Genomic DNA, 120791 nt, shown 5'->3' with positions numbered 1-120791 from the left:
CGTTAGCCCACAACACAACTCCTTAGCAGATATTTTTTAGCAAGTAATCACTAGACCTTCAGTTATACAGAAAAAAAAAGTTAATATATACAAACTTTCCCTCCTGAAAATGCAGCCCTGCACTCACAAGAATAAACAATGGCCTTCTTTGTCTTCCGTGGTTCAAGCCATTCTATCCCGGCAGCCAGGGTTGATATTTAATTTAGTTGATTTCCTGTGAGCCGTAACCCCCACCCCCCCCACCCCCCTGTGAGCTCCACAGCCAAGAGACTTTGAAGCTGCTCAGATCACAGGGAACAAAGACTGACTGACCAGCCCCTTCACTCCAAACACACACTATGCTTTTAAAGGAGAAGAAATGAGTGGGTGAGAGATGGAGAGAAAAAAATTAAGACAATACGATTGACCTAAATATACCTCATATCACAAAAGCGTAAGAAAGCAGGGACACGCGTTTCATGTATGTAGTGGAAATATTTGTAGTATAGGTTCGACATATTGTATAATCATTTAACACTGCCTGTGTTTACAATTATAGAGCAAGTGACTCATCAAAATGCAAATGTATTATTTCTTTCTTTTTTTTTCTGTAAAAAAAAAAAAAAAAATCCAAGCCAAGCAGTGTTGCGTTCTAGATGCCTCATAGAACATTCATTTTTCTCATGTTATATCCCTTATTTTTGTTACATGCCATAATGTGTTTTGATATGATCTCTAGAAGGATATTGTTTACAAAAATGTACAAAAACACTAAAAATGTGTGTCCTCTAATTTGTTTTTGTTTTTTTTTCTTTTCATTTTGTTTTTGAGTTTCTCCAGTATGCATGATGAAGACTTTTTTTTTTTTTTTTGTATGGCTTTTTTCTCTGACTGTCACCTCAATACCAAATTTTGTAGCAGAAGCCTCCCCGCTCCTTTGTCTTATTTGTTCTAGAGTCCCTCGTGATATGATTTCCCAGGCTGTGTACCTGTTATTGAGATGACGAACGGATTAGAGAAGCCAATAAAAACTTTTTGTTACAAAAAAAAAAACCAAGGTATCGGGTGATTCTTGTCACAAGATAAACCATCAACTTGTTGGACTTTCTTCAGTGTTCTATATAAGCTTGTGCTAAACCAATTATTAACTGAAATCAACCTTTATCATGGTTTTATGTTGGGGGGGGGGGGTGGTGGTGGGCCGCAAACCTGTTCTGGTTAATTACCCAATAAAGATAAGCAGCTCCACATCAGAACACGCTGGCGTTGACAGCCCCGGTAAAACCTGACAGGAGACACCGTCTGACACAAGTTTTAGCTTCACATATTCCTCTCCAGGACACAAAAATAAATGTCAGAACTAAAAATGTTCAAATTTACAACTAAAAAAATGAGGATTTTTCCATGCATTGGAGGGCTTGTATTTCTGCAGAGAGATGGAGAGACAACTTCATCCAGGGATGCACCTTGATCAGAAATTGAGGAAATCCAGTTTACAACTCGCCTCTCCTTCCATCCGCTTTACGGACATGAGCCTGCTTTAATCCACAAGTATTTCTTTTTTACACGACTGATCTATCTATACTGTTGACTATTACTCCTCTTTTAATTTCAACGTTAGAATAGTTGCCAAACCACACACGTCTTATTTATTCGCTCAGAATATGTAAATTGTCATTTTCCCGTCTGTGTTTGCAGCATTTATAATGTCATGAACTCCAACCATAACCCTGGTAAGGAAATGTGCAGGAACGTAGAGTTTGCCCGTCATTTCTTCCCTGTTTCATAATACTTAAAACACCTGGGTTATTTTTTAAATAAAAAGGAAATTCAAATCACCTGCAACCGTAGAACGATACTTATTTTCACCAGTAGATGTCAGTAGTGGCTTTTTGCATACGGGGGAAAAAAATGCTCTCAGTTTGTGGAAAGGTCGCACGAGTTCTGCTGATGAAGTAATAATCATTTTATAGATGGTAAAAACTTGACTCAATCCTTCCAGCGGAATCATTCTCAGCTGTAAAGTTCTTTAAGCAAGAAGTTCATCCCGTCATAAAGCAGAGGACGTCAGAACAGCATCAGAAGAAGGAGATAGCAGGAGTTGTACTTACAGTATGCGCAGTACAGTAAAAGTATCTGGTACCTACAGGAACACTGTATTCAACACGTGTGTGTGTGTTCCATTAACACCGCCTATTTATTGATATATTTTTAGGAACATGTATGTTTACAAAAAACGGAATTATTTGTAGCAGTGGAGTCAGTAGACCTGCAGCAGGCGGGGCATGAGTGCCGGCCCCCAGCCCCAAACCTCCCACAGGGATAAAACGCTGATGTCAGAAAGCGCCTTAAAGACTCTTACGGTGATGCGGTCTGTCAGAAATGACACTTCAGTTGACCTGAGATTTATTGTTTCTTTTTCATTTTTCAAAACGCCGCGTTATCATTATTAGCACTGTTGTTGTTTTTTTTTAATCTTTTCTTAACTTAATGCACTTTGTTTGGATGCTAGGAAGAGTTGCTAATGGCTGGACAACTGCACTAAACTGAACTGAACTAAATTAAACTAAACCAATAACAATGATTATGTTGCGGGGATCAAGCGGAGACCTCTTGTACACCATGATGTGGGCAATGTTGAATATTTAAGTCTGAATTCTGACCTTAAAATTCGAAATTATGGGTGGGCAATAATCAGAAAACAAATTAGCCTTTTAACAACAATGCACTTTCGGGTGATTCAAAAATTGTGTCACGCCATGGTGCTACTTAAATTACATTTAGATTAAATCCAAATGTATAAACCAAAGTTTTGCTGGGTAGTAATTCCAACCACCCCCACCCTCCCCATTCCGTTTTGTGCTGCCTAATCTCTTCTGACAGCAACCTTGGCACCAGCTTACCTCACCTGCCATCTCTCTCCCTCCCTCCCTCGAATGTCGTGTTCCAGTTCTAAATGTGTCCCCCTCATGACACGCGTCTATTGCCAGGAGAACAAGGTGTTGGGTGGGGCGTAGGGTGGCCATAATCAGGCGACTTTGGACTCGCTGTTAGCCAAAGGACATGGAGGAATATTGCTCCGTCATCACACCTCTGTTGACATAGCAACAGATTCATAAAAACGATGGGCAACCGTGAAGACAGCAACAGAGCTCTCCACTGAGAAAAGAGATGGAGAATCCTGTTGTTGCCTTCATAGACTACATATATATTTCGCTCTCTCTCTCTGTCCATATATACATATACATATATATATAATAAATATATGTATATATGGTTGTGTGTGTGTACAGTGCATACATACATGCAGTAATAATATGGCACTTTTCAAGCAATCAAGTTTAAAACCTGATTTATTCACACCTGCAGCTTTTATGGCATCATAAATGTTATTACCGGTAGTTAGAATTATAACCTATTTCTAAAAAAAACAATTAAAAAAAAAAAAGCTTTCCTAAAAGATGAATGATGTAATCTTCTTTGTTCAGTGAATCAGAGGGATTTCTTCAAGATGTTGGGTTGCGTCAATAGTTCTGGGAAAAGCAAGGACTGTCACTGGGAACTTGGTCTTTTGGTTTTCCCAAGGCGTCATTTTCCCGACTGGGTAAATTCGGTAAATGAAGTTAACTAATGGATGGAACCCAAAGATGCTGATGTCTCGTTAGTCTTCTGGAACATAAATGAAATTGTCCTTTTCTGTTCAAAAACAAAAAAGATCAACCCTAAAGACCCAACAGCAACGCCAAACAATCCGAGATACACGACACTCGAGTCCCTTTTCTGAAAAAAGAAAATAAAGTTTGGGATTTTGTCTTGATGTATCAAAAAAAGCAAAATCTTAAACACGGTGAATTCTGTTGAATTGTTTCTTTTTTGGTTCAGTTTCAAACGAAAAGCTACATACATACACGATTGATACTTTTCAAAAATGTATTTAACACTGACATGGAATACGCCCTCATTTTCATCCATTTTGTTTTTTTTAACTCATCCATGTAATACATCACCTATTTTATTTTGAAATGACCTCACCCTCGGTTAGATGTACTTTTTTTTTTTTTTTTTTTATCTCTGAGCTATTTTGGTCATTTTTCCGCCAACACCCATGATGACGTTGGAGTGGCGTTGGAGTTTATTTGCGCAACGATCAAAGTCAACTTTTTATTGGTAGAGAATAAGTAACAGCTTATTCGATTTTATTTTAAACAACAAAAAAAAGAAACAAAAGAAAGCTGGAAAAGTAAAGCACATTGATACGTCAAATGTCAGCGTTTCTTCTTCATGTTTTTCCCAACCTGTTGTTTTTTTTGTTTTGTTATCATTTTTTATGATTCACGTGAAATCTGTGTCTTCTCATTTGACAAGTTTGAATCAAAGGTCAGGCTTTTCTTCATCCCGCCCCAATTTATTTGCCACCTGACAACAGTGCTGTGTGTGTGTGTGTGTGTGTGTGTGTGTGTGTGTGTGTGTGTGTGTGTGTGTGTGTGTGTCCTAATAACAATTCCATTAATAGCATTTGACTCCATAGACACAGGCGGATTCAAAGTTTTATCATAAGTTGTGCTAGGATTGTGTTTGTGGAAGAGGTTGTTTTAGGGTTAAATGACAACTGGTGTCATAAATTCATAAAATGGCTGGTCAGGAATGTAATCTTTGACCCTTCTGTTGATGACTGCTCCACTCAGTAATTCATTAAGTCTTGAGCTGAGATGTGCATAAAGAAAGTCCAGGTTTTAGTGTAGATGTGATTGAGATTGAGCACTTCATTACTTACTTTATACGATCCCATTTATGTACTGGTAGATTTCTACTTCTGTGTCAGCTGCCACAAAGGCAGGGTAGAGATAATGCTTTCTCCCCACTGGGCTTTTATTAACCAGCCTGCAAGAAACTGTCTCATAATAATGAAAATAACAATGACCAATCGCCGTCATTGACATTGACCTTCTGATAGTTTGTGACTTTTATTCCTTGTATGTTCTACTGCTTGCGCTGAAAACCATGAGTGTTACTGGAGGGCAAATTCAAGACAAACACAAAGGTGTTGGCATGCACAGAGACGTGATTCACCAATTGCTGAGGTGCAGAAAGGCATAAAGGAAAGACATCTGCAAAAATGTCTTAAAGTTTGAAGAAGGCACCTGCCATATTTTTAGGTAAAAATAAGAACGGGGCCGGCATGGCTCAGAGGTAGAGTGGCCGTCTAGCAATTGAAGGGTTGCTGGTTTCAAGTATCCTTGAGCAAGACACTCAGCTCCTAATTGCTCCTGATGTCCCTATGACTCTTATCATAAATGACTATTCTACAAATTATTATGAATTATGCAATATTCAACCTAATGATTCAAAAATGAGTATAATAACTTCCAGCACATTCTCCAGGGAGGGCAGCACAGTGGTGCAATGGTTCGCACTGTCGCCTCGCAGTAAGACGGTTCCGGGTTCAAGTCCGGCTCGGGCACGGTGTCTTTCTGTGTGGAGTCTGCATGTTCTCCCTGTTCCTGTGTGGGTTCTCTCTGGTACTCCAGCTTCCTCCCACCATCCAAAGACATCAAGAGGGGACGAGGCTGATTGATACTCTAAATTGACTGTAGGTGTGACTGTGACTGTGAATGGTTGTCTGTCTCTATGTGTTGGCCTGTGATGGACTGGTGACCTGTCCAGGGTGAACCCCGCCTCTCACCCGAAAGATGCAGGGATAGGCTCCACTAGAAAATGGATGGATGGATTCTCCATCCTGCTTGTCTCATTTTTTGAATATTACGTATCTTAAATATGCCTTAAATCTAAAGTTACAGTCACAGTATACGTTAGTGTATATGAGACCATTATAAAAGAACAAACAGACAGAAACAGATTAAAAACATGTAAGATGGAAGAAGATAAGTTCATAGGTGGAAGTGAAACATGCTAACTCCTCTTCTGGATGGAATATGTACTTTAGCACTCATATCTGCCCAGGGAGGAGTGGCTAATGATTAAAACTGCTAGCAGAGAACACCTGAGCTCTAATTGTCCAGGACTGTAGGGTAATAAAGTCTCCTCTACGAACTGCTCCCTGCCTTCTGTCTCGTGGTGAACCTTCTTTTTTTAACCAATGGCTCAAGAATTTAAACTTGTCATCTTTTGTATCGTTGCTGCCCTCCTGGGTAAGTATCATTAACCTCTTCACGATTAAATATTCACTCGTCATGGAAGGTTTAGCAGCAACCCAACTTCTTTGTTGTGGTACGGAAATATACCACGGGCAGAGTAACTATCAGACTTTCTTTTAAATCTTGTTAAATCAAATCTGTAAATCATGCTAGTGAATGAAAACAATCAAGAAATGACTCAGGTGACTTGGATAGAGTTTCTTTTTTTTAAGGTTGCCGTTCTTTCTTGGTCATTTAATTGATGGCTTTTAGTCACTGAGTGAGAGCATGGTGTCTGTATTGGATAGAAGCACCACATTGATGAAATCATTTCATTTCATTCTCTGTTTCCTGACAAAATATATACAATATACACTCGGATTCAACAAGATTATTTTAAAATGAAAGAACATTTCTCTGATAAGGCCAAGTTGGTCCTGATTGTGTGCTCATAAAATGTCGTTATAGTGTGTTGTTCTGAATAATCAGATCTGACGATGTGACCCTGCTCTTAAACTCTTCCAGTTGAGGAAGTATCTTTGCTTCACACAGGTCACCCTATCAAGTGAATGTTTCAAACCTGAACGAGGCTGTTTTACGGAGTTATTTTTGATTTTTTTTTTTTTTTTTTTTTAAGAACTCACGCGAACGGATCTGATTTGTGTGGTGCAATTGATATGACCCTTATTTCCTTTCTTTATCTAAATTTTTTATGGCATAAAGCTCAAAAAGTCATTTATGGGATCGTTTCGATGTGATCACCAAACAAAATTTTTGATCTGTGCGCCTTAATTTTCTTCTGAACTCTGCAGCGCGAAATTGTACAAGATTGACAAATTATCACAAATTAGGGCAAAAAAACTGTGCGTTCTAACAATTTATCAACTTGTGTTTATGATGTGCTTTTGATTTAGTAACCAGCTCTATTTGATATCAGGATTGCTCCCAAAGTGTAGGAGTAAAGGCTTGCATGCTTGGACTTTTACACTGTGGACATCAGGTGTCTTTTTCAGAATATGAGCGTAAGATATGGTTCAGCCACGTCTAGTTACCCCCCCAACACACACACACACACACACACACACACACACACACACACACACACACACACACACACACACACACACACACACACTCACATTCTCACGGCAATTCTAAACCTGATTTTATCCTCTGTTATGCCAATGAACCCACTTGTCATAATGTAGTTCAATCATGGCATCTCACTTGGTAATAATTTGAAGGGAGACTGATTATTTTGGCGGTACGGTGGTGCAGTGGTCAGCACTGTCACCTCACAGCAAGAAGGTTCTGGGTTTATCTATTTATTTATTCATTGTCCACTACAAAAAAAAAAAGAATTGAACCCACTCCAAGTGTTTTTTGCTTGATATAGAAAAATTATTAAATATGTTGTTGACGGTTGTGCTTGCTGAATTTCAGTGTCATCCGCCTCACTGAAACCTACAATAACACCAGAGAAACTACCCAGAGAGCTGCCATCAAGTACAGTGCGAGAGGACGGACCAAGCACGCAAGAACCTACACCTACACAAGATAATCTAACCACCGCACAGCCACCTACAACAAAACAGGAGAGTCCATCCACCTCAGTGAAACCTACAATAACACGAGAAATACTACCCACCACGCTGCCATCAAGTACAGTGCGAGAGGACGGACCAAGCACGCAAGAACCTACACCTACACCAGATAATCTAACCACCGCACAGCCACCTACAACAAAACAGGAGAGTCCATCCACCTCAGTGAAACCTACAATAACACGAGAAATACTACCCACCACGCTGCCATCAAGTACAGTGCGAGAGGACGGACCAAGCACGCAAGAACCTACACCTACACCAGATAATCTAACCACCGCACAGCCACCTACAACAAAACAGGAGAGTCCATCCACCTCAGTGAAACCTACAATAACACGAGAAATACTACCCACCACGCTGCCATCAAGTACAGTGCGAGAGGACGGACCAAGCACGCAAGAACCTACACCTACACCAGATAATCTAACCACCGCACAGCCACCTACAACAAAACAGGAGAGTCCATCCACCTCAGTGAAACCTACAATAACACCAGAGAAACTATCCACCACGCTTCCATCAAGTACAGCACGAGAGGACAGACCAACCACGCAAACACCTACACCAACATCAGAGGATCAGTGCAATACAGTGACAGCTGTGAGGACATCACCAGGGAACATATCAAGCTCGCTGCCCCCAAAGACAACACAAGATTTCGTATCCACTACGCAATCAACTACGACAGCACCAGAAGGTCTATCCACCACACTGACGCCTACAACAACACCGGAGAGTCCATCCACAACACTGATACCTACAACAACACCAGACAGCCAGTCCACCACCCTGACACCAACATCAACAACAGACAGCCAGTCCACCACACTGACACCTACATCAACACCAGACAGTCAGTCCAGCACACTGACACCTACATCAACACCAGACAGCCAGTCCACCACAGTAACACCTACATCAAGACCAGACAGTCAGTCCACCACACTGACACCTACATCAACACCAGACAGTCAGTCCACCACACTAAAACCTACATCAACACCAGAAAGTCAGTCCACCACCCTGACACCTACATCAACACCAGAAAGCCAGTCCACCACACTGACACCTACATTAACAACAGACAGTCAGTCCACCACACTGACACCTACATCAACACCAGACAGTCAGTCCACCACACTAAAACCTACATCAACACCTGACAGCAAGTCCACCACACTGACACCTACATCAACACCAGACCATCAGTCCACCACACTGACACCTACATCAACACCAGACAGTCAGTCCAGCACACTGACACCTACATCAACACCAGACAGCCAGTCCACCACAGTAACACCTACATCAAGACCAGACAGTCAGTCCACCACACTGACACCTACATCAACACCAGACAGTCAGTCCACCACACTAAAACCTACATCAACACCTGACAGCAAGTCCACCACCCTGACACCCACGTCAACACCAGACAGTCAGTCCACCACACTGACACCTACATCAACACCAGACAGTCAGTCCAGCACACTGACACCTACATCAACACCAGACAGCCAGTCCACCACAGTAACACCTACATCAAGACCAGACAGTCAGTCCACCACACTGACACCTACATCAAAACCGGACAGTAAGTCCACCACACTGACACCTACATCAACACCGGACAGTCAGTCCACCACACTGACACCAACATCAACAACGGACAGCCAGTCCACCACATTAAAACCTGCATCAACACCAGACAGTCAGTCCACCACACTGACACCTATATCAACACCAGAAAGTCAGTCCACCACCCTGACACCTACATCAACAACAGACAGTCAGTCCACCACACTGACACCAACATCAACAACGGACAGCCAGTCCACCACATTAAAACCTGCATCAACACCAGACAGTCAGTCCACCACACTGACACCTATATCAACACCAGAAAGTCAGTCCACCACCCTGACACCTACATCAACAACAGACAGTCAGTCCACCACACTGACACCTACATCAACAACAGACAGCCAGACCACCACACTGACACCTACATCAACACCAGACATTCCATCCACCTCACTGAAACCTACAATAACACCAGAGAAACTACCCACCACGCTTCCATCAAGTACAGCGCTAGAGGACGGACCAACCACGCAAGCACCTACACCAACATCAGAGGGTCAGTGCAACACAGTGACAGCTGTGAGGACATCACCAGGGAACATATCAAGCTCGCTGCCCCCAAAGACAACACAAGATTTCGTATCCACTACGCCATCAACTACGACAGCACCAGAAGGTCTATCCACCACACTGACGCCTACATCAACATTAGAAAGCCAGTTCACCACCCTGACACCTACATCAACACCAGAAAGTCAGTCCACCACCCTGACACCTACATCAACACCAGACAGCCAGTCCACCACATTAACACCTACATCAACACCAGACAGTCAGTCCACCACACTGACACCTACATCAACACCCGACAGTCAGTCCACCACAGTAACACCTACATCAACACCAGACAGTCAGTCCACCACACTGACACCTACATCAACACCAGACCATCAGTCCACAACACTGAACCCTACATCAACACCAGAAAGCATGTCCACCACCCTGACACCTACATTTACACCAGACAGTCAGTCCACCACCCTGACACCTACATCAACACCAGACAGCCAGTCCACCACTGTAACACCTACATCAACACCAGACAGTCAGTCCACCACACTCACACCTACATCAACACCAGACAGTCAGTCTACCACACTGACACCTACATCAACACCAGACAGCCAGTCCACCACACTGACACCTACATCAACGCCAGACCATCAGTCCACCACACTGACACCTTCATCAACACCCGACAGTCAATCCACCACACTGACACCTACATCAAAACCAGACAGCCAGTCCACCACACTGACACCTACATCAACATCAGACAGCCAGTCCACCACCCTTACACCTACATCAACACCAGACAGCCAGTCCACCACACTGACACCTACATCAACACCAGACAGCCAGTCCACCACCCTTACACCTACATCAACACCAGACAGCCAGTCCACCACACTAACACCTACATCAACACCAGACCATCAGTCCACCACACTAACACCTACATCAACACCAGACCATCAGTCCACCACACTGACACCTACATCAACACCAGACAGCCAGTCCACCACCCTTACACCTACATCAACACCAGACAGCCAGTCCACCACACTAACACCTACATCAACACCAGACCATCAGTCCACCTCACTGACACCTACATCAACACCAGACAGCCAGTCCACCACACTGACACCTACATCAACACCAGAAAGTCAGTCCACCACACTGACACCTACATCAACACCAGACACTCAGTCCACCACACTGACACCGACATCAACAACAGACAGCCAGTCCACCACCCTGACACCTACATCAACACCAGACAGCCAGTCCACCACACTGACACCTACATCAACACCAGACATACAGTCCACCTCACTGACACCTACATCAACACCAGACAGCCAGTCCACCACACTGACACCTACATCAACACCAGACAGCCAGTCCACCACACTGACACCTACATCAACACCAGACATACAGTCCACCTCACTGACACCTACATCAACACCAGACAGCCTGTCCACCACACTGACACCTATATCAACACCAGACAGTCAGTCCACCACACTGACACCTACATCAACACCTACATCACCTACATCAACGCCAGACAGTCAGTCAAGCACTCTGATACCTACATCAACACCCGACAGTCAGTCCACCACACTGACACCGACATCAACACCAGAAAGTCAGTCCACCACCCTGACACCTACATCAACACCAGACAGCCAGTCCACCACACTGACACCTACATCAACACCAGACATACAGTCCACCTCACTGACACCTACATCAACACCAGACAGCCAGTCCACCACACTGACACCTACATCAACACCAGACAGCCAGTCCACCACACTGACACCTACATCAACACCAGACATACAGTCCACCTCACTGACACCTACATCAACACCAGACAGCCTGTCCACCACACTGACACCTATATCAACACCAGACAGTCAGTCCACCACACTGACACCTACATCAACACCTACATCACCTACATCAACGCCAGACAGTCAGTCAAGCACTCTGATACCTACATCAACACCCGACAGTCAGTCCACCACACTGACACCGACATCAACACCAGAAAGTCAGTCCACCACCCTGACACCTACATCAACACCAGACAGCCAGTCCACCACACTGACACCTACATCAACACCAGACATACAGTCCACCTCACTGACACCTACATCAACACCAGACAGCCAGTCCACCACACTGACACCTACATCAACACCAGACAGCCAGTCCACCACACTGACACCTACATCAACACCAGACATACAGTCCACCTCACTGACACCTACATCAACACCAGACAGCCTGTCCACCACACTGACACCTATATCAACACCAGACAGTCAGTCCACCACACTGACACCTACATCAACACCTACATCACCTACATCAACGCCAGACAGTCAGTCAAGCACTCTGATACCTACATCAACACCCGACAGTCAGTCCACCACACTGACACCGACATCAACACCAGACAGTCAGTCCAGCACACTGACACCTACATCAACACCAGACAGCCAGTCCACCACAGTAACACCTACATCAACACCAGACAGTCAGTCCACCACACTGACACCTACATCAACACCAGACCATCAGTCCACCACACTGAACCCTACATCAACACCAGAAAGTCAGTCCACCACCCTGACACCTACATCAACACCAGAAAGCCAGTCCACCACACTGACACCTACATTAACACCAGACAGCCAGTCCACCACATTAACACCTACATCAACACCAGAAAGTCAGTCCACCACACTGACACCTACATCAACACCAGACAGTCAGTCCACCACACTGACACCTACATCAACACCAGACAGCCAGTCCACCACAGTAACACCTACATCAACACCAGACAGTCAGTCCACCACACTGACACCTACATCAACACCAGACCATCAGTCCACCACACTGAACCCTACATCAACACCAGAAAGTCAGTCCACAACACTGAACCCTACATCAACACCAGAAAGCATGTCCACCACCCTGACACCTACATTTACACCAGACAGTCAGTCCAGCACACTGACACCAACATCAACACCAGACAGCCAGTCCACCACTGTAACACCTACATCAACACCAGACAGTCAGTCCACCACACTCACACCTACATCAACACCAGACAGTCAGTCTACCACACTGACACCTACATCAACACCAGACAGCCAGTCCACCACACTGACACCTACATCAACGCCAGACCATCAGTCCACCACACTGACACCTTCATCAACACCCGACAGTCAATCCACCACACTGACACCTACATCAAAACCAGACAGCCAGTCCACCACACTGACACCTACATCAACATCAGACAGCCAGTCCACCACCCTTACACCTACATCAACACCAGACAGCCAGTCCACCACACTGACACCTACATCAACACCAGACAGCCAGTCCACCACCCTTACACCTACATCAACACCAGACAGCCAGTCCACCACACTAACACCTACATCAACACCAGACCATCAGTCCACCACACTAACACCTACATCAACACCAGACCATCAGTCCACCACACTGACACCTACATCAACACCAGACAGCCAGTCCACCACCCTTACACCTACATCAACACCAGACAGCCAGTCCACCACACTAACACCTACATCAACACCAGACCATCAGTCCACCTCACTGACACCTACATCAACACCAGACAGCCAGTCCACCACACTGACACCTACATCAACACCAGAAAGTCAGTCCACCACACTGACACCTACATCAACACCAGACACTCAGTCCACCACACTGACACCGACATCAACAACAGACAGCCAGTCCACCAACCTGACACCTACATCAACACCAGACAGCCAGTCCACCACACTGACACCTACATCAACACCAGACATACAGTCCACCTCACTGACACCTACATCAACACCAGACAGCCAGTCCACCACACTGACACCTACATCAACACCAGACAGCCAGTCCACCACACTGACACCTACATCAACACCAGACATACAGTCCACCTCACTGACGCCCACATCAACACCAGACAGTCAGTCCACCACACTGACACCTATATCAACACCAGACAGTCAGTCCACCACACTGACACCTACATCAACACCTACATCACCTACATCAACGCCAGACAGTCAGTCAAGCACTCTGATACCTACATCAACACCCGACAGTCAGTCCACCACACTGACACCGACATCAACACCAGAAAGTCAGTCCACCACCCTGACACCTACATCAACACCAGACAGCCAGTCCACCACACTGACACCTACATCAACACCAGACATACAGTCCACCTCACTGACACCTACATCAACACCAGACAGCCAGTCCACCACACTGACACCTACATCAACACCAGACAGCCAGTCCACCACACTGACACCTACATCAACAGCAGACATACAGTCCACCTCACTGACACCTACATCAACACCAGACAGCCTGTCCACCACACTGACACCTATATCAACACCAGACAGTCAGTCCACCACACTGACACCTACATCAACACCTACATCACCTACATCAACGCCAGACAGTCAGTCAAGCACTCTGATACCTACATCAACACCCGACAGTCAGTCCACCACACTGACACCGACATCAATACCAGAAAGTCAGTCCACCACCCTGACACCTACATCAACACCAGACAGTCATTCCACCACACTGACACCAACATCAACAACAGACAGCCAGTCCACCACATTAACACCTACATCAACACCAGAAAGTCAGTCCACCACACTGACACCTACATCAACACCAGACAGTCAGTCCAGCACACTGACACCTACATCAACACCAGACAGCCAGTCCACCACAGTAACACCTACATCAACACCAGACAGTCAGTCCACCACACTGACACCTACATCAACACCAGACCATCAGTCCACCACACTGAACCCTACATCAACACCAGAAAGTCAGTCCACCACCCTGACACCTACATCAACACCAGAAAGCCAGTCCACCACACTGACACCTACATTAACACCAGACAGCCAGTCCACCACATTAACACCTACATCAACACCAGAAAGTCAGTCCACCACACTGACACCTACATCAACACCAGACAGTCAGTCCACCACACTGACACCTACATCAACACCAGACAGCCAGTCCACCACAGTAACACCTACATCAACACCAGACAGTCAGTCCACCACACTGACACCTACATCAACACCAGACCATCAGTCCACCACACTGAACCCTACATCAACACCAGAAAGTCAGTCCACAACACTGAACCCTACATCAACACCAGAAAGCATGTCCACCACCCTGACACCTACATTTACACCAGACAGTCAGTCCAGCACACTGACACCAACATCAACACCAGACAGCCAGTCCACCACTGTAACACTTACATCAACACCAGACAGTCAGTCCACCACACTCACACCTACATCAACACCAGACAGTCAGTCTACCACACTGACACCTACATCAACACCAGACAGCCAGTCCACCACACTTACACCTACATCAACGCCAGACCATCAGTCCACCACACTGACACTTACATCAACACCAGACAGTCAGTCCACCACACTGACACCTACATCAACACCAGACAGCCAGTCCACCACACTGACACCTACATCAACACCAGACAGCCAGTCCACCTCACAGACACCTTCAAAAACACCTGTGAGTCAATCCACCACACTCACACCGACAACAACACCAGAAGGTCAATTCATTACGCTGCCCCGTACAACATCAGAAGCTGATTCATCCACCACAATGTCCCCTTCTTCCACAACAAGTTTGGGTGGTATGGGCACACCTACACCAATTCCTACAGATACAAACCCTCCAGGTACTTCCACCAATACCTGAGAACTAATTTTAGGTTTTTACTTAATTCTAAAAATACTCATTCGCTCTTGTGTTTTAATTTCATCTGTTTAAGCCTTGGTGTGCATGCATGCTTATTTATGTTTTCTTTTACTTCAAGATCCTTGTGCATCATCCCCATGTGGTCTGGGTAGCACTTGTGAGGCTCGGTACAATCAAACCCATGTATGCCTGTGTCTCGCCGGTGATCACTACAATTATGACAATAACATTTGTGAGAGAGGTAAGTATTTTTGCCCCAATACTATCAGCTTTATTCCCCACAATACAGTTTCTTCATCACACCAAATTCTAGCCTTTTGAATTCTGTGGTATGTTGGAATACCTGGTAATACTGACAGGAGGAGATGTACTGTCTTGTTTTTATTTCTTTTGATTTGCTTTTTAAAAAGTTGATTGATTGAATCCTGGTCAGTCAATCATTCAGAAATCTAATGATTATATCAATAATATTTGTTCAAAGTTTAAGGCTACAATTTGGCTTTTCTGGAAATGTCATATACATCTTTTCTGGTCAGTAAAGATGAGAATAAAAGCATACGGTAGTTTTTAACTTTTAGCTTAGTATATAAAAACAACAACAACAACAAATAAACTGGATGACAGGAACACATATAGCTTTCTTGATTATTCTATAATTATCTTTCTTAGCCAAAGTTTTCCCCGGAGAATTGGCCATGCCCCAACTGGAATATCATATAAACATGGCAAAAAACACATCGCAAGAATTTGAAAATGCTTCGCGAGACATTCTTGCTGAGGTAAAACACCAGATTTCTCTTTTTTTGTACTTTTGCATTGTTAACATTTTGTAAAACGTTGAGCATAAAGGCTTGTCAAGTTCATACCTAGCGCTTCAATGTTTTATTATATTATAGTAATAATCATGTGCTTGTGAAGGTGTGCACTACACTTATCTGTGGCTTGCAAACATTTAATGTTCCTGTACATAAAGAAACAAACAGCTATTATGGGTTTACTTCAATATTTGGTGCATTAACAAATTTGTTTCTCTCAGAGAATCAACAAACCCAAATCATGCACGGGATGAAAAGATTAGGGAACTAAAAATGATCTAAGGCAGATGTCCATTTCTTGTCATGTCATGGCCTAAACAACCATTTTCTTTCCACAACACAGCTGTCAAATGTTTTCAAACCGTCTGATGGTTATATTGGATCTACAGTGCTGAAACTGGAGTAAGTAGCAATGGTGTTAACCTCCTGTCAGTCTTCCCATTTTACTTTGCAGAACATATTACTCAGTAAGCATGATTTTTTTTTTCCCATTTAGGCCAATTGAAAAAAGCAATACCCGATCACAGCCATCTGAAGGGGTCAATGCAACCGTAGAGGTCATCTTCCAGCAAAATGCTGACGTGAACGCGACGGAAATTCAAACTCAGTTTGAGAATGCCAGTAAATGTGATGACTGTCTCCTGGCCAACGCACAATTAGTTGGTATGTTCATTGCACTTTTTTCTAGTTCAATGCTGACATTTAAACTGTATTTTGTGTGATCCAGACATTTTGCTCTGTTCAATTTAATTCCTCTACCAATAGTGATATCCCAGCCTATATGCACTATGCAGGACATTGAAGCAGAAGCAAATCAATGGCATATTTAAGAATTTACTCTGTGTTTTGTTTTTGTTTTTCCTGGTATACATTTTTTATCTAATATCCAAGCTTGTGTTTTGTAACTCAAGACTGATTAAATTTAGAAATGGTGGTTCATATCAGGATGCTTTAATTGAGTCTTGTACATATTTTGTTATCTGAAGTACCCGTGCTCATGATACACTCTACTATTTTTTTCTTTTAAAGGGACAGATCTTTGTGACAGGAATCCCTGTGATCAGAAAACTACAACATGCAAAGCAGAAAATGGATTTTATAATTGTACTTGTGCCATGAACTATATTCAGACAGACTACAGTCTGAGGCTCTGCACTGGTAATTGCACGGAATACAGAGAATATCTGATTTTTCTGGGTAACTCTTTTGGTTTAATTTTACAAAACGCTCTATTTTTTTCTCTGTTGCAGCTTGTCCTAGTGGTCAAAAAGCAGTGGGAAACATAACCTGTAAAAAGTAGGTGTTTAAGTGCTGTATCACATCCTGAAAATGTAACGGCGTAACAATTATTAATCATGAAAATGATTTCTCCAGTTACGCTGAGGAGAGAAAGACGGAAACCCTCATGAGCGTTTTTCTTCTCTTTCAGTTGTCCATTTGGTCGTTCTGGTTTTAACTGCAACGAATGTGAGTGTACAGCAAGTGTACGTGTGCGTACGTGCCTGTGTGTTTGCGTGCGCGCGTTCACCAAATATAAATGAGTGTGTGTATTCTTACTTCATATATGTGTGCTGGTTTTTCAACTAATTGTGCATATAAGTGACGTAGTTTGCGTTCTAATAAACCTGAACAGAGGGGAGAACGTTTGCGATTCCTAAAATGAAATAGGGCTTTTTCACAGTCCTAGCAGGGTAAACATAGGTGTAATTAATTATGGCCTGGTTCCATTCTGCTGTAATAGGGCCTTGGTGTTGTGAATGCTGCCTCGCCAGAATGTCTGCTACACTGAATAGAACGGGACAGCTATTAATTTGATTAATTTACACATGTCTACCTGCTATGACAAATCCAAATGGCTTCTGTGAACAGGGACTATTGCAGTAAATATGCTATGAATATGATCTTAAAAGAGTGCCAGTAAGTTATTAATCACTAGCCATATTATTAATATCCTTGTTAAATTCTCTTGTTTTGTTAGTTTGGCAATTGGCGCTTACAATCGTCGGCTCCGCCTTTGGGGGATTGCTGCTCATCGCGCTCATTCTTCTCCCTGTAGTGTCACGCAAGTGAGTATCAGCTATAATTGACCATTAAAACCATTGATCATTTATACATAAACACATAATGAATTGAAAAAAATGTCACTTCCAAGTGTAAGCAGAATATATTGCAGCATGAAAGCTTCATTGTCATAGAAAGTGATCCAGACTTTTCTGCGATCTTGTCAGAGCCTCAAAGAAAAGCTCCTCGAAGGACACAGAAGATGCAGACTTTAAGAAACCCAACTCCAGCCCCTCTTCTGACAAAGCACCGCTGGTTAACAGCAGTGTAGCCAACAGCCGCACACCCTCAATTAATGGCGGTCCAGCTAATGGCCTGGCTTCATTTGCCAAAGTTGGGGTGCCTAAAATCCCGAGGGCGTCAACCACCAATGTCTGGGATAGCAGGACCGACCTGGAGATGACTCCAAGTAAAAGCCAGCAAAACCTGATCCCCTTTGGGAGGAACTTGGTGAGTATGGGGGAGGGTAGTAGGAAAATCTGATCAAAAGAAAATTTGATCAGGTTTAAGCAAGGTTAAAGAATACAAAAGAAGGAATATATATGCTTGTTCGGCACAATTCAGTCTTAATGAGATATTCTTTGATTTCAGCTGAACTACAGCAACTCTGATGAAACGACTGGCAACTCGTATGCTCAGTTTCGACCCCAGACCAACCCATATGCTCAGTCTAGACCCCAGACCAACCCATATGCTCAGTCTAGACCCCAGGCCAACCCATATGCTCAGTCTCAACCCCAGACCAGCCCATATGTTTCGAATCGGCCCCAGATAAACCCATATGCTGTGAGTCAAGGCCAGACCAACCCTAACTACATGTACGACGAAGGAAAACGGCCCAGTTATTGAGGAGCTACAACCATGATCAACCTGATCAGAACTTACTCATATTATGGTAAATGTTGAATGAACAGAGGCACTGTGGGTGCACAGGTTTTGTATTTTGGCAAAAGAAAAAAGGAAATTATTCATATACTGCAAGGAAATCTTTTCCGTCCATCAATTTGACACGTGCAGCATGTGAACTCAATTCTAGCCAATTATGAGCTGCTATAAATGCTTCCTCTCTTTCCTTGAGTACTTGTCTTGGTCGTGAGTCAGTCAAAATATTACCTCATTTATGTATGTCTTAATGTTTAATGGCATCCAGTCCAGTATGGATGTTTTAAGATTTGGCTGAAATTCAGAAATTAAGCTCAGTTTGATATGTTGCTTTTCCATGAATTTACTTCATCTTTTTGTTTTTGTTTTTTGGTGAATGTACATTTCTATAATACATAAAGTTTAAGGTTTATTAAGTCACGGGTTTCTTGTTGTAATATTATTTCAAGGAGTATTCTTCAGAATCAGGGCATATTGAGTCTGTCGAGATAATTTAAATGGAACATTTTGTGAAACTTTCTCGTTGTGTTTTAACTTTGCCGGTTTTAACCGTTTACTTCTTTCATTGGCCCCATGCTTATACACAGCATAAACTGATGGTCTTTACAGAGTAACCATTAGTTCAAGGTCATGACCTTGACCAATGATCCATGAACCCCAAAATCCAACCCATACACTTACCCGACTGTAGCAGCCGCAGGCTAGCACCTGCGCTCATATGGTTTTGATGCTCATTTGTTCAGGTTTTTCCTTTGTTGTACACGACATGTATTAAAAGAAATGCAGTTATTAAAGATTTGACTTGTTTTTGTCTTTCTTTATCATTAAGAAGCCAAACTTAGCAACACACTTGTTTTTTAAAAATAAAACTTTATTGAACGTGTAAAAGTCCAACTGAAAGTCCAAGTTACCGCAACATGATCATGCGTCTGAAGCTGCTATTCTGTATTAACTTAATCAAGTAGTTCAATTTTATTGACCTGCATTTTTTTTTGCCCTGCTACTTACTGAAACAATATGATTTGAAGAAGTCTTTCCATGTCCGTGAGTGATCGCTGAGTGTTTCCTGTCACCACAGCCATCATGTCTTGTTTAAAAATGCCACTGGAGGGTGCCAAAGTTGCATTAGTGATGAAAACCAGTTTGCTTTCCATCCTTTTGATTGATTTCCTTTCATTTACTGTAATTGTAGATTTTACAGTAAAAATCTTTGCCCCCAATACATCCATTGTCTTCCACTTGTTAAGGGTCATGGGGGAGCTGGGGCCTATCCTAGCGGCTACGGGCAAGAGGTGGGGTTCACCCTGGACGGGTAACAAGTCTATCACAGGGCCAACACATAGAGACAGACAACCATTCACACTCACAGTCACACCTACGGTCAATTTAGAGTATCAATCAGCCTCGTCCCCTCTTGATGTCTTTGGACTGTGGGAGGAAGCTGGAGTACCGGAGAGAACCCACACAGGAACAGGGAGAACATGGAGACTCCACACAGAAAGATCCTGTGATGGAGCCGGGACTCGAACCCTGAACCTTCTTGCTGTGAGGCCACAGTGCTGACCACTGCACCACTGTCCCATTACATGTTACGAAATACTTCCCAGATTCTCAAACCAGAATCTATTGAATGTTGCTCAAGGGATTATTCAGCTACAACTGTGAGGCTTCACTCCAGTTTACAAGGAGGGTAAAATTATTCATTAAGATTTTTTTTTTTGTCTGGGCACAGTTGTGTGTGTGTGTTTGTTTTTTTTTCCTTTTGCCACAGAGCAACATAGCTTTATGCAACAATGCAGTTATGGTGATCGGCTGAGGCAAGGTGTCACATTGTAAAATAGGAGTTATGACTCTAAATGATGTCTCCATTATCAAGAAAAGAAGGTTTTTAGTGGTGTCCACCTGCCTGTCAGTCTGTCTGTCTCTCTGCAAAACCCCCCATGCTGACATTCAGCAAAAAATGTGGATGAGTGTACTAGTCTATATACTACAGGCCAAAGAACCCATCAAATTTTGGGGCTGATTAATCACGGTGCCACCTGATATACGGGTTTTTAACACTTCCATGTGCTTATCTGAGCGCATAACCAGGTTTATATCAAAACTTGCTTAATGGTGTTACCATGGCGAAGGGGACAATTTTGATATTTCACCATAGAGCAAGAAACTTAATGTGCGTCACTTGACTCCACATTGTCGGAGTTTTTCCGAACTTCGGGTTTCCTGAGAGCACTGGCCCCAAGACCCCTGCTCGCTGAATTCAGAGCCGTACATAGAGAGAGTTCGAGCCTTCAGAACAATTCTGTCATGCGATTGGTTCAGAGGCGGTCACATGTTTTATGGGCGCCATGTTCACTACCTTTAACCAATATTCATCCAATCATACACATAGTAAAGAGAATATCAGAGATCAGTTTTCTACTTGAATAAATTAGCAAGAATCAACTTCCACCAATAATCAAAAATGCCAATCGAAGAACGGGGCAGAAACAAATGCATCGTTTTCCCCGTGACAAAAAAAACAAAGCAAAACAAAAAAAACAAACACACGGAGGAGGTTATGGGAGCCGAAGGTTCGGAGAAAACAATGGACACCAACTGATTTCTCCATGTTGTGTGAGGTAAATGTCAAGTGCTCTCTTTGACTTTTGTGAAGAATTTACATTGGAAATGTAACGTCACATCATCATTTATTCATATTATTGCTCTCAAAAACTCCTTGCATCGCTTTAGAAATAAAGGATGAATGAAGTTTACCAAGACTTAACGATAGCCTCAAGCTAGCCTTATGCTAGTGAGCTAGTAATCGAGACTGAAGGCTGAGAACATGAGGCGCTACCGTAGGTAGGTAAACTACAGAATATTATATATATATATATGTGTGTGTGTGTATATATGTATCGTAATTTCAACCTTTTTTCGGCGATGTATGAACAGACTAAAAAGTTATACAACTTCGTGATTAAATGATTGATTGAGCTACAATGCATTTTACAGGCCATTCAAGATATTTAAGTTAAGTACACGCTGGGTTATTTAAGTGAGAGCCTGTTACATAATGACAGACGTTGACAATAACATTTATAGGCTTGTTAATAGTGAAGATAAGCGGTTTATATCAATGTAGCATATCTGCTATGTGAAGTTAGGTTGGGAGAATCATCTGGCGTTGGTAGCAAACATGGCGCCCATGATTTGAGTTGGTCGAACTCTCTCGATTAGGGCTCTGGTTGAATATAAGTCATAGCGCCTCCCAGTGGTTACAGAGAGTAATCCTATTGTAACAATCATCATTTGATTCACATTATAATCATTCTGTTTTTGGTTCACCTCATGTATGCCAACATAATATCTAGTAGGCATGTGGTCTCTAGCTGCATGGATGCAGGAGGTAATATTTGCACCACATGACATTCGTTAATCTGTGCCTTCAATCAAAAATCCATCCATCCATTTTCTACCACTTATCCTATTAAGGGTCATGGGTTTGGGGGTGTGTGCAGGAGCCTATCTCAGCAGCCTTCGGGCGGGAGGTGGGCTCACCCTGGATGGGTCACCAGTCCATCACAGGGCCAACACATAGAAACAGACAACCATTCACACTCACAGTCACACCTACGGTCAATTTAGAGTATCAATCAGCCTCGTCCCCTCTTGATGTCTTTGGACTGTGGGAGGAAGCTGGAGTACCAGAGAGAACCCACACAGGAACAGGGAGAACATGGAGACTCCACACAGAAAGACCCCACACTCCATTTCAATTTAAAACAACTTGAAAAGAAAGCCAACAAAGTGTGTTTTTCTTATTTGTGAAATATATAAAACGTGTTGATGCTTCTGTTCGGTGCAGATACTTTGTACGCGGGTGAAGAAATAATAAAAGTGACATTGGATTTCAGGAACTATAATTACCCCGGTTTTGTGCAACGTGCTGCATTTTTAGAGAAGAAAAGAGCAGTCAATTTTTCTTGCTGATACACACAACTACCAACAGGTAAAAGTTAATCTTAGATGAAGTTTATGTAGAGAGCGAGTCATAAAAAGCTGTATTACTCCATGACACATTATTGGTTTGCTGGTTGCTCTGGGTTAAACATCTCTGTCCTATAGGTACTGTCCTCTGGTTCATTTGGTAAAACACACTAGGTTGCAGATTTAGCATGAGTGTGAATGTTTTGTCGCACACCTGAACAGTGTAGAGCGAGACGTCCAAGCGCTCAGTTATGGACCTTAAAGGTCTTCAGTTTGTCTCTCTCCTTCTGCTGACCCAAGGAGTTCAGCTAGCTCAGGGTAAGTTTATACTTTTTATTTAGAACTCTACATTTTTTTTGGTAATGAATATGTTGATATATGAAGAATGAAAGTATTCCATAACGGTCAATAACAACAGGCAGGTGGCAAAGGAAAAGAGACACAACTTCTTTTTAAGGTGTTTAGATACACTGGTAGATTCCACAAGTTTGTGGAACTCTGTTAAGAGGATGAAGATCACCCCTGAGTTCTGGTGAGCTCAGTAGAACTGAAGTAGGAGCAGCGCTGTCCAACTCATAGCTCTGAAACTGGGTTGAGTTTCCCATCATTTCCAAACATTCAGTAACACTTGTATTCTGTGTGGAAACATCTGTATTTATTATTATTTTTCTTAAATTTGCCATCTGTCTGCAGCTGGAGCTGAGCTATGAATGCAGTCACAGTATCGGACTTAACTTTTATGAACGTATTACGTTTAAAATCTTTAAGAAACAAAAATTTGAAAGTGTCTCTTGTAAATTCAACCTGCCTGAATAGACAAAAAAAATGTTCAAGTTCAATGCAATCAAAAATGACTGACTTTTGTAAAGATGTACTAAAACATGTGACTACACTGGACTGTGTTTGATAACATACTCAAGGAATAATGGTGTACATTTGTATAAAATAGCTTTTTTTCCCACTTCTGAATGAATTTCAACTGTTGGTCCTCTTCCTCACTTAACTATGGAACTAAGAAGTAGTTACAAATGCAGAAGAGATCAAAAAAGTGCGTGGATTTAGACATAAATGATCGATGTGATTGGTTCATATGATCCAAGGTCATAAAATGGACCGTTCATCCATGGTGAAGGATTAACTATTCTGTTAAGGCGAAATCACATGATCTGAGGTTGAAATACTGCACACAAGAAATAACACAAGCCACTGCTGTCGTTAACTGCTGTCATAAACCTGCAGTCAGGATCAAACTGTGTGATGTTAATGAATCGTTTTATGTGTTGCAAACAGAATTGAATGTGGACATGGCCACAAGTCATTAAAAAAAAACTGCCGAACAAGCCCATGAAAGACATGCAACTGTCTGTGTCTGTGTGCTTCCCTGCAGGAAGCTGTGGTAGTGGCGAGTTTCAGTGTACAAGTGGACAATGCATAAACATCGTGTGGAGGTGTGACGGAACTAAAGACTGCACAGATGACTCAGACGAGCTAAACTGCCGTGAGTGCAAAGTCACTGGGGTGTCAGACGAATACGTTTTATGATAAATGAACCACACAGATACGCTACGATACAATAGGGTGCGCTATGATAGGCTACATTTCACTAGGCTATGCCACGATACATGATATTCATCCCTGTGATGACTGGGAAGAACAAATTAAATTGCTAAAAACTTAAATTTCACGTTACCTTTCCCCTTGTTATGTTCTTCACGGCAGCACCTCCATCTTGCACCTCGCAAGAATTTAAGTGTGTTACAAGTGGTGAATGCATCTCAACGGGATTTGTCTGCGATGGCGAAGAAGACTGCGCGGACGGCTCGGATGAACAAAGAACATGTGGTATACACTGACTGTCTATGGGCTGTTGTAAAGGAGGGAAAGAAGGAAATAGCCGGCTTTTGTTTTGTTTTGTTTTTTATTCCGAATCAGATAAATACTCGGGAGAAGAGCCTTCTGCTGTCATCAAATATAGAAATTAGAAGAAATATGTGCCTCATATTCCAGTGCAATTGCAATATGCATTAATGCTGTAAGGCACCATATGTACATAGAAAAGGAGATGAATAGATCAGCAAGGAATGCTCGGATTTTTTTTTTCTCACTTCTAGAAGAACATCAGGAGAGTCTATCCTTTTTCATAGTCAAAACCACCCAATGGTAGCAGCTCTTTTGTGAACCAGATCATTTTTTTTTTCATTAAAATAATAGATGTTGAATGATGTTGACATTGATGATGAATGAATGCGGTGAGTTTGAATGAAACCAAATATATAATTCATCCATGCAAACAAGTAGCTCACCGGTTTGTAAAGAAACACTACCACACGCTCTTGGCGCAGGTGAACGAACCTGCAGCCCTGACCAGTTCACCTGCCAGGAGGGCCAGTGTATCCCCAGCAAATACAGATGCGACCACGTGAAAGACTGCGTGGACAACTCTGATGAAAACAGCTGCAGTAAGAGTTTGGCACATCTGGACCCTACAATTCCCGATCAACAATTTAAGATATTTTTTATTCGCTCACTCTGTTGGCGTCATTTGAAAGAGTACCAGAAAGTGTGTGTCTTTTTGCAGACTACCCAAGTTGCAACGAGAAGACATGCGCTAATGGGGCCTGTTACAGCAACTCTCAGAAGTGCAATGGGGTGCAGGACTGCCGAGATGGCTCTGATGAGTTCAACTGCAGTGAGTAGAATCACAACCAACCTCGGTGTGTCAATAGGGAAAATGAGTGAATTTCCATTTGACCCTTCCTCAGCACACATACAGACCACATTAAATCAATCAACCATGTAACTTCAAAGAATCCTTAATGTTTACATACAAAGACGTTTATAGCTATTTTTGGGGGCCCTTCATTTATGAGTCAAGCTTTTCTCACCAGTAATTATCATACATTTGAAAATGCAAAACAAACACCTACTCAGTTTTGCGCTCAGAGGCTTAATGCATGAACCTGAAGAGAGAACAAAACTTGTTTTTCTGAATAAATACCATCCACTTTTCCAAAAAATAAAAATGGAAGGTTGCCAGTGTGCGATCTGCATGGAGGAGTAGCCTATCGTGCTATTCGGCCTCATCATCATCATGCTTCCATATCCTTAGGAGGTGGGTCAGTGACTCTCTCCAAAAGTTTCAAACCAAAGTTGAAACAAAGCTGGATTCAGGTAAACAAGTATGATTGGGATTTTGATGTATCTCATTTATTCAGTTGGTTTTTTTGGGGGGGGGGGGGGGGGGGGTGTACGTTAATTTTTGAAAGCAGAGAATTTTTTTTCCTGACATTAAATCCTGTCAACTCGAAGGATCTTTTTTTTCTCTCTCAGGTGATTACAGTATTCTCCTTCAGGCATGTCTAGATGGACACAGCTATTGTAGCAGTGTGTTCATCTTAAGATACCAGAAAGCGGCCGTCACCCCCAGTTGCCGTCATGCCAGTTTTAAGCTGAATCTTACAACAGAGAGGGTTAAAAATCCTAACTACTCAGCAGCAGCCTCAGTGTAGCTCACATCATAAGTGTATCCACCTTGGAAACAGTGACACGATTGTATGGTGTTTGTTTTATTTAAATTTGAGTGAGCTGAAGGCTAAGGCTCTGTGCCTCCCCTTTTCCCCCCTGTGAGGGGGGGAACTAATGTTTGGACGTTGGAATTTTTTTCGCGGTGGAACCATAAACAAAGCGAAAGGTGAGGTGGGAAATAATGTTTGGACATCGGGTGACTCGCGCCAGAAATGCTGTGCTAGGCAATGTGTGAACTGGGTTAAGGAATGCATATTATTCACTTAATTGTATATTTTATGGCGTTAGGAAAATAGTTGCCAGGGGCAGTAATACCACAACCTTTGTACCCGTGGGTTCTTCTAGATTCTGTTTTGCTCTACCAGGAATTGAAACTTAACTGGGCAATACACGGATTGCAGTTGTTTCAGTCAAACTTTTTAAAACACCATATGGCTCTTGTTAATTGTGTGTGTATGTTTTAATTATTATTTGCAGCAAATCAGCACTGTCCAATCCACCAGTACCAGTGTGCAAATGGCTACTGCATTCCACATTCCTTTGTGTGCGACCACTGGGATGACTGTGGGGACAACAGCGACGAGCAAGGCTGTGGTAAGGGCCGAGACCACTGAGTTTCACCAAGGGTTCAACTCTTTGCGCCACAATGCTGCGCCGTTTAATGATTTCTAAAATAACTCATCTCCTTCATATCACCTTAGATCACAAGTGCAAGGACTGATAAACTACAGAGAGAACAATGTAGCATCCAATATTTGCATCAAGGGCAATTGTGTTTGTGAAGTTCTGGAAAGCTATTGAAATTCTTATATTTATGTTAAACCCAACTGACTTCCCCCCTGTTCATTCCTCAGTGTACCAAAGCTGTAGTGGCAGTGAGTTCACGTGTTCTAGTGGCCGTTGTATCCCTCAACGCTGGGTGTGTGACCAGTTCAACGACTGTGGGGACTACAGTGATGAGAGAGGATGTGGTGAGAATGTGGTTTTAGAGTTCGAATTTCTTTGTCGATATCGGTTTTTCCTTTTCAATAAATTGCTGAGGATGCGTTTGTATTCAAATGAATAAAAACACAACAGAAAAAGAGATGACTTTTGTCCAAACACTGATTAAAGTGAAGCACTAACTAAGCATATACTTCTGCTTCTCCAGACAATATGCCTCCATACAATTCAGTTCATTTCTTCTCTTATTAGACAGTAACTCTCGAGATTGCTACCCAGGGGAGTGGGGATGTCCGGGCTCAACAGTTTGTATACCAGTTGGAAAAGTATGTGATGGTAAAGCGGACTGTCCTGGAGAAACAGACGAGACCAACTCCACAGCTCACCAAACCTGCAGTGAGTAAAAGCTTTTCGGTTTTCACCTTTGCGAAATATAGACTCATCGGTCTCTAAAACACCGAAAAATTACAAGACTACTGCATGTACACCTGTCAGTTATGATTGCATGTCCTTATCTAGCATGATGGGCCCATTAGGTTTGATTAAAATTTCGTAGCGTGATCAGCTGTAGAATGTCCATACTTAAAAGGACTTTTATGAGGTTGTAAAGTTAAGTGCAAGGGTTTTCATTTTTGATTATAAATGTTTTAAGGGAGGTAGGTGTTGAGGTTGTGATATGATAACAGCGTCACAGGTTTAATTTTATTGCTATCTTCACATGTGCTTGGTTAAAAAATTACCTTTTTTCCGGTAGTAAACCGGAGGAGAACTGCTAATGGCCTCTGAATTCAGTTGATGACAGTAAAACTTTACAGTGTTTTTACAGGCTGCCCAGGGGAAGCTGGTTTACCTTGCATTGAAACTTAAGACGCGTCAATGATCTTAATATTTCACAATCTCGTTCGCAGGCTTGGACCGCTGCTCAGCCTTGAGCTGTGAATATCTGTGCCACGTGTCTCCTCAAGGTGGCACTTGCTACTGCCCTGATGGTTACATAATTGCCAATGACAGCCGTTCCTGCGTTGGTGAGTGAGCGCTGATGTATTTTTCGGTTGAAAACACATTTGTCAGTAGAAAGGGTTTTACACCCACTGAAAACATATTCAGAAACCTTCTACCCTGTGGTTTCTTCAGTTCGAAATGTGAGTTTGTCTTAAAAAAACAGCAATAGCCACATTCATTTCATGGTGCCCGAACAACAAAGGTGTCCTCACCTTTAGGCCTAAGTAAACTTTTATTTCTCAGACTACGATGACTGTCAGATCTGGGGCATCTGTGACCAGCTGTGTGAAGATCGGCCTGGAACACACCGGTGTGGATGTGCAGACGGCTACTTCCTGGAGCAGGGTCACGTCTGCAAGGCCAATGTGTCAGGTAGAGGCGCGGCAGTGACACCTCCATGTCATATGGATCTACGACAACTAAGTCTTTGTTCAAGGGTGTGACTTGGAAACTATGGGAAGCTCGGACTTCTACGGAATAAACTGTGACTATTATATTACTTTATTAAACACAAAAAAACTATCCATCATTCTACATTCACATTTCTGCTTATAGTTTGGCCAACCTGAGGAGAACAAGAACATTTAATATTGTTAGCCAAGGCAAAAGAAATAACTCAAAACTACCCTACAGCACACCTATCGAAGAATTGTCTTTGTAGCTAACAGCTTTTAGTTAACGTTAGTAAAATACATTGTACTAGTCTCATGCCTCCCAGCTGTGGGCCAGAGTTGTTACATTTAGGTTATTCTTATCCATACAACCATACAACCCTTTCATGCGAATGCTGTACCTCGGGACGCCTTGAGGGAATTTCTTCATATTTGGCATAAATGCCCACTGGGACCATAAGATGAAATGAAAAGATTTTGGTGGTCAAATGTCAAGGTAACATATCTCAGGACTGCCCTGTAGTTTACAAGAGGATGGGGTTATATTTGATAGTGATATTTGAGGAAGTAGAAATACTGCATTATAGTTCGATGCCTCTATAATCCATGCCTGTCACAGTGGCATGCACAATTCCGTCCTTGTTTTCCATAGATATAGCATCAACAAGAATGGAATATATGCAAGGATCCCAAATACATAATGCACGTGGCCCACGGGTTTTGCTGCTGCAGAGGCATAACACTATTAGCTTAGTACAACCAAGTGATTCTGAAACTTGTTTCACAGGTGGAATGCCGCAGCTCATTTTTACTGACGGGACAGACGTGATGATGGCTGACATACACGGGCGCTTCGTCAGAACCCTGGTATCTTCTCAGGGCAAAGGTTACACTGTAGGCGTGGCGTACCACTGGCACAGCAGCACAGTCTTCTGGAGTGATACGTATGCAAAGAAGGTCTGTCTGGATTATTGATAAAAGCCGACAGCGTTCTCCGCTAGTCTAGTCAGTTGAAATGAAAACCCATTCATCCCAATATCTTTCATTATCTTCCAAGGTGTATTCTACCAACTATAATGGCGGTGAAATTAAGGAGGTTTTGACAGCTGCGGTCCATAATGTCCAGAACCTTGCTGTGGACTGGATCAACTTCAAACTCTATGTTTTAGAGGCCATGATGGAGCGCATTGACATGTGTGACTTTGACGGAGGGAATCGCGTTACATTAGTGGCTGAAAACCTGCAGACTCCTCATGGTCTCTCCCTGGACCCTACAGTGGGGTGGGTTCCAGCTTTTTTTCTCCTTCTTGGTCTAACCGTTGAATTTTTGAGCTTCCCAGTGTAGACATAATGGGAGCTTCTTGAAAGACTTATTTTTTAAGAGGCAGGCACATGCGCGTGATTTGTGATGTCACATATGGTTTGGAATCCTTGTGCAATGTTCAGTGTACAAAAAATAAAATCTCGAAACTTGAAACCTCCTGGGGGGAGAATACTGAGAACAAATTCCATTTAAGTAGAAAAAAGTCTTGTTTCCTGCAGTTTAGATTTGTGAAATAAATAGATATATTTTTTCAATCCTGCTTTTTTTTTTTTTTTATTAAAGGCAAAGGAATGTGTTGCAATTTAATGGTTTTAATGAAAGAAATATCATTAAAAAAAAACCCAAACATTTCAGGTCTACATTAGGGTCTACAGCATGTAGAGTGTTTTTCTTTGCTGTGATAGATATTTGGAGGGGATCTTTCATTAATGTAGCCTTTGTCCAAACCAGTGAAACATCATAGATACATTTTGTTACTGGTAATGAACTGAATCTTATTAAGAACTGTAAAGTCTCCAAGCATCATATAGTTGAACTGTTCATTGTGGCTAATTGTGCCTTGTGCATTTGTTTGCAGTTACATGTTCTTTACAGACATGGGTATTGCCAATGAGCAGATGAAGCTAGAACGCGCCTTCATGGATGGCAGTAACCGTGTGGAGCTTGTGAAGAACAGGCTTGGAACACCAACCGGAATTACCTTGGATATCATCACCCAGAGGGTCTACTGGTCTGACAGCCACTTTGACACTGTGGAAACGGTCACATACAGCGGTTTGGACAGGTAAAGATTACGCTTTAAATGTCGTAGCCAGGTTAAATTTGGATTCTAGAACCATGAAGTCAAAGCATGATGTTTCTACACTCAATGGTGCTGTAAGTGATGGCCTCTTTATGGTGTTTTCATTCCTCAGGAAAACAGTCCTCAGTGGTGGCATCCAAGCGCCACATCCTTTTGGAATTGCTGTGTTTGAGAACCATGTGTTCTTTACTGATTGGACCAAAATGGGCGTGGTGAGAGCCAACCGCTTCAATGGCAGCAACCCAACACTCCTCTATCGTACCACAAAGCGACCAGGACATGTTGTGGTCTCACACACTGTTTTACAACCTTTTGGTAGGAATTAGGGGTGTTCCAGTGTTTATCCTCTTTGGATTTCATGCCATAGCTCAGTAAATAATTAAACTTTGATGTAAAAGACAACAAGGTCAACCACCCCAGCATGTCTTGCTCCTTCTTAGTGATGAACCCTTGCGGCAGACACAATGGCGGATGTCAGCACATTTGTGTCTTGAGTCATCGCACCGACAATGATGGTCTGGGCTTCCGCTGCAAATGTCGCCATGGTTACGACTTGCAACCAGATCGTCGGACATGCTACAGTATGTTTCTTTAGCTGCTTTTGAAATCTATACAATAAAACGTGATTGACATTTATGGTTTAAGACTGCAACGGTGTTTTTGAACAGAGGTGAAGGACTACTTGTTGTTGGCTACGTCTCTGGGGGTGCGAGGAATCCCCCTGAACATTTCCCTCCAGGAGGACATCACCCTTCCTCTCACAGGGCTTGGAACGTCTTTTTCCGGCTCTGCTGTGGAGTTCGATGGGAATGAGGAGACTCTATTCTACAATGACAGGTCCAGAGGTCTTGTCTACAAGTCAAACCTCAATGGCACCGGTACGTTCTTATATTTAAGTGCAATGTTGTCTAGAATAAAGGTCAGTTAATCCATAACTTATGATAATATAGGTTCTGCGTTTTATTGTTGTATTAAAAAATCATGTCACTATGCAGCTGGGTAAAATAAATACATTTCTGGCTCCCTTCTTAGTTCAGCAGATTTTAACAGGCTACAGAGTCGGAACGGTTGATGCCATGGCCTACGACTGGACATCCAAAGTTTTATTTTGGACCACAAGCACTTACAAGTCGGTGGTAGCCTTCAGAGTTACAGACAAGTCAAGGCGTGATATTTTGACTGGATTGAGGTACCCAAAAGGAATTGCAGTGCATCCAAGCGCAGGGTGAGTATTCACATTTATTTGAGGTGATTGATTGTTTGATGGTGAGTTTCTCCACCCAAATAAAATGTTCCGGGAAAGAAGGGAGAGGAATTAGAAGCTATTCATGTTATATGACTACAAAAAAGCTAAATTAGACTTCGATGTAATGTTTGTATAACGTCTATCCCAGCGGCTACGGGCGAGAGGCGGGGTTCACTCTGTCCATCACAGGGCCAACACATAGAGACAAACAACCATTCACACTCACAGTCACACCTCCAGTCAATTTAGAGTATCAATCAGCCTCGTCCCCTCTTGATGTCTTTGGACTGTGGGAGGAAGCTGGAGTACCAGAGAGAACCCACACAGGAACAGGGAGAACATGCAGACTCGCACAGAAACATCCCGTGTCCGAGCCGGGGCTCAAACCCCGAACCTTCTTGCTGTGAGGCGACAGTGCTGACCACTGCACCACCGTGCAGCCTGTTTGCTGTTAGATGTTCGAAAAAGTCTGTAAAATAATACTCACAAAAAAGAAATGGCTGGAAAAATAGCAATAGTCTGTTAGCAAATGAATTAGCTGTTAGCTTGGTTTTACTTGAAAAATGTCCACTGTCTCACCCAAATCTGTGGGAAAAGTACATTTTTTCCAAAATACTTGAGGCAAATAGTGGACCGAAAATGGACATAAAGAGGAACTTAGCAAATATACAAGAATGAGTGGACTTTCTTCTTTATTCAGAACTTTTTCCCACCTGTTCTTAAATCACAATCGGGGAGACTAGAACAGACTCAAACCCGTAGATTTTTATCTCACTTGCTTCTCAGGGCCTCTGCGCAATCCATGAATGTTGCTGCAAAAAACCAAACTGAGATGTTATGCTTAATGTATTGTAAACATTGATCACTCATTTGATTTAACTGAACTAATCTGTCCCTTTGTGTGTCCGAAATGGTTGATCCACAGCTACTTGTTCTGGTCTGACTGGTATCGTCCAGCAGTCATTATGAGAGGCTTCACTGATGGTAGCAACGCTGTTCCTCTGGTCAACACAACTCTGGGACAGCCATATGGACTGGCTGTTGACTACATGTAAGTACAGAGACAATCTGCAGGATTATAATGCAATCTCAGTGAATTTTTCTAAGAACTAAGTATGTTATGTGGATTGCAGGATTCACATATTTAAACTCTCTGTTCCCTGCGTCTGACAGGATGGACAGACTGTACTGGGTGGATTCTCTGCTGGACCAGATCGGTCACATTGGCATAGAAGGATATGACAGACAGACATTCAGCAATATCGGCCAGATCACTCAACCCTATTCTCTAACCATTTATTCAGGTCTGATTCTGGACCCAGTGTGTATCGCACATACTGCACATCGTACGATTCAAGATGCGCACAACTCAGAGTTCATTTGCAAAAACAGATGAATACAGTGAAGGAAGACATGGGGGAACATTATTCGGAGCAATATTCATTGTTCTGAGCACTATCAGCACTTTTGTTTTAACCTTTCCCAAAACAGATAAAAATGTTCTTAAAACAGATAAACAATAATTGAAATTGAATATAACAACATTAGTATTCAAAATAAATTAAATACTGTAGCCTAACCAACATAAGTCATTTATGTCTTTATATTATCCATATTATTTGTACTTTCTTCATTTTTTTTTAAGTGAACCCATCATATGATGGTTTTCTGGTTTATGTGCTGCCTTGTTTTGATAGAACAACAATTTTAAGCCCAAACAATGTCCCAAAAAAACCTTATTTGGGAGTTTAAAAAAATATTTTTACATTAAATGCACATTATTTTATGCATTCATCTGCCTAGTTTGTGCTTTGTTAATATCATTGTAGTATAACAGCTCAGGGCATTGTCTGTTTATCTTGTATTTTTTCTTAAAATCTTGTTGCACGTGCCATTACTATTAACATTCTATGCTTGTCTTACAGACTACCTGTATGTATCAGACACGAGGGTCAGAGGAGTATTTGAGATGAGGAAGAGGGACGGAGGTGGAAACATCATAATCCGACAAGGAATTACGGGAATTCTGAACGTCAAGGCCTACACACCTGACCTCCACAGCAGTAAGTTCACGCTGATCGAGACGTTTGAGTCGAGTCATACATCAGCTGATTCAGATGAGTGAGTAATAGCAATAATAACATTTTGGCAGCTGAGCTGATCTGTGCTGGAACAAGAAGGAAATTTCACAGCAGGTGGAGATAGAAGAGTCAAAATAGATGATACTATCAATGATTCAGGATGAAAATTGAGATGGGAGTCAGCCGGAAATAATGAACTACTTCTTCACTGTTCACAGCATTCACCAGCCGTTGCAATATGGTACCCAACGGCCTCTGCAGCCACTTCTGTTTCCCAACTCCCTCCTACAGTCGAGTGTGCGGCTGTCCGTACGGCATGAAACTTCAGGCCAATCAGAGGGATTGCGTCAAGGATGATTCTGTTCCCCCACCTGACAACAACTGCGGTGACTACGCCTTTGAGTGTGATGAAGGACGATGTAGGCCGAACTCTTACCGCTGTGACGGAGTGGCTGACTGCATAGATAAGACTGATGAGGCTAATTGTACCGATACAGGTAAATATGTGGCAAACGCGCATGTGTGTCTGTGGAGGGAATCACAGAAAAACAGTTGTTAATCCAGCTGCCAACTTCTTATGTTGTTACTACAGGAGAGACCTGCTCACCGCGAGCGTTCACCTGCAACAACAAGCACTGCATCTTGTCATACTGGCGCTGCGATGGCACTGATGACTGCGGTGACGGATCTGATGAAGTCAACTGTCCCACCCGGCTCCCGACCACGTGCCCTGCTGATTACTTCACCTGTGACAACAACAGATGCATCTCTAAAATATGGTTGTGTGACGGTGACAATGACTGTGGGGATGGCTCTGATGAGCACAACTGTAGTAAGTATTTGGGCAACTGTCATTTTCTCAGGTGCTGATTCAGTTTCATGAAATATTATCCCTTTGTGTGTGTGTGTGTGTGTGTGTGTGTGTGTGTGTGTGTGTGTGTGCGTGCGTGCGCGTGTGTGTGTGTCATATTTGTGATTAACAGATTCAAGCATCACTACATGCCCTCCTTCCTACTTCCTGTGTCCTGATCACCGCTGTATATTTAACTCCCAAGTGTGTGATGGAGACCAGGATTGTTTGGATGGCTCTGATGAGAAAAACTGTGGTAGAAATAATTATAACTTAAAAAAAAAAAAAAGTGTTATTGTATTTACAATTTAAGCATTCATTTTAATTCATGTTATTTTTGAAGTCATGTGGTTTCATTTCTATGTGTTCTATTTCTCCTCGATACCGGAAGAGTTTCCTTGTGCCTCTCATGAGTTTGCCTGTGCCAGCGGGGACCAGTGTGTCAGTTCACGATATCGGTGTGATGGCGTGTTTGACTGCAGGGACCATTCTGATGAGCGCAACTGTCGTAAGTCATCTTATTGACATCATTGGAAACAGTTTTGATTTCAGTCGCCATTTGTATGCATAAAATAATAATGCAGACTTTTAAGAATGTTTCAGTATTCCCATATAAAGTTGTTGATCAGATTTTCTCAGAGATTTAAAATGTATTTGTCCCTGTAGCCACTCCAGGTCCAGGCCTTTGCCATGACAATGAGTTCCAATGCCAGACCGATGGATTCTGCATACCAGGACCGTGGGAGTGTGATGGCCACCCAGACTGTGAAGATGGATCCGATGAACATAACTCCTGTCCGCCTGTCACCTGCAGACCAAACTATTTCCAGTGTACTAACAAACAGTGCATTCCATCAAGCTGGTTGTGTGACGGCGACAATGACTGTCGAGACATGAGCGACGAGCAGCACTGCCCCACCCCTCCCTTTAGTTGTCCGTCCGGTCAATGGCTTTGCCCCACCGATCAAGTGTGCATTGACCTGGAGAAGTTGTGCAACGGCCAAAGGGATTGTCCTGATGGAGCAGACGAGTCACCTGTCTGCAGTGAGTTTCACAGATATCATGTTTATATCAACACATTCACACAAGAATTCCTAAGATAATAAATTTACAGAAATCATTTTGTTTTGTATTCTTGAAATTATGACCTACGTTTCATATAAAGAATGAAAAAAGTAGTTTTGTTTTTTTTTTGATGGTGGAAGCAATATTTTTGGAAATTGAATATATAAGAAAATTTTACATCATAGCGACTGAAGCTCCAAGCACTAATTCCTCCTCAATCTTCAAGACCAAGACGACTGCACACTGAACAATGGCGGCTGCAGCCACACGTGTATCCAAGGACCGTTTGGGGCTCAGTGCACTTGTCCACCCGGATTTCAGCTGCTCAATGACTCGAAGACCTGCGAGGACATCAACGAGTGTTTGATCCCTGGTTTCTGCAGCCAACAGTGCTACAATGAGAGAGGAAGTTTCAGGTGCTATTGTTCCCACGGTTACCTCCTAGCACCAAACGGACGCACCTGCAAAGTTGCAGGTGAGCAATGAACACTGAGTTATAAATAAACTGCTGGATTGAGGTATTCAGGATTGTACAAATGAAAAGGAGGTCTTTGAAAAGGTGAAAGTTTGTGAAAAAAACACATTCATGGAAAAAAAAATTGCTTGTCCCCTCAACGTATGGTTGGAAAAGCATAATCTTCTTTTGCCGTTAGATCCTCAAGCAGCTGTACTTCTGGTTGCCAAGCGTAGCCAGGTCATCGCCAACCGAATTAACATGAAGCCGCCTCAGATCCGTCCAGTGGTCAGCGGGTCAAACATCGTGACCGTGGACTTTGATCACGTGACCTCAAGAATGTACTGGGCTGATGCCTCACTGAAGAAGATATGGAGCGCCTTCCAGAATGGCACAGACAGACAGGAAGTAAGAGTCATGGTTATTCATTGCTTCCTGCCCTCTGAGGACATTCACTCAATCTCAGAACGGTCGATGTTCTACAGTTTGGGGTGTCTCTGTTCTTCCAGGTGTTCTCTACTGGCCTGATGGTACCAGAGAGCGTAGCTGTGGACTGGGTTGGTCGAAACCTTTATTGGATCGACTCTGTTATGGAGAACATTGAAGTGTCTACTCTGGATGGTCGCTTTCGGAAAGTCCTGATCACAAAAAATGTTACTAGCCCTCGTGGGCTCGTTTTAGATCCACGTAACTAGTAAGTAGGGACTCTTTAGCCTTAAACTGACCTAGGCTTCCTTTTCCTTTTTTGCACATTTGACAACCAGCTGCAAGATAAAGACAAAACTTTTAGTACATTTTTTTTATGCTACTCTCATTCTTCACAGTACTAACCTGATGTTCTGGTCAGACTGGGGTCAGAACCCTAGGATTGAGCGTGCCGACATGGATGGAGCCAGGAGACAAGTCATCATCAGCACAAAGGTTTACTGGCCCAATGGCCTGACCCTGGACTACACCACACGCAGGGTCTACTTCGCAGACGCCTACCTCAAATACATTGACTACTGTGACTACGATGGCAACAACCGCCAGCAGGTCATGGCGAGTGACACGGTAGGTTAAGTTTGATACGAATAAATTTGTGGTCTTCAGTAATGAAAAGTAGTGTCAAAAATGAATTATTACATGTAAAACATCTCAAGACAACAAGAAAGCGCTTATTTGTCATGAATGACTCAAAATGAAGGTTTGGAATGTTTGACGTTCAAAAAGAAGCAATTTTAATCCGTCCTTTCGAAGTCATGAGAGTTGTGATGAGTTCTTTTTCAAATTTTACAGACTTAATGATTCATGCAGATTCATCTACGGTGAAAATAATTATTGTTGGCAGCCCCCATGTCAATGCAACATTTTATATCTCCATATATTCAGTGATGGAAGATCAACTTTACATGTCATTCTTAAAATGTTGTGTTGCACCCAGTTTGACAATTGAAAAAAAAAAAAAAATTCAGGCTGACACTAAAAACAAAATCTTCTCTGCTTAAACAAAAGTGTGAAATCTTGTAACTGACCCACACCAGGTTCTCCAGCACCCACACGGTATGACGATCTTTGAGGACTACATCTATTGGTCGGAGCGTTTCACCAGCAAAGTGATGAAGACGAACAAGTTCCATGGTGGCAACATCACCGTTCTGATGAACAGCGTGTACCAACCCATGGGAATTGTGATGGCCCATCCCATTAAACAGCCTGAAGGTGACCTCTTACGTACCAGCAAACCTTAACTGAATATTTGTTGTTTGTAGTTTTGGAGCAGATGAATGCTGTCATCGTCACATCAGTTATTTTTGGCTTCAGAATTTATCTACAACAAATAAATGTTCAAATCCCATGTTTTTAATTTTATATTTTACAGCAAAAAAAAAAACATTTTATCAAATCGAAAGTCCTAAACAAACTTTTGAAACAAATCCTCATTTTGCTGGATTGTCAGATGTATCAAACGTGTCAGTGCAGCGGGTCAGATGTCAGTGCGAAAGTGATGCTGGTTTTGTTTTTAGCCTTAAACCCCTGCAGAGAACATCTATGCAGTCAGCTGTGCCTGCTGGCAGCCCTGAGACCCAGGTACTACACCTGCCACTGCCAGTCTGGCTGGAAGCTGGCAGATGACAAACGCATTTGTATCAAAGGTATGGGTTTTTTTTGTTTGTTTGTTTTTTCCAGACTCCAAAGCTTTGCGTTCATGTCCTGGTGTGTTGTGTGAGTATTGTGTTCCTCACCTGTTCTATTTTAGATGACAACCCGTTCTTGATGGTGGTGCGTGATTCAGTGATTTTTGGCATTCCCCTGGACCCCACTGACCCCACCAACAATGCAATGGCCCCTGTGTCAGGCATTAGTCAGGGACGGGACATCGACTTCGATGACCAGGAGGAGTTTGTCTACTGGGTGCAGAGCATAGTGAGTGGAGTTCCTAACATGTCATGATTACATATTAGGATTATGAGCGACTTCTCCCTTGTCATGTTCCCTGTTGGTGACTGTGAAACAATAAGATGCAGTAGCACTCAAAATCAATCAAGATATATAAGAGATATTGGGTAAAGATCCAAAATGGCCGCAACAGCAAGTTAGCAAAAATATTACAGTTGGCATTCATCTTAGATTGAAAATGTGTGAAGTTTCATTTTAATAATTGTGTCAAATCTTACAGTGACATAGTTTTTTAGTTAGGGTACTGAAAGAAATGGTCAGCGTTTATTTAGACTATCCAGGAAACTTCTTGGGCGGGAAAATGATTCAAGCATTATGCCAGTTAGGCTGAAGAGCTCAGAGGTGACATTAAAACACTCTCAATGTTTTCTTTGCTCCGTAAATTAAAGTAAAGTAAAAGACTTGCTCTCTGATATCTGCTGTGACGCAAAGAAAGCGCGAGGTTGCCTTTTGTTGCCCCTCTTCGGAACACAAGAACCAAGAATATCAGCCAACGTGAAATGAAAGTCATCCAGAATAGATAAATGGATACTTCATGAGGCTGAATCTGTAAAAATGAAAATAAAAATAAAAAACTGAAAAATGTTGCAACACCGCCATGTGAGGCAGGTCGATTTTTGAGACCATGATCATATAAACCATGGGATCTGTCAGGTTGATCTCTATAAAACTTGAACCTCTTTGCATTTTCGGTTAATTACTGTCATTATCATAACTCAAATATACTTGGTGTTACATTCTCACTAACAGTACTTTCAGAAAGCATTGTGCTGAATCCTTTACTCTTTCTCTGATCCACCTGTCAGGGTTCCATATGGCGAGTAAAAACCAGTGGCACAAACAGGTCTGAGTTTGCTCCAGCTGCTTTCATGGGCTCGCCTTCTGGTCTGGCTTTTGATTGGATTAGCAGAGTGATGTATTACACCAATCCCACCGTTAAAACCATAGAGGTAAGACTGAGTCATGCTTCTACTGGCATTACAATGACAGAGACTGTGGGACAAATGTGGGGGGCAGAAGATGCCTTGATGTTGGTATATTCTTCATTTAACAACAAATGCATCATTTCTTGTTTCATATCACAAGCTGTCTCATAGCAGGTCCATCTTATTTATTGTTATCTGAGCTGATCATCAGATTTCCTTCATTTTTTTATACTTCTAATACTGTACATTACTCACCGTTTCCAAACGTTGTATTACTTCAGGTTTGGAACTAATTCAGTATGTAAACAAAACGTATCACTTCTCAGGTTATTCGTGTAGATGGAAACGAGAACTACAGGAAGATCCTCATTGCCTCCACTGGTAAACCTGAAGGAGCAGGAGAGCCTGTCGGTATAGCCCTGGATCCAGCACGAGGGTAAAGCATCTCTGAGTAAACAGAGAAGACCAAACTCCTTTATCATCAACTGAGACAAAAGCTGGTAGAAAAGCATATATAGCTGCTCATGACAGACAAAAGAATGCCAAAGCAGTCACAGTCAGACATTCAGTGCGTGTGTCTGAACAATACTACTTCTGCTTTCTTCCTTTTTTTTTTTAATTGCCTCCCAAGGAAGTTGTTTTGGACGGACAGAGGTTCAGACGGAGTTCCTCCAAAGGTTGGCAGTGCCGACATGGATGGAGGCAGCCTCACAAACCTTTACACAGGCAACCTCGCTAAGATCGGATTCATCGCTGCCGACATTTCTACCAGGAAACTGTACTGGGGTGTATCAGGCTCAGGGGTGGTAAGTAGAGAATTCATGATGCAGTACTAAAAATCAGAGTAATACGTGTTATTCTCAGGATGTTTTGGTGAATAATACTCATCAGGGGGGATTCTTCTTGACCCAGATTGAGAGTGGCACCATGGATGGGGTGACCCGGGTGACGGTGGTCAGTGGCCTCTCACATCCCTGGGGGCTGACAATCTACCAGAACTATCTCTACTACACTGACCTGGACTATGAGGTCATTGAGAGGGTGGACAAAGATACAGGTGGCAATGTGGTGGTGATGAGGAGCGGCATGTCAGGTCTGCGTGCCCTCAAAGTGCACGCGAGAGATAGTGAGTGGACTCATATTTAACCACACGCGTGTGTTCCCAACCTCTTGGTTTTCATCATGATTTATGATTCTGCACAGCATTCAAATTCAAGAGTTCTCTGCATGTGCTTTCCCATGTGAAACTGTTTAAATTGTGCGAATGCTGACTCATATGACAGTCGCCGTCTTCTTTGTCTGGTCTCTCAGACTCAGCAGGGACAACTAACGCCTGCAGCTCCAACAACGGGGGCTGTCCTCACCTCTGCCTGCCCAAACCAGGCAATCAGAAGACCTGCGCCTGCACCACGGGGTTTACCCCTTCTCAGGATGGCTCCCGCTGTGAACAATATGAATCCTTTGCCATCATCACCACCCCCAAGTACATCCGCGGCTTCCACATCAACAGCTCTGACCATTCGGAGGCAATGGTGCCTATCGCTGGATGTAAGTTGTCTTTGTATTGTCTGTCAGTTGTTACACAAAATAACCAGGTAGGATTTACTAAATTGCCCCTTTTGCAGCTTCCTTTTCTATTAAGGACAAAGTGGATCTCCACATTGAATCTGGCTTTGTGTACTGGACTGGCAACAGCAGCTCCACCTTCTACAGGGGCATCTTCCAAACCAGGACAGATGGAGGGCATTACAACAGTGTCATCACAACAGGTGTTGGAAAAAGAGGAATCCAGGGACTTGCTGTAGACTGGGTTGCTGGTATGGAGTTGTTTACCCATTCAAATTTTTCAAGAAATAAACAAGTAAAAAGAGAAATGTAAGGTCCAAAAAGGTAAACACATCTCAACTTATCTACTCAGGGAACTTGTACTTCACCAATGCCTTTGAGCGTGAAACATTCCTGGAAGTGCTGGCCATCAACACCACCTACCGAATGATCCTCCTCAAGTCCTCTCAGGACCAGCCTCGTGACCTGGCTGTCAGCCCCAAGCTTCGCTACCTTTTCTGGACCGATGGGGGCCAAATCCCCAAGATTGAACGAGCTCTGCTGGACGGCACCAACCGCACAGTGTTGGCGTCGGAGAGCCTGGCGTCACCTCGTGGACTAACAATCGATTACACCAATGACTTTCTCTACTGGACGGATGATGTGCTGGATATGATCTCCCGTATGGCCACAGACGGCTCACAGAGGCAAATAATCAGATATGGGAGCCGATATCCATCTCCTACAGGACTTGCTGTATTTGGAAACTACATGCTTTGGACGGATAAAAAGCTTGGGAAGCTTTTCCAGGCTAGTAAAGACCCAACCAACACTGACCAGCCAGAGGTGAGAGATAAGCCTGCCACATACGTAGTTCAGGCTTCATGATGATCTTGTTTTGTAATGCAGTATTTTTACACAAATTACTTGGGAAGGTAAGATGGCAAATATTTGAATGATGCTAAGGTAAATTTCTTGTCATTTACCAGATGCAGAAAGCATCTGTGAAAGTAAATAAGATCCAACAAGGGCGATGGACTTTGATTTAACATAAGTTAGAAAGAATGTTTCGTGTCATAACAAAACCTTGTTCTTGATGTTATTAGGTGATCCGAGATGGTCTTGATGGATTGACGGATGTCAGCGTCTTTGACCCTCATGTACAGCCCACATCTGCCCACCAGGTGGGCTTTAACCCTTGCCAGGAGGATAACGGACGTTGCCAGCAGCTCTGCTTTGCCATACCCAGCCAGGATAACCCAAAATGCGGTTGTGCGCACGGGTCACTCCTTAGCAATGGAGTAACATGTGGTTATGGACTGGATGAGTTTCTAGTTTTCACCACAGATTACACGCTGAGTAGCCTGAGGTTGGATCCTGAGGATCACAGCAGCCCTTATCCGACTGTTAACCTGGGCTACAACTTGGTGGCACTGGATTATGACTTCAAGGAGAAGCGCATTTTCTTCACCCAGTACATGGGAATAGGTCGGAGCAGGATTGGCTACATCACCACGACATCCATCACCAGCCCACCTGTCATTATAGCTACAAGTAAGTGATTAATTGTCTCAAAGTTCTCATCACGGGATGTTTCCGCATTTGCCTTTCTTCCAATTGTTCTCTCTATGCTGTTCTTCCAATTTCCTTTTTGTTCTTAACATTGTTTTATCTTTCACCATTCAATGTCTTCCATGTTATGTTGTTCAGATTTGGATGACCCTGAGGGCTTGGCATATGACTGGATCAACAAGCGTCTGTATTTCACTGACTATTATAGCCGTAACGTGCAGTCTGTAGGGGTGGATGGGATGAACAGATCAATCATTGCCCACGCCAGTCGGCCCAGAGGCATCATTGTTGACCCCTGCTATGGGTAAAAACAACTGTCAATTTTTAGCTAATATCGACAAAATGAGCATAGACGTCATGATTTCTAGTTATTGATCTCCCTGTCCCCTCTGCTCCAGTTACCTGTACTGGACTGATTGGGGGAGCCCAGCTAAGATTGAAAGGGCCACACTGGGTGGAAATTTCCGCACTTCCATCATCAACAGCAGCTTGACGACACCAAATGGCCTGACTCTGGACTACGATGAGAGGATGTTGTACTGGGCCGATGCTTCACTGTATGGTCAGATTTCGTAAAAACAAAGAAGACAGTTTGAATATTTTCTTCACAGCGTCTTTCCCCGTTATCTTCCTTTTTCAGAGACAGAATTGAGCGTTCCACTCTGACGGGTGAGAACAGGCAGGTGATCGTGCAGGGGGTCCAGTACCCTTTTGCCATGACTGTCTTCCAGCAAGATATCTTCTGGACTGACTGGAGTGAGAGAGCCGTCTTCAGGGCAGGCAAAGATGATGGTTCTGGTTTCGCTGTTCTGGTCCAGGATATGCAATACCGGCCAAATGACATTCATGTCTATGCCGCATCCAAGCAGGAGAGCTGCTCCAGCTCCTGTCAGCAATTTAACGGAGGCTGCAGTCATGTGTGTGTTCCTGGTGAGAACATTTCTTGATTACTTCCTTCGACTTCTCCTGAATTCTTGTACCAACTCACCTCTCTCCATCTCTCCTGCAGGTCCACTGGGCCCAGAGTGCCAGTGTCCTCATCAAGGGAAGTGGTATCTGGCCAATAATGGCAAAGACTGCATCAAAGACACTGGGAAACGCTGTAAACCAGAGCAGTTCACCTGCCTCAATGGCAACTGCATCTCTGCACGCTGGAAGTGTGATGGCTACAATGACTGCCAGGATAACTCGGATGAGCAGGAGAGAGTGTGTGGTGAGGGAGGAGGACTTTTTAACCTTCACCTCTGATGGTTTGTAATGTTATCCTCTTGAGCAGACAGTATATCTGTGCTCATTCCCTCTTTGCAGCCTTCCATACCTGCTCAGCCATGGACTTCACCTGTGACAACGGGCGCTGCATTCTTCTCAGCTATGCCTGCGACTACACCGATGACTGCGGTGACAACAGTGACGAGCGGGGCTGCCCCTTCCCCACCTGTAACCCCACTTCTGAGTTCACCTGCGGCAACGGACGCTGCATCAGTGCGGCTTTTGTTTGTGATGGCCACAATGACTGCCGCGACAACGCCACCTCTGATGAGATCAACTGCCGTGAGTGATGATAGGCTGATCAAACAGATGATGCATAGATATTTTTTAATGCAAAAATAACCATGATGTTTTGACCTTTGCCCTCTTAATCCCTCTCCAGCTGACAGGAATTGTCCTGCAGGCCAGATCAAATGTGAGCATACTAACATCTGCATCTACCCTGAAAGCCTGTGTGACGGTTACAACAACTGTGGAGACAACAGCGACGAGAATCCTCTTTTCTGTGGTAAATTGAGTTGCCAGCCTTTATCTGAAGCAGATTCAGTAGAGCCTGTAGTTTCTAGGTAGAGGTCTAAATCTGGATTATTGTGCTACAGCGGGTCGCACATGCTCTCCAGACCAGTTCAGCTGTGATGAAGGGACGTGTATCCCGAACGCTTGGGTTTGTGACTCTATTAGGGACTGCAATGATGGGACTGACGAGCCACCGTCTTGTGGTGAGTTCATACGATACGACACAAAACAATAAAGTATGATATGATACGATACAATACGATATGACAAAGAATATGATGTGGTCCATGGCCAGCTCCTTTTATGAAAAGGTACAGCATACAACATGTCACACAAACAGCACATACATATATTTACACATGTAAAATCATAGATATGCAACATATCATGCAAATGTCACTATTTTCTCAGTTTTAAAATGACACTGGTTTATTTTGGTTGCCTTTTGCAGCAGGATGCAGGGTTTTTCTTGAATTGTTTTTCGGATTCAATGAGGTGACCCCAAATTCAGAACAGTAATTGTTATATGATCCAACTGTTTGACTGACAGTTCAGTTTGACTTGGTGCTGGATGGTAACAGCATGGTGAAAGAAAGTTGTTTTTTTTTTTATTTTAGGATTTTCAGTGTTTCATTTGTTGTCAGTATTTATGTTCAGTTAATTGCATTGTAAGGCATTTGTCATTTTCAGGATGCAAAATCAGGCAATATTTGATTTTTTTTCATCATGAGACACAGAATTTGAGACCATCAAAGTAGGATGTTAAGCAAGTAAGACCAAAAGGAAAAACTTAAGTTGCTCGGTATTTAAAAACAAAAAACAGACAATCAACTTTATCTCAATGGATTCATTGTTACTCCAATTAGAATAGTCTAGACATCAGAAGCGGCCCCTATTGAAAGGAGAGGAGTGAATGGTTCATCACAACTTACATGGAGATCCATATTCTGATATTTCTTGTTCAATAACTTTTTTTTTTTTTTAAACTTTTTTAAAGTCCTCTGTCTTTTTCTCTTCTTGTAAAGAGGATCAGATCCGAACATGCAGCCCCAGCCACTTCACCTGCACCAATGGAAACTGCATCCCTCAGTCAGTGGTTTGTGATGGCAACAATGACTGCTGGGACAACAGCGATGAAGCTCCTGAGTTGCAGTGTGGTGAGATATTTGCAATCTGTTTGTCCTTTGTGATGCGTCAGAGGTTTGAAGATTGTAGTATTATTATACTACTGAAAACTATCTTGCTACATACTCAGTATCCCAGTCCCTGCCTAAATTTTGCTTCACTCTTCTTGTGTTCCTTTGAAGTTGTATCAAAATTTTGACAGCTACTTCTACAATATTGTACCATACAGTTCATCCATTACCAGTCAACCCATCCTCTCCTCTTGCAGGCCAACGTACCTGCAGTTCCAACCAATTCACTTGCCCCACCTGGCACCCAGGTCACCCGCGCTGCGTGCCCTTAAACTTTGTATGTGATGGGGACAAAGACTGCGCTAATGCAGCTGATGAGCTCCAGAACTGCCCTAACCGGACCTGCCATATGAATGAGTTTGCCTGTTCTAATGGACTTTGCATCTTCCTCCCCTTCCAGTAAGTAAGACATGCATGTAAGAGATAAAATGTCAGTAAATTATCAAACTCAATGATAAACCCTGTCCCTTCATAGCTGTGACCGTGTGAACGACTGCGGGGACGGCAGTGACGAGTTGGGCTGTACTTACGACACATGCAGCAGCAGCCAGTTCACCTGCGGCAACGGTGCCTGCATCTCCTCCTCTTTCACCTGCGACGGGGAAAGCGACTGTATGGATGGTTCTGACGAAGCGGTTAGCTTGTGCACCACACCGCAGCCCACCTGTGCTCCTCAGCAGTACATGTGCAAGTCAGGAGACTGCATCGACATCAACAAAGTATGTAACGGCTTGAAGGACTGCCAAGACAACAGTGACGAAAAAGGATGCGGTGAGAGACAAAACTGAACTGGTGTGAATTTGGTTTCAAAAACATGAATAAACAGTGCAGATGTGTTTTTTTAAAAATCCACAAATTTAATCACCATCATTTTTTCCCCTTATCATGATTTTTTTTTTTTAATGATGTGCTTTTTTTTTTTTTTTTAATGATGTGCATATTCGTAGATAATGAGTTTGATATCTTAGTATTTCAAGAAAACCAGAAGGTGCTTTTTTGAAGAGAACAGATAATTCCTCTGGCCTTTTGTGTTCTCCAGATAACAATATAGATTAACCTGTTATCATGAAAAAAGCAGACGTAGTCATCTCTAGATCATCAACTTGGAATTTGAATGTTAACAAGATTCCGTGAAGTAAGCACTCTGTAAATCAACAGTAATTTGGATTAAATTAGCCTAATTCCTATTCAGATTAAATATTTTTTCACAATAATGTCCTTGGACCAGAAAAAATGGATTTATGTGAGTTATAACCATGAGTTTACAAATTATTTCTTCTCAGCGATTGCAATATTTCCGTCTTGTTTACTTGTCTTCTGTCTTTTTTTTCTGTGTAGGGATCAATGAGTGCCGCAACCCTTCTTTTCACAAGTGTGCCCAGATTTGCACCGATACCCTTACTGGCTACTTCTGCTCCTGCTATGCTGGTTTCCAGCTCATGCCCGATGGAAAAGCCTGCGAGGACCTCAACGAGTGTCTGAGCACACCTGCCGTCTGCAGCCAGATCTGCGAGAACACTGTTGGCTCGTACCACTGTAAATGTGCCCCAGGTTACCTGCGTGAACCGGATGGGCGCACCTGTCGCCAAAACAGTGGCATTTCCCCGTACCTGTTATACAGTAATGGTTACTATATCCGCAATTTGACCACGGACGGGTCTCACTTGAGTATAGTACTGCAGGGTTTGTCCAATGTAGTGGCGTTAGATTTTGATCACTATGAGAAAAGGCTTTACTGGATCGATGCAGGGAAGATTGAGAAGATGCATTTTGACGGGAGCGACAGGGAGACACTGGCTGACGAAGATGTGACAGGAGCAGAAGGCCTGGCACTTGATTGGGTCGGCAGGTATGTCAGTTTTATTTAGTTAGATTATTGAATGTTTCATTATTCAGTATTGCAGTAAATAAGACAATGGTGTGGCCAAACATGTCAGGATGCTAATTAATAGCTGTTTGTGTGTGCTGCTGCAGGAAGTTGTACTGGGTGGATGGTTATTATGGTTCCATTCATGTGATGGAGTTGGACGGACGCTACCAGAAGAAGCTGCTCTCTGATGACTTCACGGAGGGAAACCAAACTCATACCATCAGTCGACCTCGGGCTGTGGCTGTAAACCCTAAACACGGGTACACATGCGCGCAGATTTATTTTAGCCTAAAACCATCCTTCAAGATCTACCAGGACTGCTTGAAATACTCATGTAGTGTACTCTTCAAATCTGTTTCCCAGATGGCTGTACTGGACCGACTGGGGTGACACACCGTATATCGGCAGGGTTGGCATGGACGGAAGCAACGCCAGTGCCATTGTCACGACCAAACTTGAGTGGCCCAATGCACTGACCATAGACTACACCACCAACAAGATCTTCTTTGCTGATTCCCATCTTAATTTTCTAGAGTGAGTTGGTTTTCACCTTGAGGTGTCATCAGGTTCAGGGAGACACCGTTTCACTCCACCTCTAACTTTAGCTTCGCAGACATGGATGGTAAGAATCGTCACCGCGCCATTGCTGGTACTCTTCCTCATGTCTTCGCCGTTTCCCTGTTTGAGGACTGGGTCTACTGGACAGACTGGAATACACACACTGTGGAAAAGGCCCATAAGTACACTGGTGAACAACGCGCGGTCATGGGCAACAACACACACCGGCCCTATGACATCCACGTCTACCACCCCTACAGGCAACCTCGAAGTATGGAACTTTGAACTGTACATTCTGATCTTGTCTCACTGCACTGCAGCTTAGTATTTCCCAAATCCATCTACAGGTGAAAACCCATGCTCCTCCCATCATCTGACCTGCAGTCATCTGTGTCTGATTGCGCCGGGTGGCCAGCGCGCTACCTGCGAATGTCCGGATCACTTCATTGGTCTCTCTGTTGGCTTCAAGATCCAGTGTGTCGCTGACTGCTCCAGCACGCAGTTCCGCTGTGGGGACAATGAGAAGTCAGTCCACTTTTATTCAACCTTTCAGTCCTTCCAGCTTTAGAACTGTCTTTGCAATGAAAAGCACTTGGATTGGTTCTAGAGCTTCTTGCCTTTGAAATGCCCCAAAAAGCTTTTCAGACAGTTTGAAAATATTTTGTTGCTAAAAAATCAAGATACTGTTTAAATTCATACATGAATACCTCAGAATAAATGAGAGACAGACTAAAGAATTTCCTGCAATTTTATGTTCATATTTATGCGATTAGTTAACGTCAAGAGACAAGGTTGTTGGAGCTATCAAATTTTGCAAGAAAATAGTAAAAAATAAGGAGGGTTCCATGGGCTCTCATGTTGCTGTGCTTCAATGTTACACCAGGGCGTCTCTTCCTCCTCACTTTAGTTGATGCATAGCTTAATAAATCTTAGGTGTACAGTATAAGATGATTGCACCACCCTTGTCCTCAGGTGTGTCCCTATATGGTGGAAGTGTGACGGCCAATCAGATTGCAGTGATGGCTCAGACGAACCTCAGACCTGCCCACCGCGTTACTGTCCCATTGGCCGGTTCCAGTGTCGAGATGGCAATTGCACTTATCCGGGCTTCATCTGCGACGGCCACTCAGACTGTCCTGATGGTTCCGATGAAGATGCTGCTCTCTGCAGTATGTAAATTATATACTATTACTAATTATATTATTTATAACCAGAAGGTGGAATTGAAATTGCAGAACTTTACAGTTGGCATGAAGATGTGAAGCCTTCATAATTAATTACATTACATTTTCAGCCAAGAGTTAATGTGCAGGGCAGGACGGTGGTGCAGTGGTTAGCGCACAGCAAGAAGGTTCGGTGTTTGAACCCCAGCTCAAGCATCAATCTTTCTGTGTGAGTCTGCATGTTCTCCCTGTTCCTGTGTGGGTTCTCTCTGGTACTCTAGCTTCCTCCCACAGTCCAAAGACATCAAGAGGGGACGAGGCTGATTGATACTCTAAATTGACCGTAGGTGTGACTGTGAGTGTGAATGGTTGTCTGTCTCTATGTGTTGGTCCTGAGATGGACTGGTGACCTGTCCAGGGTGAACCCCGCCTCACACCTGAAGGCTGCTGGGATAGGCTCCACCCCCACCCCCACCCCCCCACAACCCTTAACAGGATAAGCAGTAGAAAATGGATGGATGGAGTTCAGGTGCCGTCTCTCCCTCCAGGTGACCACCGATGCCAGGAGAACCAGTTCCAGTGTAAAAACAAGAGGTGCATCCCCGTGTCCTGGCACTGCGATGGGGTAAATGACTGCTCTGATGGCAGCGATGAGGACGCAGAGACTTGTTCAGAGAAGACCTGCAAACCAGGACAGTTCCAGTGTGCCAATGGACGTTGTCTGCCCTCTAGCTACGTATGCGACGCCCAGGATGACTGCGGAGACGGATCGGATGAACCGTATGAAACCTGCAGTGAGTGGCAGATGTCAACAAACACCACAAAGGGGATAACTGAAATCTCATAGTCGTGTAGCATTTATTTTATGATTCTTAATCATGAGGCTTAATTGTGTTGTTTTTGTCGTAGCTGGAAAGGCTCTTCTGCTATTATTTATCAGACTGATATGCACAAACACTGTTGCAGCTGTTAAATCATCTTTCAGTGATGCCTCACCCATTTAGACAATGCTGCATTATATGAGTTTGCTTTTTCTTAAACTTCCCTGTCTCTCTCTCTGTCTTTTTCCACCCAGTGGGACCAGAGTACAAATGTGATGACACCGAGTTCTCGTGCAAGACAAACTACCGCTGTGTACCTCAGTGGGCCCGGTGTGACGGCACCAATGACTGCATCGACAACAGTGACGAACAAGGCTGCGGTCAGTTAACAGCGGGTGTGCTAGTTGATGAAAATCAGGTTCTAAAGTTTCTAGATGTAGATATTTCTTCCTACTGTACTGTTAAAAACATGCAAATAACCTTCAAAATCTTGAGTATCTGCTGGCTATTTTCTCATGAAGGTGTTTCCTCATTGTTATCGCCATGACAGTTAACTAGCTGGTTCTTGATCAGCTGGTGTAATCAATAAAACCCTGAAATGGATTCAGCATCAAACCTACAGTAGTTGAATGGAAGAGCTAAAACCACAGTGAAAACTGAGCAAGAGCATTCCACTAGCTTGTTTACAGACGATGCAGCTGAAATATGTGTTTTTGTCAAGAGAAAAAAGGAAACAAGCAAATTGGTTTGTCCCTTCTGGGCTACAGTAGATGCAACAGGTTGGACTCAGTGGAAGAGGTTCTGCTCTCTGTGGTGTAGACATAAGGGCTCGTGCTAATAAAAAGCACACCACTTTCTAGGGGATAATGAAAAATTAGTATGTGTTATGTTCATTTTATGTAAAAAAGAAAAAAAACAACCTCTAAATACAACCCTTACTGGTGTGTGTGAGTGTGTGTGTGTGTGTGTGTGTGTGTGTGTGTGTGTGTGTGTGTGTGTTCAACTCAAGATTATTCACAGGTTTGGTGTGTTCAGTGTAATACATCACATAAAGATCAGCTTGTTTGGACCTGAGTATAAGAACATTACAGTCCCAACCTCTACCGCTGTCCAACTTTGTCTTCTTAACAGAGGAGGTGACCTGTGATCCTCTGGGTGATTTCCGTTGTGACAACCACCGCTGCGTCCCCATTCGCTGGCAATGTGATGGCAGCGATGACTGTGGCGATGGCTCAGACGAGAGGAACTGCCGTGCGTGTCATCCTCCATATTTTCAGTACAAAGCAACAACAAATATTCTCCCTCGGGCCTTGAATTTGGAACCAGGGAGTTGGTCACATATTAACAGGCTTGTAATGGCTCGTTCTTATCGCACCAGCCAATGTGTGTAACTGTTTTACAGAGCCAAGACCTTGCTCTGAGAGTGAGTTCCGATGTGACGATGCACAGTGCATCCCTGGGAAATGGGTGTGTGACCATGAGAACGACTGTGGCGACAACTCGGACGAGCGAGACTGTGGTGAGTGGGCGCCGCATCCCATTTCACCTCCCAGTAAAAACAACCTGTCATGAACAGCACAGGATCAAATACACACACGCACACACTTGTTATCCTGGCTCTCTTCCAGAGTTGCAGACGTGCCGTCCAGGTTCATTCCAGTGTGAGTCGGGTCATTGTGTCCCTGCTGCTCTGCAGTGTGATGGCCGGCCTGACTGTCAGGATCTGTCAGACGAGACCAGCTGTCGTAAGTAAACAACAGCAAACTGCCCGATGGCTGCAGTGTGGCAGCGGATCTGCTTCATGTCAGTGTGTGGATTTAGTCTTCAGTTATTCTTAGCATTAGCTTTCAAAACTACAGTATGAGCTTGTGTAGAAAAAAAGCCAGGCAAATGTACTATAGGGTGACACATAGCCACACAAGACAAAAGTGTTTTTACGGCAATCATCTTGCCTTTATTTCACCTCCAAAAGGTGACGTCTTGCTGAGGGTAACCAAATGTGGTGGGACTGGGACCATCCCTGGAAGCATCCCCAATTTTAACAGTGATTTTCTTTTCTTTTCTTTTCTTTTTTTTAATTGCAAAATAAAATAGGGCCCAACTGTGTTTCAGTCCACAATAGCGAAGCGTGACTGGCTGGCTTACTCTCGTCCGTGTGCAACAACAAAGGAAGAGGCCGCAGCTCACGGGTTACTGATGATTTTGTCTCTTAATTCTACAGTCTAGCAGGACCACTGACTGGCTGTTCATCAGACCAAGTTTGTTGATTGTTTTCTTTTTTTCTTCGACAACTCAAGACAGTACAACACAAAAATAAAAACAAGCAAGACAGTACAAGAAAATCTTACAATAGAAACAATGAATGGCTTTGACCGAGTTTGGCAATAAATGTATTTAGTCGAAATAAAAGAAACCGTATCTCTCCCGTTTTGTATCTCATAATAACTTTGATTGATTTTTAGTTGTTTTTTTTTCCCCCCGTTTTTTTTTTGTGTGTTTTTTTTAAATACAACAGTTTGTTGTGCCATTTTCTGAAAAAAAGAGAAAACGGATCCTCCTCAATTGCTGAGTCATGTAACGAGCTGGATTATTTGTCATTCACCTCTCTCTCAGCTACCCGTTACCCAGGAGGCCGTTGGTGTCCTCAGCACCAGTTCCAGTGTGGAAACCATCTGTGTGTGAGCCAGGGTTGGGTGTGTGATGGCTTTGACGACTGCGGGGACCGCTCGGACGAACAGCTGAGTTTGTGCTGTGAGAGCTGAGTTGTTAATGCCTACGGGAACATCCGATATCAAATCTGTATTTCATTCTGTGAGATCATTATAACCTTTTATTCACCGCCAGAGGGTAGATGATGGTTTAAAGATAAGTTACGCCAAGAGGTTTGTCAAAATGGGGAAGTCACTTTGTTTCATAAGTGAATGCATCCAGAGGTAACTGTGATCTGTGTCTGAACAGTGAACATCACCTGTGAGATGCCGTCTCGGTTCCGCTGCGCTAATGGCTACTGTATCTACTCTGGCCTGCTGTGCAACCAGAAGGACGACTGCGGAGATGGCAGCGACGAGAAGGAAGAACTTTGTACGACTCCAACTCACAAACGCGACACAACCAGCGTATCATAAATGTCCCTTCACACAGCTCTAGCGATAATTTGAGTAAACCTCCCTAACCAAACCCCCCTCGGAAATTATTCTGATGCTTTGCAGAAATGTAGGGGAGGACAGGACATTTGTGGATTTGACTACAAAAAAACAAGTGCTTTTGATTCCAAAGAGCAGAACATATTACAAGTTGCTGTGTAGCCATGGAGATTCAAACAGAATGATCTACTTTGGATAGTTTCAGGCCAATCCAAAAAAAAAAAAAGAGTCTGATTCGAAACTTGCTTTGGTTTGGCAGTTTTGACACGCAGTGCTACACAAGTGTGTGATTTTGAGCTTTATCAATGCCCTACATGAAACACAGGCAACAAACTCACAATCTTGTGATTAAAAACAACTGAACAAGCACAAACCTCCTTTCCTCACCCCCCCCCCCCTCCACAGTTAACATGTGATAATGCCCAAAACATCAGTTTATTTAACACTGGATTGAGAGCTTTATAATCTCAGTCGCTTATTATTGCAGAATTACTTGATTTTTGGTCACATGACTACCACCATTGTTCAGGGGTCCCTTGACACGGGAGGTGGTTCAACTTAACCTGTATACTTCGTATTCAACTGTTTCGGTCATCTAAAATAAAAACCGTATCTCTTCATTTGTTGAAATATTGTCGTATAAGAAAGTTCAAGGAAAGATTGGGATCAATGCGAATATTTTACACATCTTTTTTATAAAGCAAATTGCCAACAGCCACAAAGAGGCCAAAATGAATATTATATTTCAGTGGATAGATTTTTATGGTAACTGTTTTATCATTCAAATATTTCTCAGTTGAAATAGAATCCTAACCAGTTAAGTTCAAGTTTAGCAAATGCATTGGGTTTGTGGGCCAGCTGAGGATTAGTGGCAACACACTAATACCCCTGAACGCTCCCCTCCGTGTCCAGCGACACAGGAAATCACAAACTGACACACAAACAATGACAAACAAGAGAGACAGCCAGAAAATGGCAGCATACAATAAAAAGGAGAAAGAAAATAGTTCTACTGTATGGAATTGTTACACAATCAGCTTAAACATCAATCGCAGCAAATTATTTTGAGAGGAGATTAAATATCCATGTTCAGGGCACGTGGACATCCAAATCCATTTGTTCTGAGGGAGGAGACGGAGGGAACCTGCAGAGAACCGGTGATATGTTCTTACATTACGTCTGACACTGCCTTTCTATCAATGATTGATTCCAGGCCGCAAACCCACGCTGCCCCCCTGCACGCTGGAAGAGTTTAAATGCACCAACGGACGCTGCGTGGCTCTGCCGTACGTATGCGACCACAACGACAACTGCGGGGACCGCACCGACGAGTTGGGCTGCAGTGAGTGAAAAACTGACTTCACTTTTGACACAATCAGATTTGCACAAGGAAATGATTGTGTTACTGTGATGCATCAGAGCTCAACTGGGGAATTCACTGATGATAATGATAAAAATAATAAGCTTCCACATAATCAGAGCATGCACATGAAGCTACTCTAACCTTTGACCTTGAAATGATTGATTCTGTCTTCCGTTATATAAACAACAAATCAACCAAACTTTTAACTTCTGCTTTTCATTTGACTTTCATTCATTCATTCATTCGTCTTGACTGCTGAAGACCTGAAAGCTGCAATTATTACTCGACTAATTTCTGCTCAGTTATTTGGTGGTTGAAAGGAACTTGACTGAGTGAAGAGAACGTCATCTGTGCTTCAGACTTTGGCCATGATCGGAACTGTGAGGAGAAACTGTGCCAGCATGAATGCACCAACCTGAACGGCACTGGCTTCATCTGTTCCTGCAGACCCGGATACATGGTGGACCCAGACAGCACCTACACCTGCCTGGGTACACACACACACACACACACACACACACACACACAAAGACCTGGAGATGAACAAATCCACAAGTCATCTCAATGTGTCCTTGCTCTTACAGACATCAATGAGTGTGAGGTGTACGGCACCTGCCCTCAGGTGTGTAAGAACACCAAGGGTGGCTATGACTGTGAGTGCGCCTCCGGCTACAGGAGAGTTGGCAACGGCAACATGTGTGAGGCTGAGGGTGAGAGGAGTCTTTTATTGAACATATACTTTATCTATAAAATGTCCAGTAACTCTGCTTTTCCTTCTTGACTTCAAATGCCTGTATTCCGTGTTCTTTTTTAATTCATGTTGTAATGTGGAATGCAGCACAGGTCCGTCCATCACAGAAATGTCTCTGAACAGGAGCAACAAAGCTGTTCCGCTCTCTCAGTGATCCGTCCCTGTTCGTGCTTCAGTTAGAGGAATCGATGTAGTGCCAAACAAAGGTTAAGCATCACTCCCATGTGTTCCCCTCAGGCCCGACCCCCCTGCTGCTTCTACCGGAGAACATCCGCATCCGTAGGTTCAACCTGCAAACGGGGGCATACCACGACTTCCTTCAAGAGCACGAGCGCATCATGGCGCTGGACTATGACTATGACCACAACAACACGGGACTCAGTAAGCCTCAAAAAGGGTTAGAAAGACAAGGAGCTTTTAAAAGACAGAAATATTACTTTATTTGATATGTGTACCCAGGTATGGTGTACTTCACTGTGGCCAGTAAGGACTCTGTACCAGGTGCCATTAAGCGAGCGTACATCCCTTCAGTAGACGACGGTAGTAACAACATTGGCGCTGCTGTCGACCTCGGCATCAAGTACATCACAAGACCGGACGGCATTGCTGTGGACTGGGTGGGCAGGTGAGGTGGAGCATTACTGGCTTGCAATAAACCTTTTAGTTTTCTATAGTTACAATTGTTATTATAATTATTAGTTAAGAGTTAGAAAGAGGGCTTTTCGGCATGCTCTGTTATTTTACCTCCAGGAATCTGTACTGGGCGGACTCCAGGGTGAGGCGGTTAGAGGTGGCCCTGTTGGATGGACGCTACAGGAAGCACTTAGTCGAGACTGAGCTGGGTCACCCGTCTGCTGTGGCCGTCAACCCCCGACTGGGGTGAGAGAGAGAGATCAACGGTTATTAAATATCAAACTGTTATCCGATGTGATTATCATGGTTGTGTGTGTCTGTAGGATGTTGTACTGGGCCGACCGAGGCAAAGCAGCCAAGATCGAATGTTCTTGGCTGGACGGGCAAGAGAGGAAAGTCCTGGTGGACGGCAGCCTGGGTTGGCCCACCGGCCTGTCAATTGACTTCACAAACGATGACAGAATCTACTGGTCCGACTCCAAGGAAAGCCGCATCGAGTCTATCCTCCCTACAGGAGAGGACCGTAGAACCGCTGTCTACATCGGTGAGGACTAGCAAGGGCTGCCATGTTCTAGTCAGTGTTCTATCTAGAGGATGAGAGACTTGAGTTAAAGACAACCTGTTGACACTGAATTGTAGATGTGAGGAACCCCTTCAGTGTGAGTGTGTTTGAGGACCACGTTTACTGGAGCACTCAGGAGAAGGGCGAGGTGTTCCGGCAGGACAAGTTTGGTCGTGGTGCCAAGACTAAACTGCTGACAGCTGGACCCTGGTTGACCCAGGTCTCTGTTTACCAGCAGCAGAGATACAACTCCATTGCCAGTAAGCTGCACTCCCTTCACACACACACACACACACACACACGGCAATTTATGCAATATTTCTCTAATAAAAACAGCAGTTCCTGTCATTTAATTTCTTAATTGCGTTAGCTAGAGTTGCTGTTTGCATACCAATCTAATGATAAATTAGCATGTTAGCTTACGTTACTTGCAGCTATTACATGAGAAAGGAAAGGGCATGAATGACACTGTAATTCACAAAGTGGATGATATCAGATTCATCTACAAAGCTGGCTGAAGACAACAACTCCCATGATGCCCCCCTTCTTTGTGAAGTTGTCAAACTTGGTCTTTTGTGGTTGTTTTGATGGACCTGCAATCGTAGAAATGAAATGTGGTGCATCTAATCAAAGCTGCTCTGTAAAATGGATTTATTGTTTGCCTTCTGTGACTGCCAATGACCAATAAAGTAATAAAAATCTCTCCACTGTAAAAAAAAAAAAAAAAAAAACTAAAAAAATTAACCGATCAATGGAGGCCGTGATGACATCATCATAATACTGACCCACAGAAAGTTGTGTTACTCGATTAAATATAGCCTTAAGATTGCAACAGAGGTCTGATTGACAAGCAAATGTAATTGCTCATCCGAAAACCTATCAAAGGCGTTTACCTGAGCAGGTTACTCACCCAATGTTCCACCGCTCCGTGTTCTTGCAGTGAAGAACCCGTGTAAGGGAACCTGCAGCCACCTGTGTTTGCTCCGCCCGGGAGGTTACACCTGCGCCTGCCCCGAGGGCACCGGCTTCGTCCCCGGCAGTGACACAGAATGCGACGCCGGTATGAAACTTATTTGCGTCATTTGATGTGATGAAACACGCATTTAACTCATTCACCGCTTTATCGTTTATTTCAGGGTTTGACCCACAACCCACCATGCCGCCTCCATGCCAGTGTCAAAATGGCGGCACGTGCTACTTTGACGACAACAAGGCTCTCTGCAAGTACGAATACTTCTTTCGCCGTTTTGTGTAACGCTCTTGTGTTGTAGCGATAGAGAAATGAGAAAGACTGTGTGTTTTCACAGGTGTCCCCCAGAGTGGAAAGGCGATTACTGCCAGATAAGCATATTTGATGTGGTCGCATCATCAAGTATGTATACTTTTCCAGTCATATTTAACCTCAGCATCCTTTCTCTGAGGTCACGATTGCTAATCAGCTGTGTCCCTGTCTCGCCCTCTCAGTTGGGATCGCCATCGGGGTCACCGTTCTGATCTTGGTTCTGCTAGTTGCTGTGGTTTATGCTGCTAGGAGGAAGTCCAGCCTGTTGGAGAGGCTGAGGAGCCACCTGCCGTCCATGCCGTCCATGCCGTCCATGCCGTCCATGCCCAGCCTGGCAAGCTTCAGGTTTGAGTAGCAGAGTGGAGGAAACAGATAAAATATATACTTTTGTGCTTTCTTGCAGTCATTCAGTAGTTAAAAACATGTCTATTGGCCAGTCTTGAGCCAGAGTCCCGCCCATGAGAAGCTGCAAGCACAAACATAGATTTTGCATTTGCCAGAAAAAACTTCAATCTTTCAAATCCATTCTTACTTGCAAGCTGATTATTTTTGATTCCACGATAAAGATACAAAACAAACTCCATAAAATAATATATTTCATCTTGAGGTTGTTTTTTTTCCCCAGAACTTCCTCAACACCCGATGCATCAAAAATGGAGGGTCCTGAGAGGTTGCATTCAGAGGCGGTCGGTCAAACAACCACCAATCAACCCCCACGTAGACAAATAATTCTTACTGAACACTTCTTCTACCTGACCATGTTCCCTCCTGCCGTCAGGTTCCCTGTATGTCCGTGTCCATGGTTGAGGGGAAGAGTTTTGAGAATCCAGCATACGAATCTGAAACACAACCTGCAGCTAACGGCGTAAAGGCAACCACCGCCGCTCCCGACCCAACGAACAAGGTGACTAAACGTCAACTCGCACTCTCCACTAGGGTCAAAGGATTTTTACTCTTTTTTTCAGCAGGAGACATAAAGTTTCAACCAATAAAATCCTGTTTGACTTACATTTTTCTTTTTCTCACAGCCGTGTGTTTCTGGTTTACAGAGTAGCATTGATAATCCCCTCTATGTGGAGGAGGTTAGAGTTGTGGATGCGGCCCCAAGAGTCGTCGCCGCACCCGCTGATGAGGTTGGTTTCTCAATCTTTCTGTTTGATGAGCTTTATTTTGAAGTGAATTTCTGCACAATATTTTGCCACTGGTTTCTCGGTCGAGATGTTCGATTTCTGCGATGTAAAGCCTTCATCTGTTTTGAGCTGATAAATTAAGTTTCTTTTCCTTCTGACTGTTTTGAATTTTCCTCCCCTTCTGAAATTTTAGGAGGCCTTTGAGAACCCAGCATACAACCCCGAGACAAAAGGCCCTGAAGTGACTCTGTCCTCAAAACCAGCTGCTTCAACCTCACAGGTAACCATGGAGACACGTGTCCGACCTCCATAGTTGAAGAGATATGAACACACATGCCGAATATTAAAACAAATCTTGCGTGTGTGAGAACGTTACGCTCTCAACGTTTCATCTCTCGTGTTTTTTTTCTCCCTGCAGTTTGAACCCATCGGGGATGACGACGGATTTGTGACTTACAAAAACCCGACATACGCGGTGAGTCCTGACTGACGCTTTCATCAGACCCGTTAATGATTTTTTAATTATATATAATTTGCATTCCTGAAAGCGTTTCTCTTTATCTGTTGGGGTCTCGTAACAGGAACACACACATGCTTCCTCTCCGGATTCTGACGTCTGACCTCTACAGCAGAGGTCAGACTGGACCACGTTTCAAGACTGAAACTTCATTCGTTCTCATTAGAGGATTTGATGGAATCGCGTTCTAAAACATGCAGAACATTACTGACATCTCCAGAGCTGCTTGTTCCAACTACGCTGGACTCTGAACGTTAAAGGAACAAATCAGCCGGAACATTTTGTAAAAGAAAAATTGGTTTAGTTGCCAAGTAGCTGTTCATGTTAAAGTCTTTGAAATGATTAAAGATTGGATAACTAAATCAATATTAAACATGGGTTGAAGCAGATTGTTAAAAAAATATATTGTTTTAGTCTTTTTGAATATTTTGATTCTCAATTGTGACAACTCTCTTATTTCTTTTTTCACTATAAATTGAAGAAAAAAAATATGGTTTCTGTCTGTCATTAACACCCCTCTGTTCCTTCCACCCTCCCTCTCTCTCTCTCTCTCTCTCTCTCACACACACATTCTCACCTAGGAACACTTTTCTTTGTGCACGCATGTCAGTGGTCAATGTGTCATTGTGGTCTCGTGTTCTTCTTGTTCACCAGCCACCATCACCGCCTCTCCTGTATCTGACCCACTGAACTAAGATAAAATGCTTTGTCATCAAGATCTAGTCACACGCAAACACACACACACACACACACACACACACACACACACACAGCCCCAGACTGTGATCAGAGCGATGATGATTCCTCTCCCTCACCCAGAGTCATAAATGTCAGACCACATCAAGGTTTCTTCTCATCAAGGCCGAACAAGCAGGGCAAGTGGGACAAGACAAGTGAGCAGAGGGACCATCAGAGCCTGGAAGCAGGATAATGAGGGATGTAGCTGTGGTGGGTCTGTGATTGATTATTCATGTCCTTACATCACCGTTCCTGCAACATGCATCTCTGACCCAAAGCCAAAAACCTGCTGTACCTCTCACTGGAGGACAGAGGAGGGGAGGGAGCTGCTGGATTTGAGGGGACCAGCATGCGTGTTCACTGTGCTGCCTTAATGGACAATCAGAAATAGTAGAAAAGTACAAATTCGAATGATCCAATCAATTTTTTTTTTTTCTCCTGCTCTAGAAGCTTTGGGGGAAATAATGACTTTTTTATTTCTAATGATACAGAAGTGCAATCAAATTTCCATCCATCCATTTTATACCGCCTGTCCTGTTAAGGAATCAATTTAACATGAATTATAGATCTTGAAATTAAAAAAAACTGCTTGTAATGTGAAGTAAAACTACAAAGTGAGAAAATATGAAAGATATCAAAGTATAAATCAAGACCAAAATATGGTAGAGCTTGACAATGATGAAAACAAGCATGAAAATATATAAATAGGTGAAAGAAAACTAAGGCCAAAAACAATAATTACAATAATTTAACGTTATTTTGTGGCCCAAAATATCAAATGGTGGAAACTGCAGCTTCAACATATCTATTTTTGTCATCAATCCTAGCATGTCATGATTTTTTTTTGATCTAGAAAGATAAGCTAAATCATACCAGGCTTATTTTGTTAAGTATCAAAATAAAGTGACACAAAATTGACAGTATTGAATAAAGCGCTGCACCTGCGCTGAAGAAAGGCAGCGTCAAATTTCCGAGGGAGACATGAAGGCAGCACGGTGGGAGCCTGACAGAGGGGGGAAGGGGAGCGATTGATTGGATGGAGCGAAAGAAATAAAACCTCATGTGTGGCGGCCAGGCGGCTAGAGAGAGAGTGAACGGAGACAAAGAGGAAGAGCGGAGGAGGAAGACGCGTGTTGGAAGGGAAGCGACCGAGAACCACGCAACCTGAGGCTGCGGGGAGCCTCAACAAGGTGAGGAGGCTTTCTAGTGTTTCTCAGCACATCATGCGTGTGTGTGTGTGTGTGTGTGTAATTTTCATTTTGCACAAATACACACTGTTGCACATTCACATGCTCAATGAAATTTGTTGTCTTTCATGTCTGTGCTGCATCCTCCTTTCACCTGTCATGGACGGAGACACTGTCCTGATGGGTTCATATAAAAAAAAACAAAAAGCTGATCAATATGATCCCAGTAGCTGAGTTGGGCTGACTGGACTGCTGCAAGCCTTCTGTCAGGGTTTGATTGTCTTTCGGGGGGGGGGGGGGGTAATAAAGGTCAACCATGCAGGGAGATGTTTTTATTTATATAAAACACATCAGTGTGAAGAAGTGAGGACATGGAGAGTCCAGCTGATGAGTTCAGCAAATCTGCTTTTGGTCGAGGTGAAGAAAATGCATTGATTGGCGCATCCTCTCGTTGTTTATTTGTTTTTGTTTTGTTTCCATTTCCACATCTAATAACGAACTCAGTGGGAGTTTGACAGCAGCTGCCAGTTAAAAAGCTTCTAACATTTGGCTCCTGACCAGTCAGACTGGCACTTTGTCAAACATCATGTCAAGGTCCTTGGCTGATGAAAATCTGAAATTACCTTGAGAGAGAGAGAGAGAGAGAGAGAGAGACATGGGGGGGGTGTCTTCCTGCACACATACAGACAAGTTCAGTCTGCCAGCGCTGAGGGTGCAGGAGAGCTGGAGTCTATCCTGCTGCGTCTCGGTGGGCGTGCTGAAGGTGTTTGGAAGTCACGTTCTTCTAAGCCTCTTAAGAGCCTTCTGCTTCCTGACCTCCTCCCTTTTATTAGATTTGTATTTCCAGCTTTTCTCTTCCGCGCTAATAAAGCGGATTGCTTTGTTTGACGGCGTTAACGATGCTACAGTTCGTTTGTGCTTCTGTACAATTCATCATAGACTGGACGTCCCCTTTGAGAGACCGAGACTCAATTTGGAAATGAGAGTGAGCACTGGAGGGAAATCTGTCATATCCAGACGTGGGTGGCATCAGATTTTGGACACACACACACACACACACACACACACACACACACACACACACACACACACACACACTAAGAGGTCATCACAAAGACTTTAATTAATTTCCTGGGGACACACACTCGTTGAATCCGTGAGGCCGGCGAGTCCCTACAATCTGATCTTATAAACAGATTTATATCCCCATAAAAAAAGCAATACCTGGTATATACACACACACACACACACACGGATTGGTGGGCAGATGGCGTTATCTGCGTGTCGGCGACCTCGCCCAACTCTGCCTCTCTCTTGAGACCGTCCAACAGCACACAAAGTCAACAGACAGGTGGTGGTAGCGTGTGTGTGTGTGTGTGTGTGTGCGTGTGAGAGAGAGAGAGAGAGAGAGAGTTCTATTGTACGTAAACAAAGTCAGTGTAGTACAGTGGCAGTGAGTTTTGTAGTAGGATGAATAATGTTGGTCCAGGCTGGAGAGTTTGTAGAGATAAATGATGCAGAGGCGGATTCACAAGGTCAAAACATGTCAACACATCGGTGGGCACAGAAGCTGATGGACGACAAACAAACAAACAAAAAGTGTTTTTTCCCACAAAATTAGAGCCCAATATGTGAGTAATAAAGCCTCCAACATGATACACACCTGCCGATCATCTGAAAGTAAAAGTACCAAATTAGTATCAATAAAACTGGAATAAAGTATCAAAAGAAAATCACTCATCATGCAAAATGATGCTATCCTTGTTATGTGAACTTCCTGAGTCATGGTAGAGCTCACTGTTGCAGTGGAGACCACTGCCTCATAGCCGCCAACGCCGTTGTACCTGTTGCAGATGCATAATGGTGGTCAGGTAGTTCTGAGTTCAACGCAACTCTACCAAAACGACTGGTTTCATCATCAGAATTTTATCAGTTTGGCCTGATAATATTTGGAACGTCTAGAGGATGAATCATCATCCAAATTCAAGTAAGCGGAAGGCTAACAGGAAGTAGCTAGCTCGGGTGCTCAGGAGCCTCTGTTACGCTAAGGGGGTGTTTATCCATAGAAATATGACGCACCGTAGCTCTAAAGATGTGTATATATAACAAATTGGTGGGTTTTTTTTAAATTTAGTATGAGATATTGTTGTAATATTTACCACGAGAGCAGCCGACACCAGTATAACCAGTGACAGTTTGCATCTGCGATGTACTCGTGATCCAGCGGTGTGAAGAACTTGACCGGAAACACTAAAATAACCTGAAGTGGAAGTGGCACGTGACGTTTGCGCGCCTCTGCGACGTGCGTAACGAGATGTTGGTGAAGAAATGAACAGAAATCCCCTGCAGGCGTTCTTGAGATATCGCGCTGACAAAATGACAGACAATTCTTGAAAATATAAAACCTCCATATGACAAAACACCCAAGAACACACAGTTGACAAGCTGCCATGACAACCAAGCCAGACAATACACAACCTTTATATCACAGTGTCTGTGTGTGTGTGTGTGCGTGTCTATGAGAGTTGCTCTTAAACCGAAGTGATTAAATCCAAACCTGTTAAGTCTTTTAATCTAATATTCACCTCAGATGAGAAAAAGCCCCCCGAGCAGTTAGAGTGACTACACGACTGAGACGAGGCCAAAAAAAAAACAACTTCCCCCTGGGATTCAAATCTGTATGCAAATGGAGTAAAGATGCAGACGATTACATCACGATAAATAACCCCGTTGAAGATCAGACCAGTAAGATGCAAGCTAAAGGCTAAAAAAAACAAAAAACAAACAACTGTTGGCAACGCTGGCTGTCAATCAATTATCAGAAGGTAAATCCACATACTTCCGCATCCCTTAATCTACCCGTCCTTTCTAATCCGCTTCAGTGTTATTCTTTGAAATTGTCAGCAGTGCCCACGGCGGCCGGGGCTGCCATCTTGAATCAAGGAGGCGAGATAATACCACCATATGGCCAGCGGGAACCTTTAAGTATTTAGACGATGGACTCAGTGAGAGGAGAGATGATAAAACCCAGAAAGATGTTGCCTCTAAGCTTCTTCTCTGCCTCTCGTAATTAGAGAGAGCGATGGATGAAGAGAAGAGGAGACGGGAGAGAAAGAAGGTCACGGGCGCGGGTCGAGTTTGCGGGCGCGTTCGGTGTTTTCTGTTCAGGGGCAGAAATGTCATAAATAGAATAGTTGGTCTAGAATAATCGCACTGTAGAACTGCATCGGGTGTAATTATCTATAATAAATCAAGGAGAAATTGTGGGGAATCGGGGGAGCGAATCTCCTCAAGTGATTCACAGATGAGGAGGAAATCTGGCAACATTACAAGGATCAAGTGTTTCGATGCAGATCTGGATCAAACTCTAAATTCTGGATCCTGTAGACCGTTCCAGACCTCCACCATGGACAGGTCGTGGACCAAATTACCATCAATTTTCTTGAGTATGTGAAAGAATGAAGGTTCGGGCTCATCTTGATCAAATCTCTAATCTGAGAGCTAGAAGACCCTCTGATCACTGTAAAGGTCGCTTATTCTTAACGGATAAGCGGTATAGAAAATGGATGGATGGATTTTTGAGGGCTGGGTCATAAATTTATGATCATAATTTATTCATATTCTGTACCTCTCTTGAGTTCAGGCTGCACAATTAATTGGATTTTAATCGAATTCTCATTATGGGCCAACAGCATTTTTCAAACTGAAGGAATGTGTGAAAGGCTATTACACTGTTGTACTGCCTACAAGTGATATCCTACAGACTGAAGAAAACATCTTGGTATCAAGCAGATCCCCATAAAAATCATACTTTAAGCAATTGAATGGATTTTTGACTTAAAATGAGAATAATGATTTAAAAGGGAAACTGTCCATCCATTTTCTTCCGCTTGTTCCTGTTAAGGGTCGCGGGGGGGCTGGAGCCTATCCCAGCGTCTACAGGCGAGAGGCAGGGTTCACCCTGGACAGGTCGCCAGTCCATCACAGGGCCAACACATAGAGACAGACAACCATTCACACTCACAGTCACACCTACAGTCAATTTAGAGTATCAATCAGCCTCGTCCCCTCTTGATGTCTTTGGACTGTGGGAGGAAGCTGGAGTACCAGAGAGAACCCACACAGGAACAGGGAGAACATGGAGACTCACACAGAAGGATCCTGAGCTGGAGCCGGGACTTGAACCTGGAACCTTCTTGCTGTGAGGTGACCATGCTGACCACTGCACCACCGTGCCGCCAAAACGGAAACTGTTTCTTTATATCGCGATTGCAATATTAGTCACAATAATCACAATTAGATTTTTTTCCCTTCAAAATAATAGTCTGAGTCTTTTCTCTTTGGTTTGAATGATAATAGTGAATTCAAGCACTTTTGGCCCATCCAGCCATCCATCCATCCATCCAGCCAGCCATCCATCCAGCCATCCATCCATCCAGCCAGCCATCCATCCATCCATCCAGCCATCCATCCATCCATCCATCCAGCCAGCCATCCATCCATCCATCCATCCAGACAGCCATCCATCCATCCAGCCATCCATCCATCCATCCATCCATCCATCCATCCATCCATCCAGCCATCCATCCATCCATCCATCCATCCATCCATCCATCCATCCATCCATCCATCCATCCATCCTATCCCAGCTTACGTTGGGTGAGAGGCGGGGTTCACCCTGGACGGGTCGCCAGCTTTTGGCTAATCATGGTCACTAAAACATTGTGTCCCCTTTCCTAGTCATCACGCTGTTTTTGTGCAGCAGCGCGCACACACACACACACACACACACACACACACACACACACACATACTTATCAGCCCTCAGTGTCTGAAGTGTGTCTGAAGTGGCCGACCTCCAGGGAGCAGTGACTTTACCAAGGTTAACTAAAATAAAAATGATTTTATTAGCGTAGCATCAAACATCCTGGATCCCTCAGTGGACTCCCACATGAGCAGGACCTGATCTTTTTACTCTCCAACTCATCAGAAAGCATCGTTTGTACATTTCAACAGCGCTTTTGAAGGTCACTTCTTGTTTGTAATGAGACCTCAGTATCATCAGAACATAAAAATCTTCACTACTCCACAGTCACAATTATATCAATGATATTTTACACTTTTACTGTTGCCGTTTTGTTTTTTTTAAATAACTCCATGAACACAGGTCGCTGACTCAGTGACGATGGGTTTCTGCTGTGGCGTTATTCGAAACGAGAAATGTCCATGATAGCTGTTTGTACTTATTCACTGGCAGAAAATGCGACAATGAAGAGAAACTTAGAGGATCGCATAACAAACGTAACTGCAGTGGGAGATCCTGAACATTCGGCTGACACAGAAGTAGATGTGGAGCATGAGTGAGGCGGAGGAATCCTCTCTGTCAGCAGAGAATAGCTTGTCTGTCAACATGATGATCAGGGTATTCTAGGTTTGTGTGCGTGTGTGTGTGCGTGCGTGTGTGTGAGCCACATTGATTTACCATCTGGAGAAACTGCCTGACAACACAGGGAAATCTTTTCTGCTTCCTAACTCAAGGGGGATGATTCTTTCAAAATAAAAGACACATTTTTATTTAGTTTTATCAAACACCATTTTTGTGCTTCGTGTGTGTGTGTGTGTGTGTGTGTGTCTGTAGATGTAGCCTTTCTCTCAGACAATTACTATATCCATTGTTATGTTGCAACCTCACATGAAGGAAATACACTGTCAAATGTTTTCTCCATTCAGCTTATTTCCCATAACCACTAGGTGGCGCTATGATTGTAATTTAAATTTAGCTTGTAGATGTTACCGTGACGATGTTAAAGGTTTGGGACACCTTCACTGGTGCTGACAGAGACACCTCGATGCACGCTTGCTGATTAGAGCTTTGCTATCCATTCTCCCTTAACGCCATACTTGGTTGGCGACGGCCCTTAATGTGGCGTCACTACGTTCTGAAGGCATTTCCTGTTGCTACCACATGGCGCTATGACTCATCTGGCCCAAGTTGAATGGATTCTTCCTTAGCCTGTGATACAAAGCTCCATCTTTTTGAAGGACAATCAGCCTGATGGTTTTTGCATAATCCTACCGGCACAAAGACTAAGATGACCTCCTTGGTGGAGATAATTATGAGTAAAACCAATTAAAAAAAATCTGTTCTTGAATTATGCATATCTAAGCCTCATGCGTGTGTGTGTGTGTGTGTGTGTGTGTGTGTGTGTGTGTATATGTGTGTGTGTGTCTTTTTATATATTTATATTCCCAGTTGCATCAGTGACTTTTCACCTTGGCTGTACGTGAGGAACAGCAGGAGCCAGAGGAGAGGAGTCACCGCCATTGTTGTCCCTCCCACCCTGTTCCCCCCACCCCACCCCACCCCACCCCTCCTCTACATGATTGAAGCCATGCCCATCGTGTCCACCAGCACAGGTACAGCCAAACATGCCTTTTAATGCGCTCATGAATAATTCAGGGTTATAATATATATTCATTACACTAGAATACTATATTAGAGGAGATAACCTGAACATAAAGTTAGGAATCGCGGCTTCATTTTGGTGCTTCCCATCTTATAGTAGGAAAGTCACGTATAAGAATAAATATTAGTTCTAACTGCTGTTTGGTTTTTTTGGTTCTCAAAATGGTGATGATAATGTGTATTTAATGGTCATCCTCCAGGGCTTCATGAGACCCTGGCCCTGCTCACCTCACAGCTCCACCCTGATGCCAACCACAAGGAGGACCTGGCCTTCCTCAAGGATGTCTTCAGTGAGAAAAGCCTTGCTTACCTCATGAAGGTAGTGTGTGTGTGTGTGTGTGTGTGTGTGTGTGTGTGTGTGTGTGTGTGTGTGTGTGTGTGTGTGTGTGTGTGTGTGTGTGTGAAGGGGGGGGTCATCTTTCCAGAGGAACATCTAATCTAGGTTACAAAGCTGTAAATAAACTGATTTGTTCTGTGAAAATGCCTCTTGATGATGTTACCTGACATCAGAACGAGTCTCAAGTCGGAACCTCCTAGTCTCACGCAGGTCCAAGTCAGTTTCCTTGGGAAAGTCCAGTCACATGTAATGTCGAGTCAGTTCAGACGAGTCCTAAGCCATTTAATTTAAACCTATAATTACTTAATTTACTCAATTTTTGACATACATTTACCTCATTTCCTGTCTTTAACTTTATTTTTAAAATTTCAAATCCTATTTAGTTCATTTACTCAGTTACTTGCCCATATTTGCTTTATTTATTCTTTTCTACCAGCAATTACTTTATTTTAAAATCTTATGAACTGCCTTTATTCCATATTTATCCTATATTTACGTCATTATAATACTATATTGGCTTCATTCCATATTTATCCTATATTTACTTCATTATAATACTATTTTGGCTTCATTCCATATTTTTTCTATATATACTTCAGTTTTTTTCTTTTTGTTCCTCTTGCTTTCTTTACTCACTTGCTAGTTGCTTCTTTTAGTTTCTATTTATGCCATTTAAAACCACATTTGCTTTGTTTTGGAGACATATAGCTGAATTTACTGAGTTTTTAATCAATATTTACTTGGTTTTATTAATTTTTTTAACTTGAGTTCACTCTATTTTGAAACTATGTTTCTGTCTTTTACTCATGTATGTTTTTAAAACGTATAATGAACACAGATCATCGTGTTTAAGGTCATGTCACGTGAGCCCCGAGCCTTTAAAGTCCCCGTCTCTCGAGTCTGACCACTTGACATCATATTTAACATATAGATCGGTAAATATGCGAACTCCCAATGTGTGTTTGTATTGTATTTTATTCTTTCATATTTGTGAATTAGTTTTGTGATAATTTGTTTACAGATCCATGAGAAACTCAAGCAGTACGAGAAACAGAGCCCGGCTCCAGTTCTCCACAGCGCCTCCTGTCTAGTAGAGGATGTAGGTGCATCTTCACTCGATATTTCCTGTCTTAATAGTACACCTCAGCTTGTTTGAAAAAAAAAAAATTGTATTCAAAAACAGCTGACAGAAGAGCTCCATAATGGCCCGCTGGAAGATGATGAGCGAGAACTGCTGCTGCTGCTGAGCACTCCTCATCTCAAGGTGCACACACACACACACACACACACACACACACACACACACACACACACACACACACACACACACACACTAACTAATGGATGCATGCCGCCATTTTGTTCCTTTTGACCGAGACACACTTCCATATCCTTTCAGGTCTTACACCTTTAATTTTCCCCCTGAGCTGCTCTGATTTTCCTCTAAGATGATAATCGATTACATAACAACGTTGTCTGAGCTGTCTAGACCCCTACCCCTTCCCCCTGATGCAGACCAGACCGCCTCATTAGTCTTATCAAGAGATTATGTTCAGTTTATTGGCTTTCTGTGAGCTGAAAGAGACGGTGACTTTGAAGCAGGAATTTGCCAAAACTGCCAGATGATTTCCCTCCATCTTTTTCTCCTTAATTATTTTTGCAGATATTTCCAGTTTTTCTGGGGTGTAGCGATCATTTTTTTCTTTCTTTGAACAGTGACTTCCTTTTTATTGGGTAGTGTTTTGTTTTGTTTTGTTTTTTTCGTCCTCGTGTATGTTTATGTTTCTGTCTGTCTGTGAATTATTCACTCAGGCCGTGCTGTCTGCCCATGACACGGTGGCCCAAAAGAATTTTGACCCGGTGCTTCCGCCGCTGCCGGATGATCTGGAAGATGATCTAGAAGAGGAATCGGTGAAGATAGTCCGGCTGGTGAAGAACAAGGAGCCCCTGGTGAGAGGCCTGAGGACATAACAAAATAAGAGCTCTTCCCTCCCTCAGCAGCTTTGATGTCCTGCCCTTGAATCAGGCTTTGGAACTATTTAGTTTTAATAGAGGCTTTAGAGAGCTCTGAGCTGTTAGTGTGTGTCACTGTGTGGAGACATGAATAATCCTTGCTCAGGGGAACTCTGCAGGCAGGGTAACAAAATAGAAAAACAAATACATCGAGACAAAAACATAGATTTTTTTTTGTTAACTAGGCAGAAATACATTCGAGGTAACATCAGTGTTGAAAGGCGAAAGTATCTGCTGCTGATGAAGTTTAACGTGTCACAGTCTGGCTGAAAGACTGGAACAAACACAAGCTGGCAGCTAAGGAAAACAGTTTTGCTCAAAATAAAAGGGGGGGGGGATAATCAAAAGTGAAGATGTAATTCAGTATTTAATGTGTGTGCAGTTGTTTACTGTCACAGCGATTCCGTATTGATAGCTCTGGTATCGTCTGAAAAGCTATGATAAGCAACCATATATTTTTGGAGAATCTGGATTGGACCGGGAGGGTTCTAAGAACAGATCCTTGTGGGACTCCATTCATTAGTGATGCTTGGATTGCAGTTAAAACTGCAGATGTTGTGTCTGATTTGGGTGGCAGGGAGGTCATTGTGTGTGTGTGTGTGTGTGTGTGTGTGTGTGTGTGTGTGTGTTTTCATTTATCTGACAGAATTTGTTTAGGTTACTCTCTAGGAAAAAAGGAACAAATGCCTGAAGAGTATACAAAGCTAGATTCTTCATCTTCTACAGTTATAGACAAGGGGGTGAAATGTGTTCCTGGTTTGGTTCTCATGTCAACTCGACACTGCTTGGCACAAAAAGGCACAAGAGTGAAATGCACATACGGTTGTGGACAGTGGTCGGTTATATCTAATATGAATCCTACACAAATGCAGACTGGATAGCTCCAGAGCTAATTAGTCCACCATTTCTATATCTATTGGTGTTTATGTCTGATTCACAACTGCTAACATTAATTAAGTATCCCCTACCTTCTATTTACGATCCTGAGCAGAAGTCATTCGTGATATGCTGCGCTAAAATGTGATGAAACCAGGATTATTATCCTCCCTACGTCATCATTCAGGCAAACGTCAATTAAACTCGGTTTCTTCCACTAGGGGGCGACTATTCGGAGAGACGAAACCACAGGAGCTGTAATCGTGGCCAGAATCATGAGGGGGGGGGCAGCTGATCGCAGTGGTGAGAGCTAAAGTCCTCCCATTGTTTAGTACTACATATAACCACATAATCCCTGACTGGTTTTCTTTGAAATAGTAATCTGACAGCAGACACAAAAGTCATGCGTTCTCTATGTTCTTCAGTGTAATGTGAACTTTCTACCAACAGCACTTTCTTATCACTACTGGTACACTGACAGAGAAGTGAGGAGATTATGTTGTGTAACCCTTACAAACTGTCAACACAGATTAAATCCTTCAGATTAGTGCCACGAGATTGCATATTTTGAGATTACAAACGGGGGTTGCCCCTGACTGTGTCCCGGGGGATGTTATCAGTTTGATACCAAAGGGAAATTGTTCCCTTTTTTGTTCATTTTTAAGTCTGAAAATACATCTTTGTTGCAGTACACACACTCTGATAAGATCCTGCTTCTGCTGAGCTCTATGAGTGTGTTTGTGTTGCCAGGTCTGGTGCATGTGGGGGATGAGCTTCGGGAGGTTAATGGCAACTTGATAACTCACAAAAGGCCGGAGGAAATTAGTCAGATTCTGGTAACAGACATGTTTTCTTTACATTCATATTAGTCCTGATGCTGCTTGGATTATCTGCTGCTAACGGTTGCGTTGTGTTTGATCAGTCTCAGTCTCAAGGATCCATCACTCTGAAAATCATCCCAGCTGTTGTAGAGGAAGACAAGCTGAAGGAAAGCAGGGTGAGCACTCATTTCTGTTGTGGGGCAGATTATAACAATCTGGATATGTTTCCTGTCTGAGGTGATAAGAAGATCAACACTCCTGTGGTTAAAAAAAGATAAAAAGCTTAGTTGAATATGTGATGATGACGTCGCCAACCCTCCGTCCAACTGGGAATATCTAGCCAATCCTGTCGTTGTGATGGCGGAAGTTGACATTTTCCATGATTTCTGGGAGTGAAACTACTTAAAAAAAGCACAGTCCTCATTGAATGAAATGAAAAGTTGCATCTGTGAAGTAAAAGTGTAACAAATGAGGTGAAAAAGCATTTAAATGTTTATTTTGGTGCAAAATATATATATATATATATATTTTTTTTTTTTTTTCAAATTAAGATATGATGCATGAACTTTTTTTAAAAGTGCATTTTTTGATCTAAGATACTAGCAACTGACCGAGAAGGACTTCGAGCAGCTAAGACACGCCTTCAGTATTCTTAAGGTCACGTGACCTAGAGTCTCCAAAACAATACCAGCCATCATTACCGCTTTAAATATGTCCATTTTTTTAAGACCTTTTTTTATTTTAAATTCAATATTAATATTTTCAGTCGAAATTCTTTTTTTATTATTATCAGCTTCATGGTTATTATTTGTTATTATTTCAACCATGTATTTCGGAGTTATAATTTCACACTCGTTTTGTGGTTGAATTTTTAAGCAGTAATATTTGATTGGAGACCCACTTTATGTGCCTGTTCACATTTTTTGAATATCTTTTGGATGTCGTTGCCTTCATGAAATAATTGCCAGATTCAATTTTTTCAAAAAAAAAAAAATTAATAGCCTAAAACAGCTCCTTACGATGCTTCATCTCCAGTTTTTTGTGTTTTTTTTTAAACGTGAAAAAATGACTCAGGTGATTATTTTAAGAAGGTGACAGCGTGGTTGTCGTAGAAGTCCTGACATGTTTCGACCACATATTAACTTTATTGAATTTATTATATGTGTGAACTAAACAATTCCTGTCCTCTTCCCAGGTCTACCTGCGAGCTTTGTTTGACTACATGCCCTTTGAAGACAAAGCCACGCCATGTCAGGAGGCGGGACTTCCCTTTAAGAGGGGTGACATTCTTCAGGTAGTGAGTCAAGAGGACGCCACCTGGTGGCAGGCCAAGAGGGTCGGCGACTGTAACCTGCGCGCCGCACTCGTCCCGTCTGCACAGTTTCAGGAGAGGTAGCCTTCATCATCTCTCCTGTAACGTTTGAGGAGGATTAAAGGATTTGAACATCTCTGAGCGGAGCGCAGACGTCACTTCCAGCACGCACACGTACAGCTGCTTTACTACAGTTACAATAAGAATGACGACGCTTTTGTCTTCCTCAAAAAAATTAGGAATCCACTCACAGATGCATAGCACGAAATTAAGAACTGCCTCAAACATTGTAGCATAAAGCGATGAAATTGCAGTTTGATCAGTTAAACGGTGTGGAAATGGAAATTCAGAAGTAGCACTGTAATATTTTCATATCTCAAATTCTGATCGTGCTGACGGTCATTTTTCATTTTCTTGTGTCTCGTCAGGCGCTTGAGATACCGGATGAAAATGGGTTCCTTCCCAGTGTCCCCTAAAGTTCCTACATGTAAGCTTTGTTACCACGGTAATCACTTTGTGTCATATAATCTATAACCATAAATGTACAAGAGGCTTAGCTACGGAGATATTCAGGTTGCACTGCAGGTCAAATCCAATCTAGCAAAGGAGATGCAGGAAAAGAGATTATGAGAGGAGAACAGAGGATCTGAGTTTAATCTCCACAAAATCTATCGTGTCATTTTCTAATCCAATTTTTTTTTAAGTGAAATGAAACAAAAAGGTCTTACAAACAACAGATGATGGGTGACGTCTGATATTATTTTATGTGTTTATCTTACGTTTTAAATAAGGAGTCAAGTTTTTTTTCCTTCCATTTTAGGGAAATAATCATTTCTTAATTATTTACAGGAATTATTACTGGTTTTTTTTTTGTTACTTTTTAAAATTTAAACGATGGCGATTAAAGGAATGTATTTGATCAAATTCCACACTGTAGGATCTAAATGTGTCGTAATAAATGAGATGGTTCCTTATTGCCATTAATGCTGAAAGAGCAGTGATTTTAATGGTCTGCCGATGTGTTTCGTTCCTCGTGTTGCCTCAGATGATCGGGCAGAGAGAGGTACGTGGATCACACATCAGTAAACCGCTCTCAACCATGTGTTCATGCCATGGTAGTTGCCCCGCCCTCACAATTTACCTCTATCACAATTTACCTCCCAATTTTGTCTTTTACAGGTATATAAATATGCCCCACCCCCCTCATAGCCCTTTATTATTTCCCCCAATGTGACTTGACCTGCTGTGCTGTGACATCATCAGCCTCACCTCCCTCTTCTTGTCCTTTCGTCTCCTCCTGCCTGCCACCCCACAGAGGACTGTGACAGTGAGGGAAATGACGTAGGTGAGGAGGCGCAACTCAATGACTCTCTAATCACCGCCGCAACATCACATGTTCATCCGAATCTATGTGCTAATCCATTCCACAATCTAGAGGTGGATTACTTTGTCCTCCGTCAGGACGGTTATGAGCCGATTCATGATTTGAATTAAAAACCATAAAGGAGCCTACGCTAGTTATTAATCTTGTCAGCGTGTTCATCCTGCCTGCTCTTATTTACCTCCTGTGCTTCTGTGCCTTGAAAGCATTACTGCAGCCTTTATTTTCACATCTGAGTCCATTATACAGTTGGAACCAGAATCCTCTGGCAACCCCTTGATGGGATCTGAATATTTTGCCCTTTCACGCTACAGCCATTCTTTCATTGCAAAATAATGAAACGCAATAAGATATCTGTGGTCAAAGTAGCCCATAACGAAGACACACATACAGACACACACGATAAACAACTGGCTGAGATTTTAAGTGGAAATGGTTTATTGAGATATGTTTGAAAGAACAAGTGAGTTATTGTCATTTTTAGAGTAGCACACAAGCTGATAGAAACCCTTCTTTCCTCTCTGCGTGGTGCACTACCAAGCTCCAGGCCCCCGCCGTACCGCCGACCGCTAGTTAGCTTAGCAGCTAAATGCTAGCAGTCGGGTCAATAGAGAAAACTTTCTCAAAATTCATCAAATGCACCTGAACCCCAAATGAATTTTGCTTGCATTTCTAGAACTCAGGTTGTGTTAAATATGAGCTGTGGAAATAAAACTGTTGAAATTATTGATGTGATGTAGTTGTAGTTGAGGTGACCGATACAAGGAACTACTTTCCTGACCAAGTGCAGTGATTTGATGCAGCACCTCAAGAATTCTATTGTTACTTTGGTCAACAAAACTGACTGCGGGTATTGATGTGCTGTTACTGTGATGATATGAAACATCGGTTCAGCTGTTGAATCACGATGATTTAGGTTTTATCTGAATGGTATAATGGAAAAAGATATGAAAAGGGTAAAAACAGCTGCTTTAACTGTCACACTTTCTTTCAGGAATTGCTGAGTAGAAGTGTGTGGGTATATTGTCAGGCCCTCACTTTCTATTTAAAAAGCTCTGTGTGTGTGTGTGTGTGTGTGTGTGTGTGTGTGTGTGTGTGTGTGTGTGTGTGTGTGTGTAAGTGGCAGGCTGTTTGTGCCGTACGCCAATGGGCGTCTCATCAGGTCGTTTTATGTCTTCCTTTTATGAATAGCCTCTTCATGCTACATGATAAACCCTTGGCTTTTGTGTGGCGTCAGTGCAGCATGCATGGCTTCCATGCTTCTATACCGCTGGTGAGATTTAAGCTGGTTGAATAAAATGGTCTAATGTGGGCTGTAGTTTCTCCCAAAACAAAGGCAGCCCCTGCCTTCTGTGGCCATGCTTTCTCTTGGGATTTTTACTCAGGTACTCTTACTCATTTCTACCGGTGTTGTTCAGTGTGTGTGTGTGTGGTTTTATGTATGGCACGGGATTTAAACTTTAAGTCAGGGCGTCAGAAATGTGCATCTTTCAGAATGTAGATATCTGTCCCATCTCAACATTCATATCTTTGACCTCAGCTGGCCTGCGCAGAAGTTTCCGGTTGAAGAAAGATCGTCAGAGTTCACCAGGAGACCCTCAGACTCCAGACGCCAATCACACAGATTTCCTGATTTATGAGGAAGTTACACAGTATCTACCGCGGCCCGGTGAGAGGCCTCGGCTCATAGTGCTGCTTGGTAGGTCTGCTGGAGGAGCTCGTTGATGGTGTACTAACTGCTGCGATTGGCATGAGATTTAAAGCGATACTTCACCCAAAAAAAAAAGTTTTTTAAACTCTCAATTATTCATAAATGGGTTAATCTGTCAAACATTTTTTTTTTCACCTCTGCATCACGTCTTTGTGACACTCCAACCACAGAAAGAGTGTGTATTTAGCTTGAAGTGAACGGTAATTTACAGCTAACAATGGCTACAGCAACAAAACAACTGAAAAAAATGTATGTTTCGAGCTCTCCAGCGCGCCATCGGGTTTAATCCAGGGCATCTTTATCCAACTGTATGCTCAGTAATCCACAAACAGTTTGATTTGAGCTAAAAGCAAACAGACCCCTCCAATTCTGTACCGTTAGCTTCAAGCTAAACATACATGGCCGGCTCTATCCGCAGTCTAATGTCAAACACGTAATGTGGCGGGGGGGGGGGGGGGGGGGGGGGGGATTTGTGACAACTGAACAGCAAAAAAACCCACTTCTCTGGTGAAATATTACTTAAAGTAAAATATTTTTGCATATAGATTTAGTTTAACTGTCTCCTCTGGTATTTGGTCTCAGGTTCACTTGGAGCTCGAATCACTGAGCTCAAACAGAAGGTGATCGCGGAGAATCCCAGACGTTATGGTTTAGCTGTGCCTCGTGAGTTGACTTTTATACTTTTGTCTTTGGTTACAGTTGAGACGATGCGTTTTCCATATCTTTCACCGTGAAACGTGGACAGTTTTGATTTTTTTTTTGGGGGGGGGGGGTGTCCTCGCTTGTATAACCAGCTACAAACTCTATAATTTGCTCTTTAGGATTGACATTTTGGAGGGTGACTGTTCAGTTGTACCATCAAATGCCACACACATAAAAGCTCTCCCTCCATAAAGAACGCACAGTAACGTTTTTCTCCGTACCCCCCCCCCCCCCCCCCCCCCATCAACCCTGAAGACACCACCAGAGCCAGAAAGAGTCATGAGAGGGAAGGAGTGGAGTACCAGTTTATCACTAAAGCAGCTTTCGAGGCAGACATCCAGAATGGCAAGTGAGTATTGAATACTGGATATATATCCAACAGATGGCCTACTGTGTACTCCAGTGTTTCAGAAATATTACCATGTACTGTAATACATCCTGTCAGTGAGGAAAGGATTAATCACTGGAGTGACCCATTTGCTCTGTCGGTGCATATCGACTCTTTGTCTCAACAATTCATGACTGTTTGTTTTTTTTCCCCCTGCAGATTTATTGAATACGGGGAGTACAAAGACAATCTGTACGGCACGAGTTTGGAGTCCATTCACAGAACTCTGGATCAAAATAAGATCTGTCTAGTAGATGTACAACCAGAGGCTAGTATCCAGACTCTCTGCTTTAATACTTCCTGAGTACAATGGCATTATTAGAGGCCGCTAATGTAGATAAATAGACTTCTTTTGATAGCCCTAAAGCACATAAAATGCAAATATTCATGTTGTTACATCCACCAGTCTCATACACGCCTAGCACAAAAATATCAAGACATCTCTGTGTTGCTGTTGTTTTTTTTTGCTAGACAGCCACTCTACCTCCAAGCCATGCCGCCCCCACATGTCCAAAACTGTGTTTCTGTATATAATAAAGGAGGGATTTAAAGTGCTGAACAGCAAGACGGCAATATTTTCAGCTGGGAATTCACTTCTATGTAAATGTCCCTCATGGTTCGTAAAGCTGCCGTTGTTACTGTTTGTTTGGTGTAACCGAGAGTTCTTTTATTTTGTCTATATTTAGGCACTAAAAACGCTTCGTACCGCTGAGTTCAAGCCCTACGTCATCTTTGTGAGGCCGTACATCTTCGACAGTTGCAGGAAGTCGCTCAGTTCCTGTTCATCTCTCAGCGTCGGAATCACAGTGAGTTACACGCCAGCAAACGCCATCGTTGAATGTTGTGTGTCTCCTCACTGACGATGCGTCCTCGTGTGCTACTGACAAGGAGGACGACCTACAGGACATGAAGCAGTCGGCGGAGCAGATGGAGGAGCAGTATGGTCATTGTGTGGATTACGTCTTGGTGAAGGAGGACCCGGTTAGTGCCATAGCGGAACTCCAGGTGGTACTGGAGAGGGTGCAGACTGAACCCCAGTGGGTGCCTGTGTCCTGGGTGAGGAGCTAGACCTGCTTTAGCTAAGCTTGACTGGTTCAGGTTGACACAGTGGCCCACCGTGTGTGGAGGACAGAAGAAACCGAGCTTCTGATTGTTGGTGTTATCTAATGTTTACTGTTACGCAAATACAGGTTTGTGATTGAATACAATTGGATTTGTCATCAGCCTGAGCCTTTGTTACAGATCAAGTATGAATGTTAGCACTGAATTAAAGGATTTTCCACCACAGGAACCGACCTGCAACACGGTTCCAACCGCAGGACCCCGTCGAGGTCCTAATTTCTCAACAGTCTCTTCAGCTACGTCTGAAGGAACAAGCCCTGACCTTGTCCTGATGTTTCTTCCCTCACATACAGATCCTGTAATTCTATGCAGAATGCGCCTGTAGAACTGCAGTGTAAACTTGGATCCATTTTATCCATCTGCTGCTGCTTCTGTACGAATATCTTTGGGCAACACTGGAGTTCACACACAATTATTTCGCTAACCTGAGAGTTTGGATCGCGATGGAAACAAGGCTGAAACAGTTTTAGTAGGTTTTGGGGAAAAAAAGTTATATATAACTGAAAACTTTCTCTTCTGAGTTACAAAATGTTCCTGAGGTGGAAAAACTGCAGGAGGTAGATAAGATTGTGGTACGTGCATGAAAGGTGAAATTCCAGGAGTCATGGTTGGGAGACCTGATCTATAATATTCTAGCAGCTATAATGTGAAGTGCCATAAATTGTTACCATTGGTAGAAACTGTCCATCTCAATAAATATGCAGACCAACTGCTGGTACCAGAGTTCATTTTTTACAGTTTGATGTACTGACAAAGGAGCCACGTCTTCATTAATTGGGGAAGTCATTTATTTTAGAAGGACTGTGTAACAATTAGAAACTAGACATAAACAAAAGCTGCAGACGTGGCGGCGGTGTGTGAAAGAGAACGGAAGGCCTTTTTTTTTTTTTTTTACTTCCACAGCTTCTTGATGGACATGTTCTTCTCGCTGTCTTTCTGCATGACCTGGTGAGGAGAACACAGGCAGGTTGAAATGGAGAGACACAGCATCTTCCAGGCGTCTTTAAAATTCTGAAGTCCGACTCTCACCTTAGCCACAGCCATCTCAAAGTCCTCCTGGGTGACATGAACTCTCCTCTCTCTCAGGGCGTACATCCCTGCCTCTGTACACACACCCTGCACGCCAGATTATCAAAATAAAGTCAGCCGTGTCCAACATCATCCACCACCAACCTGCAAACTACTCAATGGGTTGATGCTCACCTTCACCTCCGCGCCTGAAGCTCCGGGCATCAGCTCGGCGATCTTCCTCAGGTTAATGCCGCGTGTCAGGTTCATCTTTCTGGAGTGGATCTTCAGGATGTCAAGACGAGCCTAGTTGGGACAGAATGAAGACTCGCTCAAGGCTGACAAACAATTCTGAAGAAACTTGTGTGTACTTGTTGTAACTGTGACATTATACATGGAAGCACCTACTTCTTCATTTGGAGGAGGGAACTCAATCTTCCTGTCGATCCTGCCTGGCCTGAGGAGAGCCGAGTCCAGGATGTCAATACGATTGGTGGCCATTATCACCTTGATAGGGCAGAAGGACACATTGTTACCAAGAAGACATTTGATTATGTTTCATAAAACAAGTGCAGGTAAACAGATAAATGATTACTTTTTGGGCAGTTTAACAGCTGTACACAGGGTTCACACTTTTACAAAAATCAATCTATTATATATATATATATATATATATATATATATATATATATATATATATATATATATATATATATATATATATATATATATATATATATATATATATATATATATATTTTTTTTTACACACACCTATCTATCTATACATACACATCTATATCGATCCACACACCTATCTATACATACACGCACACACCTATCTATCTGTCTATACATACACGCACACACCTATCTATCTGTCTATACATACACACACCACCTATCTGTCTATACATACACACACACCTATCTATACACACACACACACACACATATATACACATGTACACACAAATACGGTTATATACGTATGTGTATTTATGTATATTTACACATCTAATGACATACACATTATATATGTATATAATATATATATTATATAATATATATATTATATATAATATATATATACACACACACTCACATATATACACATACATACATATATGTGTACATATGTATATCTATCTATCTATCTATCTACCCCCCCCCCCCCCCACACACACACACACACACACACACACACACACACCTATTTCCAGGGCTGTATGGACCCTCAGAATAGAATCACTGAATCATTTTGTACCTTGATGTTCTTGGTGGCCTCGAATCCATCTAGCTGGTTGAGCAGCTCCAGCATCGTCCTCTGCACTTCGCTGTCCCCACCCGAGCCCCCCTCCAGGCGGGACGAGCCAATGGAGTCGATTTCATCCATGAAGATGATGGAGGGAGCGTGTTCTCTGGCCATGACGAACAGCTCACGCACCATCCGGGCACCTGCAGGAGGGCAGTGAGTCATCAAATGTACAGAAAGAGAGAGACTGCACTATTATTAACTCTGGGGGGGCCTCACCCTCTCCAATGAACTTTTGGACCAACTCAGAACCAGACACCCTGATGAAGGTGCAGTCAGTGTGGTGGGCGACAGCTCTGGCTAGCAGGGTCTTTCCTGTGCCAGGAGGCCCGTATAGGAGCACCCCCTGCGAACAGAAACCAAGTCAGAAACTGAAATCTTTAGATGATGGGGGGGGGGGGGGGGGGGGGGATATATATTACAAAGAGAAAGTGAGGGTTCATTTTAGCTCGAAACAATTCATTGGATGAGTGTAGCATCTGAAAATTGCTCCTGACTTTAAGTCCTGTATTGTAAATCATATCTTCTAAAAACACAGCCATTCCAGGAGTTCTGGCAGCGATTAGGAATACCTGCACCCACTTGACCCCTGAGAGAGTGTGTCAGCTGATCAGTCAGTCAGTTTTGTCACCAGAAATGTGCCTGTCAATGTCCCAAATAGTCATTTTAAAAAAACGTGTTTCTGTCCCAAGTGTTACTTCTGTTTCTGGATTACCTGGGAATTTATCCAGGAATTCTACTGCATTGCTTTGTAGCTGTAACTAGGAAGAAAAAAGAAAAAAAACACCTGCAAAAGAACCGAGCAACTCAGCACTTTCTCTGATGCTAATACAGCTGTCAGTTGGCTATTTAGCCCCGCCCACAAGTGTGAGAAGAGCTTTTGTAGACAGAATTTTTTCCAAATAATGTTTATTGTTTTTATGGCAAAAAAAACCCCTCAAAAACTTTTCCATTATAGAAACTGTTATATTTTCTAGAAAGTCAACCTGATGTTGACGTGCCCAGCAGCTCGACCTCTGGCCTCCACGGGCTGTGGGTCCAACCGCCCATCACCACCCCCCCGTATTAAACGGATCTGAACGGACACCCACCTTAGGTTGTGCGATACCTAACGCCTCAAACAGCTCCGGGTGCTTGACCGGAAGCTCAATCACTTCCTTGATCTCCTTGATCTGTTTATCCAGTCCGCCAATCATTTCATAGGTGGAGTCCGGAACCTTCTCCACCATCATGAGGGATACCAGAGGATCCACTTTGTTGGGAAGGATCTTGTGAAGGGTGTAGCTGTCATTACGAAGAGCCACGCGGCAATTTGGAGTCACCTGTGCAGGAGCGGGTGAAATTACAAAACTCTGAAGCACCACTTTTCTCTTTTCTCTTATGGAATATCTTGGATTTATACTTACATCGTTAATATCAATGTTCTTGTCCACATCCACAACAAATTTCCCTTCTGGATGCACCTGAATATCATGAAGAGGCACGTTACTTTGAACTAGTACTTCAAAATAGAGTGTTGAGCAAAGTCCTTAAGAAAACTGAAAGACATCCCACCTTGACTAGCACTTTCTTTTTGTCCATGACCCGAACCACTTCTCCTACATAAGACCCCTGCTCCTGTAGTAGCTGCAGTTCCTCACGGAGGAGACGCACTAGAAGAAAGAGAGAGAGAGAGTGTAAGGGAGAGAGAGAGCAAACTTCAAACATTTAACAGCGCGATGTTCTATTTTTCAAAAATACAGGCATGTGGAACCAATGAAGCGTACCTTTAGCGTTGAGCTCATTCCTCTGTGCCTGCAGACGTCTGAGATTCTGACTTTTTTCATTCACTGTCAACTATCGAAACAACAAGAGAGTTTTCAGCTTTGACAGGCAGTGAGAGATGATCAGGTCACTGAGATGAATCAGCAGCTTACCTGCAACTCTTCTATCTTGGACAAGTAGTATTGCCTGAGACCGGAGCCACCTTTACTGTCACCCATCTCCATCTGTCAAGAAAAAAAAGAAAAAGAAATAATGGACGGGGGTGCAACAGATATTCACGCTGTTGATTTTGTTTGTTTTTGTTTTTTTTATTTCAATACACTGCTCAAGTCCAAAAGATGCTATCAAACTAACAACAACTCAATAATTGTTTCTAAAATAAAAAGAGAAACACCCCAAAAATGTAATAAGGATGGGAGCCCAGTGTTTATGATGTTTAGACAGATCATATCAAGCTCAGCACTTGACCTCAGCTATTCTGAATGTAGTAGCAAAAGTAACGACGCGGACAATAGAGGTGTTTCCACTTGCTCTAAATATTTTTCCACTGCCATGACTGCGGGAATGACGTTGACAGATTTAGACCTCACGACATCAGAGAGCACTCAATCTCCATCCAGGCAGAATCCTGAACTGACATCTAAGTCATTCTGACTGAGATAAATCATCTGGGAGGCTGCCATCACCACCAACATAATCCAGGGCAGGATGCTTCATCTGGCTCCGTGTGGCTTAAGTGTTCCCCCTGTGACTGACTGAGGCTCTCCTTCGTGATCTCCAGCCTCAACCTAAAGTGCTATGTCAAAAACAAAACCTGTGACATGACGTGAAATAAATTAGAGTTGTGGAATAAGCAGTAGCTTCCTTCCTGCGTGATAACAAACATACTAAGATTCGTCATGTAATCCGAGTTATATTCACACCGTCCAGTCAGAACTGAAGCCAATGACGGAATGTGTCTGAGTAAGACAGCTGATTGATGGATTAATCAGTGCTGCAGATAATACCAGCTGTGTGCGTTCTGAGTTCAGATCCTGTGGGATTTCTTAGCTGAGACACTCAAACATTCACAGAGGAGTTTGTCCTCGGAACTATGACTCGCTGTGCTGTGACGCAGCGGCTGTCACGTCCTCAGAATGGACATTATTATTTAGTATTAAGATTACAACTTCAAGTAATTCAGCTAAAAGTTAAAGTATCTGTTAAACCTGGAAACACCTCATTACATTTTAAGCATTTCCAGCGTAAAAACCCTGAATGACGTTGTTGACATGCGTTTGCTAACTCACCCTATAGCCACACTAGCTCTAACGGCTAATAGTACTTCGTTTGAAGAGAACCAGGGTGACATCTGTTTTAAAAAAAAAAACCCAAAACAGACTATCAGAGATATTATCCTCACTGCTCCCAACCATTCAATATAACTCCATCAACTGAGGGGAGACCGTGGCTACGCGGCTCGTTAGCTAGCTTAGCCACAATGAGACAGCAATCAATCCGAGCATTAATTGTTTCGAATGAAGTGGCACTTCCGTAATGACAGCATCCGCGTGCAACCAGTTCTTCTGAACACTACGTTAAAGGAAATGTTTAAGTCAAATCGTATTGTCGAGGTTTCATTAATAATCTATCCCAACAACAAACAAACGTGAAGGAAAAACACCTACATGATCAATCCCGTCCACCTCCATCTTGAAATTCGTGCATCCGCTCGAGAACATGCGTATTTCCGGCATAATTCTTCGTCCTTGGGGTATTTTATTAAACGAATCCTTACAACGCCATCTAGTGACAGGGTTGATGGTACACGGGACAATGCTTGGCTAGTTAGCCATACGATGTTTATTACTCCTTTTTTTTTTTTTAGTAATTCAACAAGTCTGCTTTTTGAGGCGTTTTCGGAAGATTGTTGCAAGAGTGTGACAAAGTCAGCCTCTGAATGAATTTCATTCCCAGAAAATAATCCGTCCTGTCCGGGGCTGCTTTATCTGTTAGTGGCCTTTAAATTGAAGTTCCAGAAAAAAGTTCTAAAACGCTCTCTTTACTACAAGATTCCTCCAAACTTGACAATATATTGTGTACTGCAGCCTCTTTCATGAAATTTTATTTCGTCCATTATACAAGTTATAAGAGAATAATGGGTGTTCTTCATTAAAATTTCACTTTTAAGTGAAGCAAGAATGAAACTGCAGAAAATTTTGACTCATAAGAGTGTCCATATCTCAGGGACACATTAAGATATATCGTTGAAAGTTTTCCATCACCTTCTTGAATAGAATGTGGATAGAAGTCATTAGATTTAGTTCAGCCATGACACAGAAGAAACTTAAAACAGGAGTACAGCAAATACTTTTTGTAACAGGGTACATCTTATTAATACCACAGCGTGACAAACATTTGTAAGTATGTTTATTGTAAAAAATACTCCAAATGCATAAAAGTTAAAGGCGTTTGATTGGTGATACACAACATGCAAATATTTAACAAAGTGGCTGTAGAAAACAAGGCGGCGACATTTCTCAAACTCAAAGTGCCGTCTTCACAAAACAAATTTGGCACAGCGATATCTGCTAACATGGAATGTTTTAAGAAACTCTCACATCATAACAAAATACCATTTCAATGAAAAGTTTACACAAGACATTAAGAAATTGTACAAAACATTGCGTTACATTGTTTAGCTGACACGACAGTTGCATTCCTATTGAGACGGAGATCTTGTGAGTTCTTCCATAAAAAAAATATTTCAACCCAAAGATCCAACCACAGACCCATTCTTGACATTGACACTGGAAAACACCCCCAAAAAAACAAATGAAAACAACATGTAAACATTCAAGAAATATATATCTAAACAAAAAAAAAACCAACAACAAAAAAAACCCAGCCGAATTCCAGCTGGACCCACGTCCGTGTACAAATACAGAGTTCACTCATTTCCCGAAGGCCAGCTTTACTGGAAATCCTGTTTTAACTCAGTAAAGATGTGTTCCTCTTTAAGATGCATCTCCTGCCGTTTTAAGAATTGCTTGGCTTTTTGTAGATTTCATCTACAATTTTCTGAATGTGTTTTTTTTTTTTTTTTTACATAAACATATATCTTTCTGGTGTAACCCTGCAAGAGCTCCCACGTGTTTGTTCTGATGATACCAGGCTCCAGGTATCACACCTGTCTGAAGGTTATGGCTTTCAAATCTGGAAGTAAACAGACCTTTAAGATTAACGCACAGTGATGGTGAAAACCATCAAGACAGCACCAATGCTTAAAACATCTATACTGTACCGCTAAAAAAGAAAAAAAAAAGAAGAAAAAGATGAAGAAACATTACCAAAAAATAAAATATTGCAAAAATAAAACTGAGATTATTTGAACATGCTCAAAATGACAAAAAAAAAATGAAGACCTTGGAAATCAACACTTTGGTCCCAAAAGGTCTGTTGACTGATTTCAGAAGCTAGTATTGCGTCAGTGATGGCTTTGTAAACATTTGAGCCGCAACGTTCGCTGTCTAAGCTAATTCCAAGTGCAACTGCAAGGACATTAACAATTGAAGAGGAAAACTCTGGAATCCTGGTAAAGGTCTTTAGGTGAGTCGGATACCCAGCACCTGCTCCAGCTCTTGCCTTCTCTGCTGCACCTGAAACACAAAGACAAGTTGATTAAAGGAACAAACCAAATTTTGGGGGGAATTAGCTTCATTGGATTTCGCCGAGTACATAAAGAAATGTCTTTTTATAATCCTGGCAGCCCCAGATGGCAGCTGACTTTTTTTCTACGTGATGAATTTCCTGGTAAGGTCCTGATTAAGGACAAAACAGTTTTACTCTACTGTAGTATTCCTTACTTTGGAGTAAATGTATCGGCCCACTGCCTCCGGCAACCAAGGCGCCTGGTAGAACTCGGTCCTCCTCTCCTCCTCGGGGTTCCCCGTCACATCTGTCATCAACTGGCGAAAAACAAAGGTCGGACTCGTGCTGATGACTCCATGATGACTGTACAGAAGATGCCACGTAGTTGGTGAGTTACCTTCAGATCCCTGCACTGGGACTTGAGCCAGTCCTGGATGAACTCCTGTGGATTATTGCTGAAGCTCAACATGAAGTCTCGCTCGGTCTTCAGCTGGTTGATGTACTCAATGGTCTCATGGATCTGAAGTCAGTACAAACATTACGGTGACACCCGCTACAACATTTTTTTACCAGGCTGACTGATTGGCGAGATTTACCTTCATTTCCAGCGCGGCAATTTCCTGCTGGTTGGTTGTGGAGGACAGGAAGCTGTTCATTTGAACCTTCAGTGGGTCATCCACCTCCACGTCGATGTCGTAGCATGCCGTCTTCTTCTGATCTGTGGGGTCGACGCTGCTCAAAGAAGACATCAAATAAAAAAGTGTACATTCTTTAAAAAAAAATAAAAAATCATACTTTTGCTTTATTCATTTATTTATTTTTCAACAATAGCCCATACACCCCCTACCTGATGATGTGGTTTATGATGATGGGATCAGGATGCTGAAGCAGCCCCGCCAGCTTCATGGGAATCTCGGAGAACCTCATGCGATGACAGCCGAAGATCTGTTCAATATTTATATAGAAGGCAGAACATGCTGGATAAGAAATGGCTGTAGCTTTGACCAATGAAACATGAGAACTATTAGAATTCATCGTCAGCTCTCTATTTTGAGTCCTCTATGCTGCTACTTGTGCATTCTTTGCAAAAAAAAAATAAAAATCAATGAACATTCGACATGCACAAAATAACTGAGTCCTGCTAGCGTACCACCATGGCGTTACCTGTCTGAAGTAGCGATTGCAGTTGATATATTCCTTCTCATGGCTGTCCTGCAGCTTGTTGTTCTTGATGTAGAGCCACAGAGCTTGCATGATGCTGGCCCGGGTCTGTGTGTGCACACCCAGCAGACGGGCCAAGCGCGGGTCCAGTTTGTACTGTGGCGGCTGTTTCAACAGCAGTGGAAGTTGAGTCTTCGTCTTTCAACGTGCTAACTGAGAACAGGGTGGCGTAACACGTACCTGATGGTCGAGCATGAGCAGTAGGGTGCACTTGACATTGACATCGCCGGGCCTTTTGACCTGGAAGCCATCGGTTTCCTGAGTGGTGGGCATTCTGTGCCACTGATGGAAAAAATATCAAAGGAAAAAAAAAAAGTTTTTTTTTGTAGGAAGTCGTAAACCTCAGCAATCAGGAAGCATTGTCAAACGTGCGGTTCGTTAAACGGGCATTTCGGGTAAATATCTGAGATAATATCTAGGGTCCACACAGGTGTGGTAAGATACTTTAAAGTTTTATGTCAGTCAATACAGCAGTCCAGATGTTTTTACGTGTGTTAAAATCGACAATTGCTAACAAGCGGTTACACAAAACTCCAGAGGTTGATGCAAACGTTTAACATCGTCACCAAGCTGATGTCGTGCCTCCGCCGTGTGGTTCCCCCGCAGTCTAGAATTAGCTTTGATAATGTAGCATTTTCAGTGTTTTTATCATGCAAGCGGGGTCGATTTGGGAGGCTTATCATGTGATAGCACTGGCTTCTGGTGGAAGGAACTTAAGGGTTGGCCTAAAATTAAATCACCTCCAGCACATTTTATACAGATCACAAAAGTTGCTTGTCATGTTTTTGCCCGAAGCAAGCAGCAGTTGTGACCGGGGGAGGATCGAGGAAAGAAGGCGGGGCTTGAGATGGGTCAATTACATTGCTTGATATTCACAGTTAACGTGAAATGACATGGTGTCACCTTATCAGCCCCACAAGGACTTCAGACCTAAATGAGGTGGGATCACAAACAAATGACCCCGTATGTCCTCGAACGAGCTTTGAAGTTTTTCTTCTAAAAACCGACTGCAGCATTTTTCCAGTGAAAAACAGAACGCTGCCAGGGAATCAACAGCGAATCCCACAATGCTATCAATTCCATCTGCCTTAAAAATGTCCTGAGGTGCTCGCATCAAATGCCTTTAAAATGATGTCATACCTCTACTAAGTGGTTGTCGGGTCCATAGAGTTCCTTATCGAGCTCGATCACCAGGCTCTTAAAGAAAGATGAGAACTTCCTCTTCTGCTTGCCAGGCTAGAAAAGAGTGTTAAGAGACAGATAGTTGGGTTTTATTGTTCTGTGCAGCTGCATTGTTCAGCTCTGACCACATTAGGGATGTTAGACACAAAACTGAAGACAACTAGAAAAAGCTGCTGCACCCCTGCTCTTTCCCAGTCCTGTCAAAGTGTGTTAGTGCAACATGACCCCATTCACTCCTCTCTCTCTCTCTCATTCTTTTTGCTGTTCCTGCATGCTAAACTCCTACACATGCCTGAACCAATACAGAGCAGGAGGGAAAAAATAAAAAAAGGTGGGGGGGAGAAAACCCATCCATCCTCCTTCATGTGGCCCCAGATGACACAATGAGTGGAGCTGGAATTGATGGAGGGAGGGGAGGCATGTCAGCACATGGTATGTAACAGCCAGTGGTTTCAATTCCCTGCTTCAAAAGAGAGCTTGAGCTAGTGTGTGAGAGTGTTAGGAATCGTGGGGAAGAGCTGTAAACACACATCTGGTTGCACAACCGGAGCCAAGAACACAAGCCAAACAGAGCTGAGTGAATGTGAAGAAACACAACAACGGGACCTGAAGTACTTTGTGAGTCAAGACCACACGTGGTGCAATCGCGGCGCAACACGATTCAAAATGAAAATCCCTTACTTCCTCCAGCAGTTTTCCCTCCACTCTCAATTCCCAAGAGGACACCTTCTCTGCCTCCTCGCCCTCGGGCTTGCTGGGGGTGTACGTGTTTGATATGTAGATCCTTAGCTTTCGCTTTTGCTGCGGGAAAAGGAAAAAAAAAAGCAAAATAAAGTCAGATTCATTCAGCGGGGAGAGTTTTTGAACTTGGATCCAAGATGATCTAACAGGATTCATAATAATAATAATTAATAACAATAATGCAATACTGAGGACGCGCTATTATGATGACACAATGAGAAAATCCGTTCCTGTGACTGGATGAGAAGATGCTTCACCAGTAAAACATCAGAGGTAACTTGTCTTCGGTCGCGATCCTGCATCGGAGAGAGTAACAGGAGGGTAATGCTCTATTTCTAATGATGTCGTGCCACTTTAACAGTCTTTTCTCGTTATTACATCATCTCCTAATGTTTGTGTCTGATGTTTCTGAGGTGAACTGTGTTGACTGTGGCTCAAACTGCGCGCTATGGACAGAGAATCGATTACATTTCGAAGTCAAGAACACATCGAGAAGGAGGGCCTCCGTGACGCGTTCCTGTCACGGCAAACGCGGCGAGATTCTCTCCGAGCTTTCCTGACCGTGACGGGACGTACGCTGAGGCATAGCAAAGGGAAGAGCCATATCTAGCACAAGAAGATGGCTGCCTGGGCCGGTTGCACCATGGGGGTGACATGAACAATGGGATCATCTTGAGGACTGTTCAGTCAAGCTCTGCCCATAACACAGCTGGAGACATTTAGAGTAGCGCGCATGGATGAAGTGTTACAACGCTTTAAACTGCGGCCGCTTGATCGTTTGTATAGTTTTGATATCTAGAAGTAATGGTGTTCTAAGCATATATTGATAATATGGACTTCATAAGGTAACGCAATGACTAGAAACAATACCATGATGGGCTTCTTGATGGCCTCCTGTATCTCCATGCGCTTCCGGGCGATGGTCTGATCCAATTTCCTCTCAAAAGCCAAGAGGTCCATGTAGGCCTGGGACTCCGGGACCAGGTCTCGGATCTACAGAATCAACAGCGGCTTTAATGTTTTGGGATAACAGCAAAATACGATCAAAACTGAATCCAGGGGCCAACACGCTCCTTACCCGCTGTGGGAGAACCTTGTCGGCCATCTTACGTCTTTTTGGCCTAAGAGTCAGCCAAAAAAAAACAAAGAAGAAAATGTATTAGATGATTTCTGAGGCACTTTGGCTAAGCTGCCAATGACTGGTTGACAAAACAGAGAGAGACCTCATTGACTCCATTGGATTATCCATTATTTGTGCTTCATAGTTAAATCTTCACCACTTTTATCTGGCCAGCGGCTGAGCACCTCAGGCTCCTACTTAGCATCGCTACTGACTTCATAGAGGCCGGTTTGTTTCCTCAATCTAATTATACCATTCCCCCTCATTATGAATTTATTCAATTCTCAAGCACTTTTAGAAGAATTCAGGATGTTGCTTCTAGCCTTGTTGCTCTCTAATTCCTCTACACTGAGCATTCTGTAAACTATAAATGAGGTTAATTGTAAATGAAATTGTGACGGCTGTCTGACATCAAGGCTGACCTGAACTCATTTAGGAGCGTGGCGTCACTGAGCGGCTTGAAGTCAAAAATACACGCTAGCATCTGCTCCTCTGAAAGCAAAGGCCAGTCATGGGATACGGCGATCCTCGTGTGATCTACCGTTGTGCTTTTAACAGCGCAGCAGCTTGACAAACACACCGAGGCAGGAAAACACATCCAAAACGAACACATTTTACTTGTTTTTAAAATCAGCCACTTTTTTTTTGTTGTAAGGACTAAAAACACAAGATATGTATCCTCAATTCAGAGCCGAGGTCAGCCTGTGGTTGAATATGAGCTCTAAGTTAAGTAAAAATACCAGAAGGATATTATCATCATGTTCACTTATCCTCTTTAAAGGACAAAACTAACATAAATCTGATCCTTCGTGCTATAGTTTTAGTACCATCTGAAGAAAATAAATCCAGTTTGGCACGTCCAAACGTGGGTTGTGTAATGAAAAATGAAAACCAGACGGTTAAACAATGTGACTTTTTTATTTTTAACCAAGCAACTTCTTTCTTTTGGAGGAAACTCATGCTTATTTTTTTCCGAACACAAAAGCGAGAAAGTACCAATGTAAGTAACTAATCATTTGACTCGAACGTGGATTTTAAACACGTTCTTTGTTTTGGTCGATCTTATTTGATCGCTCTCAGTCATGAAGACTTAAAGGAGAATTGATTATGCATCAAAAATGAAAAGGTTAATTTATAAAAGGATCATTTTAGTTAGTTCATCTTGTCTTGCAATACCACTTTGTCCCTAAAGAGGCGACAGTGAGTCACTGTGACACCATAGAGACTAATATACCACAACGGAGACAATTACTCAGTTAAATAACTGCTGGGAGGGGCGAGTTCTATCTTCTCAAATGTGAGGATTTGCTGCTTTTAACCGTTAAAAGTCATTTCAAATTGAATATGTTAGTTTTTTGGACTTGAGATTGTTTCATTTTTGCTATTTTCTATCATTAAACAGACTGAAAAATTAGTCAAGAAACGAATAAATCATTCTTAAGAATATTCACATGACGGTTGAGAAAGGATCCATGTTCTAAACTCTGTGGTAGTGCCACTCCCTGATTTGGCCCTGGGCTGTCTTGGTCAATCAATCTTCAACACTGGTTCTAGTCTAACCCCACCCCCGGCTCTTCTTCTCTTTCACAAACACTCTCACTTCTCCAACTCTTTACCCTCGTCTTAGGCCTCCCAGCTCTTGTTGTTGCTGTTGATGGTGATGAAGAAACCGCTTCCTGGAGGGATCCATAGGTGGAGGCCCCATGCTTGGCCGCATGGGCATGTTTCCACCACCATAAGAGGGACCAGGCAGCTGACACCCCATTGACCCCATGGGGCCCCCTACTCTGTGAGGTGGCATCCCCGGACGCTAGAGAAAAGGAGGGAAATTGAAGCTATGATAATAAATGCTAAAAGTCACCCTGAAAAAAAACAACAACAACTCAACATTCACCACCAACATTAACTAGCAAATGTTTGTAAAGACATCCAGCATTTTCATTAACTTTGTCATACCTTTGGGAAAATATTCATGATCCTAAACTTCTATATGCAAATAAAATAATAACCAGAGAGTACAGTCAATAAAAGCAACAACATAATAATGTATTAAAGGTTAATCTGTATCAACTAAAAGGACATCACAACTGAGCTTCATTATAATCGCACATACAGATGTTTGTGAGGAACAATAATTTGCTGCACTTATGTATTTCTTCAGAACTTTTCCAGGTACGGATAATGTTGTGTAATCCTGAAAATGGCTGCAATAACTACTCAGCATATCACCAATAGTAAAATTGAAGTTATTTATTAGAATAAAACAACTTTCTAATTTTTGTCATCAGCAGGTATCTGGCTAAAATCATGTCACTATTGATTTCTATCGAACTCTGTCTACCGCAAGAAACTAACAGCTACGATGGTGAATTTATACTTCAGGCCACTGGAGCTGGAGTTGGGGGTAAAACCAGGATAAAGCAGGGGGGCTCAGCTCTGACAGATGGGCCTGATGATAAACTTACTTTTACTTTCAGGCTAACTGACAGAAGGCCAGCGGGTGGCCACGTGATTTTCTCTGTCAAACATGCTAAACTCTTTGTTAGACATTAATACATTAAAAAAGCACACAATTACTGAAACACGTATCATAAATTCTTATTTCAATGTACGAGGGGCAGAAATGTAGTTGTTACCGTCTTGAAATGCGGAAGTAGAGCACACTTTCTTTTCAAAAACGTTAACAAGTTGCACTTAACTTTACTTCAGAGACGCTAATTTGTATAAACGCCTAACTTGGACGATATATTTTTGGTAGCAACGGAGTTTAAAAGTAAAATTAATTTAAGACAACACAAGGGGCTCCGTTAACAATCCCAAATTAAGCGGAAAACTAACCTGGGGATACTGGGGTGCGCTGTTCATGGAGCGGGGGTATCCCGCCGATGGTTGCGGCATTCCGGGGATCCTCATGCCAGCAGCAAGCCCAACATTCATAGGGTTCACATTAGGATTCATCGGAGGACCAGCGAAGCCCCCTCTTGATGCCATCTTCCGGATCCACAAGTGGTTTCAAAATTCAATAACTAAATTTCGCTCCGAATGTCTATCTAAGATAACTGTTCAATGAACGCTGCCACGAAGTCCTGCGGGTAACTAGCTGAACGTTAACTTGTCTTAACTTCAATGTAGGTTTACTTTGACAGCAAGCACACTGTCAACAAAGAGCTACAGCTAATGTTAGCTCGTTTCCTACCGTTTCAAGTTCCGGGATTTGCCTCCACCTTACGATACAGCTGCTTCTTGTTTTCTGATCACCGAGCGGCGGCGGCGGCGGCGGCTGCTGTTTGTCATCTCCTCCCGCTACCTTCAACATCTACCACTAGCTAAGACCTAGCTAGTTGGGGCTAGCGGGGAGTCCATCAAGCTAATGGTAGAAGAACATGCAATTACCGAACAGAGCAACTACCACTGCTTGTAACTGCCCCCTCACCACTACCCCCCCCCCCCACACACACACACACACTCACTATTCACACAGTTTACAACATATTCAAGTCCACAGACGAACTGTCGACGAACAGTCTGAATGTTCTTAAAGTTTTCTTTTTCAATTACATAAATATTGTGTAAAGTGATCAAAAAAACTTTCATAGCTCCAATATTTTCATTTGTAAAGTAGTAAAATATGTGAACTTTAGCTTTTGAGGGGCTCAAAGAGAGAGAAAGAGAGATCCTTAACTATGATTATATTAATAATTAGCATGTTTCAACTTCATGGTACAATTTTTAAGATTTCGCCCAGCCTTTTAACCGTCTTATCTAAGGTCCCAAACGTCGGACTTTTGCATGAGTACGTGAAGGCAGCATCACTTGTTTCCTCAGGCAGTTCTCAATAGCAGGAACTCCGTGTAGAACACTTAAAAGAAGCAACTTTATAGACATTTTGTTTACCATTTATCAGTTTCCTGATAAGCTCTGCATCATTTCACCATGAAGTGAAACAGTATTTATTATATTTATGTTGACACGACTGGAACATCCTCATGCTCTCATCATTGGGTCAACAGCATCCCCTGTTGTTAGATGCTAAGGACTCATTAACACCAGAACAGGCTTTTTTCTTTCTTTTTGGTTGAATTTTATCCATCAAAATCCAGAGTCCAAGTAAACACCAGACCAGAGGACATGTAACAAATCATTTATTATGCTAGACAGATGAAACAAACTGAGCCATGATAGCAGCAATTCAACTATTGGAATATTTACACTATCACATCACACTGAGGATAAATGTAACCCTTTACAATGTAAACACATGATATCAAGACATTTTTGAATTCTAGGAAAAAAACAAAAAAACAAGCCAATCTATCCACTGGAAAAATAAAAAAATAAACAAAAAGTAATCTGTGTGGGGTTCACTGACTGATCATTTAAAATGAGTTTCCACAGGTGACCGAGCTGTTTCGATGTTGCCCACATACGCAAACAGACCGAGAAGGAGCTCGACATCGCATGTGAAATTAAAAGACAAACCATCCATAATGATTGTCTGATAGGTGACCCTTTGACTTTTTTTTTTCCTTTCAAAAATGAGATGAGATTAAAAGGTGAAGAGATATAAGAACACTTAATGCCTGATCATTTCTGTACTTGAACAACACACTGTCTGTGCACACACTCACCATCACACAGCTGCCTCTTCTTGGCCAGAGGGAATTACACCAGTCTGCTTCTGTGCAGTGACATCGCAACTGCAGATATTCATTATCATTATTATTATTATTGTTACTGACTTCCAAAATAATAACAAAACAAAAAAAAAGAAGAAACCAGTGTTGGTATGAGGATTTTTGTGGATAAAACATATCTGTCAAGTATAAAGTGGGAGGTCCGGCCTGCTTCTGCAGACCTTTAACGTCAATATCCGATGATTTCACAACACAAAAGGTGAAGTGTTATTGGTCTTCTTGTGTGAGCGCGTTTTTGTGTGTAAGTGCACACATGACGGTAGGAGAATGTGTGTATTGTGTGTTATTGAGGGAATGCCTCATCTTTCATCAGCATGCGTGGGCTCTCCTGGTTGTCCATTCGACGTCGAGGGCCCATCATGCCTGTGGTGGAGTGTGGCGTGTTATTAAAAGCAGTGACACAAAAAAGGTCTCGTTTTGTCATTGTTCATATCAGTGTCGGAACAAAATACTCAGAATTTATTGGTAACAACAAAAAAAATGCTGCAGTATATATTTAATTCTTAAATGAACTGTCAAATCGTGACTTCTTCTTAGAGTAAATGCTGTCCCACATTCATGTACGGAGCCCTGAAGTGGCCATTGCGAAAAAAAAAAACAATTATAAAATTTCACACAAAATGTTTTGATGTGAGAAACTATTTGGCACAATGGCTTAGGAATATGACCTCACTTGCTTACCATGTGTGAGGTTTAATGTCTCTACAGATTCTTTTGTATGCAGATTCAGCTTCATCAGATGATTCCAGGTAATTTACATAAAGTAATTGATTTTTTTACAGGACTTATTGACAAAAAAAAATCAAAAACAGTTCATTCTGCTAACTTGTTAAGCTGAAGTTGTCTATTTTAAGACATGAATAGGAAGAGTTTCTTAAACCACAAAATTCAGTGGCGGAGAATTTAGGACAGTAACAATTTGAGGTTTTCGATTGAAGTTCATTAACATGAAAATGACACGAGTAACATGAAAATATTCTTCTTTATACTGCTTTGTATTGTACTAAGATTCTAACGGGGGTTTCTTAAATCAGCTGCTATGAACTTTCTGGTTATGCGGACTTTGGCGCCACCTCTGGCCAACTCAAGCACATGCATTTGTTCGGAAAGCAAGCAAGCAAAAAAAAAGGATGCATTACGTTTACATGACGCATGGTGACGAGATAATATATCATTTGCGATTTTGTAAGCAATGTTGAAATGTTGTGGCGAATAAATGTTTTAGCTCATCAGTGATGGTTCGCATACGTAAAGGATTAAATTCAACTTACTGCTCTTATGCTTGAATGATTTGGATCTTCTTGGTGAGTTTGGATTCTGAGGTGGAAAGAGAAAACATTGTTCGGATGGATAACAATCATTGCCAATATCTGTTCTTATACATTTCTTGAAGATGTAGATAAAGTAAAAGAGCGTGGATTGAAAAACATATGAAAACCAGAGGAAAAGTCAGACAAGGCCAAGTATGTCACAGCGTTAAAACACAGGTATGAAAATATGATGGCAAAAAAAAAAAAAAAGTACCTTATCAGATTTCCTTTTCTTGGCTGTAAAGAAGGACATTTCATGTTAAGATTTGGGAAGAGATAGAGAATGTCTTACATTAGAGATTTTAGACATTTACGTTTAAAACAAGCGTCACCTTTCTTTTCTGCTCCATAAGACCAGTCATTATCGTTTACGTCGTCGTTGTCCTCTTGGTCGCTCTCGGACTTGTTGTTGGTGTTGTTACCAGTGACTATTCTGTGAAGGAGGCGTGACAATGACTCAGCATTTCTCACCGAGTCTGACATTCAACGCAACGTTTGAATATAAAAGAGCTGAAAGGACGTGTAATAATTCAATGTGTTAATAGGTGTTTAGCGACGAGTATTTATTCTACCCGTCAACGTATATGCACTGTGACTGCGCTAGGAAGCATTCGCCGATTTGAATTTTCTAGCAGGATACAGAATTGTATCAACTCCATAGTCCAAAGACTCTTCATAAAATCATCTATTTTGTGTATAAAATAGATGACTAATGTCATCTAGATGTAAACTTTATGACCAAAGCTCACGTCTCTCTAGGAGTTACTCAGCTGCCTTGCCGTTATACCTGCGATTGGCTATGCGGCTGCTGTTGCGTCCCATCCCCAGACATTTCTCCAGGTGCGGTGCAAAACGGGAGGCAGCAATGCTTCGGCTGCAGTTGGGACATACACACTCTTTGTTCTTCCACTGGTTGTACACCTGGCCAAACACATCCAATCCTGGCTGGTCCACGATTTCTGCAAATTGAACACGAGTTGTCAAACAGTAGTCAGTGAGCATTTTTCTTTTCTCGTGATTTAGTAAAAGGAACGGTCGTGAACCTCGTAAAGGAGAACCCTACGGGAGGTTTCATTTGAGTTTAGATTTTAGATGAGTTGTCATCTAGCTGGTGGGGTTTACAGGAACAACATTTCATGAGTAGAATATCAGAGGAATGACGTGTTTTAGTAGGCCAACTCATAAGTTAGCATCTCTGTGGTGTCCCTCAGTCAAAAGCCAGAGGGATTTTTTTTTTTTTTTACATTGGAAAATGGATTATTGCCCAAAATAAGATCTATAGCAAACAATTTTTTTATTGAAACCCGCATGCTTTGTTTCACAGGACAATCTTCACAAATGAACACCGCTTTTATGATTTTTTTAAGATGAGATGAAACCATTAGAAGTTCACAGCTAACATCATACAAATGGACACAACTAGTTTCCCGCTTCCTGTTCATGACGGGATGTTTAAAAGCTGCAAAAACCTCTGCAGTTCTGCTGAGCTTCTTGTTAGCGACGGCCGTTTTGAGACGCAAGCGCACTTTAAAAATGCACAATTGTTGTATTTACTGATTATAATATCTCAAGCTAGTGCTAGCGATGCTGTTTCCAAAGTCAACCCTCAGGGTGTGAAACGACAACAAACTCTGAGCTAGCGAGCTGGTAGTAACTTGCACACTAAAATGTGTTGCAGAAGATTTGGCATAAAAAAACACGACTGCTCAGTTCTTTTGGTGATTAGTTGATAAGATGTCAAACAAGGGCACCATCGCTACATCTTGGATTCAGCACAGCCTTTGATGATTATTTAGACTTCCAGAGATACAAACATGGCAAAGGGGTTTTTAATTTCTACGACAGCAGAATTGTAATGAGTTCAGCCTGAGTCTCTCCTGTGTGGAGGATGACTGGTTACGCAAGACGATCATAGAGGTAGCAGTTCCAGCACGAAACCTGAAACCTCCCTTTCCCTGGCCACATTGACCAGCTCTGACCGGATGATCCTGAGTAGTTCCCGGGCCAGCATGGCTCAGTCTGCCACTGCTGGATGTTCCTGGACCACCTCCCAAGGGAAGCGCCCAGGCAGCATCCTTACTAGGTGCCTAAACTATGTATATGAGACTACGTCACAGCCAGTGGCCATTGACAAGAAACAGTTGTACAATTTTTACTGTCATAAAGTAATGTGGGTGTTTCTGGTTTAAGAAATAATAACCAAATATTGCCAGCAAACAGATTTCCTCACCAAAGTCCCTCATACTTTCTTGGTCCGTGTCATCCAGGAAGAAATAGCCCTGCTTGACAGCCCTATGGACCTCGAAGCAAAGACCCAGGCATGCATCCTCCACCAGGTCAGACAGGATGTCCTGAGCTAGGCCCTGGCAGGGAGAGGAGGTGGGGGGAGAGGAAAACACACAGACAAGCCAAGAGACTCACTGGGGGGTTTTTCATTCACTCATTCACTAGACTGGTGTTACCACCTCCGCAATGTTCATTTCCTCTACAGTCTGAAACATTATGAGACTGCCGCTGTGCACTGGTGTACCTCCAGCTTGCTGTTGTCCAGGCTGGACATTGAAACCTCCTCCATTTTCATTTGCCAGATCTACCTGATGAGCCGACACTGCTGTGGTCATGCTGTAGCGCAGCAAGCATTGGCCAAACAGGGCTGCAGCAGAGAGGAGACACGGTTATAGCAGCAGCAGCAACAACAGCAACAACAGCAACAACAACAACAACAACAACAACAACACCCCCCCCCCCCCCCACACACACACACACACACACCATCATCATGTTGAGCCAGTCAATGTAAAGCCGCCCGCACCTGGAACGTGTCGTAGCAACTTAAAACTGCACGTTGAACGACGTTTCACTTCCCTCGTCTATAACCTGCGAATAACACACAGCATCAGTGTTAGCATTCACACGTTAGCTTAACTTTCAGACACCAACTGACGCCGAGCATCAACTTACTGTTAAATGAAAGTAGCTTAGCCACAGAACACAACAAAGAGTGAGGCTATGAATAGGCTGGAGGAACTGAATATGTACAGAGCGGTAGACGTCACAAAACCCGCTAAGAATGACAACAGGAGCTAAATATATACAATATAACAGACTAGCCTGAGCAATTCAGAGTTAATGTAACACGTTTGACTGAATTACTACTCCTGGAGATAGATACATCCGACTACAGCGAGGTTTGTCCGCGGAGCCAACACGGCTGCTGCATTGCGGCTGTTCGCTTCTCAACTCCTAGTACAGACGAATAATTTAAAAAACCCGTTTGGGTTCTATCGTGAAGCACGTACGTAAAACAAAAAAAAAAAGAAAAATATTGGAATCCCACTCACGCAGATTTCTAATTGTGTTTATTTACCTATTTCGGCAGGCATCCATCTTTACATCCGAGATCAGACAGTAGCAATCGATCGCTACACGAGTTTCCACCGAGTGACCGCTGGGTTTTTCTCCCTCGAGTTGACGTCCATCATCTGAAGACTGCGTTACACCGTGTTTTTAAGGGTCACGTTGACCAGTTTTCCTTCTTTGGCATGGTTTTAAAGATAAAAAAACAATCTTATTTCTAACGACTGCGTGCGCAGTTATTTCACGTTTATCATACAATTCAATGATCCATCGAAAATGAATTATACCATTGTATCAGTTGTTTATGTGTAAAATTCTGCTTTTCGGAAACATCAACAATGCTTGCAAACAATAACAAAAAATAAAACTGAATTTTTGTAACTAAAAACAGACCTATCAAAAATCACTTTTTCTGCAGTTTCGCCTCTTTACATGAACGTCACACAGATCCGCAGTTTTCCCACAAAATACTGTTTATCATGTGTCATATGTGGTCATTACAACTCAAAAGAAACACGGAGCAGGACTGAAACGATTTTTTTCTTGCTGCCTTTCCCTATAATTCTATAATTTAAATAAATAAATAAATAAAATGGGGGTGGGGGGCACTTCTTGGCGGAAAAGTGGTGCAGTGGTCAGCACTGTCGCCTCACAACAATACAATTCCGCTCCGAGTCCCGGCTCCATCACAGGATCTTTCTGTGTGGAGTCTCCATGTTCTCCCTGTTCCTGTGTGGGTTCTCTCTGGTACTCCAGCTTCCTCCCACAGTCCAAAGACATCAAGAGGGGACGAGGCTGATTGATACTCTAAATTGACTGTAGGTGTGACTGTGAGTGTGAATGGTTGTCTGTCTCTATGTGACGTGCTTGTGACACATCCAGGGAAAACCCCGCCTCTCTCCTGAAAAGCGCTGGGATAGGCTCCGCCCCCCACTTGCGGTCACTTATTGTTTTCACCCTTGTATGCAGTGGTCTTGTTTTGGACCAATAAAGAACTTCAGTTGATCTGAGTGGGTTTTTGGCATAATATTAGTGTGTCATGTGAAATGATGGTGTCCCAACACAACTGCACATGGACCTCGCTCTCATGACGGGACCTCAAGAAACACATTGACTCACAGGGTCCTGCACGAACTTTGATGATGCTCATTCAGTCCTTAATATTCATCATAAACTTAAAGCGATACTTCACATGAAATTGTGTAATTAGCCTTTCAACTCACTGTCAAAGCCAGCCTGTGTATCTCTTTATATTTCGCCTGTGATTCATTGAGAAAAAACAAAATCCTAGAAATTCAGCATTCATTTCCTGCTGTTTGCAGTTGATCTCCATTAGCTTCAAGCTAAAAAAAAAAAAGCCTTGTGTTTTCTGAATTCTGGAGTCACCAAGAAGTGATGGGGGGGGGGGGGGACTCTTTAAAATTTCAAACCAGTTTTGCCCTTTCACATTGACTGGACAGGACTTCATATTCCCAAATTACAACACAGGAAGCTTTTTTTCTCTTGAGTTGCTTGTTTTGTTCTGTAAGTGACCCGGTCTTTGCAAAATGGCTGCCATGATAATGAGTCCATCGCGTCAAATCCAGAATCCATCGTTGCACTCCAAAAACGCAACGCTTCAGCTGCGGCTCTCCATCATACCACATACTAATAAATATCGAACATGATGCCACCCGTGTCTTCTTCGTCCTCCTCCTGTGGATCAGCACATGGGTTTTATAACCTTTCAACAGACAGTTGCTAAATATTGTTTAAAATATCATGTTATAGTATTTGGTGGGTTTTACAACCTCGTCAGAGTCAGAAAAAGGCACGACTTCTTCTTCGCTGCTGCTGTACTCCATCTCCTCATCCTCAGAATCCTGTGTGACAAAAAAATTGGAATCAAACGAAGCTTTGCAGTCTGTTTGTTTGTTTCATGCCGCACTATGTTTTTACTCCGCAGTCACTTTAGTTCATTAGCATAAAGTTAGTTTAAAAAAAGTCATTTGTGACTGATAAGGAAGTTTCAGAGATGAGTTGGATCAGCACTCACTGATGGTTTGGAGGACATTTCTGTGTCGTCGTCGTCGTCGCCGGGATCGTGCCTTTGTGAAACGGAGAGGAAATGCAGCCTCTGTAATCGGTGGAATACAACGCATTAAAGCGAAGGACGTCAGGAATAAAACATTCCAGAAACGTGTGTCAAGAATCAACCGAGTGAGGGAACACTCAAAGGTGCTTACAGTGGGTTTACACCTCCGGTAGTTTTCCTGCTCCGCTCGCGTTAGCGTCTAAGAACATACAAGGGGACGTATTTAAAAAGGTACATTGCAGTTCCATATATATATATAAAAAATAATAATATTAATAATCACACATCTATTTAAGTGAGAGGTTTCCTTCTACCTCAAACCAGTTCTGCAGCTCTTGCTTGTATTCATGCTTCATTTCTTTAACTCTCTCTACGTAGACGGCCTTCTGCCCACTGGTCAGCTTTCTCCACATCTGACAAGTCTCCCTGAAGTACTCCGATACTTTTTGGGAGTTGGGCCTCAGTTTCATCTGCTCTTTTAGGTAAAGGTTGTTACCCGATCTGTGAAGAAGAAGAAGAAGGTTCCGTGGGACGAGAGATAATTGGATTTGCAGTACATTTATTCTGCTATTGTAGTGTCAGGGCTGTTGAACTCCTACCGGGGTGGCACTATGGGCTCGCCGGGAAACGGTATGACCTCCTCTCTTAAGGGCTGCACAGAAGTGACAAAAGAGGAAATTAATCCAGCAAAAAAAAAACAAACAATTGAAGAATCTAAAGGATAATCTGAATAAACTAATATCACTCATACAGGAGGCATGGTGAAAAAGAGATATACGGACAGTACAGCAATGGCAGTAAATCAAAAAGTGTTATTTCGTGGCCTCAAATAAATTTCATTTCAGGGAAAAAGTTCTATCTCATGGTCCACAAACTCTCTATGACCCCGGATTTTTCCTCTTTGTAAAAAAGCGCTCCTTATTTTCCGATTTCCAAATTTGGGAAATGTAGCAACCGAACAAATAGTTGGTTATTTGAATTGTGGTACAAGTATCCTAATCTCAAAGTACTCCTCACCTTAAATCTTTGGAGCCGTTTCTCATTGACGAGCTGCTTCTTCTTGTCCTTATTCAGAGTCTGGGGAGCATCGAGGGCATTAGTCTCTGCTGGCGTTCGCCTCCAAAATAAAAGCTTGTAAATGACTCACCAACAGATAGTTCCTGACGTCATTCGCGTGTTGTATCTTCAACTGGAAAACACATGAGGTTGAAATGTTTGACTCAGGATGATTTGAAGCTGCTGCTGAGGTTTTTGAAGCTTTCCTCACGTGCCGACGTGTGCGTGAGTATCTATCGTTAAGCCTCTACCTCTTGACAGCGCATTTTGTATCCATTTCTCTGTGTCTCGGTCAGCCCCCGCCATCTTGTGCCCCATGAGCGCATGCGGCCGCCACCTGTCACCTTCTGCTCTCTGCAGAATAGGTGATATCCAGTTCTAAACTCCAAACACAAAGAAAAAACATTTTAGGCCGCAGACAGAGTCGCTTTCATATTGTCTTAACATAAAGTGCTGTGTTAAAATCTAACAGTCAAGGAATCTTTAACTTGGATAACATATCCCTGCAGCATTAAATCAATAAACCCCTTAAACCCGAAAAAAAACACTAAATGACCCAATTTATCACTGCTAACAAAATTTAAAAACAATTTATCGTCCGATTTTCAACTTTCTGACAGTCTTTGAACGACTCAGGCGTGATATACACTTCTGTCAGTGAAAATCAAAGTTAAAAATGATAACATTTTCACGGCTGCATCTAAAATAGTCAAAAAAATTGCATAAACTACCTCTCATGTAAACCTGTGAACGATTCAGCTTCACTGCAGGATTTGAAAAACCTGTTTGTTGTTAAAAATGTAATTTTTTCCAATCCAGAAAACTATCGTGTGCACTTGGAGAACCTAATACATTGATTCCATACTTTCAGCAATATTTTTTTAAATAATAACATTTTTTATTTCTTTTTTAACTGATGGTATTGTAGCTGTGTCATACTGCACAACAGACTTGAGGACATTCTCTCAACTTCAGTCATGATGGTGCTGTTTCCATAGAAATGCAGGTACTATAGTGAACGATCAGTGAGTGACATCTAGTGGTTAAGTTTCAGATTGCAACCAAAAGAAATAAGAAAGATTGAAACATACGTGCCGTGTGCGTGCGTGCGTGCGTGTGTGTGTGTGTGTGTGTGTGTGTGTGTCTCGTACCCAGGAGGTTTCGGAGGCAAACTGTCCTTCTCAGATTCCTCACTGCTTTCCTTTGACCAGAGAAACATCAATTGGATGATAATTAAGGTTATAACTCAACAAGCTGTGTTATCTAATCTATTAGTAATTAATAATAATTAATAGTAACAAATGATCAGATGTTGATGTCTCTGACAAACAACTGTCCATCAATTGTAGTTTATTCTTCATCTCCAGATATCTGGAGGTAAAGAATAAACTACAGCTAAGATGTAACTCACACATCATTTTGATTGGCTGCAAATCTCAGGAGGGCGGGGCCTGACAAATCAGTGTCAGTTTGAGGGCAGATCGGAGGAGAAACACTTAAATCAAGTACTATGGTTCAGTTTTTATTTCCGATTGTTCGCCTTTCTAATGAGCTCATCTTCAGTGTGTGGGATCTACGTGGAACAGTCTCTTACTTCGAACGGAGAATCTTTCTTCCTCTTCGGTTTCTTTAGCTCACCACAGGCATCGTCACCACACTGTTCCCTGTACCGCAAGAAGCAGCGCAACATATTTTCACAGTAGCCAAGTCAAACACGCTGACAGAGTTGGATAGTAGGTGCTTTACTACCTGAGTATCGACGTCTTTCTCTTGTATTCTTTTAAAGCGAGCTTGTGTTTCTCTTTATATTTCTCCTGTGATTCATGGAGAAAAAAAACAAAATCCCTGAAATTCAGCATTCAAACTCTGAGGAAACATGTAAGAGCGGGAGCCTGCTGCGGAGCGACGGTACCTTCTCCTCAGGTGGAAGCGACTTAAACTTTGCAATTATTAACTTCTCCAGGTCATGCTTCTTCATCCCCGGGTGCTTCTTTTGGAACTCGGCAAGATTCGCTTCAAAAAAGGCACCTTGTAGAGTTGGGCGTGTCTTTGGAGAACCCGAAAGGACCTGCAGACAAGAATATATCTAGATATATGAAGCCACGTATACTGCGTAGGTATTTCTCCCTGCTCGCATGTGGAAAAGACAAATTCTCACCAGACACAATCCACACAGCAATACCCTGAACAGAGCTTTGCAACAGCAAGACACTCACAAAATGTACACAGTGTTTCAAGTACAGCCTTTTCAGTTTATCCCCGTAAATGTTCTTACCGTTTGGTCCTGACACAGCTGAATGACTTTCCCTTCAGCTTCAACAATGAGTTCTGTGAGGGTTCGAGTCCTGTTGATCTGAGAAAGAGCAAGGAGGGCAGAGCTGGTGGACCACCGAGCATAAAGGACGCTACCTGACGATGTGTTCAAGAGTTTCTAAACAGAGGATTTCGGGCTACAATAGTTTCTGTAGCTGCTGTTAGCGGTCAGTTGACGTTAGCCAAAGTTAAATATACATGGCTGGATCTTACTGCATTCTAGATTCACAAAGAAGTGACGCGGGAGGTGACAATAAAAAAAAAGTTGTGAACTCAAATTAACTTATTTGTGAGCACCCAAAAGGATCAAAATACTTTTTGAGTAAATTATCATTGCCATTTGTTTCATGTCTTCAACATAAAGGAATAAACTTCAAGTTAACTTCCAAAACAGGACAAACTAAACTGCCATCCAAGCAGCAGCGTCATATCGACTAAGAGTGACATATTGACCCACAAAATGAAATCTCAGCTACAAGATGATGTTGAAATTAATAAATCAAGACAAAATTATTCCATAGGAAGAACAAGCACACGCTGGTATTTCGGTCACTGGGAGTAAATCCCCTTACTTTAGAACTTAGGGGAAACAAATACTCCTTTTTCTCCAGTTTACTTGATGAAATAATTATTTATTTGAGAAAACAAATGAAATACTCACAGACTATTTTGTTATGATGCCAAATACTATCTAGTAATTGAGGGAGGAAAACTGTGAGGTTTGATCGAAACTAACTTACATTCTGCAAAATACGTCGCCACATTTCTTGACAGGCTTCAGGGGAGTAAGGAGGGAAGGCCACCCTGGCCCAGTCGAGTTTATTCATTCCACGGTAGTACACTTTCATCATGTCCTGATCGCAGATGTTGGTCTTCATTGCAGCCAGAAGCGTCAGAAGTTTTTCTTTGTTCCATGCTGTAGTCACACAAAATAGTCAACAAGAGAACGCAAGCATTTAGGGGTCAGTCATTATCCCTCATACATCCATTTTCTACCTTATTCACACTCACAGTCACACCTACAGTCAATTTAGAGTATTTATCTGCCTCGTCCCCTCTTGATGTCTTTGGACTATGGGAGACAATAAAATTGTACATACCTGAAATTTCAGTCTCCATTTCAGCTTCACTCGTGTCATAAATACAAATCCTGCCTAAGTACACCCAAGTTTAGCCAGCTAACTAGCTAGCTTACGCAGCGGACTTGGTTTAGTTTCACTTGATAAACTTTACTGATGTACTAAATGTGGCGGGTAACGTTACTTTCACTCTAATGGTCCAAACGTTGCATGAAAATTTAAAGCACGTTTAAATTGGTCTGAACACCATTTCCTGTTCGCCAGCTAGGCGGGTCCCTTCTGTGAGAGCAGCCAATCACGTGGGAAGAAAACAGAAACGTCACGTTAAACAAACTACCGGAAGCAGAAAATAAACAAACATTCTCGTCAACCGAACTTTTATAATCATTCTGTAGCTTATTTTTGTTAATTCTTTCCTGATTTATTCTGAACCTTAATAAAGTTTTTCTTCAAAAAATAAAACGTTTTTTTGCTTTGTTTTGTTTTTTTATCTTTTTTAAGAGGAGCCTTCTTCTTTGTCCGTAAAAGAGACAAAGGTTCACGGCGCCACCTACTGTGCGGGAGTGGACATCTCACTTTATCTTGATTGGCAAAATTGTGATGATATATTGTACAAAGATACCTCATGAAGTGGAACTTTTATAGGACACAATATGTGCTGTGAAAAGGGAAATGTGCATTCAAATCATCTTTCAATTTCTGTTGTTATTTATGACTGATGGGTATCAGTTATGACTGGATATGATGTTGATATGTGTGTATGTATGTGTTCCACTTAATATGAATGTTTCTAAGCACTGCTTGAAAGGGCACTCATTAATTTCATAGAATTTTACATGCAAGAAGAATAGCGTCTTCTTATCTCACCTTTGATTGTATCTCTTTGAATTATTCCAAACCAGCAAATGGCTAGAATTTATATTTCAACCAAATTTGGATTTTAGCATCATTTCGACAAAAATCTAAATAAATTTGAAGTCAGCTGGGGAGGTTATACATATCCCTGACAGATGTAAATCAGGCAATCAGGACCCCTTTATTCACACTTCATGTATGATTGCATTTTTAGTTTTGCGTGAAATGTAATTTGAATGAATTGAAAAACCCTTGACAGAAACAGCCACATTTGATCTCCTTGTATATTTTTGTTTATATGACATGATTGTATTGAGAGAGAAAAATCACTGTATGTGAGCTAGATAGTGGAAACAAACACGTATGCAACATTTATTGTTTTTTTGGAGGTAGATTTTTTATTATTTTTGGATGTGAAAAGAACTCGGCAAAATAACACACAATAGACATTTTAACAACACACAAACTGTCCTTGTGTTGTTCTGTTGTTCTCAGTGTACCAATTTGAACATATTAGCTAAAATATCAACTCCTTGCTTCCATCAATGTCTTATAAATCCTGGATTACTTAATTCTGACTTTGGGTTTTACTCAAATCAAGCAAGTTAACATCTTAGGTGAAACATCTTTATTCAGGAGGGACTCAGAGTAGAGCCGCTGCTCCTCCATGTCGAGAGGAGTCAGTTGAGGTGGTTTGGGCATCTGGTGAGGATGCCTCCTGGACGCCTCCCTTGGGAGGTGTTCCAGGCATGTCCAACTGGGAGGAGGCCTCGAGGCCGACCCAGGACATGCTGGAGGAATTATATCTCTCAGCTGGCCTGGGAACACCTCAGGATTCCACTGGAAGAGCTGGTGGACGTGGCTGGGGAGAGGACAGTCTGGGCTTCCTTGCTGAGGCTGCTGCCCCCGCGATCCAGACCCACCGGAAAAGTGGAGAACAACAATGGCGACAACAACTACGATGACGATTACTAGAAAAATAATTGGCTATAATATTTTTCACTCAGAGTTCAGAGGTATTTGGGATGTTGGAATGACTAAAGACTTTCCTATTTAAAATGCATTATTAATTTTGTCCATCTTCAATGTTGTTGTTGTTTACATTTGCAGGCCTTTTTTTGTGGAAAAACAAAATTAAATATTTTGGGCTTTAATTGTGTGAAGCAATAAACTATTCATGCCAAATCAATTAAAAACACACTGCAAGCATTTTACCTGAGTGACTACTCTGGAGTGACTGAAGATAAACATCAATATCTATATTGACAACAAGTGTGCAACAGTGAAGTGATACAATCTATATCTGGTTGTTCTTTGGAAAAAAAACCAAACTCTTTCTTGTGCTTTTAGTTTGATGAAAACACATTCAATTAGCAACATATAAATAAAAATGTTCCTTCTTCAAATTAAATATCATTAGGAGCTTTTCTGTATGACATCTACAATGGCATTTGAGATTCACAGTATACATCCTGCCCCGGTTCCTCCTCAAATGTCACTTTAGCGTCGTCGGCATCCAACTAAAACAGACACAGTAATTTTATTAAACATTCACACGTACATTCCTCGTGATCTTGTACGGTGGTTAACTTGTGAAATTACTTACACATTTCATTTCCAGCTCAGTGAAAAGACGCCCGGTCATGACCATGCGTAGGGGTATGGTGAGGATGAGTATGAAGGGAAGTGCAAGAGATACCGGACTAGATTTCACAATCCAAAGAAGCGCGAGGCACACGATCTGGATAGCTGTGAACAAGTGCATTCTTCCAGTGCTCACCTGTGATGACGTTAAAGGGACACTTTGAAAGTTTTGAGCATGACAGGACATAATGATTGAATGAGGTACAATGAAGAATGAAAAATGTGTGTGTGTGTGTGTGTGTGTGTGTGTGTGTGTGTGCGTGTGTGTGTTAAAACTGCATTTCTTTGCAAAACAGCACTCAATGCTTGGTAGAATTCAATGTGTGCCAGTTTCAGCATCATGCTCGTTCACTTACTCTGGTGGCATACGGTTCATCAGGGTGATATTTCTTGGGGATTAGCAGCAGAAGCATTCGATCCCAAAGCTGGATGCCATTTAGTGATGTAACTCCCATGTAGAGGAAGATCCCAAACAAAGCTGACATGGGAATCATCTTCAGGATCGGCTCCATCAGAATAGACAGACCTTGACAAAATCACACATTCAGGTGAAGGACAGTCACTTTTTATAAATTAGAACTGATAAGAGTTATGGATTGGTTCCCGCTACATTTAAACAGTTATCAGGATTGGGATCATTTTTGGTACTTTTCTTTGTCTATATTAACAAAAAAAAAATGTCATTAGTGCATTTCCATTTTTCCATTTCCAGATGCTAATGTTGGCTGCTGCTGCTATGGGAGACATTTTAGGCTATCAAATACAGAAAACTAAGCTTTTATATCTATTTTAGGTTTGACTACAGAGCCATGAAGGTGGAAACAAAATGTTCGAAAAAAAGTGTACTGTCACAAGATCCTGCTGGAGCTTCAGTTAAAGTCAAAGTACTTTTGGGTAACTAAAATCTGAAATTAAGTGAAAGTATTGATACTCATAAAGTTAAGTCCCAACTCTGAGGACGGACCTGTGCACTACCTGCAATCAAGTCTACATTATGAATGATTTCACAAAAACAACAGCACCTACCAACCAACAAGGCCACAACAATGCCACTGATCCTCTGCTCCACCACTTTCTCGATCACAGGTTTGGGCCCTTTGCTCATGACGGTGAGGGCGTTGGCGTGAGTGACGGATCGCACAGTGGCAGCGCTGAGCCACGGGACACCAAATATTGCGCTGATCCCTCCCATGCCAACCAAAACGAGTAGGTCGAAGTGGAAGCCGGAGCCTTTGACCATCTTCCTCTCAGGTTTACTCACGATCAGGCTGGTGAGGGATGAAAGGTTGCCTTAAACTGTGGTTGTACGCTGGATATATAATGAGCTGAATCGAGATAGACGGACTCACGTTGTAATTTGAGATTCAAGGAAGATGAGAATGAAGACCAGCAGAGCCGGAACACAACACGCAAACATCATCCACACAGGGAAAGTCTGGTGTTCTCCAAAGGGGTTGATGAGCCAGCCTCTTTTGGCTGGATTAGACACCATCAAACCTTTAGGGACCACTAGTTTCTGCACAGAAATCAAGTTTTTATTCAGACACACCCATAATATTACATGCAGATTCATTATTGTGCATAACAGAAACTGTCCAACCTGAGTATAGGTGTCATCAATGTTGATGTCGATGACAATCATGAGAAAAATAGCGATGGGCACGCCAAAGTCACCAATCAAGCGTCTGACCTGCAAGAGTTTTTAACTGATTCAGCAGATGATGATCTAAGATACTGCTTCACCCACCAAAAGGTGTTTTTAGCCGTTCATGTACTCACTTGATAGATTACTAAGCCCTTTTTTGGCTGAGTTAACTAAAAAGTTAGCAAAACATTTCTACCGCTAAAATACACATGGAAAACTTACTTTTCCAGGAAGAAAAGTGCCATTCTTGAACTGGCGCAGGAAGAAGGCAACAAAGAAACAGCCCAACATGAGGCACATGGAGAGCAGGGCGGTGTTTGGGTAAGCCGGCTTAATGGTGGTGATGATAACGGTAGTGTTGCCAGTCGCATTATCATAGATGTTTGTTTCTTCCACTTTTGGATGCCAGGGATTTTCCACACTTGCATTCAGGTGTTCGTAATTCAGAACCAAAGGATGGGCCTTGAAGATCTAAAGGGAGTGAGGTTTATTACAATGTAGCACACACACTTGGATTGGATGGTCAAAAGTCAGATAGATGGATGAAGATGGTTTTACCCTCCCTAGTTTGGCGAATGTTTCATAGATGAAAATGATGGAGATGAGGATGGAAAATATCTCCTGTGTGAAGCGGGAGATGAAGCGCACCAGGAAACTTCCTTCGCACGCTACAATGACCACCACAATGACGACCAGCCACACTCCGACCCACACTCGCCCGACAATGTACTCAATGTCCTGAGACTTGCAGAACTGAAGGAAACACACGCGACAGCAATCATGACGACATCTGATATGAACTGGCCAGCAGGAAGATTGAGTTTACTCGTAATGATGAAATTATTGGCGTCATGGATTATGGGATGGATAAATATTTTTGACTAGTGTCACTCACAGCGAAGAAGGCCTCCTCAAAGACCAGCAGGGGGCCAGAGAAACCAATGACCAGGACGGGCTGAGCAGCAACAAAGCAGAAAATGATTCCCTGGATGCTGGTGGAGATGAGGAGCTCTGGAACGCCCATCATGTTCTCAACCTTATCAGCTGAGGTAGAAAAGAAAACAGCAGAATCATAGCCCCTACCACATCATGTCTCATGATATAAATCCATAAACAGATAAACACCTAGTAGCCCCCCAAAGGTGATGGCAGGAGACAAAGCTGCAAAGTAGATAAAAATGATAGCAGCGAGACACTGGGCGTTGAGAGCATCTGTGATGTCACTCTTGTAGTGTCGGTAGCGTCTCTTTATGTCTCGAATCATGCCGCCGAATGGTCGACCCGTGCGGGCCAGGGGGTCTTCAGGGGGAGGTCCAGCAGAGATGGAAACTGGGACATAAAAATTCAAATTTCAGGTGAAAAAATTCACAAAAAGCCAACAGATAACTGTTCGTTTTCATCCGATTGAAACCTCCGTCCTGAACGCCACTTCTTGAATGCATCTGGGTATTTAAACGATGCAAACTTTAAACACCAGACTTTTAGCTTTTTTTTCAAACAATGGAAACGTAGCTACTGCGTTAATTATGCGCGAACCGCTGGTGGGGTCTCACCCTTGCGAGGTTTTCCATCCAGGCGGACCACAGCATCAGAAGACTGGAGTCTGTCCTGCAGTAATTTCTTCTGAAAGGTGATGATGGAGCTGAGCATGGTTTCACTCTGGATCTCAGTGGGCGGGATGACGATGCTGCAGTCCATGAAGTCAGTCAGAGCATCCGTCAGCTCTCGGGCACTTTTTGCCTGAAAAGCTGCCTGGTTGAAGACCTGACAGACGGAATTTAGCAGCATGTGAACAGTTCTATTTTTTGGATAACTTTTTAATCGTTCCCGAGCGTCTGTGTTTGCCCATCGACTTAAATTTCACAATCAAAACAATTAAACTGTTATGGCTTTTGTTCATGTCGTAAAACATTCTTCATCTAAAGGGTTTAACATTCATCCTAGACTTTGATGATGATGATGATGATGATGATGAATTTGAGTAAGATCACAATTTTGCTGACACCTTTGTGTACCATTACACTTTGTCATGTGACACCCATTGAAAACATGTGCAACGACTGTTAGCTGTACAGTTCCAGAAGACCGTTCACAATAAGGGTACATTAATAACAGCTGGTTAACTGAAAGTAACACTGAGTATTAACTGTTAACCAGAGTTTTATTAATCATTTATTAATAGTTTTCATGTTAACGTTGCAGCAGAAGTGGATGAATAATGCTGTTGGGGGCTGAGGGGAAATGTGAGTGAAGGGATAAATGTTCCTCACTTTTGAAAGACAAAGAGCATTTATACTTGTTTAGTTATGGTTCAGTAATGATTACTCAACTGTCTTAGACATAAACTCAGCCTTCAATGACCCTTATGAGTGTGCCTTCATTGTAAAGCACGACCAACCTTTGCCTGCAAAATTCATTGATTCAGCTGAGACGAGAAACATTGCCAAAACATCCATCCATCTTTTCATCATCCATCTATGTATCCATCCATCCATCTATCAATGTCTCCATCCAACTATGTATCCATCCATCCATCTGTCACTGTCTCCATCATCCATCCATCCATCCATGTCTCCATCCATCCATCTATGTATCCATCTATCAATGTGTCCTTCCATCCATGTATACATCCATCCATCTTTTCATCATCCATCCATGTATCCATCCATCTATGTATCCATCCATCCATCTATTAATGTCTCCATCCATTCATCTATCAATGTCTCCATCCATCCACGTATCCATCCATCCATCTTTTCATCATCATCTATGTATCCATCCATCCATCTATCAATGTCTCCATCCATCCACGTATCCATCCATCCATCTTTTCATCATCATCTATGTATCCATCCATCCATCTATCAATGTCTCCATCCATCCATCTATCCATGTCTCCATCCATCTATCAATGTCTCCATCATCCATCTGTCAGTGTCTCCATCCATCCATCTATCAATGTCTCCATCCATCCATCCATCTTTTCATCATCCATCCATGGATCCATCCATCAATGTCTCCTTCATCCATCTATCAATGTATCCATCCATCCATCTATGTATTCATCCATCCATCTATGTATCCATGTCTCCATCCATCTTTGTATCCATCCATCCATCTATGTATCCATGTCTCCATCCATCTTTGTATCCATCCATCCATCCATCCATCCATCAATGTCTCCATCCATCCATGTATACATCCATCCATCTTTTCATCATCCATCCATGTCTCCATCCATCCATGTATCCATCCATCCATGTATCCATCCATCCATCTATCCATGTCTCCATCATCCATGTATCCATCCATTCATCCATCTTTGTATCCATCTATCCATGTCTCCATCATCCATGTATCCATCCATCCATCTATCCATCCATGCCTCCATCCATCATCCATTCATCCATCCATGCCTCCATCCATCCATCCATTCATCCATCCATGCCTCCATCCATCCATACGTCCATCTATCCATGCCTCCATCCGTCTATCCATGCCTCCATCCATCTATCCATGCCTCCATCCATCATCCATCCATCCATCCATCCATCATCCATGCATCTCTGCCTCCATCCAGTCAGTATAACTTATTTATTCTGACCACCTTGAACATTCTTCCCTCCCTTCTTCCCAAAGCTCCAGCTTACTCACCTTATCAGCCATCAGGGCAGCCATGGCACGGCCCGTCTCATGGTAGTCCATGTCTGTCTGTCCAGGCCCGATCAGAACAAAGACGAAGCGTACAGGTACTGGAGCCTCCAAGGCAGAGTCGAGCACCACCGCTTCCTTCAGACGCACAAATACTACAGTGGGCTTTTCCAGGAAGTCCAAAGCTCCTATAAAAGATACATATTTATTATATCCTTAGATAAATGTATACACTTCTCACACAACACACACACACACACACACACACACACACACACACACACACACACACACAAACACACACATCATCAAAATGGTGGTATTGCACTGACTAGCTCACCCACTAACACCATGGAGGCCTCAACACGGTCAGATTCATCCCTCTAAAGAAAACAGAGATGCTTGTTAACACATTTCCACTCCGATTACTGCATATTTAGTAAATGTTACTGTGAAATGTGAAGTCTTGATATTTTTTTGCCTTCTGACAATACCTGCAGATATATTTTGAAATAAGATTTCAGTGCATCGCCATAAAGGATTTGAATGTTTACATCTACGAGGTTAGTCTTTCCTTGAGAGACTTTGAACATCTGTGTACAAATACTTACATGTGTACTTTGTTTGCAGTGTCACAAACTGCCGGGAGGAAGTACTCCAGCAAATAAAACTGAGTAAGATCCACTTTGCAATCAATCAATCAATCAATCAATCAATCAATCAATCAATCAATCAATCAATCAATATATATATATATATATATATATATATATATATATATATATATATATATATATATATATATATGAACTCTTGACAAAACTCAAAATGAGTGATCCGAAAAAGAAATTATCTGAACGTTTGCATCTAAAGAGGAATCTTGAAAGGCAAACTTCTAAATCTTTTCATCCTGAATGACTTTCAGAGACACCACTTGCACCTTTAAGTTGACCGTTATCTTCACTGTCATGAAATCAGATCATTTAATCAGCAGCGAAGCTTTGACATGGATGATCTCGTCAATGGGAGATCTTACCCTCTCTTTGACTGAAAACCTCTTCAGGTCCACCCCGGCTGTCAAAGCTTGGTCCTCTGGATCAGCTGATTGGCTAGAGGGAGAAGACGGCGCGCGTCACTGACTGAATGAACGTCTGGCATCACAGACACCACTCTTGCATGAAAATGCGCATACAATCAATACCACAGACCTTTGAATTTTTCCATTTTTACTTCACCGGTGATGAGTTGAATATTTTTGATGATTATTTCGGTCATTGAAAATATGTAATATAACTTTTTTAAGCAGTAAACAGTTTAGGAAATCATGAAGTGACCATAAAAAAGGGACAGTTGATGTGTCCTTATACTGCATTCTACCATCACACCCTTCACCTCTGAAGTTCATGAATAAGATCTCTGCACACCTCAGAGAGTGACAGGTGTGTTTGTACTGCCTGGTGTGACACCGTTTCTATGAATACGAGGGCGGCTCCTTGATCTGCTGTCGTATTTATTCAAAGTCATTTGGAGACAGGCTTGTACGAGAATGTTGCTCTTTATCCATTTGTGATTTTTGACATTCGGATAGATATGAGATTATATGGATGTTGAGATTTACCTTTGGTCTATGTGTTATTGTGTGTTTTTCTAATTATTTTTTACTTCCTTTTTTATATCATTTCAGTCAGACAAATGTCATCAGTCTCTTGGTAAGAAAATCATGAGCAGACGAGGTGCTTTGATGTCAGTCAATGGTTCCCACAACAGCCAGGTTCAACTTTTCTCGTGTAATCCACAATGTAGATAATGAACAAAGTGGGATGTGTGGGGAGGGGCTACCTGCGGTTTTGAAGCAGAGCTTTCAGTACGCCGTCCTGGTCCCCCGGCCTGATCTGCTTCTTGCTAACCATCTCGCTGGCCATCTTCTCAGCGATGCTGGCCAGGGTCTTCTCTTCGGAGTCAAAGATGGTCACAGCTGGAGACGGAAACCTCATCATAAAGAAAGCAATGATTGTGGTCGTAGCTCCAAGAGCCTGGATCTTAAAACTGATGAGAAACTCTAATTTTCTTTTTCTTTTCTGACCTGTGTTCATGGTGCGTCGGAGCTGGATGAGGCTCTTGAAGGTGAGGTAGGAGATATGGGAGGGTGCCCATACCCCGGCTTGGGGGTCGAAGCTCTCCTCGTAGCCCGCCCATCGGCCCGTCTCCTGCCAGAAGGCCTCCTGCTTCTGATCGTTCATTAGCTCGTTCAGCTCCACGTACACCTGAAGTCCAGTGGTAGACGCAGGTAAAGACACAAGAACATACAGGCTAGAGTTTCTGAGCAACAGAGGGAGAACCAGGACAGCACAGGTCAAGTCACACCTCCCCCCTGTACATCTGAAAAGAGCTAGAGCAACCATGTGGTTCCACCATCCACTTCCTGATGTGTGTGTGTGTGTGTGAGTGTGTGTGTGTGTGTGTGTCACTAGTAAAGTGTCCTTGGGTTCCTTGAAAGGTGCTTTATAGATCATCTTATCTTATCTTATCTTATCTTATCTTATCTAGTATTTGCGTCAGGCTTGGATAAAACATGCATCAGTGGGTAACTAAAACATGGATGATATTTTGGGTGATTTCTGCTGCTGCAGCCTGGAGCATCACACAAAGCCACTATCTTTCTGATCTCTGTGGTAGCACCGTTGTGGACATGGGTCAAGATAATGTGGAAAGGTAAAATCCAGGTGAGACGTTTTGGTGTCTATAAGGTAAACACAGGGGCTGTCCTGCCTGAACGACCAGCAGGCTCCATGCTCTGGGCCACTGCTCACTTCCTGTGTGAACGTGAGTAAAAGCGCACCCTGGACGTGTTTGGACTGTCAATACACGTCGTGTGCATGTCGTGTGCCTGGTGTGTGTATGTTTGCGCCTGCGCGCGCATGTGTGTGTGTGTGTGTGTGTGTGTGTGTGTGTTTGTGTGTGTGAGCGTGCATGGACCCTTACCTGACAGTCTGCACGGGGGTTGGCGTTGTTGTTGATGTTCCAGGCAGCTGGAACAAACACAATGGCCATGGTTAAAAAAAAACCCCAAAAAACCTGTCCTGATAATGAGATACATCATTTTAACAGAGAAAAAGTTGCTAATTGTGTGTGTACATACACACAAGCACACACGCAAACAGATTTCAAGGACTGATTTAAATGTGACGCGTCACTTGAATGTTAGGTCAAATGTCAGCCTTTCAAAAATAATGACACTTTTCTTAATTTGGGGTATTTTTTTGTGCAAGTTTTGCAAAACAGCAGCGAAGGATGACCTGAATGAATGAATTACTTTCTTTTAATTTTGGAGCAGCAGCAGCAGCAGCAGCAGCAGCAAATGGGTATTTAGGTTATAGTTGACTGGAATCACTCCAACTTATGTAAGGAAGCTCCAGAGTTTCCATTTTATCTTTGATTGGACTGGAGCGGCCAAGTTGACTGTGACAACAGAATGATTTATTTCCAAAACACAGATGAACAAAGGGGGTGGAAGATTTAGATTAGACTGTCTGTCTGTGTGTGCGTGCGCGCGTGTGTGCATGTGAGTGTGCGAGTGTGTGCATTTTCATCGTGTCATATTTCAAATTAAAACGTATTGCGTGCAAGTGAGTTCCATCGCAAGTGAAGCGGTGAAGACAAAGAGGAAACTGTCTGCGAATATTTATTTTTGTTTGCTGAATTTCTGTCTAAATGCATCAATCAGTGACATATTGTTTAATTTTCACACTGATTCACAAACACACACACACACACACACACACTCCAAATAAAAGACATATTCACAGAAGAATGTGAGACAAATTTACACAAATTTGCAAAAATATATATATATATATAATATATAAATATAGAGATATATATTATATATCTATATATTGATAGATTGGGCATTCATGTTTCCTCCATATATCATATCAATACAAAATATATGGAGAAAACATGAATGCACAAATTCAGACACTGATTTGGGGGAATTTTCCTCATCAGTCACTTGACCACAGGCGCTTTTGAGGCTGTAGTCGATAAATCTGGACCAGCTGTTGAACCCTGAAGATGTTTTGCCTCTCAGGCTCCATCACACTAACTGGTGTATCACCTCAGATTTAGGATGCCTGAGAAGCCTTATGCTGTGTATCTATTCATTTAGCAATGATGTTACATTTCCTCCACTGCCAATGATCTGTTGGAAACCTTTGAAACGAAGGCACAATTTGAACATCAAATCTTGCACTAAGCGATGATGATAATATGACTGTCCCACTGACATTGAAATAATAATATTATGTGCACAGTTTCCAGGAAGTGTATTCAAATATTTTTCAGGCTACAAAGTTACAACTTGTATTATTGTTTCAGAACTGTATCAGAACAGCTGACACTTACCTCCTGCAGGCGGTCACCAGTGACGAGCGACTGACCAGACCAGAGAGGCAAAAAAACCGTGACTTTATAATCGCCACCTCTTTAAAGCTGGATGTGTGGGTGCATGCTGCTTGATCATGGGTGGGACCGCGCGCGCACACACACACACACACACACACACACACACACACACACACACACACACACACACACACACACACAGAGGCACGCACGCAGGCACGTAAACACACATACACACTGTCCAATTCATTCTCTTGCACACATGTCCGGCAGAGCAATGCGTTCTGGTCTCACCCAAAATATTGATAGTAGATACAGTGACTTGGTATGTGTGGAGAACCAGTCACACCAACCATTATCCCACCAGCATCTTATCGTATATAAAGTCTGTGTTTGGAGGACAACAAAGGCTTGGATTACACCGTCAGCCCGGCCTGCTCACCTTCAACATCTCCAGGGTGGCAAATGACACTTTGGGGAAAGTCGATTTTCATCTTTTCTTCTTTTCTTCCTCTTCTATGGGTGATGGTCAGTGCGGCATATCTCTCTAATTGCTTGGGGAAAAAAAAGGTCTGTGACATGGGAGAAGGATGTATTCAATTAATAGATTCAAATGTATTGGGTCATCAAGCCAAGAAAATAAATCCATAAATTAAGGGGCTATTTGTATGAAAAATGAGCACGAACTATGAATATATTCTCTTCTATGTTTAAATGAAGGAATGGAATCACATTAAATGCATTCATTCTCTTGTAGCATTGAGCTCTCATGAAGTTGACACATTTAATGAATCATTTTCAAAACTGGAGCAGCAAAGTCAGAACTCCCCTTCAAAAAGTAAAAAATCCTGCTTCACCCATAATGCAACTGTGACAAGAGAACAATAACAACTGAGGTTCACGATGCATACGAGAGACATCGCCTGATCCTATTATCTACGAGTTTGATGTTGGATAACTTCTAACGCCACCACCACAACAACAACAACAACAACAACAATAATAATAATAATATATCAACTAATATTGACAAATGTTCCAGATAATGACAATATTTGACATGATGTTGGATTGGAAATATAAACTTAAATGCATCCCTTCATAATAAAATTAAAATTTCAACTTACAAATGACAGTTAAACATAAAATAATCATAAGGAGCAACAACTGCTTATTCAGGAATGATCTACATTATCAACATATAGACATTGTCTTGTGTGCTTTAGATTACTAAAGCCTCACAAAACCTATTCAGTTTCCCTTTACTTTGAT

General features: G+C 42.6%; 8 protein-coding genes across 17 annotated transcripts; 3 read left to right on the top strand and 5 right to left on the bottom strand.

The window, feature by feature from the left end:
* Positions 1-6076: 6076 nt before the first annotated feature.
* LOC147239644 (uncharacterized) lies at positions 6077-19458 on the top strand. The gene is made up of 15 exons (XM_086196370.1): positions 6077-6128; positions 8159-8538; positions 9355-9470; positions 9702-10058; positions 15661-15713; positions 15852-15974; positions 16403-16512; positions 16892-16950; positions 17045-17211; positions 17578-17706; positions 17799-17844; positions 17978-18015; positions 18527-18614; positions 18777-19059; positions 19201-19458. The coding sequence occupies exons 1-15, from the start codon at positions 6077-6079 to the stop codon at positions 19456-19458; spliced, it is 2259 nt and encodes a 752-aa protein (XP_086052496.1).
* Positions 19459-20742: 1284 nt separating this feature from the next.
* lrp2b (low density lipoprotein receptor-related protein 2b) lies at positions 20743-60842 on the top strand. The gene is made up of 81 exons (XM_086196369.1): positions 20743-20776; positions 24851-24961; positions 25183-25305; positions 25806-25922; positions 26042-26152; positions 27466-27582; positions 27843-27959; positions 28183-28326; positions 28839-28955; positions 29176-29304; positions 30112-30281; positions 30382-30605; positions 31226-31432; positions 31563-31765; positions 31891-32031; positions 32119-32328; positions 32483-32675; positions 33622-33747; positions 33870-34000; positions 34622-34759; positions 34996-35274; positions 35370-35609; positions 35761-35883; positions 36019-36135; positions 36294-36671; positions 36919-37167; positions 37346-37554; positions 37656-37840; positions 37971-38199; positions 38670-38847; positions 39153-39281; positions 39386-39552; positions 40392-40535; positions 40838-40947; positions 41143-41317; positions 41424-41637; positions 41823-42059; positions 42137-42328; positions 42430-42902; positions 43163-43610; positions 43767-43932; positions 44027-44185; positions 44269-44558; positions 44638-44841; positions 44937-45179; positions 45280-45405; positions 45497-45616; positions 46439-46570; positions 46807-47008; positions 47085-47380; positions 47948-48458; positions 48584-48739; positions 48843-49013; positions 49085-49308; positions 49385-49562; positions 50010-50206; positions 50749-50994; positions 51276-51401; positions 52153-52272; positions 52424-52540; positions 52650-52766; positions 53635-53772; positions 53980-54102; positions 55378-55506; positions 55887-56018; positions 56112-56237; positions 56516-56659; positions 56738-56903; positions 57029-57157; positions 57235-57455; positions 57551-57733; positions 58414-58533; positions 58610-58697; positions 58781-58845; positions 58938-59100; positions 59381-59441; positions 59534-59659; positions 59805-59888; positions 60079-60165; positions 60304-60360; positions 60467-60842. Exons 1-81 carry the CDS (start codon positions 20743-20745, stop codon positions 60503-60505), a joined length of 13821 nt encoding a protein of 4606 aa, XP_086052495.1. The 3' UTR covers positions 60506-60842.
* Positions 60843-62208: 1366 nt separating this feature from the next.
* Positions 62209-80271, top strand: LOC147239642 (MAGUK p55 subfamily member 3-like). 6 transcript variants are annotated; one of them, XM_086194502.1, is made up of 20 exons: positions 62209-62330; positions 68581-68744; positions 68994-69112; positions 70152-70229; positions 70314-70394; positions 70943-71080; positions 72241-72322; positions 72770-72855; positions 72942-73016; positions 74036-74232; positions 74581-74639; positions 75198-75215; positions 75468-75497; positions 76853-76918; positions 77074-77202; positions 77827-77907; positions 78202-78295; positions 78494-78602; positions 79021-79140; positions 79223-80268. In XM_086194502.1, the coding sequence occupies exons 2-20, from the start codon at positions 68708-68710 to the stop codon at positions 79400-79402; spliced, it is 1779 nt and encodes a 592-aa protein (XP_086050628.1). In that variant the 5' UTR covers positions 62209-62330; positions 68581-68707; the 3' UTR covers positions 79403-80268. The 6 variants fall into 6 exon arrangements, with proteins under 6 accessions (XP_086050628.1, XP_086050627.1, XP_086050630.1 ...); XM_086194501.1 differs by having other exon boundaries at positions 77074-77232; positions 79223-80233; XM_086194504.1 differs by lacking the exon at positions 77827-77907 and having other exon boundaries at positions 77074-77232; positions 79223-80271.
* psmc5 (proteasome 26S subunit, ATPase 5) lies at positions 80227-85279 on the bottom strand. 2 transcript variants are annotated; one of them, XM_086194507.1, is made up of 12 exons: positions 85211-85279; positions 83696-83767; positions 83546-83615; positions 83334-83431; positions 83186-83242; positions 82871-83101; positions 81999-82125; positions 81732-81922; positions 80873-80971; positions 80660-80770; positions 80486-80572; positions 80227-80401 (listed from the first exon to the last, which is right to left on the bottom strand). In XM_086194507.1, exons 1-12 carry the CDS (start codon positions 85277-85279, stop codon positions 80348-80350), a joined length of 1266 nt encoding a protein of 421 aa, XP_086050633.1. In that variant the 3' UTR covers positions 80227-80347. The 2 variants fall into 2 exon arrangements, with proteins under 2 accessions (XP_086050633.1, XP_086050634.1); XM_086194508.1 differs by lacking the exon at positions 85211-85279 and adding an exon at positions 84833-85119.
* A 656-nt stretch (positions 85280-85935) lies between these two features.
* On the bottom strand, positions 85936-94860 carry smarcd2 (SWI/SNF related BAF chromatin remodeling complex subunit D2). Its single transcript, XM_086195758.1, has 14 exons — positions 94634-94860; positions 94276-94428; positions 93054-93247; positions 91396-91438; positions 91188-91310; positions 90258-90377; positions 89535-89630; positions 88575-88676; positions 88338-88499; positions 88021-88118; positions 87770-87905; positions 87571-87693; positions 87389-87490; positions 85936-87181 (listed from the first exon to the last, which is right to left on the bottom strand). Exons 1-14 carry the CDS (start codon positions 94751-94753, stop codon positions 87128-87130), a joined length of 1626 nt encoding a protein of 541 aa, XP_086051884.1. The 5' UTR covers positions 94754-94860; the 3' UTR covers positions 85936-87127.
* Positions 94861-95562: 702 nt separating this feature from the next.
* atxn7l3b (ataxin 7 like 3b) lies at positions 95563-101870 on the bottom strand. Of its 3 annotated transcripts, none has more exons than XM_086195886.1 (9): positions 100809-101870; positions 100214-100318; positions 99972-100094; positions 99672-99804; positions 98229-98400; positions 97774-97874; positions 97656-97678; positions 97403-97448; positions 95563-96494 (listed from the first exon to the last, which is right to left on the bottom strand). In XM_086195886.1, the coding sequence occupies exons 3-9, from the start codon at positions 100020-100022 to the stop codon at positions 96415-96417; spliced, it is 606 nt and encodes a 201-aa protein (XP_086052012.1). In that variant the 5' UTR covers positions 100023-100094; positions 100214-100318; positions 100809-101870; the 3' UTR covers positions 95563-96414. The 3 variants fall into 3 exon arrangements, with proteins under 3 accessions (XP_086052012.1, XP_086052010.1, XP_086052011.1); XM_086195884.1 differs by having other exon boundaries at positions 100254-100318; XM_086195885.1 differs by lacking the exon at positions 100809-101870 and adding an exon at positions 100403-100686 and having other exon boundaries at positions 100254-100318.
* Positions 101871-102028: 158 nt separating this feature from the next.
* On the bottom strand, positions 102029-107585 carry LOC147239638 (upstream-binding factor 1-like protein 1). Of its 2 annotated transcripts, none has more exons than XR_015111597.1 (16): positions 107342-107585; positions 106982-107157; positions 106204-106281; positions 105841-105996; positions 105678-105742; positions 105523-105592; positions 105080-105129; positions 104180-104306; positions 104020-104061; positions 103890-103949; positions 103472-103524; positions 103187-103373; positions 103024-103071; positions 102834-102885; positions 102589-102660; positions 102029-102493 (listed from the first exon to the last, which is right to left on the bottom strand). XR_015111597.1 is itself a non-coding variant. In XM_086195883.1 (16 exons), the coding sequence occupies exons 1-16, from the start codon at positions 107358-107360 to the stop codon at positions 102446-102448; spliced, it is 1332 nt and encodes a 443-aa protein (XP_086052009.1). In that variant the 5' UTR covers positions 107361-107585; the 3' UTR covers positions 102029-102445. The 2 variants fall into 2 exon arrangements, 1 of the variants encoding a protein (XP_086052009.1); XM_086195883.1 differs by having other exon boundaries at positions 102834-102914.
* A 973-nt stretch (positions 107586-108558) lies between these two features.
* slc4a1b (solute carrier family 4 member 1b (Diego blood group)) lies at positions 108559-119626 on the bottom strand. The gene is made up of 18 exons (XM_086195273.1): positions 119520-119626; positions 118098-118144; positions 117199-117379; positions 116955-117090; positions 116152-116224; positions 115456-115498; positions 115119-115303; positions 113018-113228; positions 112590-112793; positions 112360-112508; positions 112023-112217; positions 111687-111935; positions 111420-111509; positions 111169-111335; positions 110846-111087; positions 110176-110345; positions 109782-109955; positions 108559-109695 (listed from the first exon to the last, which is right to left on the bottom strand). The coding sequence occupies exons 3-18, from the start codon at positions 117353-117355 to the stop codon at positions 109615-109617; spliced, it is 2526 nt and encodes an 841-aa protein (XP_086051399.1). The 5' UTR covers positions 117356-117379; positions 118098-118144; positions 119520-119626; the 3' UTR covers positions 108559-109614.
* Positions 119627-120791: the final 1165 nt, after the last annotated feature.

The sequence above is a fragment of the Aulostomus chinensis genome, chromosome 23 (assembly GCF_037954235.1).
Source record: "Aulostomus chinensis isolate RoL2024-O1b breed Wild chromosome 23, RoL_Achi_v1.0, whole genome shotgun sequence".
Classification (NCBI taxonomy): domain Eukaryota; kingdom Metazoa; phylum Chordata; class Actinopteri; order Syngnathiformes; family Aulostomidae; genus Aulostomus; species Aulostomus chinensis.
The sequence above is the reverse complement of the archived record's forward strand: the minus strand, read 5'-3'. Positions and strand labels throughout refer to the sequence as shown.

Excerpts from the sequence above, each read along its gene's own strand:
- slc4a1b (XM_086195273.1), bottom strand. The coding sequence starts at position 117,355 with ATGAACGATCAGAAGCAGGAGGCCTTCTGGCAGGAGACGGGCCGATGG. Across the intron at positions 115,304-115,455 it reads GGCCTCCATGGTGTTAGTGG|GAGCTTTGGACTTCCTGGAA; the intron begins GTGAGCTAGTCA and ends TATCTTTTATAG. Across the intron at positions 112,794-113,017 it reads GGATGGAAAACCTCGCAAGG|TTTCCATCTCTGCTGGACCT; the intron begins GTGAGACCCCAC and ends TTTATGTCCCAG.
- smarcd2 (XM_086195758.1), bottom strand. The coding sequence starts at position 94,753 with ATGTTGAAGGTAGCGGGAGGAGATGACAAACAGCAGCCGCCGCCGCCG. Across the intron at positions 91,439-93,053 it reads CTGGGAGGCCTAAGACGAGG|GCCAAAAAGACGTAAGATGG; the intron begins GTAAAGAGTTGG and ends GCTGACTCTTAG. Across the intron at positions 87,906-88,020 it reads ATCATAAACCACATCATCAG|CGTCGACCCCACAGATCAGA; the intron begins GTAGGGGGTGTA and ends TTCTTTGAGCAG.
- LOC147239642 (XM_086194501.1), top strand. The coding sequence starts at position 68,708 with ATGATTGAAGCCATGCCCATCGTGTCCACCAGCACAG. Across the intron at positions 77,908-78,201 it reads TTATGGTTTAGCTGTGCCTC|ACACCACCAGAGCCAGAAAG; the intron begins GTGAGTTGACTT and ends TCAACCCTGAAG. Across the intron at positions 79,141-79,222 it reads CTCTCAGCGTCGGAATCACA|GAGGACGACCTACAGGACAT; the intron begins GTGAGTTACACG and ends GCTACTGACAAG.
- atxn7l3b (XM_086195886.1), bottom strand. The coding sequence starts at position 100,022 with ATGAAAATGGAGGAGGTTTCAATGTCCAGCCTGGACAACAGCAAGCTG. Across the intron at positions 97,449-97,655 it reads AGAAAAGGAAATCTGATAAG|AATCCAAACTCACCAAGAAG; the intron begins GTACTTTTTTTT and ends TTTCCACCTCAG. Across the intron at positions 96,495-97,402 it reads ATCATTCAAGCATAAGAGCA|GCATGATGGGCCCTCGACGT; the intron begins GTAAGTTGAATT and ends ACTCCACCACAG.
- LOC147239644 (XM_086196370.1), top strand. The coding sequence starts at position 6,077 with ATGGCTCAAGAATTTAAACTTGTCATCTTTTGTATCGTTGCTGCCCTC. Across the intron at positions 15,975-16,402 it reads CAATAACATTTGTGAGAGAG|CCAAAGTTTTCCCCGGAGAA; the intron begins GTAAGTATTTTT and ends TATCTTTCTTAG. Across the intron at positions 19,060-19,200 it reads TCCCCTTTGGGAGGAACTTG|CTGAACTACAGCAACTCTGA; the intron begins GTGAGTATGGGG and ends CTTTGATTTCAG.
- psmc5 (XM_086194507.1), bottom strand. The coding sequence starts at position 85,279 with ATGCCGGAAATACGCATGTTCTCGAGCGGATGCACGAATTTCAAGATG. Across the intron at positions 80,972-81,731 it reads AGGCCACCAAGAACATCAAG|GTGATAATGGCCACCAATCG; the intron begins GTACAAAATGAT and ends TGCCCTATCAAG. Across the intron at positions 80,771-80,872 it reads TCCCTCCTCCAAATGAAGAA|GCTCGTCTTGACATCCTGAA; the intron begins GTAGGTGCTTCC and ends TGTCCCAACTAG.
- LOC147239638 (XM_086195883.1), bottom strand. Across the intron at positions 105,743-105,840 it reads CGCTTCCACCTGAGGAGAAG|GAGAAATATAAAGAGAAACA; the intron begins GTACCGTCGCTC and ends CATGAATCACAG. Across the intron at positions 103,525-103,889 it reads AACGGCTCCAAAGATTTAAG|CCCTTAAGAGAGGAGGTCAT; the intron begins GTGAGGAGTACT and ends ACTTCTGTGCAG.
- lrp2b (XM_086196369.1), top strand. The coding sequence starts at position 20,743 with ATGGGGGAGCTGGGGCCTATCCTAGCGGCTACGG. Across the intron at positions 37,168-37,345 it reads ACGCACCTGCAAAGTTGCAG|ATCCTCAAGCAGCTGTACTT; the intron begins GTGAGCAATGAA and ends TTTTGCCGTTAG. Across the intron at positions 46,571-46,806 it reads AGCTCCTGAGTTGCAGTGTG|GCCAACGTACCTGCAGTTCC; the intron begins GTGAGATATTTG and ends CTCCTCTTGCAG.